The sequence below is a fragment of the Ochotona princeps genome, chromosome 1, assembly GCF_030435755.1.
Source record: "Ochotona princeps isolate mOchPri1 chromosome 1, mOchPri1.hap1, whole genome shotgun sequence".
In the NCBI taxonomy this organism is placed as follows: domain Eukaryota; kingdom Metazoa; phylum Chordata; class Mammalia; order Lagomorpha; family Ochotonidae; genus Ochotona; species Ochotona princeps.
In genome coordinates, this window is record NC_080832.1 from 102,037,118 (window position 1) to 102,142,769 (window position 105,652).

At 41.7% G+C, this 105,652-nt stretch overlaps 3 protein-coding genes across 3 annotated transcripts; 1 reads left to right on the forward strand and 2 right to left on the reverse strand.

The window, feature by feature from the left end:
- Positions 1-32,652: 32,652 nt before the first annotated feature.
- Positions 32,653-44,047, reverse strand: ANKRD66 (ankyrin repeat domain 66). The gene is made up of 4 exons (XM_058669746.1): positions 43,944-44,047; positions 36,723-36,897; positions 34,649-34,877; positions 32,653-32,848 (listed from the first exon to the last, which is right to left on the reverse strand). Exons 1-4 carry the CDS (start codon positions 43,944-43,946, stop codon positions 32,653-32,655), a joined length of 603 nt encoding a protein of 200 aa, XP_058525729.1. The 5' UTR covers positions 43,947-44,047.
- An 11,364-nt stretch (positions 44,048-55,411) lies between these two features.
- PLA2G7 (phospholipase A2 group VII) lies at positions 55,412-90,350 on the forward strand. The gene is made up of 12 exons (XM_004590422.3): positions 55,412-55,547; positions 71,313-71,455; positions 74,541-74,662; positions 75,071-75,215; positions 76,730-76,823; positions 79,196-79,264; positions 79,844-79,970; positions 80,624-80,737; positions 81,937-82,028; positions 84,524-84,694; positions 89,596-89,744; positions 90,205-90,350. Exons 2-12 carry the CDS (start codon positions 71,347-71,349, stop codon positions 90,282-90,284), a joined length of 1,272 nt encoding a protein of 423 aa, XP_004590479.2. The 5' UTR covers positions 55,412-55,547; positions 71,313-71,346; the 3' UTR covers positions 90,285-90,350.
- Positions 90,351-92,715: 2,365 nt separating this feature from the next.
- On the reverse strand, positions 92,716-105,206 carry TDRD6 (tudor domain containing 6). The gene is made up of 5 exons (XM_012928471.2): positions 99,019-105,206; positions 97,190-97,314; positions 96,261-96,350; positions 93,828-93,894; positions 92,716-93,069 (listed from the first exon to the last, which is right to left on the reverse strand). Exons 1-5 carry the CDS (start codon positions 105,065-105,067, stop codon positions 93,026-93,028), a joined length of 6,375 nt encoding a protein of 2,124 aa, XP_012783925.2. The 5' UTR covers positions 105,068-105,206; the 3' UTR covers positions 92,716-93,025.
- Positions 105,207-105,652: the final 446 nt, after the last annotated feature.

Consider the following 105,652-nt stretch of genomic DNA (forward strand, 5'->3'; position numbering starts at 1 on the left):
GAATTTTGGTGCTTTGATACGCTGCTTGAGTAGCTCCATGCTGAACCCACAGTGCTCTGGGGACGTGTATCAATCCTAAAGATTCTCAATGGCAGTAAATCTTCCTCTGAAGAACCTGTAATCACTTTATAATGCAGATTACTGAACACCAGTTCATTCAAAAAGCAAAAATTCGGGCTTGTCCAGCAGGATGTCCCCATTGTGCAATAGGATGAGGGATCAGCAGAGTGGACACAGTAGGCAGGACCATGACATTGACTGGCATTTGAGAACCATACCCGGGGGTAGAATGTGTCGGGGATGTGTAGGCCAAACCCCGTGGGAATTCTGGACCCACTGGATGGTTTAGGAGGGCCGGTAGAGACAATGCCGGAGGCATGACGGTCTATGGGGTGTACTGAGCTGATCCAGAGCACCCACTGGCATACTTAACACTGGCTGGGAACAGGCCTGGCTGGAGAGCTAGGGGGAGACCCTGGCTGGGTTGAATTTCCCACTAAGGGACACAGGAGCTGGAAGAGGGCTGGGTTCTAGTTGGGTCACAGTTGTAGTCTCCCTTGGCACAAGTGTGGACTGGGACTTGAAGCACCATTCCAGGTTAGACCGCAGCACAGTTTGGTGCTCCGGAGGACCAGGGTAGATGTGGGACGGACTCGGCTAGGTTTCAACCCCAACTGAGCCATATATGAGCTATAGGTGGGTATGGACGAGCTGTGGCTGGGCTGAAACTTCCAACAGCAGGAACCAGAATGGGTTGAAGACCAGTTAAGAAAGGCCGTTGCTCCTGCTGGGGCAAGAGACGAAATGAGCGGTACTGGCCCATGGGCCTGCTGGTATGCGCGAAACCTGACACCAGGAGGGGGTCTGATGGAGGAACCTGAACAGTTCCTCTGACAGGACACAAACCCTACAAATAAACGCAGGAAGCATGGAGGTTAACAACCCAGAAGAGGCTATGGAAAGTGTCCCACTTGCATACATTTGGCTCGGGTTGGGGGCGGACCAGGCTGAGTCAGCTCGAGTCATCCACTGGCAAATTCGAGAGCTTGAGCTGGGTGGGGGGTCGGGCCAGGTTTGGTTACGATAAAAGCAGTACACATCACAAAATGCCAAGGCGAGGCTGCCTGAGCCGGTTAGGAATGCAGCACCCAACCAGCACACCTCCCACTGGTTTAGGTGAGGGACTAGTGTGTGATGGGCAGAGCCCGGGAGAGCTGCAATACTCATTGGTTCCAGTGGAGGTCGGGGCTGAGAATAGAACCAACCCAGTGGTTGCAACCACCAGCTGATCCGGGTGATGGACTGTGGTGGGCACTGTGCTTGCCAGTACATGTAGGAACCTGGTCTAGGAACACCTCAAAGTTTCTTTGGGGACTCTCTCAATCAAAATGGAGGAATCAGAACATTAACTGATGGAGTCCATGCAGTAGGTGTGTATAACACGAAGGTGTGAAGAGCACAGCTCCCTGACTGGCAGGGCCCGGGGAGCTACCAGCTGCTTAGCAGGGCTAAGTGGATTCATCTCTGACCACCTTGACGCAGTTTTCACTCCCCTTCGCATGGGCACTCAACCACCCCACTATGTAATCTATTGAGGCATTGTCTGCCCCTGTGAGATGGCTTTTACAACCAATGTGAGCTTAAGAGATAATGTTACTGAGGATGTCCTGGTGAGTGGGCCTTTAACTACACACAGGAGTATAATTAAGTCTGTGCTGTTTACCCATTGCCATAAAATCTGGCCCAGATATTTATCATGCTTTCTGGGGAATGGCTTGACAAGAGGAACCCTAAAAGTTATCCTGTTACTGTGACCCTAAAGGTCATTCTGCTATGACAAAGAATATAGTTACTGTGACCCTAAAGGCCATCCTGCTATGACGAAGAATATAGCTACTGTAACCCTGAAGCCTATCCTGCTAAGGCAAAAAATATAGTTACTGTGGTCTTAAAGGTTAGCCTGTCCTTGCAATTCTTTATAATATAGAAAATGTAGCTGTTTTAGTTGTTTTCATAAATTTTTAGCTAGAGGAAATACAGGGTGATTTCACTAACATCATAAAGATATATTTTTGGTTATTGTTTGATCACTTATGAAGTTATAGAGCCTGCAGTTGTGGAGGAATGTAATGTTTATAACTTTTTGTCTTAGATCTTCATGTTTTTTCTCTCTTGATGTATTTCTCCCATTTAGTGATAGATAAGTTGTAGGACAAGAATTGTATTAGGAGTGTATTACTGCATAAGATGTGTTGTCTACTAAGAAACTCTTGGTTGCAACGTTGGAATGGATAATGCCTTGTCTAATACTGAAACAATTTGTAGAATTGTCTTTGGAAACACTCACTCATCCATTGTAGAGTTGAAGCTTAAATAGAGTAACTTAGCTCATTGCTAACTGCAATTCCTTCCGCTGTTATTTCCCTTGCTTTAACAAACTGTGTGAGCTTACAGACCTAATGGCCAACTAATGTCAATAACCCCGATCCCCATAGACCAAGGCCCCAGACCTTTTAACTCATACAAGATAGGGGTCTGGTTGACACAGGCGGCGCCTAGGTTATAGTCCAGACCTGAGGAGAGCAGATGAAGAATGACAAGCCAAGATAAGCAAGGAATATGGAATCCTTCCTCAATCATTTCTCAAGAAGTTGTAAATTGTGCCCCCCTGAAGCTATGTCAATATGCCCCTAAGAAAAAAAACTTTGTACTGCTTCTGTATAAATAAAGCGGACAGCTTTCTCGCTTTGTCCACTACGATCAAGGAATCTGGTGGTCCGTCTCCTTTCTTTCTCTCTTCACGCCTCATCCACGCACCCTTCCCGAGCTCCGAACCTCGGCTGGAGCTGGACTCCGGCAATTAACCAAGAAGAGATGGAAGATGGAGTAGATCAATCAACCATCTCAGCTATATGTTGGCAGCGAAATACTGGACAAGGGGCGACTCTATAATGGACTATGTCAATCAGTGGACTCTGCACCAGCCTCATTGTACCTGGATTGTTGCTGATGGTATGTTGGAGCTTCTAATTGATCAGGACAACACTCTGCTGGCTCTGCCTTCAAACTAGAGAGGGCCTCCCTAAGAGGCCGTTGAGCTTCACTGGACAATAGGATGCTGGACTCTATGTATGGTATAAGCTTGCAATGAGGGAATCCCAACCGAACTTAAGTTGTGGTTATGCATCAAGATGGAGGAATCCACCATGGGGGGAGGGTTTGGGGTAAGGGGGGGAGAATTCCAGTACCTATGAAATTGTATCACGTAATACAATGTAATTAATGAATAAATTATTAAAAAAGAAGACTATTATAAACAAGTAAGTCAGAATACGAGGAAATAGAAAATCTTATACACAGAAACATTGAGACTTCATGGGCTGGAAACGCCACCTCTGGTAAACACAGCTAACACGTGCACACATTACACATAATATATTCACTGCAGGGCTTTTATTGAAAGAACAGGAAACTGGCAAGAGTACATTATGGAATCTATTCATTCACACATAAGGAAGTAATTAACAATCAGTTCTTTGAGAAAGCTAGCCTTATAGCATTTGCTGATTTCCATGGTGCAAATATTTTCTTCAGGCTTTCAACACTAAGTCACTAAGGGCCATGTTGGGAGAGAGAAACAAGCAGATGGGCTCAGTAGGCCCCCAGTTCAGTACTGCAGAGATGTACACAGCTTCCTCCTCCTACAGGCACAGAGCCCAGGGATCTTCAAAGGCAGACCAACCCTCTGGGTACTGAGACTGCAGCTCATGGCCTCCAACCCACTGGGCAGGTGGGCTGGCCTTGCTGTCACTGTTGCCTTTCCTGTCCACTAGAGTATTTCAGGAGGCAGTCGGGCTTCTTGACCCATAAAACAGGAGGCAAATCAACAAAGCGAAGCCACTGGTGGTGAGGTTGCAGGTGGTGGTTAGCAAGGACATTCCCACTACCTTCAACTGTGGGGGGCCCTAATGTTTTGCAAAAGAGTAGATAAAATCAGTGAAGTCAGCAAATACAATCATTAAAATTGTTAAGCATAGATGGGGAGAGATTTGATAAATATCTTATTTTAAATTTCTGATGTTTTCATCTTTCTTTTTTCCTTTTTTGTAAGATTTATTTATTTTTATTGGAAAGTCTGATTTACAGAGAGATGGCAATACACAGAGAAAGATCTTCCTTTCATTGTTTCACTCCCCAAGTGGCCCCAACAGCTGGAGCTGGGGTGATCTGGTAGCCCTGAGGCTCTTCCAGGTCTGCCATGTGGGTGCAGGGTCCCAAGGCTTTGGGCCGTCCTCTACTGCTTTCCTAGGCCACAAGCAGGGAGCTGGAAGGGAAGTGGAGCAGCTGAGACTTGAACTGGCACATAAATTGGATCCTGGCACACGCAAGACAAGTACCCCATACCATGCTGGGCCCAGATAAACATCATCTTAATAAGAGTAATTGTAAGCACCAGGGAGGAATTCATTTGAGGTTTTTAGAAAGATTTACATATGTGTTTGCTTGTTTGAAAGACAGGGACATGGATAGGAAAGAGATCCTCCATCTGCTAGTTCACTGTCTAAATATCTACATGTTTTTGGGATGGGCAGACGAAAGTCAGGAGCCCAGTCCTCCATCTAATTCCATCTGGCTATGTCTGTTGCCTTCCTAGGCACATTGACACTGACCTAGACTGGAAGCATAGCAGCAGGGGCACTAACTGGGCACCGATGCAGGCTGCGGAAGTGGTGGCACACCAGCCCCCGTAAAAGATTCATTTCTCAAGTTCACCATTGATTTTGCTTTCAAATTCTGAAGTAATCATGAGGGAAGTGAACATTTGTCCCGGAGGTCATGACATAGTGGTTTGACATTTTGTTTTCTAAGAGAAAAGGAAATATGGTTGTTTTATCAGTACCCCTATTTAAGTCTCAGTGCTAAGATTTCAGAGGCATTACTGAGATTGTTTCATTCTCTGCCTTTCCTTGCTTCCATCCAGATGTGGTGTTCTTTCTCTTCCTTCTTGTACTTATCTGAACAATCTACTCTAAGAATGGCTTTTAGTCAGAGGCACAGGAATGCAAACCCCATTTCCATCAGGGAGTAGCTATGTCAGCTTGAACATCTGCTTCCCACACGCCTCAGCTCAAGGATAGTGTGGTGCCTGCTTCATGCGGTTGATGCAAGGATTCAGTAGGATTTTCTGTATATTCATATGCATATACATATACTCAAACCACAGGAACCAGAAACACAGGAAGCACTCACAATTCATTGCTTTCTCTCTTCAAATTTTTTAAGATTTATTTATTTTTATTTGAAAGATAAATATTTACAGAGAGAATAAGAGATACAGAGAGGTCTTCCATCTGCTGGTTCACTCCCCATATGGCAGCTTGGGCCATCTCTGATGTTCTCCCAGGCTATTAACAGAGAGCCGGATTAGAAGTGGAGCATCTGAGACACAAACTGGCACCTATAAGCAATGCCAGTGCTAACAGGCAGAGGCTTAGCTTCTGACCCCTTCTCTTTTTTTAAATAAAATATACGTATGTGTGTGTGTGTGTGTGTACTCCAAATGCAAAGAGACAGACAGAAAGAAACTTTTGTCTGCTAGTTCAGTCCCCCAAATTTCTACACGCCACAACAGTCAGGCTGGGCAAGGTGAAAACCACGAGCCATGAACACAAGCCATGACTGGGTACAAGCATTTAGGCTATCATCAGCTGTTTTCCAGATGCCTTAATAGGGAGGTGGATCAAAAGCAGAATTTCTGGGACTTGAGCTGACAGTCTAAGATGCGGGTGGTGCAAATGGCAGTGTAACCAACTGTGCCACACTGCTGGCTTCCTGTTGCTCTTTCTACCCCTGCACACTGCCTCCCAGCAACGACTGGCAACAGGAACAGCGCGTTTAGCACACTGCTTACTCATCGGAACCTCCTGTAAGAAGAGCAAGCAGAGGTCCTCAGCAGGCACGCTTGCCCTTTGTGATTGTTTTTTATGATCATGATTGCAAGCGTTAATTAATTACCACTTATTTGCCATCCTAGGCACTTCTTCACCATCCTAGGGTGTCTGGGAAGTGAGGCCGGAGCCGGAGTTCTTGGTTTGAAGGGTTTATGGTTATGCAGTTAAAAAGTAACTTATACACTCTGTGAGCAAGGGTGTATACTTATCTCTATCTGCCCCAGTGTCTGGCATACAGCACCCAAGGAGTTATCCTGTTGGATAAAACAGTAAAATGGAATTTTCTTTGCAGGTATTGGGTGGAGTGCTATGATCTCCATGAGGACACTTAACAAACCCACCAGCTGAGAAAGTGGTTGGAAACTGAAGGAAGAAAGTCAATGTTGGATGGAAAGCAGGGGCACCCTCCATGGTCCTGAGATACATGCCAGCCTCTTTATTTACAGAAGCAAACAAAGGAGCATGGTTTGCTGACCCCTGGAGTTTTGACCCTTGAGAGATGGAGATAATGATAACAATACAGAAACATCAGCTCACATGTGCGTGAGACATACTATGAACTTGGCACTGTTCTAAAGTCTAATTACCCATTAAATCCTCATGACAACCCTAGGAAGAAGACCCTGCTATGACCTGCATTTACAGGTCAAGAAACTGAGACCTGGAAAAATGGGAGAAAATGCCTAAGAGAACACATATCCTAACCGCCTGAAAAATAGCAGTCCCTACCCAGGACTGGCCCCCTGGGGACCTACAGATGCAGCCTCCACCTTCAAGCTGCTGTAGGCAGGGCCCCAAGTTCCACAAGCCTTCATCTCCATTTACAAAGACAGAGTTGCCTCTGGGAAAAGATTCCCAAGCTATGGAGATCTTCAAATCCTTTGGAAAGCTTGTTGAAGTGCAGACTCCTGAGCCTGAAGTTTGGGGATTGTGACTCAGGTCAGCAGGTGAGACCCAGAAATCTGCAATTTTTCTTTCTTTCCTTTTTTTTTTTTTAAGATTTACATATCTTTACTGGAATGGCAGAGTTACAGAAAGGAGGATATATATAAAGAAAGATCTTCCATCTGCTGGTTTACCCCCCGCAAGTGGTCACAAAAGCTGGAACTGAGCTGATCCAAAGCAGGAGCCAGGAACCTCCTCTGGATCTCCCACACAGGTGCAGGGTCCCAAGGCTGTCTGCTGTCCTCCACTGCTTTTCCAGGTGACGAGCAGGGGACTTGTGGAGGGAAGTGGAGCAGCCAGGACTTAAACCTACATCCATATGGGATCCCAGCACTTGCAAGGTGAAGATTTAGCCACTAAGCCATTGCGCTGGGTCCTACAATTTTTCTAAGCCCTGTGACTCTGCTACCAATATGCTGTAGGTTATACTTGGAGGAACAGCACTCCAAGGAATTACAGGTAACCATATGTTTGTATGCTTCTTGTTATTATTGGATAGCTTTCTTCAGTTTGCTTTTTTTAATATGAAAATAAAAGTTCAAAAAAATCCTCCAGTTTCCTGTTGGAGACACAGCCAACTTTAAGAATCAGAGAAATGATCACATGGAATTCACTATAAAATGGCTCCAGGGTGAGGTGGGTTATCCAATATGGAACATGTGAGGCACACTGGCATGGTTGGCATTTTTGCCTTGTGTTGTACAAAGACCAGTCCCAGGGGGGGTGGAGGGCAGTTGGACTGGTGAAGGGACTTCTCACTCACCGGGGCCCTGATCTTCTTCCTAAGCTCCCCTCCAGCTCTAGGTAGCATCCAGTTGATGGGGGTTCTGCTCCTTCTCCTTTGTAGGACCCAACACCCACATTGTTGCCCTTCTATGGTGCGGGGAAGAATCAGACAAACTGTTCGTTTCATTCTTTTTCTTTTCACTGATCTTCCTGTTTATTGAACCTTCACATTGCAGCAACTTCGACATTAACTGAACTGAGAGCTATAAGGTTGCCCTGGGATTACAAGGATTTTTAACTCCAGCAGATGATTAAAATGAGCACAGCCTATGAGGCTCAGTCAGACCACAGCACCTTGAAGGAAAGCAGAGGAGAGCCATTGGGTGAAGGCAAGAAGCAATTGGGTCAGGCTTCTTTTTTTTCCTACTGCCTCTGAAGTTGGAGTACCACCAAACGCTTAAATAGATTAAGTAGCAAAAGAGATATTTCATTGGTCATCTGAGAATTCTTGGCTCCTAAAGGATTTAAGGACAGAACCAGTGTTAGTCATAGAGAATAGTGTCGAGCCTACAGGCTGAGGGTGAGGCAGACACACAGATGGAATTTTCTCAAAAAGAGATGGTGTTTGACAAAGAATGGGGTCAAGGTCTTTTAATGGAAGCAAGATGCTGGGGAGTCATGCATGACACTGATCTACAGACCAGAAGTCTCTGCCCTTTTAGAAAACAAATAGGATTTGTAATACCATTTCCCTTCAAAAACCACAAAATTGGTTTTGGCACAGCTGATTGTTTTGTGCTAGTGCTCAACAGCTCTGTCCAGGGCCAACTGTATTATCTGCTGCTTTCACAGCAACTTGGCTTGTGTGCGGAGTACACATAATTGAGAATTGTCAGGGTCACTGATCCAAGTTAACACTCCAAAAAAGGAGGCCTCCTGAAGTAGAAGGTTTATATTCGCAAGTCGAGGTTTTAGGTGTAAGTTCACATTTTGATTGCCAACTGTTGGAGGGGAAAGACCAGAGTGGCAGCCACTTTGTAAACTAATGCCACATGTCATGCGCTAACAATGACAGCTTTGCACCAACATGCAAGTAAAAATAGTGGCCACTGATGAGTCAACAGCAAGAAATGAAGAAAGCTAGCCACACTTCAGTTTTGCAGTGCATTTGTGGGCATAGCAGTTTACTGACCTCAAATGGCATTTCTTAGTGAAATAATGATTTTTATAACTAAATGGCATATTAGCACTTATTACAAGACTAGCACTGCATGAAGTGTTTTACATAGGCTATCTCACTTATTCTCAAAACAATCATGTAGGGTTTAAGGTTTTGCCCTCATGTTACGAAAGACAGTGCTTGGAGAACATAAAGTACATTTCCCAGAGCCCGAAAGTATCAAATTAGAGACATTAGTTAATAATGTGTTTCTCTCTGAGGACAGTCTACCTTTTTTCCTTTCATTCTTTCTTTCATTCTTGTTTTTTTATTTTCTGTAAGATTGATTTATTTTTAGAGTCAGAATCACATAGCGAGAGATGCCACAACACCAGTCTCAAGTCACCACTTTAAGTTGATTAGCTAGGCTGATCACACATATCACTGTATGTGTTTCTCATCTTTGTCCATGCATTCATCTGTAGTGTTTTACTGAGTGCCTTCTCTGCGTGAGGCATTATGTTCAGCACTTGGTCAAGCAGACCCTGTCCCTGCCCTCACAGAACCTAGAGAGAGGTTCACAGAGGTACCCATCAACATTTCAGTGGATCCCAAAATAAAGATAAATCAGCAAGCATATAAATGAGCATGGAAATGTGACCTGGAATAATTACAGGTCACTGTGAAATTCTACTCAGCAATAAAACATTGAACTACTGATATGCTGGGGCAGATATCAAAATCATTAAGCTTGGAGACCAGACACAAAGCCATATGCTGTGCAATTCCACATATCTAAAACATCATTAAAGCCAGATCTGTACTAGCAGAGTCCAGACCCTCAGTTTCCAGGAGTCAGAAGCTCGAGGGGAAAGTAGATTGTTAATTAAAAAAAATACCTGTAATCTGAGGGGTGGTGGGAAATGGTCAATATCTTGATGGTGTTGGTGATTACACACCAGATATCTGTTAAAATCCATGGATTTCTACACTTGAAATTGGCAAATTCTGGTGCCAGGTACACTCCAATAAGGCTGACTTTGAAAAATTAGAAACAGGGTCCATGTTGTGGCAAAGCAAGTAAAGCCACCACCTGCAACACGAACACCCCAAATGGATGAAAGTTCCAGTCCTGGCTTCTCTGCTTCCAATGGCCTAGGAAGATCACAGAAGTTGATCCACATATTTGGGCCTCTGTATCCACAAAGGAGACCTGAAGGAAGCTCTGGGAACTGAAACAGCAAATGCAAGTTCTCACTCTCTATAATAGTTTCAAATAAGTAAATAAATATTTAAGAAATTACAAATCCTGGGGGTCACAACCCGAGTATTCCCTGCCTACTTACTAGGTAACAGGGGGCAAAACATTGAGTCCATGAGTTAAAGTGCGTGCTTAAATATTCCCTAATGAACTCTGTAGTCCCTCCTAGTTCCAGGTTAAAAGGATTTCAAATGGGCAAGTGAAAAATTTAACAACAGGAGGGGGCTTCCAACAGTTCATGAAAAATGGGCTTAGAAGATAAACACTATTTATTGTGCTACTTATAAAACAGGTACCATTTTTGGTGTGCCAAAATGTTTTTATAATACACGTTTTCCCATGACCTTCTCAAGGCACCCTTGTCCATGTGAGAATCTCCAAATACATGGTATGAGAAAACAAACTGTCCTTGATTTGGAACAATATCTGAACAAAAATTATCTTCTATTTTAATTCCATTTTCCACTTTTTAAGATCCTCATCAAAATGTGACTTGTTATTTTTTCACAATGAAAACTATCCCATCCCACTTCTCAGAGGCCTCAAGTGACTTCAATTTCACAGGTTTCATAACATTTTGGTTTTTGATCTTGGAAGAAGGGCAGCCTCAGAGGCCAGGCCAGGCCTTCGGAGTCCTGAGCCCAGATGCTTTAGAAAAAAGATCCATCTGCTCTGGATTTGGACCATCAAGTGGCTAAGCAGATGGAAACAACATCTTTTGAAGCTTTTTGCCAACGACCACACATCCCTCAGTAATTAATAAGTCCATGTCCCCTGGGAGGCTGGAGGCAGAGGGCAAGCGTCCGAGCCTGCTTATGGAACAAAATGAACCACGGAGGGTTTGCTTTGTGGTTAGAGAAGCTCCTTGATTCTCATCCAACGATTAGCTCCTTGGTACTGGCTGTTTTTCTGAAGAAGCAAAACATATGTTTTCCTCAATTCTGAAAGCAGTTCTGTCACCAATTTGTATTTGATTCTATTTGTGTTGTGGTTCAATAGGCCACCAGCTTCAAAGCTATTCGTGCTAAGACAGAACATGAGCAGCACAGGTAATCCATCTTGACGTACTGACCAGCCAGACAGGATCTGATGTGGTACCAACAGGCACTTGATCCCGCACAGAATGCTCAGGGGAAAACTTTGAGTAACTTTGCATGTTGCTTGTTCTCAGGACCTTTACACTGAACTTTTTTTTTTCTGAGAGGTCAGCCTCTTCTTTTCCTGGATCAGGGAAAATTCATCCATCAGATGAGAACATGTTCGTTATGGAATATTTCTAGAATTTTAAAATATTTCTTCTTAATAAAAAAAAATTAAAAACGAAAAATCACCCAGAGTGCCACTGTTGGAAAATGGTTTGTTTTCCTTCCATTTTTAATTATGTATATGCATTTAATTAATAATTAATAATACTTCTCTGCTTAGACTTTGGCTGCTAGAGCTTTCAAGGCATTGGAATGTTACTATCTGCGAATGACCCTTCCCCAGAGTCTCATCGGTGCTCAATCCTCACCCAGCAGACTTTGAACAATGTGAAGCTCCACCAAAAATACTGTGGGCCCTTGAAGGGCTTAACTTTCAAAAAGATCTGATTTTCAATTTATTTAAAAGGCAGACAACTTCTATCCTCTGGTTCACTCCCCAGAAGCTGGTGACAGGCAGGGATGGGCCAGCCCAAAGCCAGGAGCTCAGAACTCATTCCCTTGTGGATTGGAAAGACCCAGTGCTTAACCCATATGGCTCAACTTTTGAACAATAACTCAAAATTCATAGTTACTGAATGTAGAAAACTGGAAACCACATTAGGAAACTGTTTAATTACATCTTGCTGCTTCAAAATAACCACTACTAACATCTTGATGTATGCCCTGGATTTTACTCCGTATGCCTATTTTTCTTCATATGAGTGTACTAGTTATATTAGGCTTATATTATACCTGTGTTTCCCATTCGACTACCCGCTTTTCAATGGTATCCTATAAGTCCACCCAATGGATAGGCTGACTTCAACTCTCCAAATCTGTGCAACAAAGGCAGAGGTGGCTCCCGGGTAATCTTGCTTATCACAGGCAATACTGCAGTAAATACCCTTGCACTTGTAATCATATGTACATCAGGTTATTGCCTTCTTGGAACAAATTCCAAATAGAATTGCTGAGTCAAAAGATACAGAGGTTTTTTTAAAAAAAATATTTAAAAATGTATATAGCAAAGGCAGACAAGTCTCCCATCTTTGAAAACATTTTACAGAAAGGTACAGGTAGTTTGAACCTCTTTAACCAACCAAAGACTCTAAGAATCAATTTCTTAACAGGAAAACAATAATGAAATAAATAAATATTATTCATACATACTATATGTAGCATATATAATATTATATATAGTTTGGGGTTTACAAAAGGTAATGAAACAGTAAGGAATGTTTGGACTGACAAGAACAAGGTAGTTGGTTTCTTTTATTTGGTAGATGTTTTGATGTCAGTGGTTACAGCAGGACGTAAGTTTCCTTTGGTAAGCTCCTCAAATAAAATGGTGGTTAGGAACATGATACATGTGGCAGATCTCTTAAGGGGAGAAGAAGTCAGCTTTTGTTATCTATATTCCACAGCTGGAATTCAGCACCATGATAGTACTTCATCTGCATTAAAACTTTTGGCACTGGGTGAACTGGCTTGTGACTCCTGCACAAGTCAGCTGTTGAAGCCCTCATCTCTAATGTGGCTGTGTTTGCAAGTGGGGCATCCAAGGAAGTAATCAAGGTTCACTGAGGTCGGAAAGGTAAACATTGGTCTGATAAGAATATGTCCTTATGGGAAATGTTGCCCTGCCCTCTGCTCTTTTTTTGTTCCCCACAGGAGAGGTGAGAAGGAGGTATGATCTACAAGCTGGGAAGGGAAGACAGCCCTCACCAGACACAGAATTGGCCCACACCTTCACCTGTACTGCCCCATCTCAACACCTGAAGGAAACAAACATCTGCATTTAAAGCAATGAGTCTGTGGTGCTTGGTCATAAAAGTCTCATCAGACTAACCCAACTGGAGTATCACCATATCATCTACATTACAGATGAGAAAACTTTGCAAAGGCCTAGTCATGTACACAAGGCCATACAGCTATAGCCAACTGTTAAGCTCGCCTCTGTCTGCTACCACAGACTCTGCTCCACCTGTCTTATTCTCCTGACTCTAGAAGGAGGAAATACTGAAAACTTCCTTTCAAGCATGTTTGAGAGACTGTTCAAGTCTTTTAGGTCTCAAGATGTGTCCTTTATTGGCTGACTCAGGTCCTGAAAAATCCTGCACCAAAGAGTCTGCCCACTATCCACTTCCTTTTATTGGGATGCCCTACAAAATTCTGAATCCCAGTTTTACTTTTTAAAAAATTTTACTTTGAGAAGTAGAGATACAAGGAAATTTTTAATTTCCTGGTTAGCTCTCCCAATCCCACAACAGTTGGGCTGAGCAGGCCTAAGCCAGAGCCAGTAACCCGGGCCGGGTGTCCCGTTTGGGTGGCAGAAGTCGTAGCACTTGGGCCATCACTGCTGCATGAAGAGCAAGCTCCGGGCAGAAGTGGAGCTGAGACTCAAAACCAGACATTCTGCAAGGGGAAGCACGCATCTCCAGCTACACCTGCAGGGCTGCACCAAGCACCCACCAGGAGAGTATTAACTGGTCTCATCATCTAAACTGGATAAGGAGACCAAAGAGACCTAGCCAGTTGCCTAGCGTTCTATGCATAATGGAATAATGTTATAAAGAAACATCAATCAAGCAAACTGGAATCAGTAAATAGACATAATGGAAAATAAATCTGAGCATTTTATAATGTAGAGATGCTTAATCATGTTAGAACTGGAAAGACAACATTATTGATTGGCAAAATGAAGACGGAGAAGAACCAATACTCCTTTATACTCTGGACTTGTCGTTGAGTCTTAGCAATACTTGCAAGCCATTAGAGAAAGCCAGGAGTTTTCTTTAATCTCCTTGTTATCAGTTAAGCATTTATACAGAACACACACACACACACACACAGTTTCAGGTCATGTCGCACATTTAGTCTTGAATTGGGTTCCTGTTTTTCAGTTCTGATTCTCTGGCTGTTGCAAACATTTGAGGACTGAACTAGCAGGTGGGAAACCTGCGCGCGCGCTCTCTCTCTCTCTCTCTCTCTCTCTCTTTCTCTTTCTCTTTCTCTCTTCTCTGCTCACATAAATAAATTAAACAACAATGTCTCAAGAATATAGAACAGGGCCTGGCATGGTGGCCATAGCAGCTAATGCCCTCATCTTGAACAAGTCAGGATCCCATATGGGTGCCGGTTCTAATCCCGGCAGCTCCACTTCCCATCCAGCTCCCTGCTTGTGGCCTGGGAAAGCAGTTGAGGACGGCCCAATGCATTGGGACCCTGCACCCGCATGGGAGACCCAGAAGAGCTCCTGGCTCCTGGCTTTGGATCGGCACAGCTCTGGCTGTTGCGGTCACTTGGAGAGTGAATCATCGGACGGAAGATCTTCCTCTCTGACTCTCCTCCTTTCTATATATATATCTGACTTTGCAATAACAATAAATAAATCTTTAAAAATAATTTTAAAAAAGAATATTGAACAGTAGAGCATTATCAAAATTTTTACATTTCCGTATTTCATGTACGTTTATCTTGGTGCATGTTCTTGCCCAGCTTTTATGGACATTCAACGGGGTTAATACTGTCTTAATGAAGATCTTAAATTCTTAGCAGATTTTAGAATGTATACAATTTGAGGACAGATCACTGAAGTTTGTGCTTGGTTGTTTATCTATAAAGTAATATTAACCTTGATGATGACATCATCAAATTATAAGGTTTTGTGTTGTCTTGAACATATTAATGTTTTATTTCACTTCATAAGCTGTATCTAGGTAACCAGCACATACATTAGTAAGGGCTACTTTGTTTAGACTGCTTACTATTCCTGGTTAATCTATCATCGTGTGTTCCACAAGAGGGCGCCAACTTTCTAGAAAACTGAACATTGTACCTGTTTTATCTCAGAATTCATTCTTTTACATTTCAGCAAGCTCTTGAGCAGAAACCTACTAGCACTTGGAGCCTATTCAAATATTTTAAAAGATAATTGCTAGTACCAGTTGCTTTTAGTATTTGTTTTAAAACTCTCTCCAGTAGAGGGTGAGCGTGGTGAGATAGCAAGCTAATGCCTGTTGCACCAGCATCCCATGTGTTGCTTTCAATGTGAAACTTGCATGCAGCTGGATTTGAGCTTCTGCTCAAGGATGGAGAACCATCAGTTCCTTAACTTAGCAGCTTCCTGCTTAACAGCCTTGCTTGCTAATTAGATATGTGTGGTCTATGTCAGAAGTTTTATGAATGTTAACTTATAGAGTATGAAAATGATATGAAATACTAGTTAAATTAAAAATGCTATTATTAAGCAGACATTTCTTGCTGAAAAATCAGTACTTGGGATATGTATTAACTATCAATTATCATTACATAGTTTTAGAAGGAAATGTGATATTACTAAAGGATCCAGTTTTTTTTAAAATCTGGAAATGTTTTATTTTGAGATTTTCATCAAATAGAACAAGGGTAATCATATATAAATAATGTGCCTGCATCATATTTTTTAATGATAAACGGTGACTTCAGCAAAATAACTCTGTTGAGTCAAATATTTCAACAAAATTTCTTTTTGGTCCAGTTCCTGACACACACATACACACACACGCAAAGTTTTAGAAAGCAAACAGGTCCTTTTGAGCAAAGATTCTTCTAACCATAGATAATAATTAACACAAAGAACCACATTTAAGGACTTTAGGTAAACTTTGGTGGGGTTTGGTGAGGGAGGTTGTGCTAATGGTCAAAGTTAGTAGGAGTAAAAGGGGAAAAAATGAGCTGGAGGATTTAACGGATAAAGGGAAGGGAATAAACTATGGCAGGGACCCTGGTAGGTGGTCAGGACGTCAGAACCCAGGGAGCAGCTGCCGGGTAAACCGCGAGAAGGAACCACATCACAGGACAGTCAAAGCAGCCAGCTGGCCAGATAAGAGGTGTTAGGGACATCACCTACACAAAAGGCTTTCCACAGACCATAGTAGAAAGAGATGGGCTTCTGACAACGGTTCAGACGGCCTTGAGAAAAGTGATTGATATTTCTGAGCTTCAGCTTTAAAATGAGGACAGGGCCCAGCACGGTGGCCATAGCGGTTACAGTCCTTGCCTTGAACAAGTCAGGATCCGATATGGGCACTGGTTCTAATCCCGGCAGCCCCGCTTCCCATCCAGCTCCCTGCTTGTGGCCTGGGAAAGCAGTCAAGGATGGCCCAACGCTTTGGGTTCCTGCAGCAGTGTGGGAGACCCAGAAGAGCGCCTGACTCCTCTCTTTAGATCGGCACAGCTCAGGCTGTTGCGGTCACTTGGGGAATGAATTAGCGGATGGAAGATCTCTGTCTCTCTTCCTCTCTATCTGTATCTGACTTTGCAATAAAAAAATTAATAAATCTTTAAAAATGAGGACAATGTCTTTCTGTATTGCACAATTTTGTGAGAAATGCATATAAAGATACACATGGTGGGAATTGTAGAACTAGGACCTTCAGCATCACTACCATCATTCTCCCTCCTCTCCTCCTTATCATCATTTTTATCTTTATTAACACATATTGTTCTCCTTCTAAGGCTTGATGGTGAGAGTCCTTCATTGGATGGATGCAGCCAAAGACTTTTAATGTCTTCCTATGCATGGCAATTAAATTATAAATGAAATTCTTATAAAGTTAATTGGCATCTCCCCAATGATCAAGAAATTTCATTCCTAGGTGTTTACTAAAGAAAATGAAAATATGCATAACAAAAGCAGCATGTGTGGAGCTCAGGCATTTAACACAGTGGTTAAGATACCCACATTCTCAGAGAAGAACCTGAGGTCAATACCCAGCCCTGGCTCCTTCCCAGGGCAGACCGTGGCTGGCAGCCATCCGGGGTGGCTCAAGTGAGTGACAACCCGCTTCACTGACAGCTGCTAGGAGCATCTGCAGCATGAAAAAGCAGACAGGAGCTCGCTCTATTTCTCTCTCACTTTCTCCTCTGTCATCGCCTCCACCACCCATTGCCTCCCAAATACATAAAGGAACAATTTTTAAAAGGCATAAGTTTGGATACTGGGTATCAAATCAGAGTGAGATCAAAAGAATAGCACTCAGTGTTAACACAGCATGGTTGGGAGGTTACAAGCACAATCACCTAGTGTGTATTTTGTGAACAATAGAAGAAAAGAATTCCTTTCCAAGAAAAGGAGCTCTCAATTACCTTGATTTGAATAGAAAACATTTTATATGTGTATGAAAATTGCACTGTAGCCCATATACATATATGTGCAATTATTAATTTTTTAAAAATCACAGACAGGGGGAAAGACATTCCCTGTAGCTTTAATAGTTAAGGCTTCAATTGGAAGTGACCTAAATTTTGAACAAGTGGTAAACTGATCAACTGTGATGTACGCATCCAGGGAATAAGGCTACTGACATAATCCATGGTATGTAAATCTCAAAAACTTTATACTGCGTGAAAGAAGCCAGACACAAGAATACGTCCTAATGACTTCCTTACACCAGAAAATCCCAGCAGAGGAAACAGGGAAGACCTGTGTTGTGCAGAGAAGGGCTAGCAAGTGGCGCTGGGGAACTCTCAGGGGCAGTGAGCATATTCTGGTCCTGTTTGGGATGTGGATTTCAATGCAGGCACCCAGTAAGCTGTTCACACAGCTTTGTACATTAGATACATATAAATTCTACTCAAATGCCATGTTCATTCTTTGGCTAAATAAGACCAAATGGATAAGTTCTGATCTGTAACTAGACAGAAAGAGCTCACAAGGCAAAGCTGAACTACTGAGATCCAGTGAAGAGTAACACAGACAGACATGCTTTCCCTGGTAAACAGACAGAAGCGTATAGTGATGAATAAAGCAAGAGCAGCTTTCCAGAAGGGTGGACACATCTGTGGCTATTCAGAAACATAGTCAGCTGACAGGGGCCACATCAGCTAACGGGTTCTGTCTGTGAAAGCTGCATTGTCACCAACAGGGTTGATAGGGTACATCCTGCGCCTCTGTCTGTTCTCCCTACAGCTCTGCTGCCTTCCCTCTAAAAGTACATCCAGAGTTTGGCCACTTGGCACAACCTTCACTGTGACCCAAGCCAGTCTTCTCCAGCCTGGTTATAGCAACAGTTTCAGTTGAATCCTGTTTTTATTATCTTTGCTTCCCAAACTTTGTTTTCAACACAGTAGCTGGAAGATCTAGCTAAGATTCCCCAGTAATTTTCTATGAACCTTGAAGCAAAATGCTGGCAACTCACCTAGGTCTATAGGAACCTGCTACTTGCCACCACTATGACATCATTTCTGATCCAGAGGCACTCCTCATCTCTTCAGGATCCAGGATCAGTGTGGTTCTAACTGTAGCTTCAGTGATCTCAATTTGTCCTAAGTACTGGGTTTTGTACTGAAGACACCCTATACCAGGGATTACCCTCCTTTCAGCCTCTGCCTCCCATTTCATTTTGGTCACTATTCAAACGGCCCCTCCTGGTAGAGATCTCCCTTGACTCCCTTTAAATAGTGCGCCCAATGACCACCTTTTCTATTAACCCATTAATGTTTAATGTCATGTGTCAACTGGACTGGGTCATGCTATTCCCAGATATTTTGTCAAACACTGTTCTGAGTATTTCTGGGAGGCTGTTCTTTAATGAGATGAACGTATAAACTAGTGGATTACATGAAGTAGATTGGCCTCTCTAATTGGGTGGCAGGGGAGGGGTATGGCCTTGTCCAATCAGATGAAAGTCTGAGTGGAACCAAAGCATGATGCTTTGAGGTGTCTGCCAAACGGCTTTGTAACTGCAACATTGGCATTTCCTGCTTCTACAATCAACTGCCAGCTTTCAGATTCAAACCAGGACAGTAACTTTGCAGGTTTTGGACTTGTCCCTTCTGGTTCCTTTTGAGCCAAGGCACTACATATGGTCATGCATCACCGAATGATGGGGCATGTCTGGAGAAATGTTTCATTGGCTCATATGAACATCACACAGTGTACTTGCAAAAACCTAGGCAGCATGGGCTGCTAACCAACTGGGACTCAGACACGATATCACCTATTACTCCTAAGGCCACACTGAAAGAAACAATACAAGATTAAATCAAGAATACCAGAAAATATCGCACACAAGAGGTACAATAAATGCAATGTATGAGATGGATGCTGATTCACTGTATTACTTTGTGAGAGACTTGATATTTACAAAAAAGATTATGCTGTAAAGCAATGAAAGCATAGTGTATTTATTAAGTAAACTAGTAGCATGGTCATTTACTTTCATGATTAAATGTATTATTCACTGCAACTTTCAAAGCTATACTTTTATACAAGTTGCCACACAGTAGGCTTGTTTACAATAAAACCAGCACAGTCTTGGCAGTAATGCCTGACAGTGATTATCACGAGTGAGGGCTGTGATGTTACTGGGCTATAGCGAGTTTTGGTCTCTTTATAATATTATGGAATCACAATCATATACATGCTTCATTGTTGACCAAGATGCCATTGTATAGTTTGTGACCTATACATTTTTGTAGGTGTTTCATAGAACTTTATATCTATATTCTATGTGTTTCATAAAACTCTGATATCTATTTTTTCTCAAAGCACTTATTACCTTCTGACATAACATTCATTTATTTACTGCCTGTCCACCTCACCTTAGTTCCTGAGAGCTGAGACTTTGCCTCATTCTCTGTTGTTAAGTACCAGCACATAATAAGTGTTCAGTAAGCAACCACTGAGTGAATTGTATCCAAGCACCTTCTTCTGTTTGAAAGTTTGCTTAAGAATACATAAAAGACTTTCTTTAAACACGTACAGCTAGATGAATGTTTTTCTACTTCACACATGAGAATCACTAAAGAATTTTAACATATTTGATCTCAAGCTTTTAAAACATGATTCTCAGAAGTAGTCTACATTGAGCAGAGTGAGTGGTACAGAGGCCTGGGTAGACTTCTGAAGTCCCAAAGCTCAGTTGTGGAGCCAACCACTGTCATTGTGCCGACCACTACTCTGGGCTTTGGCACTCAGATCTCAATGCCAGTCCTGCAAGGAGAGATGAGACAACTCACAGTTAAGAAGTTTAGAGAAGCTAAGAAATGCTTCCAAGGCTCAATAAACATTTCTGATGCATCTCACTTGTGATCCCAAGCTTTTAAGCACTGGGCAGTGTTGCCTCCTGGGGCAACTCTCATTGAGTTCCTCCAGCAGCTTCCTAGTGGGTCTGCATTCATGCCCTGCTATGCTACGTTGGTGATGCTACTAGGTCACACTCAATCCTACTGAAGCCCAGTGGAGGCTTCTCCGTACTCTCAGGATAGCGTCTAAAAATCATATCAGGGGTCTTTGCAATGGCTTCATCTACTCCCCAGAGCTACTCCTACAATCACCACCTCCCTCATCTAACACACATACATACACACACACACACACACACACACACACACAATGCTCTAGTCTTGTAGAACTTGCTTTGGTCTCTCTGATTCCTCACACATTCCCTTAGGTCCATGACTTTACAAAGCTCTTCTCCAGCCTGGAGTGTGCTCTCCCCTCTTCTGCTATTTGACTTCAGCCTATGCTTATCTTCTTCATCAGACCACATTTCCTCCAAGAGGCCTTCCTGATATTTATAGACTAAACTCCAAGTAAGGGATCCCGAGAACACTGGTCTCTTCTTTGACAGCCCATCCTTCCCCTTCTTTGATTGCCTAATTGCCTGCTTTCACAGTTGGGCAAGACCTAATCTGTTTTGCTTATGTTAGGACAAATACCCAGCACTCAGCATAGTGCTTGGCATATGATGCATGCTTAACATGTGCTTATACAGTGATTAACTGAATAAAAGAATAACGAAGAATTGATTGTCAACTCTTTTTTGGTTTGCTTATTTATACAAATGGGAAGGAGGGGAAGAAAGAAAAGGAGAGGGAGGGAGAGAGAGTGAGAGACAGAGAGGTCTTCCTTCACTTCCCAAACAATCACAGCAGCCACACACTGACCAAACCAATGCTGCAGGCCAGAAACTACATCTGGGTCTTATACATGGGTGGTGGGGACTCAAGAACTTCATCTACTGCATCTTAGCATATTAGCAAGGAGTTGGATTGGAAGCACTGCATGATGCAATGCAAATATTTCAAGTAGTGGCTTAACCCACTGCACCACAACACCCACCCTGGATTATCTATTATAAAAAAAAAACCTCTGCTATGTATGTTAAATGGCTAAGAGGGCAAATGTATACAGTCAGGAAGTAGCTCATTGGTTGTCAGTGACTGAGAAAGAGCACAGGTTTCTAAGGGGTGATAGTAACATTCTGAAACTGGAGTGTGGCAGTGGTCACGCAACTATGTAGATTTGTCTAAAATCATTCACTTGTCGCAATGAAAATGAGAGCTATTATGGCATGTAAATTATATCTTAGTAAATTTTTCTTTCTTTCTTTTCTTTTTTTTTTGTTTTTTTGTTTTTTTTTTTGTTTTGTTTTGTTTTACAAACTAAAAATCCACTTGGTCTGTGATAGTTCCTTTGCCAATCAATCCTGGAGACTTCTCTGGTGGCAGGAAAGACACTCAAAAATTTCATTCAGCTTGACATTTCTCTAAAAACAGAAACATTCAGGGCCTGGCACAATAGCATTGCAGCTAAAGTCCTCACCTTGAATGCACCAGGATCCCATATGGGCACCAGTTCTAATCCCGGCTGCCCTGCTTCCCATCCAGCTCCCTGCCTGTGGCCTGGGAAAGCAGTTGAGGGTGGCCCAAAGATTTAGGACACTGCACCTGCATGTAAGACCCAGAAGAAACTCCTGGCTCCTGGCTTTGGATCAGCTCAACTCCGGCCGTTGCAGCTACTTGAGGAGTGAAACATCAGGTGGAAGATTTTCCTCTCTGTCTCTCCTCCTCTCTGTATATCTGCCTTTCCAATAAAAATAAATAAATCTTAAAAAAAAAACCAGAAACATTCAAACCTCAAATTGAGGCTTTTCAGTATAAGATAGCTTCTACTTTAGGTCTTTAAAGATCTGCAATTGTCAAGTTTCATGTCAGCTGCAAAGGAGGCCACATCACCTGGCTTAAGAAGGCCCCACTGAGCATTAACATGGAAATATCTGTGATTCAAGCTGCTTGGAGACTAGCAAAATGTACACCTGTGATGGATGAACCCAATGCCCCCTGCATCATTGAGCCAGTGGTGGGAAGCCAACTTAAAAAGGCAAAGCAAGCTTTCCTTTCTAAACACGTCATGCAAGATTGCTAAATAATCACGTGGCAGTTGGGAGGTTGAAAGTCTCTGATCTCTCTTGTGCAATTTTAAGAAGCATCTGGAATTCCCCAGCCCAATAAAGAGGAAGACAATAAAGAACAGGCTGGTTTGGATCTCCTCTCATATCCTGGAGGGCAGCTTTTTCTTGGCCATCTTCCTGTTAAATGAGATAGGACAAGCCAGGTCTTGCCTTGAAGATCTGCACACCAAGTCTGCATGCCCCAAAATAAATTATAGTGATTAATAACCAAGTTCCTTAGAGCACTCAAAGATGGCTGCCCCAAAGTGCTCTGACTCCATGTGATCTGGGACTAGCAACGTTTTGAGACATGATTAGCAAAGCCCACCTCACAGCTTTACTTCAGGGCCATCTCTTGCTGTAATTTTCTCTTCTGTGTGGCAATTACATTGATGATATATGATTGCCCTGTAACTGATAATGTAATTTTATAAGACAGAAGGAACAGCCCTCGGAAGGATGAGTGGTATGGCGGACAAATTACTGAAACACAGACCAACTAACACTATACATCAATTCCATGACAAGTCAGATGCGTAATTAGTCAGTTTCCACTCTGAATACCTGATGGCTCATCTGTATAAATAGGGTCCTTGGTTAGATGAGCTTAAAGGTCCTTATGATTCTGATAATAAGACGAGCAAGTTGTGTGCCAGTTGGTCTAGCAGTTAAGTCAGCTCTTATGCTACCCATTTCCCACACTGAAGAATTTAGGTTCAATTTCCAACTTCTGTCCTGATTCCATCTTCTTATTGGTATGGATGTTTTGGTGATAGCTTGCCATCCTTGTGGGAGATCTAGATTGAATTTTTGGCTCCTGGCCCTGCTTTTACAGGCATTGGGGGAGTGGCCAGTAGATGGACTTACTCTCTCTCGATTTTTCTCACCCTTTGCACTTCTCTCTCCCTCTTTCTCTCCCCACTTTAATAAATAAATAAAACCAAGTATGATGTAGTATTCAAGAGTGCCAGATGCATTTTGTTTGATCTTGAGAGACAGGTGTAGCTATCATCAATGGTGAATGAGAAAGCTGAAGACTAGACAGGTGAACCAAACTGCTTCGGAGCAGAATCGTCTGAATGGGCTCAACTCTATTTACTCTAAACTGAATCCTGAATGCCAATCGCCCAGCAGAGAGTAAGGAAATTCATTTCCTGGGTTTGCAGGCAGCCCAGACATTACCAAAGGCCATTTACCACAGATATGCCTTTAGATGTTCCTCTCATCATTGTGTCGGGAAAACATTTAACATGCAGAAAAATGGAAAGAATTTTGCAGTGGCACTTCTACCTATTTCTAATGAGCTCTTTCCACTTGGTTTCACATGTATCTAACTCTCTGTCTCGCAGTTACCACAACAATTTACATTCTATTTGACAAAAATTGGCTCTAGATAAGCTTTGAGAGAGGTTTCTCCCATCAGGATTTCTCCATCCTCTCTCTCTAGTCATCTTATTCATCAATTCCCACAAGCATCAGGGATTCTAGGAAAGCCTGCCTTGTGAATAATGAAATTGAGATTCACAAAATTAGCAGTTTGCTCCAGGTCACTGAGCTAGCAAGTGCTGGAACACACCTCTGCCTTGGGCCAAATCCTAGGCTTTTAGCATTCTTCTTCAGATGCCTTACTACATAGTATTTGCCCAAAACTTTAGCAGTATGTCATCTAATTGACCTTTCCTTTCTACTGTACCCTCACTCCTGGGAGATTAACATCTTTTATAGGAAAAGAAAAGAAAAATAGCTTATGAGGAGTGTTCATTTATCCAGTGACTCCTCCTATATACCTGTAAAAATTGCTAAATAAAATTTGTATGTTCTTGACTTTTCATTTATGGAAATGTATAGTGATGGAGTACTGGGGTCTAGATGTGGGGGTATAATGCAACATGCATCCCTGCTTCCAAACAAAAGATGGACTCCCAGTGAAACTGTTGGAAATGTGTACACAATGGAATGCTGGACTGTCTGACATTGTCTGTACCAGCAATGTCGGGGCACACTTAAATAAGAGACTGATGGAATTATGACTCCTTGTGAAAGAGTATACTATTGCAGCAACATGGGGAAAACCTGTCAGGGGTGGGAGCTTGGGAAGGTGAAGTCCCAGTCTATGCAAAATTGTACCACAAAATTCAAAAATTCAAAATAAAAATGTAACAAAAAAGTTTTAATGTTCTTCCCCATTTAAAAAAAATATCTCTCAGGGCTAATTCACTATGCTGTGGTCAGAAGTTAAAATAGAGTCAAAGAAGAGGATGAATACATTACATAGTTCTTCTTCCATGGAATTTAATGTTTATATAAGTTTTACATTTATACTTGTGTATACTTGTATGTAATCCAAGCAGGGCCTTTGAATCTTGCTTGGTTTTTTTTTGCCTTGTGTGTATGTGATATTCTTGAACTGGCAGAAGAGGAAGTTTCATCAGGCAAATGAGGGCAGGAGGGGGCACTCATGTGATAAGAGTATTGCTTGTTTTGTTCCATGTGTCTCTCATGATTTAAGCTTAGTTGTCATCAACCTGTCAGTTAGGCTAATTAAAGTAGACACATTTCCTTAACCTGAGTGGGGAGAGGAGTGTTGGTAACCAAAAATACTCTAAATGCTCCAAAAGTCAGTCTCTGCTTTCATTCTAGGCTCTTTCAGCCCTTGATTTCACTTGAACAAGGATGTGCCTATTGTTTGAAAGCCGTAATGCTCTAGGTTGGGAAGCTTTTGCTCTGAATATGCTTACGTGGTTTGTCATCTGGGCCCTTTGATCACTTGGTGAAGCTACAGATCTGTGTCTGAGGAAATGTTTTCAAAAAAAATAAGATGTAAATGATTACAAAGGTTACCAATTTTATTAAAATGCCATTATCAACATATTAACATAACAATTTGTGACATACTGTTTTTGCTTATTAATACATTTAATAAGTAGACTTAGGAATAATTCCAATGGAAACCATAATTTTCAGCTTGTCACGTGTACAAATTAGATTTCAAGCTAGCTAAAATATCATGTAAATATTTCATAATCTGAGACACCATGTTTTGAAATATTAATGACAATAAAATATAACACGAATACATCTGAAAGACTTTTTGCTGCAATGTCACAAGAACTGCTAAGACATCTTAAATCAAATCTTAAACTGCAAAAAGTCAGTGCTTACTTAGAAAAAGGTTCTATTGTTGACCACTGCAACCAGCTCAGTGACTTGAGTTAAAATTAAAACTGTGCCAGTTTCTAAACACTAGGGTTGGAAGAGAGGCCACCCCTAGGGTGCACACAAAGCTATCTTTAACTTCTCAAATACTCCAACTAGGTTCTGGGAGGATTTTTCCTTCCCACAGTTTTAGAAGCATGTAGAAGGCTTGTGGGTGGGAGGTAGGGCTGGGGTCGGGAGCTCCAGAATCCAGCTCCCTGCTAATGCTGGCCAAGGAAGCAGCAGCGATGACGAAGATGATTACGTTCCTAACACCCATGTGAAACACATGGCTAGGCCCTAGGTTTGTTCTCCCACCCCATGTCCCAGCAGTTTTAGGCATTTGGAGAATGAGTCAGCATACAGGAGTGCTTTGCGCACTCTCTCTTTCTCTCTCTCATATAACAAATTGATAAACAACTATAAAATATGAATTTATAGCTAGAAACATTAAGTAGACCTCACAGCAGAACTTGATAGGATGGGCCTTCTCTGAGAAGGCTTCTGGTATGTTCAGACTTGGCAGGAGGGAGGACAGAGGGTTTCTGATAGAGATCAAAGGAAACACAATTCAGGCCTATGGGCAGGGTGGCTCAGGGGGAATGAGGATAGACTGTGAAGCTACATTACTCAAGTCCAAATTCCGACTGTCTCCTGCAAACAGTGTGATCTGAGCAGATTGCCTAATTTTATCAACCCTTGGGTCCTCACTTACACTCTACCTTAAGCAATTACTGAGTGAACAAAGTCACATGCTAAGAACAGGGCTTGGCACATAATGCAGCCATTATTCAGCAGGGAACAGCACTTGGCAGGCATGAGTCATGTACAAAGAGGAGTGTTAGGAACTGAGATTAGGTTAAGGAATTGGATGAGATAACAATTCTATTATTACCTATGATTTTTATTTCTGTGTTACTTCTGTTTCAGAACTGTATTCTCTGAAACTTGAAGGGGCTATTACTTAGGTCAGCAACTAAGATACAGTTTGTGACACCTGTACGACCCCTTAGTGACTAGTAACAACACCTGGTTACTCACTTTCCTAGTCTGTGAAGCACTAAGTGATGTCTCACTTGGATCCCCAGCGCCTACAGGAGAGACTTGGAGTGAATTCTACTCTCCTTGCTTTAGCCTTACACCACCCTGACTGTTCATGGCATTCAGAAAGTGAAAACTGTAGCTCCTTCTATTTCATATTACTCTTTTTTCAAAAAACAAAAGATTTATTTGGGCCCAGCACAGTAACCTACTAGCTAAAGTCCTTGGCTTGTACTTGCAGGCATCCCATGTAGGCACTGGTTTGTGTCTCGAATGCTCCACTTCCCATACAGCTCCCTGCTTGTGGCCTGGGTAAGCAGCTGAGAATTATCCAAAGCCTTGGGACCCTGCACCCATCTGGGAGACCTGAAAGAAGCTCCTGGCTCCTGGCTTCAGAATGGCTCAGCTCCAGCTGTGCAGCCACTTGGGGGGTAAACCAGTGGATTAAAGATCTTTCTATACCTCCTTCTTTCTGTAAATCTGCCTTTCCAATAAAAATAAATAAATCTTCAAAAAAAAGTTCTTCTGACAAGCTTAATAACTATGCTCAGAGACAAAACAATGAATGAATAGAGGAGCTTTGCATTCCAGGATCAACACTGTTTATTTAAAGCACCTGAACTCATTTTGTAGGGCTGACTTACCAAATATCACACACTAGCTGACTTGAACCAGAAACCCATTGTTTCACAGTTCTGTTGATTACAAATTCAAAATCAAGGTATCAGTAAGTTTGATTCCTTCAGAAGATACAGAGGAATCTGATACAGACCTCTCTGCTTAGTGATAATGGTCATCTTCTTGTCTGTTCACATCATCTTCCCACTGTACATGTCTCTTTTTATAAAGACACCAATCACATTCCATCAGGTCTACTCTACTTCAGTAGGACTCTCCCCTTACCTTAAGCAGCTACACCTACAATGACTCAATTTCCTAGTAAGGTCACATTCTGAAGAACTGAAGATAAGGACATCAACATATAAATTTTGACGGGATACAATTCAATACATAATGGCTTCCATTTCTCCTTTTAAAGCCTAGACAAAGCCATCGTTTAATATTTTGATCCTAATGCTTCATTTTCTTTTTTTCTTGAAGCTTTTTTAAATTTTATTTTTGATATTGTTTAAGTAGTTGATAAGGATACACTTCCATACAGGCCTTCGATTAGGATGGGGAGGGTTGAGGTGTGCAGGAAGGTGGAGGAAACAAATGTTTCAGTTCTTTTTATTCTCTTGGTATGCTGGTGGGGAAGAGGAGGAGGCTGCTCCTTGCTGTAAAACTACATCAGCACCCAGGAATGGATGATAGTCATTTGATGTTGCCTTAGAGACTCAATATGGGGAAGAATGTCCTGTGGGTGTTGCCTGAGTGGTTTTGATAGTTCTGAGACATTGTCAACTTTATTGCACCAGGGTTGAGAAAATTCTTTCCAAGTACTATGGGTTGACTAAGTCCATTGAAGTTTTCATTTATAGACCCAGACACTTGCTATAAAGCATAGCCAGGAGTGTTGTCCAACCTATTCTGCTCTCCATCATCTGACAAAGCCCTCAATGTCTTCTACTGACCTAGATGAGCTGATTGTCATGCTCCCCTGTGTATTTGGGCATGCTGTCCATTACACAGGTATCAGCAACTGAGGAGGCCCAGTTCCAATACATGCTCTCCAAAGTTAGACCACATATCCTGTTATTTTCCCTGTAACCAGAATTTGACTCCAGTGATCTGATTGTGGAGTCCCCCAAGAAGCCTCACCTGGTGTGACCTCAGACTTGACTTGTGTGTGCCAGCTAGTTCAGTGTCAGGCCTTGTTTGTCACCTGCACCAGCCAACACAGATACTGTTAGCTACAGCTCCTGGTCAGTTCTGCCCCAAGCTCAGCTCTCACTCAAACTGATGGGTGCTGCAGCCTACCCAGCTCAGTCCACCACAGACCTGATCTTCCCATACACCAAGAGGTACTGTGGTCTAGTCAGGGTGACCTCCAGTAACCTTACCTTGCCCACCCAATGCCTTTTTTTGTGTGTGCTGATATGTGTTTCAGTCTATATCCCATCTGGCTGTCATGCACACCCATGAGTGCTGCAGCTTAGCTCAGCTGACCCACATCTAGACCTTACCCACATGTATGCTGAGGGATGCTGCCACTTTCACCATCCTGGCCCACCTCTAGCCCTGGCCCTCTTGCTCACCAGCAGAAGTTACAGCCCAGTAGAGAAATGCTCAGGCCTACTCCAAGTCCCAGATCTTGCACCTGCCAGTGGGTACTGCAGTTCAGACCGACATGATCTGCACCCTGTCCCTGTACTTTCAGGCTGATGCGATAGCTTAGCCTTGCTGGCCCACATCCATTCTGGTTCTTTCTCGTGCCAATGAATATGACAGCCTAACCCAGCCTGGCCTACCTCCAGACCCAGACCAAATGCCAGTGACAGATACTGAAGCCCTTCTTGGAACAGCCCATCCTCAGTCCCAGTTCTCTTACTCACCAATGGAAGCAGCAGCCCTGCAGGAGAATCCCTGAGGTTCCACTATCAGACTCACTCCCAGTCCCAGGTCTTGAGGGTGCCAGAGGGTGTTGCAGCTCAGTCTAACATGGCCCATCCCACGTCTCGGCATTTACCAGCAAGCTCTGAAGCATGGCTTATTCCTGTCCACCACCACCAGCAGATGCAACAGCCTTGCACAGCCTGGCCCATTCTCAGTCCCAGCTTTCATGTGAACTGGTAGTTGTGCTCCAACACAGCCTGGTCTGCACTCATGCTGTCTTCGCTCTCATGCATGTGTATGCTATGAACTGGCCTAGCTCAGCCTACCCCTAGATCTGGCTCACATATGTTCCAATGGGTGTTGCCATCCAGTCTAGCCTAGCCTTGTTGCCTTCAACCTGGCTTACCTGCTGACCAGTGGAAGTTGTGGCCTAGCAAGGGAGTTCCCCAAATTCTCCTGTGAGACCCACTTCTGGCCCCAGGTCTTACAAACACTGGCAGATGCTGCAATCCAGCCTAATATGACAAGTCTTGGCCCCTAGTGATTGATTCTGAGGCCAGATTGGATCACACCTATTCCAGCTCTCAGCAGTATATGTTACAGCCTAGCCCAGCCTGATCCTATCCCCAGAACCAGTTCTCATGTGATCTGTGGGTGCCATGGCCTAGCCTGGCATGTCCCATATACATTCTAGCTCTTGTGATTGCAATTGCAAACAAGTGCTGGAACCTATCCCAGTCTGACTCAGCCCCAGTCCCAGCCCACGTGCATGTTGATGGGTGCTGTAGCCTTGCCCAACTCAGACTACCTTAGCCCCACCTCTCACATTCACTAGTGGGTGCTACAGCCTATCAGGGGAGTTGCCAAAACTCCATTACCAGACCCATTCCAGCCCAGAGGTTGCGTATGCTATCAGGTGCCTCAACCTAGCCTGATAGTCTCAACTCTCACTGGCACGTGTTTCAGCCTAGCCCAACCAGGCACAGCCCACATTCTGTCCTGGCTCTCATGTATGCCAGTGGGTGCTGCATCCTGGCCCAGCTTGCCCTGTCCCCAGACCTGACCCATACAGATCCTGAGAAGTGTTGTAGCCTTGCCTGGCCTGGCCTGTCTCTAGACCCAGTTCTTGTGTTCGCCAACAGGAGCTGCCACCAAGCAAGGGAATTCCCTGAGTTCTTCTACCAGGCCCACTTCTAGCACCAGATCTTGTGCTGGCAGGTGCCATGGATCTGCTTGGCATAGCCTTTCCTAAATCCTAGCCTTTGTATGTGCCCACCGGTGTTACAGGCTTGCTTTCTCCCAGTCCCAGCTCTGGAGAGTGTCAGGTGAATTCTGCAATCCAACCTGGCTTGGCCCTCATCGCCCCAAGCTCTACACAAACTGGCTGGTGCTGCAACCTGACTCAGCCTGACTCAACCCTGGCTCCTGTGAGGTTGAGGTGGTTTCCTATCAGGTGAGTTCCATGGTCTAGCCTAGCTTGGCCCATCACTACCCCCAAGTGAACTGGTAAGGTCTATAGCCACACAGAGGTGAGACCACAAGTCCCCTACAGAATCTGCCCCCAGATCCAGTTCTGCTGTAGTCTGGTGGATGCTGCAGCCCAGACTAATGTGACCCATTACCTGCCCTTTTAGTCACCTACAGATATTGTGGCCAAACCAGGCATGTCCCCAAGCCATAGCTTTCATGCGTGTCAACAGGCAGTGAGTCCACTTACCTCAGTCCAGGTCTAACTAATGGGTGGCTACCTTGGCCTGACCCAGGTATGCCCTCTGGTTACCCCCTCTAAATCATCTAAGTTTCTTTGCCTACTTGTGAGTGCCATGGTCTGGCCCACGGAAGCCCCCAGAAGTCATTTCTCCCTTATAAAACATGCCCTTAGTTGCTCCCACTCCAGCTTGTCCCCAGATACTCTTTCAAAGGTAATCCACAGCCCCCTGCCTTGGGACCAAGGTGGTGTGTTCTGGCTCACCTTTCCCTATTTTCCCCACATATCTTTTAAAATAATAATAATAGAATAGGCAACTATGCTGGCGCACTGGTTAACACAGTTAACACAGATTTGGCATTAACCAGGCCCAGAATGCCTGCTAGCTATTGACTGCTTTTCTCCCAGCAAAGTAACACTTGCCTAGATAGAAACGAGAGCACAGGGCACTGGGAGGTTCTGGGCTAGCTTTGCTGCATTCTAACAGTGGCTTCCCAAGAGAGGAATTTTGTCAGTGCAGCTTAAATCAGGGGTCTCTCAATGAGTGTACTGACTGCCAGTAAAACATGGAAAGCAGGAACTACTAGGTGAATTGCAGGATTTTAAAAAGGGCACTGATGCTCAGAGGTAGAAAGGCAAACGCCATAGCCACAGGCTTGCCTGAAATATATTAATGCAATTCCTTTTCATTTCAGTGAACTCGAACTCAACATGACCTGTCCTAACACAAGCTAGCTGAAGGATGTGTAGCAGATGTTTGGTCACCAGAAACACTGAACTAGGCCAAGAACTTAATAAATCAAGTAGGTAGCCTTCCAGTTAGGGGTTGCTGTGTTGTCTGACTTCCACAGGAGAAACATCAAAGAGAAATCAAATGTAAATCACACAGATAATTTTCAGAATTTTTGTAGTTACATGCTTTAAAAAAATAAAAGGAAAGCGATTAAAAATTTATCCTGATATTTTATTAAGCCTAATATCTAAAATAGCATTTCAGCAAGTGATGAATATGAAATATTGTTAATGAGACCTTACATTTTATGCAAGTCTTCAAAATCCCACATTCATTTTACATCTCAGAGTAGATGCTGTATATTTAGTGGAAGTCCCTGCTCTGTAGATCATTCTTCTGGGACTCACAAATGGAAGAAGCAGGCCTACAGTCCTATACTCCACTGTTTCACCTTATCTCTCATCAGTGTTGTGGGACAGGTGAATTCATGTCAGCATTTCAGTCACTCCTCACTGGGCTGGTGTACACTGCCCTCACTGTTCCCCGTGTACAACCGCCATGTTGAGTTAGCGGGGCGCCCACCCCACAAAGGAAGGAATAGTTAGAGACCGTGAGATGCAGTCATTCATCTCTTCACTTGTCTAGATGACAACGAATATTTGAGAACTTTTCCATTACCCTCTAAAACTTGTGTGTATGTGTTCATAGGTGTGTGTATTTGTAGGGGGGTGTGTGTGTGTGTGTGTGTGTGTGTGTGTGTGTGTGTTGGGGATGGGAGAGTGTTACCAGAAGATGATGGCACTGCAAGTCACCCACGACGAAATGCAAGCACCAGCAGTCATCCCTTCCTGGGAACCATTCTTTTTGACAGAGGATTTTAGCGAGGAGACAACAGACAGCAGCAGAGGGTAAGACCAGGCGACGCTTTGAAACCGCCTTGTGGATTTGGCGGCAGAGGACTACTGAGAGAAGGCAGCAGGACACAACCAGTGCCTTCCAGAAGATCTCCAGCCCCACCTGTGGGGCACTCACACTCATTTCTCCCAGGGCTTGCTGAGCCTGAGAGGGCCTCGGCGGCTTTTCTTCTCCTGTTTCCTAGTGTTTTGACTCCGAGAAGGAAGGCTCAGCTCCAGTTCCCTTTTCTTGGCGTCCCAGTCTGGGTCCCGCTCCTCCAGCAGCAGCCCCTTCTGGCGGGCGGCAAGGCGGTAGTCCTTGCACTCGGGCTCGGCCCTGGAAAAATGCAGAGGGGTTCTGAGCAAGTGGACCGCGTTTCTGGGAGTCTGTGCGTGCGGGTTTTGGAGCGGGTGCTGGTGTCTGCTTAGCCTCCTGCGCTCTTCACCTCTGCACGCTGTGCGCACCCACCGGAATCCCTGGGAGAAAGCAGGGACTGAATGTGCGCATTTCCAAAGGGTACATTCAGAGGAGTTGCAGACACTGAGCAACGCTGTGAGGTCAGCCAGATTTACTAGACTTAAAGGCCTAGATGGTAGAAGGTGCTGCTTGTTGTTAAAATATAACTTGGTCCAGAGAAGGTCTCCCCAAGAAACTGTTGAATTTACCTGGACAATAAGATGCTAAACTCTATATTTGGTATATGTTTGCAACGAAAGAATCTTGACTTAATTTGAACTGTAATACTGCAACTAGGTGGAGGAATCCACCATGGGGGAGGGCTCAGGGAGGGGATGGGGGAATCCCAGAGCCTATGAAACTGTGTCACATAATGCAACGTAATTAATTAAAAATATCTGTATATATAAAACTTGGTATCACTGGAAGACTGTTTTCTTTCATTCACTTCTAATTATATTTTTCCTAATAACGGTAATATATGTTCTCTATAAAATTTAAAAGTACAGAAACTGTACAGAAGAAAATAATCTCTCACAATCATATTGAAATGGAGTGATAATATAAAAATGGGTAGTCATAGTAGGATGATGGACGGGTGCATAGAGGGACTCAGACAGGTCAATAGACCTTCAGGCACACTTGAACATCAGGATGTCCTGGGATGTATGGTTTTGCACAAGAGGCCTAAGATGAGGACCCAACTTGCTTAAACACACCCGCGAAAGTCCCTACACAGAAAACTCAATCCAGGGTGGAAAAATAGAATCTGAACGGGCAGATGGTGACGCAGGAAGCGAGTACACTACTTGCCAGCTGACCCACACAGCACGGTACACTCAGAGGACAGTGAGGCTGCCCTCACTGGCCCATAAACCCACTGCCCTCACTGGCCCATAAACCCTCTACAGATAATTAATCTTGTCTTAAGTGGAGGTTTTACCAGGTTAACTATTTTTCAGCAGTATTTCCAAGCTTTTCATTGTTGTCACCCACCTTCTCGTCATCAACTGCCACCACAGATTTGTTCGCCATCTCATTGTGGTTTCCAAGCAACGTTGTCATTACTATGTCTGGTATGAATTGCATGTTGTCCCAATCAAATTATAAATTCTTAAGCATTGTTTCTATTTCTCTCAGAGTTATAATTGTTATGAATATAATTGGCCCTTAATTGTGTCTGAATGCTTGGGTAGTGAAAAAGAAATTAACATATGTTCAACAAGTTTTAATCTTGTATGTATGCCTGGGGAATGCACAGCTAAACAGAGAAATGTTAAAAGATAAAAGAATAGAATGGAAATCGAACTCACCTGCTTTGTTTTAGATATGAGGAAACCAAGAGCCAGGAAGGTGACTTAACTTGGACAAGTTACATGGCTCATCCTTTCAGAAGATTGCATGTTGTCATGGATCCTGTACCACATCCCACCTTCAAACTTAATGCCCCAACTCACTTATCTGAGGCAATTGTTGTTTAAATTAATACTTTTTGCCCAAACCCAATCATTTCAATAAATATTTAAAAATTATAAATTGATTTAAAATAAAAAATCAATAGAAGCAGTAGCTTACTGTATTTTCTTTTATCATTGACCTGAGACCTTTGAGATGGCAAAGATCTTGATCCTAAGTTCTTACTCAATGCCCTCTCTCCAGCTGGAAGCAAAACTGACTTACTTCTCCAGGAATGCCACACAGGCTTTGTGCCCATAGATCTGTGCGATCCTCCTTGGGGTGTCTCCGAAGAAATCGGGGGCATCGATGGCGGCGTGCAGGGCATGCAGAGTTCTGAGTACATTCAGATGGCCTGACTCAGCTGCGAAGTGAGCCGGGGTCCAGCCCACATCTGTCACCAGGCAGGGTCTGGCTCCATATTCTAGCAGGATGTGCAATACCTCCATTTGCCCTTAGAGACACCAGCAAGAAATAGAATGAAGTTGGGATGAAAATGTCCCTGGTGGCCTGAGACAGCAGCAGTATAGATAGCACACCAAGAGGAAAGACGTTTGCCTTTATGACATTTATCATCATTCCCTCCTTTCTTCTCCCTCTTCTGACCAGGGACTTGGTGCCCTACCCTCACTGAATGAACCTTATTCCACCTGATACCTGAGCATTCCAAGTACTCCTTATACTTTTTCCAGGATGTAGCTTCTTCTTTCCCAATTATGCTTGGCCTTGAACCTGGTGCTGATGGCTCAACTGGCTAATCCTCATCTTGCAAGTGCCAGGATCCCATATCGGTGCCAGTTCATGTCCCAGATGCTCTACTTTATATCCAGCCCCCTGCTTATGGCCTAGGGAAGCAGTGGAGGATGGCCCAAGGCCTTGGGATCCTGCAGCCACGTGAGAGACCCAGAAGACCCTGACTCCTGACTTAGGATCAGCTCAGCTCTGGCTGTTGCAGCCATTTTGGGAATGAAACAGCCCATTTGGGGAGTGAACCAGCAAATGAAAGATCTTTCTGTTTCTCTTTCTCTCTGTAAATCTGCCTTAAAAAAAGAAAAAAACAATTGTTTGGCCTTGCCCGGAATTCTTGCTTTTTTCCAAGTAATAGAGTAGCTGTGCGTGGTAAGAGTCACCCCATTTTCAGTCATCTCAATGTGCGTTCCTAGAACCAACATGTCAAATTTCACACAGCATAAGAAAGCAGGGCTTATAATCACATAGATATGGGTTCATATTCTGGAAACACCGTTTGCTAACATGTGACATCTTGGATAAGAAACAAATGTGTGAGACCCAATGTCTTCCTTTAACATTTGAGATATTACTTCTTGCCACACTGAATTCTTGTGGACTGCAGGTGAAATAACAATAACAGTTGTGAAGCACACAGCACATAGAAAATACTCAGTAAAAGATGGCTTACTACCCATCTGTGAATTCACTTCTCAAATGTCCAAAAATAGCCAGGCTTTGGCTTACATACTTGAGCCATCACCTGTTGCCTCCAAGGGTGTCTGTTAGCAGGAAGCTTAGATTTGACAATAGAGCCAGGACTAGAACTGAGACATTCTGCATGCAACACAGGTGTACCAAGAAATGCCTTAATGGCTGAATCAGGTTTCATCCACAAGGACTAATACTGAGAGCAGACCATACACTAGGCAGTCTACATCCAATATGTTATTGCATTTCCACCACAGAACTCCAAGATACTGTTATCATCTACATTATATAGATGAATAGAGATGTCTTGATTCATGACGTGCTTAACATACTACAAGTGGCAAACAGTGCTGAATTGAAATTTTCCACCTGGGAACTGGTGTTGTGGCCTAATGAAGGAAGATACCGCATGCAATGTAGGCATCCCATATGACTGCTAGTTTGTGTACTGGCTGCTCTGCTTCCAATCCAGCTCCTTGCCAACGGTCTGGAAAAAGAAGATGAAGATATCCCGGGTCCTTGATCCCCTGCCCCAAGTGGGAGAGTATCCCAAGTGGAAAATCTGGAAGAAACTCATGGCTCCTGGATTCAGGTTAGCATAGCATAGACATTGTGGCCATCTGGGAAATGAATCAGTATATAGAAAATCTCTCTGGAACTTGTGTGTATGTATGTGTGTGTGTGTGCGTGTGCGTGTGTGTGTGCGTGTGTGTGTGTGTGTTCCTCTCTCTCTGAAACTCTGACTTTGAAATAAATTAATAAATGTTTTTTTAAAATAACAGAAATATTTTCCTTGGCTCTGGAAAAATGTTCTTATTTCCCCTTCTGTACACACTGTACTGACTGTGTCCCCGCTTACCTTTGATTGCAGCCCAGTGCAGTGGAGTCCGATCATTCCAGTCTATATCCTTGTAGTTAGGATCACAAAGACCCTTCTTCAAAATCTTGTTCACTAAGTGATAGTCCCCTGCAGCCACAGCTTGGTGGAGCTTTGTCATGTCCGACATTTTGTTCAATTCCATGGCAGACAGCAGCTGTGGGGAACACATGCATCTAGAAAATTCTATATGACCTTTTATTATTAGTGAGTCTATAAACTTCTGAATCATTGGTTTTCTTTACTATTTCATTAATTTGCATCTAGGTTTGCCTTAGCGTGTGTTCTGCTAACTGTACACAAGAATCTTGGCTAATATAATCAGTGCATGCCAGTTCCCTACCCAATAATTATTCATGCATGGCTCACACTAAGTATAGAAGTACACTGTCTGCTTAGAGTCTGGCGCTCTGCTCTCTGACCTCAAATCACCTTCCAGTGCTGTTTGGTATTTCTACTTAAAAATTCTGGTAATGTTGCCTTAAGTAAGTTTCACTTTCTATTTCTCATCTGCAGAATGAGTATTAAGAGCCAGGGTCATTGCAAAAATATAAGATAATCCATAAGAAACATTTACTAGATGCAAAACAGAGGTTCCATGGAAATTTAACACTGTTGCTGCTTTCACAACTGGGAGACATCCATGATGCTAACATGGCTCCCACTAAGTATAGAAGCACACTGTCTGCTCACACACTGGCACTCAGCTCTCTGACCTCCAGTCACCTTCCAATGCTATTTTGTACTTCTACTTCAAAATTCTGGTAGTGTTACTTTAAGTGCGTTTCACTTTATATTTCTCATCTGCAGAATGGGTATTAAGACCCAGGGTCATTGTAAAGGTATAAGGTAATCCATAAGAAACCTTTACACTCAATGCAAGACAGAGGTTCCATGAAAATTAAACACGATTGCTACTATCCCAACTGGGAGACATCCATGATGCAAACATGTAAGTAAAAATTCCAAACATTGCTTTTAGTGGCTGTACTTTACATACAGAGCCTTAGGATTTCCTGGATCACTTTCAGGGGATCTATGAAGTCAAACTATTTTCATAGCAGTATTAACAATTTATTGATCTTGCTCATTGCGTTGAAAATTCTGATATTTCAAAGTAATGATTTTGAAAACTGCTGGTCCCACAGAAAGAAGCAAAACAGTGACATTAAATTGAATTAGTAGTCATGATTTTCACCATACATAGTTAACAATGAACCTACTTTCATATGAACACTTTTGATAAAGTGGTTAGGTTATAATTAAGTAACTAAACTCTTTCCCTTTAATTACATGCACTAAACAATGTGATTTTAAAATACTGAATAATGAAATATGTCAGTATTTAGAACAGCTTCCTCACCATATAGATCAATATTTTCCATATGATACATGTTGTAAAATCATGCATGAGTACAGAGATGCTTTTCAGACAGAGCAATAGATGTTAATAACACAGAATATGGAAAATATATAGATAATCATTTTAGATTTCACATTGTAACTAACCTTGAATATACTATTTGCCAGGCTTAGTGTAATATCAAAGAAAAATATCCATAATTATGTAAAAAAACAATAAAATACTTCTCCATTTTCCAACTTTATCTGTACCTGCAGCTAGATTTTATCTTTCAATTGTGACAACATACTAAATATGAAACACCAAAATGAATGCAGAAAATATAGAAGCCAAAGGCATTCTATTAAGTTAGATGTTAAAGTAGGGAGAAAAATGCAATGTATTGCCACTCATCATTGTTTTGAAAATATGGCTATTTTTCATAGAAATATTATCTTTGTTATTATGTAATAGATGTGTTACAGTTTCTGCAAATGCATTAATCAATATTTTATTTTTTTCTGTTTTAATATCTAATAGAATAAATGCTGGTAACTCTAACTCAAACAAAAGATTTCTAGGGTTTCCAACAAAATACAAGTGTAAAGAAGAGTCTTAGGTCAAAAAGCTTGAGAAGCACAGATAGAAACAGACAGAAAACAAAGGAAGAGCAGAGAGCCTCTTGGGATGTGACCATTGGGAATGTTCTCTTGATTTCAAGAAGTGGCTGGAGTTGACTTCACAAACTGTGACTAACCTCACCTGCCAATTAGTAGAAATGTAAGTTCCTAAGGTCCCTGAGACTAGCCAAATCTGAACTCTGGAAGGGCCATAACAACTTTTGGTACAGTAAGGCCTCCAGATGAGTCTGATGTACATTCAAAAGTGAAAGCCCATGAGTGTGGACGCAGAGTAAATATAACTACAATGCAAGGCCCTGAGTGTCCAGGGAACAGATGAAAAGCTGAGTCACCAAGACAGGGAAGTGAAAGCAAGTGACAGAGTGAAGGATCCCACCACAGGCACAGCAAGTCTGTGGTCTAGAGGCATATACTGAAAAGAGCAGGTAGTTCCAGCTCTAATTGGCAGACCAAAGGTTAACAGTTTCTCTACAGGCTAAATAATAACTATTTCTATGTCAAGAGTTTAAAACCAAAGTTATTACACAGGAATTTTTCAAGTTCCTGCCCCATTTGTCTAAAATGAATGGCCTTAAACCACTCTTTATGCCCAAGCGTCCTGAGCTGGAGACAGTCTCTGGGCAGGAAGCACAAGCCTAAGAGGGATAGTGCTGCAATGATCACTACCACTATTACTGTAACTCTGCCCCAGTGATACCCAGACCCTGGCAAGCTTTCCTTCATCCTAGTGAAGTTGACCATTTCAAGTTAGCAGCTAGCTAGAGGCAAGGCAACTCATGGAGTCGCCATTTTCTAGACTGTGATTCCACTGCTCTGTCCCAGCATTCACCAACAGTGGAGTGCCCATTGGATAGGACAAGAACAATATGTTCTTATGAAGCAGACAAGCACAGCAGCGAGGTGGTGGACAAGTACTTTGAAAAAGCAGAAGAGATGGTGGAAATGGATGCGTGCCATTGCTCTAGGCACCTGGGAGTAATACCCCTCAAGGCCCAATACCTTTGATAGTGATCGGGGGGCCTATGTGAGCCATGTTGGTCGATGTTTTTTTTTTGACTCTGATACTGCCAATCATCTAAGTAACCTTGTTAAAATGCTGATTCTGCTGTAAGTCTGGAACAGGTATGAAATTTATTGTGCATTTGAAACGATTCTCCATGGTGGCTGCTAGTTCACTCACCACCCTTTGAAGCAGGGGTTACACTGGGGAAGAGCAGTACTGAATACCCAAAGGAGGCAGAAATTGTTCTCAATGGAGTGGTTTCATAAAAATCATCAGTGGATCCGTAAAGATAATACAGATGCGTGGGGCCGGTGTTTCGTCACAGTGGGCTAGGCCTGAGATGTTAGTTTCCTAGTTGGAGTCCCAGCTGTTCTGTTTGTGATTCAGCTCCTACTGATGCACTTGGGAAAGCAATGGCAGATGGCCCACGTGGTTGGAACTCTCTCATCCCTGTGGAAGATCTGGAAATATTCCTGGCTCCTGGTTTTGGCCTGCCCAGACCTGACTCTTGTGACCATTGGAGGAATAGACTAACGAATAAAAACTCTGGTTGTGTGTGTGTGTATGTGCATGTGTGTGTCTGTGTGTAGTCCTCTCTCTGTGTCACTCTGTCTTTCAAATAGACAAATACATTTTTAAAAAGTAGGTGCCTGGCACTCCAGGGTGGAGCAGGTGGTAAGGAGGAAGCTTGGATCCCAACCATGAAGACTCCCAGACCTTCACCTCAAACTATTAATACGAGCAACAAGGACTATATCCCAACTGCCAAGGAGACCACAGGGAATTGGATGCCCTCGGAGGCCGAGTACTCTGAGGTCACCCACCCTCAACCGGAGCTTCCGCAGGGGATGGAAGAAGTCCAAACACTACCGTGCAGAAGCCAACGTCATCGGAAAGACAACCAGAAGCCCTGAGCGGTTCGCAGAAACAGAAGAACGATAAACGTCCTTCGGGACCAGGGGGGAGAGCTTTCTCTGGTCTGAACCTGGCTCCACCTCTGGACCCCCACCCTCTCTCGCGATGACCATCGGGATTGCTTCGAAAACCCCTCATAGCAAACAATCATACAAACTAAAAAAACCTAAAATAAATAGACAAACAACAAAAAGTAGAGCCTGGAATCTGACAGGAAAGAGCTGGCGTGGTTGGCTCATGCCTCGCTGGGTGGGACACAAAGATTAGTCACTCCTCACCATGGTGTTGGGGATTTCCCTGCATACCCTCCCCCAAAAACAAACAAACAAAAAATGTTCAGCACCTTAATTGTCGACAAATGTCTTGTTAGAGTTACAAGCCAGTCTAATTATCCTAAAATCTGCCAAGATCAGCAAAATTATACTTCAACACAACAAATGGCTAAATACTAAAATGAAATAGACACGAGACAGCTGAATGGTACCTTATAGCCATTTTAAGGTATATAGCAGTCGGTTCTGTATATAAAACTAAAACTGAAATGTCAATGAGCTAATCATAGGTTGTGGTTAAGAACTTGCTTTCTTTCTTTTTTTTTTTTTTTGTAACACACTGGTTACTCACAACCATGTCAATTCCATAATGTTTCAAATTGCCGTTGATGTTATGTCGGGACTCTTGGTTGAATGGGATGATATTCTGCCAGCTCTAACAACGGACCAGAAATGGTCTCCCCAAGAGACTGTTCAACCCATCTGGACAATAAATAGCTGGACTTTATACTTGGTATATGTTTGCAAGGAAAGAATCTTGATTGAATTTGAGCTGTAATACTGCATCAAGGTGGAAGAAGCCACCGGGGGGAGGGGCGTGGGGGGGTATTCCCAGGATCAGTGAGAAATGAATCAGGATTTCAAATGTATAGGAGCTACACATGTTGCATGAAATAGGTGTTCTACACATATTCAGTAAAAGAGAGGGTGATATAGATTACATTTTACTTTTAAAACCTGGTTTAGTAAGCAAACCATTGCACAGGAGTAGGAGGGAACTTCAAAAGGTTCATAGGAATAGAATTTAAAAATGAATTTATTTGGTGCAGAAAAAAACTTGAAAATATTTTTTTTCATAATGTAGGCTTTCCTTGAACTTTTTAAAGAAATATGATTTGATAACAATAGAATGGTAAGGACAGGAATTGAGTGCTGTTAACCTGCAAATGACACTAAAAGCAAAAAGCTTTCATAGTTGATGTTTTTTCACTTGATTTTCATACAAACCTTTAGTAGTTTTACATTTACACCTACCTTGTTTATCCACGTTTGCTTGTGTAACAAGTAGATTGTATAACTTCCCATGGATGAGTTGCAATCAAAGTTTAAGTTTTCACTGGACAGCCAACTTTATTCCCAACAGAAGGAAAGATTGATTTCCCAAAAAATTATATGGAAAGGCAAAGAACACAGGATAGCCAAAACAGCCTTGAGAAAGAGCACAGTTGGAGGAACTACAATTCCCAACCCAAAAGGCATAGCCGGACACTACAATTTTTCACTCATTGGTACTGTGGCAACTGACTAATCACAGGGAAGAGAGTGTGGTTGGCTCCTCTACCCAACAAGGATGTATCCCTGTATTTTCCTTTAGGAGTTTCATAGCTTTAAGTCATACAAATGGGTATATGACCCATCTTAATTTTATATATGGCACAATTGTCAAAGCAATTGTGTATAAATGTAGGGATTTTATGAGTTTATGAGTTTATTTCCACTCTTGATTCTATTTTCTTTATCTCAGTCTAGATTTATTTATCTCTTGTCAGAGTTGCAGAGAGAGGAAGGAACAGCTTTGGGGAAAAGAATCTTCCAGCTGCTAGTTCATTCCCTGGATGTCCACAATGTCCTGGGCTGGGCCAGGTAGAAGCCAGGAGCCAGCAGCTTCACCTCGGTCTCCCTTGTGGGATAAAGGGCACAAAACATACTCGAGACATTTTTCATAGTGTTTCCTATGCCATTAGCAGGAAACTGCATGGGAAGTGAGCAACTGGGACACAAATCAGAGCCCATATGAGATACTGGCTTCTCAGGTGGTGGCTTTACTCACAGCACCAGAACATGAGCCCCATACCGTAACAAACTTTATACATGGATGTTAATAGCAGTGTTCATAATTGGCAAAAAGCTAAAATAGGTAAAAATGGTGAGCAATGAGTGAATGGATAAGTGAAATGCAGGTTATTCATATGATTGGATGTTATTTAGCAATAAAAAAATATGAATGAAGCACTGGCATATGTTTAGCAGATGACCCTTGAAATACAAGAAGTTAAATGTCAATGGAAGACTGCACACTGTGTGCTGCTGTTCATGTAATATCCCCAAATAGGTAAGATGACAGAGAGACAGACTATAGATTATTAGTGGTCCAGGTGAAACGGATTGTGAGTGCTGATAATACAGGATTTTGTCTCAGGATAATGTAGTGTTCTAAAATGATATTGTGGTGGATGACAGTTTCATAGGAAAAAAACTAAAGGGGCTAAGCCACCTGTGGCACTGGCATCTGATATGGGCATGGATTCATGTCCCGTCTGTTCTACTTCCAATCCAACTCCCTGCTCACGGCCTGCAGAACTATAAAGTCATAAACTAAAAGCTTAACAGCTCAAGTCCTTGGGTCCCTGCGTTCGTGTTGGAATCATGGAAGAAACCCTTGGCTCCTGGCTTCAGATCAGTTCAGCTCTGGTCATTGCAGGTATTGGGAGAGTAAAGCAGCAGATGGAAGATCTCTCCATCTTTCCTTCTCTCTGTCACTCTGCCTTTCAAATAAAAATAAAATAAATCTTAGAAACTAAAAATCTAAAAGCCACTGCACTAGATCCTTAAGCAGATTCAGCTTTAACAAGTCATTTTTTAAAAATAAAAAAACAAACAAAAGATAAACAATTGATTTGTGGAAAATGTGAGTTCATGCAATTCTTCAAAAATTCATGGGAAAATGCCTATTATGAAAATCCACCTATGTGGATTTAAAAATTTTTACATTACAAAGTAAATTTCTTCTAATTATATTTTCCGTAAACCTGAGGTTCCTTGTGCAATTCACTAGCCTACTAATGATTACAGAAAAGTAGCAAACTTGTCTGTATATGAATCCTTGTGAGTTTAGTTAAGCACACTCAAGATCCTATCTTTCTAATGTGTTTCAATTTACACCATAGGGAGTAATATAGTTTCTAATAGATGTGTGTGATCTGCAATGACTACAGTAAATTAAGAGAAGGGTGATATAAAAATACTCACCATCTCACAGGAAACCCAAGTTGCCCTGTGCTGGCAGGCATACTGCACCGTTCTGAAGTGTTTGTTCACACCATGGAAACTGACTCCTCCTTCTCCATTAAAAGTCCACCAGTCACTCTGATGTTTGCAAGGGTGGCATTGCCTCTCAGCTTCACTCCAAAATTCCTTAACAATTCCACTTTTTCCTTCATCCAGACATGGTTGTCCTCAGGAGGTTATTTTGAATGCCATTTGATACAAAAATAAAAATTAAAACATTAGTATATGCCCAGTCAGCTCAGCATGGTGCAGGAGTTGAGCTGCTTCGTCTGACCCCTGTAGAGAGGCAGGGAACTCATGAAACCCTCCCATTCACAACCAGTCATGAGATCTCAGGCAGCGCTTCATTCTGTCAGCTATAAGTTAAATTTTTAATCATTGGGTCTGTGCTATGACATAGCATATAAAGCTGCTGCCTGAGATGGTGGCATTTCAACCCAGCTCTCTGCTAATACACTTGAGAAAACAGCAGGAGATAGCTCAGGTCTTTGGACCTCTATAACCATCTGGAAGATCAAGAAGAAACTCCTGGCTCCCGACTTTGGAGCAGCCCAGCTCTGGCTATGCAACTATCTCGGGGATGAGTAAGAGGATGAAAGAGCTCTCTCTCTCTTCCTCTCACTTTCTTTATCTCCCCCACCCCCAATACCCATTTCTCTCTATCTTCCACCTATTTATAGTTATTAAATGCCTTACTGTTGTTTGAGTCTGTGTTGGGCCTGCTGAGGACCAAGACATTCATTGTGTCTGCCTATTTTTTTTTAAAGTTTACCACCAGGCCTAAAACTTACCTCAAGATGGATTTTTTAAAATATTATTCTTACTGTTATTGGAAAATCAGAAAGAGTTTCCATTTGTTGGTTCACTCCCTAACTGTCTGCAACAGCAGACAGCTGAACCAATCCAAAGCCAGGGGCCAGGAGCTTCTTCCAGGTTTCCCACGCAGTTGTAGGCTCCCAAGGCTTTGGGGCATCCTTTTCTGCTTTCCTATGCCACAAGCAGAGACCTGGATGGGAAGTGGAGCATCTGGGACACGAACTGGTGCCTAAATGGAATCCTGGCACATGTAAAGCAAGGACTTTAGCCACTAGGCTATCACACTGGGCCCAAGATGGGCTTTTTTAAAAAATAGTTATTCAATAGGCAATGGAACTTTGTATTGTTCATAATATTCGATTTTTGAAATGACATTTTAAGAAATATCTTTGCAATTAAATACTTGCTAATTATCTTAAATGCAGATTCCTACATCTTAATCCAGAACATATGAGCTTGCAATTTCAGACAAAAAATATTTACTTATTTGACAGAGAGAGAGAGAAAGAGATCTTCCATCTTCTGGCTTACTCTGCAATCACTTGCAACAACCAGACCTGGGTGAGGACCAAAGGCAAGAGCTGGGAGCCCAAACCTGATGTATATCTCTCATGTGGGTGGCAGAAACCCAACTACTTGAGTCATCATCACTGGCTGTCAGTATCCACATTAGAAAGGAGCTGGACAAAGCAGCTGGAATTGGAAGCTGAACTCAGGTACTTGGATGTAGATTAAGGGCCTCTCAACAGTGGTTTAACCACTTGGTCAAATGCCTGGCTGTTTTTAAAACAGCCTTGTTTAGAGTGGTGTCAGTTGAATCAGAAGAAACTGATTATCATCATGCATTCAGAATCAGAAACCTGACAAGCAGATAAATAAACTGAGTGAATCACAGGGCCAATGACAGAAGTCTTGGACTCACCACAATGCCTCCTACTTGTTGACCAAGATCAATACAGTCATTAACAATGACTTGGATAAGGAAAAACTTCCTGGAGACCAGTTTGATAACCTAGATGAGAAAGCCCAGCTACTGAATGCACATAAACAGGTTGCCGCGACATACAAGTTTCCAGAGTAGGGAGATCAATCAAATCTACAACAGATTTTAAGGCATTGCCAGTACGGAATGAAGACTAGGACTAATATTGGATAATAAACTTCAGAATTGATTCAGATGCCAGATAAAAGATTCTTACCTTTTCTCTACTTCAGCAATTTAGAGGCATTGTTATCTTAGATCTGCTAATCTCTAGAAAGGCTGTACCACTGACCCATCCTTTCAGTTCCATTCTTTCATCATGACATTCCACCTGCCCCTTTCTGTCTCCCTGGCTATGGGAGGTACTTCCAATTCAAAGGAGCAACCACAGTCTTCTTGATTACTCATAATCCCAAATGTATATATTCACGTGAATTTTCTCTCCCACAGGTATACACACACACACACACACATATAATAACTAACATCTCTCAGATGCTCACCCTGCTTTCTAAACATTGTTCTAAGTGCTTTAAACCAAAGTTACTCTTAAAAGTTCATGGAAGGGTTTGGTGTTGTAGTGTAGTGAGTTAAGCCATCATCTATGATGCTGACATCCTATATTGGAGTTCTGCCTACACTGTTTATGATCTGGGTTCCTGCTAAAGCACCTGGGAAAGCAGTGCAAGATGGCTTTTGGAGACTTATATGGAATTCTGGACTCCTGGCTTTAGCCTGGACCAGACCACCCTAGCTGTTGTGGTCATTTAGGGAGTCAACCAATGGAAAGAAGAGAAATAATATTTTTAAATGCCAGGGAAAATGGTATTAAAAGATAAGATATTTTAGTGTAAAAATTTTCTGAAAGCCCTGCAATTTTTTCCTAATATACATTTTCCATGGAATTGTTGACAATCCCCTCATACATTACTCATTTTAATCCTCATAAGAGCTCTGAATTGTAGGTGATGCAGGAATTAACTTGCTTTAGGCCTTGTCAGTAGTAGAGGTAGACCTGGACTGAAGCCCAGGTTTGTTTGACTCTGCCCTCTGAATCACTCCATTTGCATAAGGATATGTCCCGAAGATACATGCCAAATTCTTATATAGTTACCTAATGTGATTGAGGTTATGGAGGAATCCCCACTCTATCATCTGTCTTGTTTCTAGCCATATGAATAAAGTGCATCTTAACTATTAAAAAAATTCTGTTCTTTCCATCAACTCCTTTAATTTCCTTCCCTTAGGAAGCCTCGTTAGCACAGTAGGTAGTGCGTGGGTCTCATAATTTCCTTCCCTTTGGCCAGTCTACATTCTTTGTCTCCAAATCCAAATAACTCTGCATCCCAGTCTTATTTCTAGCCTGACAGATGTTACTAGGGAAAGTACAGCAGCACGTGTGAATTGATGACATGATGAATGAGTGGATTGCAGCTCACCTGGCCTAGACAGGGCCCAGAAAACCTCATGTGTCCACTAGAAAATACCTTCATCCTGTTTCAGATTTCCATTTGGTCTCTTATTCATGCTTTTTCTATGCCTCTTTTCTTTCTCTCTGCCCTCCCCCTAAAATGTTTAAAAGCAGTCTAAACTTACAATATTTTATGCCCATGTCGACTCCCTCCATTACGCTAACTTGGTTCTACCAAATGCATCTTAATTGCTAAACTCCAACAGCGATTTCTTCAGTCTCTACCAGTGATCCTTGGTGAATGGGGTTGATCAAATTCATCTTTCAAAACACCCTTCTCTTTTGATATTTTCATGACTCTCCATCCTCATTTTCATCTTCTTATTGACCAATATTTCACAATTTCACTCACTAGCTCTTCTTCCTAACTTCCTTGGATGAGGTGTTCTTCACAGCACCCTTGGTTTTACCTCCACCATTTCTAAAAGTTCTCCTTGTCAATCCTATGTATCAACAGTACTTTAAATTCCAAACAGACAACCGTTTGGGTCTGCATATTGAACTGCAGACTTGCAGACTGTCCACAGGTTGGTTCTGTCAGAAAGTGTGCGAGCTCAGAGAATGGCAGAAGCATTCAATGTTGTTGTGATTGCTTCCTTTTATGCTGTCAAGTCTGCTACCATGATTAATTTCAAGCTATTAATGTACTATAGCTTGCATAGTTTCCCCCTAACTCATATTGAAATTTAATTAGCATCCCAGAGTCTATGGAACTGTATCATAAAATAATAAAAATTATTTTTAAGTTCATGGAAAATATTAGGAATAAAATTAATTACCATTGCAACAGTATTAACAAATGGGGCATTTAAGAAGTGGCTACACTATGGCTGTTGATTTTTGTTCATTAATTTTGTACCCTGCCACTCTACCAAACTCTCGTACAAGTTCTAGCAGTCTCTGTATTGAGTCTCTTGGCTCTTCTATATAAAGAATCATATCATCTGCATATAGTGAGAGTTTGACTTCTTCGTTTCCCATTTGGATTCCTCTGATTTCTTTTTCTTGTCTTATGGCCTCAGCGAGTACCTCTAGGACTATGTTGAATAGTAGTGGAGAAAGTGGACATCCCTGTCTTGTTCCGGATCTCAGTGGGAAGGGTTCCAGCTTTTCTCCATTCAGTATGATGCTGGCGTTGGGTTTTTCATATATGGCTTTAATTATGTTGTGGATTTTTCCATCTATGCCTACCTTGGTTAGGGTTTTTAGTAGGAAGTGGTGTTGCTCAAGTTCCCTGGCAATAAGGGAAATCCAAATTAAAACATCAATGAGGTACCACCTAACGCCAGTAAGACTGGCCCACATGAATAAAAGCACCAACAACACTTGTTGGCGAGGTTGCGGGGAAAAGGGATCCCTACTCCACTGCTGGTGGGGCTGCAGGCTGGTACAGCCTCTATGGAAATCAGTATGGAGAATATTCAAACAACTCAAATTCAACATACCGTATGATCCAGCAGTAGCACTCCTAGGAATATATCCAGAACAATTGTTTTATGAGAAACCAACATGCACTCCTATGCTCATAGCAGCACAATCAGTAATTGCAAAAACATGGAAGCAGCCAAAATGCCCATCAACAGAGGATTGGATAAGAAAGCTATGGTTCATCTACTCCATGGAATACTACTCAGCTATTAAAAAAAACAAAATGCAGTTCTTTGTGGCCAAATGGGCCAAACTGGAAACCATAATGCTAAGGGAAATGAGCCAATCCCAAAAGGTTAAATACCACATGTTTGCCTTAATTTAAGATGATATGATGTTATGTATAACATGTTATGTTTTGAATGTTATATGTTGTGTATAAACTAAAATTGAAGTATAGGTGAGGTGGTCACAGAAGGTGGCTGGGAACTCCCATTTATCTTTAACATATTGGTTACTCATTACTATGTCAATTAATTCCATAATGATGTAAATTTTTGCTGATGGTATGTTGGAGCTTTCAATTGACTGGGATGATACTCTGCTGGCTCTGTCTTCAGACCAGAGAGGGTATACCTAAGAACCCGTTGAACTTGACGGGACAATAAGATGTTGGACTCTATGTTTGGTATACGCTTGCAATGGGGGAATCTCAACTGAACTTGAGCTGTGGTTATGCAACAAGGTGGAGGAATCCATCATGGTGGGAGGGTTTGGGGAGGGGTGGGAGAACCCAAGTATCTATGTAACTGTGTCACATAATACAATGTAATTAATGAAGTTAAATAATAAATAATTAAAAAAAAAAGAAGTGGCTACACCCTGAGGATTCTGCTTTTAGGAATGAATTAATACCATTTGTGAAAAATAATTTAATGCTGTTATCACAAAGTGAGTTAGCTTGAGAGTAAGTTTTCTGTTTTAATTTTTTTGAAAAGTTGTATTAATGTGAAGAGAGCAGATTTTATAAATTTCACACAGATGCAGTTCCAAGAAGACAATCATACTTCCCTCACTCCCCCCTTTCCCTCCAACACCGCTTCTTCCCTTCCCTCTGTTCAACAGCATTTGCCCAGTTAACCCACTCTGTACCCAGGCTTAACTTGCCACTAATCATAATATTCAACAAGTAAAAAGTAAGAAGACAAGGCCACATTTCAACTGGAATATTAACATGTGCTAAAAATGACACTCATATCCCTAAGTGAATGTTTCATTTCTATGTGCCTCATTAGTTGTTAACATATGAGAGAAAACATGTGATATTTGCCTTTTTGAGACTGGTTTATTTCACTAAGCATAATGGATTCCAGTTACATCTATTTTGCTGCAAAAGACAGGATCTCCATCTTATTATGGCACATTTTCTTTATTCGGTCATCAACTGATTGACATCCAGGTTGATTCTGTATCCTAGCTATTGTAAATTCAGCTTCAATAAACACAGGAGTACACACAACACTCTTATATGTTGATTTCATTTTGTTTGGGGAACTTCCAAGAATTTATTAAGCAATGATTCTACCAGGTTCAACATTGGATTATGCAGGAAAATAATTTCAAAAATTATATTGTTTTTTGCCTTAAGGTGCTCACTGTCTAAACTGTTACTTTATTCAGCAACAGATCAAATTCAGCTGACCTCTCCACTCATTCATTTTGCTCTGTTCAATTTATATCCATGATATTCCCACCATGGGGGAGAACTTAACATTTCTGATGTGTATCTTTCTTATTTAATATATTTATTTTTTTGTGGTACAATTCCATAGGGTCTCGGATTTCCGCAACCCCTCCCAAATTTCCACCCCTTGACTGATTTTCCCCATATTATTACAATAGTGTAGTCCTTCATAAGCAGTCATAAGTCCATTAGTCTGTTATTTAAGTGTGCCCTGACACTGCTGCTACAGACAATGTCAGACAGTCCAACATCCTATTGTCTAGATATGTCAAACAGTTTCATTGGGAGTCTCTTGATTTGGAAGTAGGAATGAATATTACATTGTATCTTCACATCTGGATATGGCAACCTCTATTACGCCATCACTATACATTCCCTTAAATGAAAAACTACAAAACAAAGTCAACAACAGGTATGAAGTTAAAACAAACAAATAAAAATTACAGCACCACGGAGTTGAAAAAACATGTCACTGAATAACTAACACATGGATCACGAAAAGAAAACACCAAAGTCTCTTGGGTAAAATTATGCCATTGTGCGATCCATGAGCCAGCAATGAATTCGACAAGAGAAAAGAAACTATTTGGAAGAAATGAAAATGAAATTAAAAACATCAAAACACATGGGATGTAGCAAAACAGTATGCAAAGGGTTATTGAACTTAACAATGTTTACGATGTGGTATTTGTTCATTTGGGATTGACTTATTTCACTGAGCATAATGATCCCTAGTTGAGACCATTTAGTTGCAATGGTATATGCAATTCTCTGAATACTCTCCATACTGATTTCCATAGTGGTTGTACTAGCCTGCACTCAAACCAGCAGTGAAGCAGGGTGCCTTTCTCCCCATACCCACTCCAACAGGTGTTGTTAGTAGAGTTCTAAATGTAGGCCAACTTCACTGGAGCTAGGTGATACCTCAATGTGGTTTTCATTTGTATTTCCCTCAATACAGCTAGGGAGCCTGAGCATCTTTTCATATGTCTGTTAGCCATTTGAATCTGTTCTTTTAAAAATGTCTGTTCATTTCCTTTACCTGTTTCTTCACAGGTTTCTTTCTTTCTTTCTTTCTTTCTTCCTTTCTTTCTTTCTTTCTTTCTTTCTTTCTCTTTTCTTTTTTTTTTTTTTTAAGATTTATTCATTTTATTACAGCCAGATATACACAGAGGAGGAGAGACAGAGAGGAAGATCTTCCGTCCGATGATTCACTCCCCAAGTGAGCCACAACAGGCCGATGCGCGCCGATCCGAAGCTGGGAACCTGGAACCTCTCCTGGGTCTCCCACGCGGGTGCATTGTCCCAATGCATTGGGCCGTCCTCAACTGCTTTCCCAGGCCACAAGCAGGGAGCTGGATGGGAAGTGGAGCTGCCGGGATTAGAACCGGCGCCCATATGGGATCCTGGGGCTTTCAAGGCGAGGACTTTAGCCGCTAGGCCACGGTGCTGGGCCCTTTTCTTCTTTCTTTTTAACTGTCCCTAGACTTCTAGAGCTCTTTGAAAATTCTGGATATTAGTCCTTTATCACTTTTGTAGTGTGCAAAGCTTCTCTCCCATTCTGTTGGTTGCTTCTTCACTTTGCTAACTGTTTCCTTTTTAGTTTGATATAGACCCATCTGTTTATTTTGTCTTTGACTGCCTGTGCTTTTGACGTCTTCTCTAAGATGCCTTTCCCTGTTCCCTGTATCTTAGAGTGTGCTTCCTATGTTTTCCTTTAAAAGTTGGATGGTTTCTGATTTGGGTCCTTGAACTATTTAGAGCTAATTTCTGTGTAATATGACAAGTGCAGGTTTTGCTTCTTAGTTCTGCAAGCTGTTATCCAGTTGTCCCAACAGTATTTGTTGAAATGACCAGGGTTTTTTCCTGGATTGTTTTCAGTTTTCTTGTCAAAGATTAGTTGGCTATACATGTGTGGGTTCCCTTCTGGTGTTTCTATTCTCTTCCATTGATCTTCTCTGTTTCTGTACCAGTATCAGACTGTTTCGATGGCCACTGCTCTGTCGTATGTCTTGAGGTCTGGAATTGTGATCCCTCCAGCTTCATTTTTATTCTTCAGGATAGCTTTGGTTATCCGTGGTCTATTGTGTTTCCAGATGAACTTTTGTATCTTCTTTCGTATTTCTGAGAATGTTGCTGGGATTTTGACTGGGATTGTGTTGAATGCATATATTACTTCTGGTAATACGGACATTTTGATAATGCTGATCCTATCAATCCAGGAACTTTGCAAATTTCTCCATTTTTTCAATGTCTTCTTTTATTTCCTTTTCCAATGTTTTATAGTTCTCACCATAGAAGTCTTCCATGTGTTTAGTTAGTTTACTTCCAAGGTATTTAAGATACCTCTCTGCTATTTTAAAGGGGACTGTACTTACAATTTCTTTATCAGCCATTAAATTATTTGCATGCACTAGTGCCATTGATTTGTGTTTATTAATTTTGTATCCTGCTACCCTGCAAAAGTCTCTTATGAGTTCCAGTAGTCTCTTGACTGAGTCTGTTGGTTCTCCCATGTAGAGAATCATGTCATCTGCAAATAGAGATCATTTCAGTTCCTCATTTCCAATTTGGATTCCTTTAATTCCTTTTTGTTGCCTAATAGCTCTGGCAAGGATTTTGCTCATGTGTTCTCTTCTTCCAGAAGAGTTCCTAGTCATTCTTGAAAGCCAGTGTCTTGGCAGAGTCTTTCATTTCACAAAATCTTAAGATGCTTTAACTATTTAGTGTAGAAATGCACACGGTTTAGATAATTTAATGGTACTAACTGTTAACAAAGAGAATAAGTTTCCCACCTTAGCCCACCAAATTCCAACATCCCATCCCACTTGAATTCTTCCAACTTATAATGGTTTCTGATTTTGCATCTTTTGTGGATTCCAAAATAACACAGAATAACATTATTTCTTGATATATTCTCTTCACCTTTGTCTGCCTACCTCCTTTTTCCTACAGAAGTGGAGATTTAGTTCACAAATACAGTGGTCTCATTTTCTCCCCTCCCTACACCACCTCCTTGCATCCAATTCCTCCCTCCCTTCATAGATTCAGCGTACCCAGACCTTTAAGTCTTCTTTCACCACCAGACAGAATCTCCTGACCCTCCACTTTCTAGAAGGAACATTGTAGTAATCCAACCTTCTCTCCCCTGGTCTTTACTCCCATAGTTTCCTACCTATCCACCCTTACTTATACATCCAAAAATATTAAACATATTTACATTATCTTATGTAGCCATAGTTAATTCTTCCATGCCTTGTCTACATAAATTGAAAATAAGTAAAGCAGTGTTTCCATGATTAGACAAACAGACCAATTTAGTGGAAGAGTCTGATCATGCTTCCTTCTCTGGGGTAGTCTGTCTCTGCTTTAAATGGAGACTCCTGTTTGAGTTACCCCCAGTAGTTCTAAGGTGCCCTATGCCTACATTAGGCCTTCCCTTGATATGTTTTCTTCTTTCCAATTCCTAATTTTAAATGTATACTTTTAATTAAAATTGTTTTCTTCTTTGTTTCCTTTGCATTGTCATCTTCTAACAGACTGAAGGATTTACAAGAACCCAGTCATAATTTCAGTTTTATTGAGTCCTGTTTTTCCCTCCACCTACCTATTCCAACTAGGAAGGGTTGTTTCTAGGCCTAAGCACAGTTACCCATCCCGGTTGCAACCAGTTGTATCCCATTAAGTCCTCCACATATACCTGCACGGGGTAGCATTTTATGCTGGATTATCTTACCCTGTTTTATCATCCAGGGTATAAACTTGAGAGGATGACTAACAGAGTGTCTATTCAGTAAACACTATTTCACTGAGAAATCAGTAATACATGATTACAATTTAATCCAATATCTTAATTGAAAGTGCGAACCATCACTGTCACATGATATTGAAGAGTAAATAAGCATTGCTATGTTGGTTGAAAACGGGAATTAAGAGGAAATAAATATTTCAATAGCAACAGGCTAAACTTTAGCTAGTAGTTGAGATGTCTACTTCCCATTTTGTGGTTGCTGCTCCCTGGTTCCAGTTTCTCACTAACACAGCCCCTGGGAGGCAGCAGCTGTGGCTTGAAAGGCTGGGTTTATGCCATCACCTGCACGGGGAGGTCTGGACTGAAGTCCAGGCAGTTGAGGAGAGGGCCAGGGGATGGAAATTCTGTCATATTTTGTCTTTCAAATAAGTAAGTAAAAAAGAAAGAAAAATATCTTAACAAAGAATCAACTTGTAAAAACATGCTACAATATTCTTCTTCACCCCTTAAAACTTAAATATAACCCACATTAGACTCGCCCTATAATCTCAGTGTCTATGTTGACTTTGTCTTTTGCAATGTGAGAAATATTAATAGCTGCTTATTTTTAAAATCATTTTATTTTCATTTTGTTTGAAAGACTGAGAGACACCGATTTGTTCTCCGAATGTCCACAACAGCCAGGGCTGGGGAAGATTGAAGCCACAATTCTGTGTGGTTGTCATTGTTGAGCCATTATCCATCAGATCCCCAAGTTAGCAGTGGAGGTTTAGTTCAACCTGATTTTATAAGTCAATTACTGTCATAAACTTACCTTTAATAAAAAAAAAATAGAAAAGGAAAGAAAGGAGTGAGCTTGAACTAAACCCCAAATAGTTCTGGTTTGAAAGGAGCTGTGAATGCCCCTTCCAGCAAGCTCCCCTCGGCTTTGTGTCCTCACAGAAATGAGACCGACACAGATCCAACCAGAGCTTCAGGCACCTCGCCGGCGTGCGCGATGTCCCCGTGAACTTTGTTAACTCAAACGACGCGATGAAACAGGTTAGGATGCACTAGGTGTGGGTGACTTAAGCAACGAACAGAGCTAATCAATACCGGGTCTGAGAACGTGAACTGGGAGCACAGCGACACCCAAGGCACCGTGGAGGGCTCCAACCCAGGCTAAGCCCCGGGTCCGGCGTGCTGGAGCCCGGCGCCCGGGGGTGTGGGGCGCGCCGGAGTGCGCTCGCGCCCTGAGCCGCCGCTGCGGGCGGGAGGCCGGCTGCACACGCCCCACCCCGTCCCTCCTCCCGCCGCCCGGGGGAGGAGAGGGTCGGGGCTTTTAGGACGCGCAGGGCGGGCCGAGGGCACTGTCTGTGGTGTCCGCGCCAGACCGGAGGCCCTCGGTGCGGGCGGCTGGAAGCAGTCGTGTTTGACAAGCTCCAGGGGTACTGGTGAGTAAGGGATGCGAGGGGGAACCTGGGTTCCAGGGAGCAGGTCAGGCGGGGTCCGGGTGAAGAGAGGTCCCTGGGGCTAGGCAGGAGCGAAGGGAGAGGCGCAGTCGTCGAACTTCGGACGCACTGCTTCTTAGGGAACCCAAGTCTAAGTGGCTTCTGCTGTAGGAATACAACCATCAAAGCTCAGCCTCTCTCCGGCTTCCATCCTCCCCACCCCAAACAGGAGCTGCCCCCTGCTGGTCGCATAAAATCAAGGATGTTGTCTCTTGAGTCCAAGGTTCTCTTTTCCTTTCTTTATTCTTTTCCTTTTTTAAAAAATACAAGATTTATTTGTTTTTATTTGAAAGTCAGATTTATAGAGAGAAGGAAAGACAGAGAGAAAGAATTTCTGTCCAGTGGTTCACTCCCCAAGTGGCCTTATCAGCCAAGAGCTGAGCTGGTAGGCAGCCAAGAGCCAGGAGCTTCTTCCTGGTCTCCCACACAGGTGCAGGGGTCCATCCTCTACTACTTTGCCAGGCCACAAGCAGGGAGCTGGAAGGGAAGTAGAGCAGCCAGGACACGAACTGGCGTCCATCTGGGATCAACTCGAGGACTTAGGCTATCGCGCTGGGCCCTGGAACACCTTTTGTTTTGTTTTAAAACACCCTTAGCAAAGTCAGAAAACAGAACATTGATCTCTTCTTGCAACCCTGGGCCTTTGACTAGAAGCAGTTGCCGCTGCAAACCAGCAGTTTGTGCTTCTCAGAGGGCTTGTGACTGTTGGGCTGACTGATGGAGGTGGTGAAGAAGGAGGAAGAGGTGTGTGTGGCTCCTACATGGAAGGCTGTTCCCTGGAAAGGACACACGCATTCAGGGTGGGTAGGGACACGTGCACCAAGTCAGCCTTGCACAACTTAGCTTCCACCCAAATGACAATGAGCTGGCAGACTTGATATGGGACTAGGAAAACTTTAGCATCTCAAGTGTTCACAATCCCAAGAGGCCCAAAACTAAGCTTGGATTAATCCTGGGCTCCGGAATTGGGTCTTTAAGAACTGGCCTCATCAGTAACAGGGAGGTGGCCTAGCCAGCATGGATTCGGAGTCCCTCTGAGGGAATTCTGTTCCCTATGGCCTTTGCTTTTTCCAGCATAGCTGCTACAGCCCTTGGTAGTTGGCCACTGAGGGTGCTTTTCCTGTCCCAGATGTTTGTGCAAGAGACTTGGGGCTACTAGCCATCTGGTGATGCTCTTCATCTTAAGTGAGTCCTTTATCTTCAAGGCAAGGCCAGTGCCCCAGTCTGCAGACTGCCCCTGACAATAGAGTTAGGGAGGCTGTTGGGCTGGTTCAGCCACTGGTAGAATTGAGAAATCCCTCCTGGGCTGTGAAGGGCTTGCCCAGGACCCAGGACGTTCTGCTTAAACAGAATCCTGAGCAGGTAGTTCCTCATCTCTGTGTGTGTTCACTGGAGGATTATGTGTGGAACTAAGCACATCCCCATGCCCAGTTAGCTTTGCACACAGATGCAACTCACCACCTGTTTTGAGGCTCTTGAACAGAGAGCTTTAAGAAAAGTGCTGGGCCTGATGTCATGGCCTGGTGGCTTAAATCTCATCTTGTGTGTGCTGGGATCCCATATGGGTGCCGGTTCTAATCCCAGTGGCCCCACTTCCCATCCAGCTTCCTGCTTGTGGCCTGGGAAAGCAGTTGAGGACAGCCCAAAGCCTTGGCACCCACATGGGAGACCCTTCGTCCACATGGGAGCTCTGGAAGAAGCTCCGGACTCCTAGCTTTGGATCAGCTCAGCTCTGGTCATTGTGGCCTCTTTGGGAAGTGAACTCTGTATATCTGTCTTTCCAATAAAAATAAATAAATCTTTTTAAAAAATAAAGTCAGATATAGTTAAAAAGAGAAAAAGAAAAGTGCTTTCAGGGTTTTAGAGTTTGAAGGGATGAGGAGGCAGATAATTAAGCAGAAGCATTATTTCAGGTGGAGGACAGAACGGGAAAGGTAGAGAGAGAGTTCAGCCTACTCTCCAAGGAGGGTAGTGAAGCCAGACTTCACTGTGTTTGGGCCACAGGGAGAGTTCCTTCTTCAACTGCTTATTGGGGAAAGTGTGGAGATCCTCAGGGACCCTGATAAGACGGATGGGGGACCTTCTGTAAGACTTCTAGGTGGAGTGTACAATGCATTGCCTTAGCAGTTAGGATTGTCCCAGGTGCAGGACTTTCCTGAGCAATAAACATCCCCTGTCTCTACATTATCTGTACCCACTTTCATCTTATTTTGGGGGGTTAAGCCTTAGTGGCTGAGCAGGTTCTAAAACTGACTATATACCTTTGCCCCTGGGCTGGTGGCCCACGTCACGTTCATATGGACCCCTTCATCTGTCATCTTTCTGACACTGTGGAAGAAGGTAGCCATCAGGATTTCAATTGGCTGATTCATTTTTAGCAGGATATGTGTTTTGTCTTTCAGAACTCATGGTGTTGAGCCCAAGTGACCCTTCCAGATGTGAACTTTCATAAGTTATTAAGCTTTGCATCAAAGTGTTAAGCAAACAGAAATTGAAGGGGGATGTTCAGTTCCCAAATCCTATGGTTCCAGCACTGTGGGGGTGCCTCATGGGCTGAGGGCTTCTGGCTGCCTTTCTCTATGCAGCCAGGCGTACATTGCGTAGCCTCCATCAGTCTGCTGTGTGTGCAAGAGTGACTCATAAACTCTAACAGAAGCGGGCTGATAAATGTAGACTTGTCATGTTTTTTGTTGGTTTGTTTTTCATATTACGTTAGCAAGGGAGAGAAAGAGATACTTCATGAGAATTAAGTGGACTAATTGATTACAAATACCTGAATTTGTTCATGTATTCATTTCAAAAAATTCTTATTGCCAGGTGCTGGGTAGGAGTAAAGCTTCTGTGCTTTATGTAACCCCATTTGTCTGGTTTTACTTTTGCTGTCTGTAGTTTGGCAGTTTTATTCAAGAAATCATCACCTGCATCATTGTCTTTAAGTTTTTTCCCTACATTTTCTTCCAACCACTTTGTAGTCTCGAGTCCTGAAATTTAGTCTTGGGTTGATTTTTGGATATTCCGTGAGAAAAGGATCTACTTCCATCCTTCTGTGTGTATACATCCAGTTTTACCAGCAACATCTATTGAGAAGATTATCCCTTCTCCAGTGTATGATCTGAGCCCTTCTGTGAAAAGTCAATGGACTGTATGCATGTGCATTCATTTCTAGGCTCTCGAATTGGGGCATCTATACTCAGAGACTAATCTCTCCTTGGTGCCACAAATGGAATTTTTGACCAATATAATGTTTTGGAATGTTGAATTAGTGGCTTTCCAAAAAACACAGTCAGAATAGCCAGTAACATGGAGCTATTGCTGCTGCATGCAGGGAATGAACCGACGTAGTGGTAGCTGTCCCCTGTTAGGTACTTCTGTTTGCCACCACCCCACCAGCTCTTGTTTTGTGATCACCAGCTTGACTAGTTTAAGTTGCTGATTGTCCCTCATTCTTCTAGACTTTAGATTTTCAAACTCAGGATGGGGCTCTATTCCTGCATATTCTACTTCAGGCCTCTTCCAATGCAAGAATCCACATTCTGTTGTCATTGCTGGAAAGTTCCCACACTGAACTTCAATGCTCCTCTGATACGGAGAATTCCAATTGCTGAGAAGACTCTGTTGGTGGAATTCTGCAGTCTGGGTGCACACAAAATATGTCTTTTGCACAAAACTGTCCCTGTCAGCTGCCCTCTGCGTAATTCCCAGATTAAATACTCCCCATGTCCTCTATGGCTCCTCGCATGATTTGCAGCCTGTTTCCTTAGCATTCTGATTAGTGTGGGTTATTGTCCCTTACAGGAACCTTTACTTGTTAAAATCCTTAAAACTTCACTCGTTCAGTAAGACATGATCTTATAGATACAGAGGGTAGTGGCAGTGTTTCTCTCTCCCTCCCTCTGTCTCTCTCATGTTTTATGCTTATGTTACATAGTCAGAGATGTCTGCATTTTCCTTGGCCAGTCTTTATTCTTTTGACTTAGATTCAAGGCATTTTTTCCAGAGCGGTTGTTCCGGAGTGTTTGTAGCTAAACTGTTCAGTGTGTAGCTTGAGAACAGTGATTTTTCAACTGAGGATGAGTTTTGGAATCACCACCCCACCCCAAGGGCACTTGACAATGCCTGGAGACGTATTTGGTCACCACAACTGGGGTTTGCTCCATGAATTAACTGAGTAGAGGGCAGGGATGCTACTAAACATTCTGTAGTGCAGAGGACAGCCCCATCACAAGCCCCAAATGCCTGTTGTGCTAAGGTGGAGAATTCTTGCTTTGGAATCAAGGCCAAGGTTTAGATCCTGGTTCAGCTACTTCATGTGTGACCTTGGACATGTTATGTAGCATCCTGTTTCTGTTTTCTCATCTGCATATTACTTGTGTGTAGGATGCTTAGAATGGTGCCAAATGCTAAGTATTATTAGCATTTGTAATAGTTGATGCTAAGTAACGGTTCACATTGTTGCTGTTAAGCACACACTGTCATAATTTTCTGCTTAGTTCTTATGTAGGCTATGAGAGAGGTGAGTTGGTAAAAGGTGAAAGAACAGACTTCATTTCTCATCTGCCTGTGTGATGAGCATTTCACAGTTGGTTGTTTTCTTCCTCTGCATTGGGCCATGCATATGAGTTTTAGTACGGCAGTCCCCATTAGAGAATGCCGTCCCCACTTGGAGAATTGGGTTTCTTTAGTAGAGGAGGATCTGTGTCTATTGTTTGCTCTTTCCCAGTTTCCTATTTCCCCAGCCTCCTCCACACCCCAGGCCTCAGGAATTTTTTCCACCTGACAGGCTGGGCAGGAGTTGGTAGGCATTAATGTAAGGCCTACATACCTAAAAGCATTGTCTGATCAGATAAAGAGAAAGAAGCTGAAGGTGAGTTAGAAGTTAACCATGGTCACTAGCAGAATTGGTAGCAATTTCAAGATTCATACTTTGGCAGCAGAAGCCATAGTTTGATTTATAAACCACTCTGTTAATCTACCAGAGGAAACTCTTTTGCAGGGGTATACTTATGACCTTAACCAAGTGATCATGTAGCCATTTTGCATGCAACATTTAAAAGTGACTTTACACTTACAAGTAAATTCACTGTGTGGGTACACACTTGTGTGTTTCTTAGGTCTGTGCTGTTTTATTTGTGCTTGTATTGTTAAGCAAATTCATTAAGCTCGTTTTGTCAGGTAAAGTTTATCTTAAGCAAACAAAAGCAAACTGAAATGGAATAAAACCAAAAGTTATTTGAAAAAACCTACACTTCCCCAAATAAAAGCAGGTTCTAAGTACTACAACTAATTAGAGAAAAACAACGGTAGAGTGGAAAAAAGCTCAAGTAAAAAAAAAAAAATGGTCCTCCATTGAGCAAGTAGTTGAATAGTATGCTGTTGGTCTGCATAGGTACTTAAAAGCTGCAAGTCAGATAAAGTTCATTAACTCCCCATCCCTGGGTACTGATATGGTTAAGTTGCTGGGAGCAGCCCTCATCTCTTCTCACCCCACTTTCTCCAGATACAGGAAGAAAAAAGGAGATTAGAAACAGTTGTCTCATCCTCTGTATCCCTATCCTCCCCACCTTTATTGGTGGTAAACATGGGCATGCATACTTCTTAACAATGTAAACATCATCAAAAATGAAATACACTTATTATATATATTGGGAGATTATTTGGCTCATCTCACATTTTCACCTGTATCTAATGTGTAATATGCAGAGAGTTGCTCAGTAATCTTAGATAGCTTTTAATTTTTATAGCTTTTAAATTCTGTACATCTGGAGTGATGGCTCAGTGGCTAAATACTTTGCAAGCACCAGGATCCCACATAGGCACTAGTTCATGTCCCTGCTACACTTCCCATCTAGTTCCATGCTTATGGCCTAGGAAAGCAGTAGAGGATGAACCAAGCACCCATGTGGAGGCCCGAAGGAGGCTCCTGGCTCCTGGTTTCAGATCAGCTCAGCTCTGGTTGTTGTGGCCTTTTGAGGAGTGAACCAGTGGACAGAAGATCTTTTGTCTCTCCTTTTCTTCATAAATCTAATCTGCCTTTCCAATGAAAATAAATAAATCTTTAAAAATAAAACTATGTGTGTCACCAAACATTTGGACTTGACACAGAGCATACACACAGTTGAAAATAGTATACAGTCCATTAATTTCATCTGACTTGCAGATTTTAAGTACCTGTATATACAATGGTATGTTATTCAACTGCTTCTTTATCTAGGACCAATACTACTATTTTGCTGTCTGGTACTGTGAAATGATTATACAGTTATATTAATTGTTTCCTAAAGATGGAGAAATGTCCCATGTTCCTGGATCAGTAGGATCAACATCATTTAAATATTTATATTATTGAAAGTAATATGCAAATTCAATGTGATTCCATCAAAATACCAGCAACATTCTTCTCAATAATAGAAAATATAATGGAAAAATTCATCTGGAAATACAAGAGACCATACCCGAAGCTATCCTGAAGAATAAAAGTCAAGCTGGGGACCTGGTATGGTAGTCTAGTAGCTAAAGTCCTCACCTAGCATGCTCTGGGATCCCATATGGACGCTGGTTCATGTCCCAGCGGCCCCACTTCCCATCTGGCTCCCTGCTTGTAGCCTGGGAAAGCAGTAGAGGATGGACCAAGGACTTGGGACCCTGCACCTGTGTGGGAGACCCTGACTTCTGGCTCCTGGCTCCTGACTTCGGATCAGCTCAGCTCCAACCGCTGGAGCGGTTGAATGAATCATCAGACTGAATATCTTCCTCTCTGTCTCTCCTCCTTTCTGTATATCCAACTTTCCAATAAAAATAAACAAATCTTTTAAAAATGAAAAAAAAAAAAAACTCCAGTCAAATAAAGTGGTTTAAATATCTCTAACTTGATAGAATCATCAGTTGTCTCTGACCTTCATATGCATAATCTTTTAATAAAAAGATTTGAGCCTGGCACGGTGGCCTAGTGGCTAAAGTCCTCACCTTGAACACACCGGGATCCCATATGGGTGCCGGTTCTAAGTTAGCCTGTTACTTGCTTTAGGCTTCATTTTGTTATTATTGGTGCTGCATATTAGTTTTATATGCTGCAATAACAATTTAGTACAAACTGAAAGTGACAAAATCTTCTCTCTTCCAGCTGTGTAGGACTAAAGCTGACCAGGCCTTGCTAGGTTAAAGTCAAGGCGTTGATAAGGCAGCATTCCCTTCTGAAGGCCCTGGGGCTAGTGCTCTGCGACCTTTTATTGGCAGATTCTAGAGGTGACTACAGCCCTCGGTTCATGGCCTCTTCTGCCTCTTCAGATCCACTACTGGTGGTCTGAGGTCTCACGTCGCATCATTCAGATCCCCTCCCAGGCCTTTCTCTCCTCTCCTTTTTAAGGATGCTTAAAGGATACTTAAGGATTTCAATATGGTCACCTTGTTTTTTCAGTTCTAAGAGAATGTCCAAAATAATCATGAGAATTTTGAGCGCCGGGAGCCTGGCACAATAACTTAGTAGCTGAATTCTTGCCTTGTGTGCGTCAGCATCTCATATGGGCAGATTCATGTCCCAGCTGTTCCACTTCCCATCCAGCTCCCTGCTTGTGGCCTGGGAAAACAATGGAGGATGACTCAAGGTCTTGGAACCCAATATACATGTGGGAAGCTCCTGGCTCCAGGCATCAGCTCAGCTCAGCTCCAGCCTTTGCGGCCTCGTGGGGAATGAATTAAAGGATGGAAGATCTTTCTGTCTCTCTTGTCTGTATATATCTGACTTTCTAATAAAAATAAATTAAAGCTTAAAAATTTTTTTGAGAGTCCTACTTCTCAAATGCAAATAAAAACATTTCAAGCTAACTCAGATTCCACAATTGAGAAGACACTTTTCTTAGAGAAATCTAAGATTAAAAGAATCTTTATGAATTGTCCTTCTATGTTCAGATTCAGAATTCCACTCTGATCATTCTCTGAATGTCTCAGTGACATTGAAAAATAATAGCAGCTGGCATCCAAGGATGCTGAAGACTCGTGGCTACTTATACTAGTGGTTTGTTTGGAAATGCAAGAAGTGTTTTTTCATTTTACTAACATGGGAAATGTTTGGTTATACTTACTTACTTATAATACTTCCAAAGAGAGCTGGAGAGCACGTTTAGTAAAATAGCCTAAAATAATACAAAAGCTTAATAAGAAATAAAGGTAGAAGAAGATGCTGGAAATCAGCAGAATGTATAATAAAGAGCCTATCAGATTTATATAACTGTAGAAAATATAAAACGGTGCAGGGTCTTGAATTTGGGAGAAAAAATGGAAAGAAAAGATTTTAAATATTTTAAGTCAACCGGAAGTGTAGTGTGGAGTGAGCATGGTCTTGTAGGCCCAAGGAGGCATGGAGACATCTTGTGTTGTTCTCCTGGAACTCAAAATCCTCAGCACATGGGACGGAGGACTGGTTATAGAAAAGCGAGGGTAGACTTACTACCAGAGCTGAGTCAGTAGCAACGAGAAAAGAGAAAGGCTTCTGGAAGCTGATTAGTAATGACATTTCCTGTTTTCTTCAAACATGAGTGTTTTCTGCTGTGATGAAATACCTGAGGTAAATGACTTCTGAAGGAAGCAGTTAATTTTGGCTCATGGCTCTAAAGGTTCACCTTCTAAGCTTGGCCAGCTCGTTTGGCAGCAGGTGATCATGGCAGAATGCTTGTGTAGAAAATGCTTGTGTGGGGGGCAGACAGCAGCTTGGCCCCACCCCAGCTTTCTGAATACCTTTTCCCAAGAATTACCTTCTGAGGCATGTCCCTGATCAAAGGACCTCTCACTAGGGGAACCTTCTAAACAGCATAGTTAAATTAAGTACCCGGCCTCTTAGTATCACTAATTTTTAACCAGGAATTTATATGTCTGCACGAACTCAAAGGCCAAGAACTTCCCTCATTTTTCCAATCACCCTAACCCCCAATACATGAAAAAGTTCACACATGACATGTTATATGGCTAAGGACACACACAGACACTACTTGGCAGTGCAGGAGTTGCTCCTGTGTTACTTTAGCAAACACTCATGGTGTATCTGCTGATGAAAATCTTCAGTGTTAGGCAAAGTTGTAAATATCACTATCTATTTTTTTAAAAAATCACTATTTATAGGACAAAAGCTCAATATCAGATGTACTGTGTACAGAGTGCTCTATTTTGGCCCTTATTCTTGCCTCCAACCTTCTTTCTCCTAATATCCCTCTTCTAACACCTCTTAACATCTGCTTTCACAATTTCCCGTCTGCCTTGCAGCATTGCTCTGCATGTTTCCTCAATGTGCAACACCTGCTTTCTTCCTCTCATTAATCCTGGAGAGATGTCTGTTCACACTGCTGCTCGTTTTGGAGCCTCTCAACTGTGACTTCTTCTAGGAGTGCTTTCCATCCCTTCTGGTATTTCTAGTTACTCCCGTCATTAATCAATCTCATTTATGTCTGCCTTGATTACATTCTTTTCATATGATCTCTAAAACTACACGTTACAGAATTCATGGCTCTCTCCATACCTTCTCAGCAAATCAAAGCAGAGGACCATGAACATCTGCTAGTACCATCAGAGGTAAGCTTCATCAAGCCTGAATATGCAAGAAGTTCTCATGGGGCTTCTTTGAAATTGTAAAACTACTTTAAAAATATCAAAAATATCTTACCAGTTTTGTTTTTAGCTCTTGGTCACACATCATTAGTTCATTTCAAAAGGGCCTCTTGTCCAAAATGTCTATTTCATGTGCAAAACTCCAAAAGGAATGGTTTATGTTACCCCAAATCAGGGACAAATTTAGGAAGAACACATATCTTATTCTTGTTTTAATTGAAAAAAGAGATGACATTCCAAGAAAAGAACTATTTGTTCTGAAGTATTTTCTTCTTCAGTGGTGTTCATTGTCTGTTTTTGCAAAACACAGAATCATACGCTCTTCATTGCAGTCTTAGAGGGTAGCCTTGCTCACTCCTGCTTGAAGCTGAGCAGCAGATGGTACTGCATTAGAGGTCATTATAAATCTTTTCTCTAAAACACTAGTCCCTAATAACATGAAATTCTCTTTATTAGAGGAAACTCTTGGGTTCTTTCATATGGTGCTTACAGAATCCATGGTTATCAATGGGCTGTTATTTGAAAACCAATGAAGAAGGTGCTCACTTCAGCATCACACATACTAACTCTGAAAGGAAGCTAGTAAGGAAGTCTCTTGGGGCTACTCTAACAGAATACCTTGGACTTGGATACACATCTGTTTCTCAAGGTTCTGAGGCTGGAAAGTCAAAGAACAAGGCAGTAGAGGGCTGCTTTCTGGGACATAGGTGGTGCCTGCTTCTCACGTCTTCCCATGGTGGAAGGAATGGGAGGATCTGTTGGGTGCTTTTATAAGGACATACAAGCCCTTCATGAGGGCTTTGCCCTTTTGGCCTTACCATCTTCTAAAGCCCTTAGCATCCTAATGCCATCACCTTGGGTATTTCAACACATAAATTTGGAATAGGAGGACACAAACATTTGGATTGTAGTATGATCATCAAAACATCAGTTTTTCTTAGTGGCTTATTTAGATGATGGAGTTGTTGCCTTAGAAAGTGAGATCAGAAGCTGAGTGTGGAACATTCATAATTCTGAGCACAAGCTATGTAGCTAAATCTTGCCAAGGCACTAACTGCTGAGGAGGACAATAAGGATGGTGAACCCAAAAGTCCCTGGGAATGTAGAAGAGATGCTAACTACAGTGTTTTTAGGGAGTTAGAGTCCTTTATGAAATCCCCAGAATCTATACAGCAGTATCACCTACAGGCAGAGAAGATGATAACCAAGAAATTACTTCAGTTTGCAAAGAAGTCTTCTCATTCTTATCTCAAGGTTTTGATTGACAGTGCTGGTGTTTTTTTTTTTTTTTTCGGTCTTAACATATAATAAGTAATTATTTAGCTATGGCCAATGAATGGTTCCAAGAATGTACAATGAGTGCCTTTAGCTACTTGCAAAGACACTACTTCACCTTTATCTGTCCCTGGTTTCTAATATTGTCATCCTCGGCCACAATGTGCAGGTGAGGGAAGAAGTGCAGAAACATTGGAGAGTTTGCAATAGTATCAGTATCATGCCCAAACAGTTGTATTGTAGTGCTAAAGTCTCAGCAATTGACCACTAACCACTAAGGTGTGTCTTGAAGTTAAACTCTGGTATGAGATCACATGGGCATGTGATTGTCTGGGCTATTTGGTAGCTCAAACCAAAAAAAGAAAGCAGGATCCATCATCTTCATTGAAGAGGCACTTACTAGCACTTGCTGTATGTTAAACCCTTTATGGAATGGTACTTATAAAAAAGACAAATGGGACTGGAAGAATTCATGGGCTACTGAGTGAAAGAGTTCTATGAACACAGCACTACAGTTAGAGGAATCAGTGTCAGAAATGGACACGTGTATAGACATTGTCAGAGCAAGAAGGCAGCTCAGATAGAAGAGCCTCTGATTGTCAAGGTACCATTGGTGATCCAGGCCCTGAGGACTTTGGATTACCATTGAAATTCCCTTGAGGGTTGTCCACTGCTCAGTACACTCTGTCTTCCATTGCTGGGCAGTCTGATGAGTACAGCAGCCAATAGAGAATTGCAAGAACTTACATGGCACTGGGAAAGTAGAGAAAAGAGAGGGGAGAAGATTCCCAGCTGATTCTTCTACCCTTGTACTCAGTGTACCCAGGAGTATGATATGATAGTTTGCCATCTCATCCCATCCTGCCATGCCTTGCTGCCTGGTCTTGAGCATACTGTGTAGCCTTCTGAGTCTGATTGATCTTCATCCCCCAAAATGAGAAGTGCTATATCTGCCTAACTTCCGTTATTCCTGTCACATTCTGTAAATAATTGTTAGAATTAACATTGTAATTGAAAGCCCCTCTCTTGGTGCTAGGCATTTTTCAGAAAAAAAATGCATTTATTTAAAGGTAATTTCATAACAGATATAGTGACTGACACACAGGTACTCTTTAAAGTATATGAATAGATGAACAAATGATTGAAGGAGTCATTCAACAATTAAATTACTTGTAGGATCATTACTTTGAAGATGAAATCAGAGAGCATGTATGGTAGAGCGGAGAGCAAAGTCTAAATAAATGGCATGCTTGTACCAGAAAGTTCCAAACATTACTTTCTGAAATTGGCCGTATTAAAGCCCTAGGGGAGTAAAAGGCTGAATCTTGGGCCTTCTTTCTGAAAATTGGCATCTGAATGGGGCTCAAGAATCAATATGTGCCCTAGAGCTTCTGGATCATGCATGAGGTCAAACTAGGAACCCTTGTGAGCCACTTCACCTGGCTTTCTCCTTGCTCCGCTATGAGGGCTGGCATTGATAAGGAAGAAAAGGTAGAAAGACAGAGCAATCCAGCATTCCTTGGTGGACACTGAGAAGTCCAGCCTGTGGGGCTCTGTCCCTGTACTTCCTGTGGTTATTGACAGGAAAGATGTGATACATATCAAGGAACAGTGGAAAAGCTACCCTTTGGGTTAATGTTTCACCAAACTGCTGTTAATACCCATATGTGTTCCACTCTGTCCTCCCTTTGTCCCCTCCTCCTCCTTATCCATCTCCTGCACTGGCTAAATGACATCTACCTTGTCCAGTCACAGATTGTAGGCATCATGTGCAGAATTTTCTTAGGTATTCTGATTGTTTTCCTATAAACACTTTCTCTAGATAATGTTATGTGATGAAAAGACAAGCTATGTTTGCATAACAGAGGGGTAATCTTACCAGAGACCCACTCCCGCTGACTGGAGAGCTTGCAAAGGATGCGTGGATCCACAAGGAGACAAGAGGAGGCGTAGACTATTATGGCATGATGCTCATAATGGACAACTCAGAAAAGTTGCCTTCTTTATTTATACAGAAATCATCACAAGATTTTGTACAACATCCAATTGTTTCATTTTTACTTCATTATAAACGAATGATTACAAAAACAATCCTAAAAAACATTATTATTATTTTACATCAGAGAAAATATTTTCAACAAACCCATTACTCATTGAAACCTGCAGTGACCTGCCTGAAGTCAGGAACGCCACAGTTGGCAGCACATGCAGTTACATACTGACAAGTGGTTTACTTATATCCAAAATCAATTGTCACTAAACGTAAGCTAATATTACTTAAAATTTCAAGAGTACAGAATTAACAGGAAAGCTCATAAATGAAAGGAATTTATAAAGGCATATGTCATCGATTCTTTAGTGAATTTTGTAATCAATCATGCATTAATTACCATCACCTTCACCTAGTGCTGATTTAATTTTTTTGTTCTTTCATTAAAGGGCAGTGAAAGGTATCAGGGCAACTCATCCTTTCCACAAACAGAGGGCTTTTACAAGAAACTTCTTTTTGTCTTTATAAACTGTTTTCTTTCCCTAAATATGAGTGCCAATATAAGGTAGAAGTTTTCATAAACTGTTTTCTTTCCCTACATACAAGTGCCAATGATAGAAGTTTCAAACCATTTTCTTGTGAGAGCTCACAATATGTTTCCCTTGGAAGATGCCCCATATATTTTCTGCTCTACGTGGTGGGAAGCCAAAGTGCGTCATTTCATACAATGCAGCAGTTTGAGGCTGTGTGGTAAATAAACTATTTGTGCCTCCACAATTGCCATCTGTTCCAAGATATTATCAAGCCATTTCTTAAGGAAAACATTATTTATATTAGGACAAGCTCCAGGACAAAGGTGAGCACATAACAGGATGTTTGGGGACATTGTGGGCTCAATTGTACTATTGTATAATTTTAGCTGTATGTCATTGCCTTACATTGCCAAAGATGTTTTTATCATAACATGATTGATCAGTTTGAGGTGTTATACCAGTTACAGGAATCATTTCACATTTGCAGAAAAACAACAGCACCCTAGGAGTGGTACTAGTCACACCTCGTTCCATCAGTCCCAACTGCATGGCTTCCCGCATAATCGTGTGTGTGTAGTTTTAATATAAATTGATCAGGGAAAGCCTCAGTGAGAATGTAAAACCAGAGTTAAAACCCAGAGATGAGTTGCCCCATCACTGAGTGTAGGTCCAAAGAGCTGTCTTGTAGGAAGGACATGGGCAAAGACCCAAGGCAGAGAAGGGCCAGGGGAGTTGTCCCTGGTGACTGGCATGTTGTTGGTGGATGGCAAGCACAAGCAAGGTGATAATGATATCAGTAGGAGTCTATTGAATGTAGACTAAGCAGAGCCATAGGTGTTACTTTAAGGACATCTTTCCCATGACACATGAAGCCATCTTGGGTTTTTAGCAAGGGAATGACGTGGCCACTTTTGTTGCTGTCATGAGGATGTACTCTAGGGCACAAGTATAAAATTAGAAAGACCAAGTAGAGTTCATGCCAAAATTTAGGTGAGAGATGGTGCTGGCTATGTCTCAGGGTTTTGCCCTGCCGGCAGGCCTCAAGGTCACCGAGGGTGAGGCAGATGGTGGCCTTTGGCCACAAGAACACCGGAGACAAGCTGGTGAGGAATGTCCGCTTTATTATGCAAAGGTTACAGGTTTTAAAGGATAAGGAAGCGCAGGGCAGGAGGGAGCCTTCCAGCAGACCCCACGCCCACTAAAGATGCTGTAATTGGCTGTATGATAGGTCTATCTCCCTAGCTCCTCCGGTGATGTCGGAGGTCATGTTCAAGTACACTCCCCTTCACCTCATAGCCATGTTGGAAGTCACGCTCCACTGTAGATTGTGCCTCAGGCCATGGGGAAGGTTAGGCTTAAGCCACGCCCTTTAGGCAGCAGGGTGGGGCTTGGGACAGATTGCCCACATGTATGCCATTTCCATCACGCAAAAATTGAAAGGACAAAATACGTATTCAACAGGGGTTTTTTTGTTTGTTTGTTTTTGCTAGTAAGATACTTGCCTTTATGTGAATGCAATACAACTGACAATTACCCTGAGTCTGATATTGTATTCTTTCATTCTTTGGTTCAATAAACATTTGTTCAACACCAACTGCCTTCCAATCCTTTTGTTAGGCACTGGTAGAGACACATAAGATGTGATGACCTCTACTATTCAAAATTTCACTATATGGTAGGATTAAAGTATCTTTAGCACCAGAAACAGTTGCAGCTTCAGCAATATAATCACTGCAGAATTACAATGAAAGAAACAGCCAAAAGGTATTTAAAAAGGCATTAACTGTTTACTATGTGTTAGATATGCCTGTGGATGTGACATTGATGATGATGATATATGGGTGTTATCATTTATGTTTTGATATTAGCCTTTAAAGCTAAACTAGTTACTTGACCAGACCAAAATCTTGATATAAGGATACTTTAAAAAGCAGATGGGAAGGTGACTAAAGGATAGATTTTAGTTTAAAAGTATGTTGACATCCATGCCTATGAAGGAGTGTCCAAAAAGTTTATGAAAAAGTGCGTAATATGAAAATGCTGTCTATGGATTTGAAAATACTTCATTTAATTTCACTTTTTCCTGGGCTTTTGGAGGTACTTTCACATACTGGTTCATAAGTACTATTTCTGTGCACTACAATCTAGCACTGCTAAGGATTTTTCAAGTCTAATGCCTTTCTGGAATCCAGTCTGAAAAGTGCGTGCTCTTTTATTCCCAAATGTGACTACTATCTCAGCCTCACTGATTTGTGAACTTACCTAATGCCTCTTCATTGCATGTTTTTGTTTTTTCTTTTGGTATCTGATCTAAAGAAGGAAAAACCGAAACTGCTGCTCAGTTCTGGAGATGGCACAGCCCAAACTGCATGTGCTTTTCTGCCTCTGCAGCTGCTTCACACTGGTTCATCCTTTTGATTGGTGGGACATAAATTCGATTTCCCAAGTTGCGTTATCAGGTAAGAGATACATTCTCTTGGGATGGAGCAATTGGCCTGCCTCTGGACTACCAGTGGCTTGAGAGCAGTTGCACGTATGGGTTTCAAAGCATTAAGAAATGCTCATGGGGAACCTGTGTTCTCCTAGTGTGCAAAGGGTGGCCTCATTTTTTGCTCTTTCTATCTGAAATTGGAGAAGAGCCTGTGTTTTTTGATATAATGAATGCAGGCAGACCCATATTAAAATACGTGGGAAGCTCCAATTGCAAACACCATGGAGAACGTCCTCACTGACACGTTTTCTCAGTCTAACATTTCCTCTCCCACCCAGGTGGTCATGTAACTGTCCTGGAGCGCATGCCAAGGCAACCATAAGATCTGCTTGACTGGGGATGAAGAAGAGGCAGGTGTCTTACCAACAAGTCATAGTTCTTGTTATATGGAGTGTGGTAGGAGGAGATAATTTAGGCTCTTTAGGATCTAAGGGAAATATTTTTACTCGTAATATTGGGGGAAAAAGCAACAAGTTGCACTGAGGGACTCCAGAGTCGGGGTGAACATGGTCACTTGTTCTTTCTTGCTTTGTGGTAAGGAGAGAAATGAGTGCATTAGTAGGATAGGGTTGCATCCTGTATCTACATTCACATAGAAAATGGAATACTATCTCACAGATGCATTCATCTTACAATGTTTGCCTGCAAGGCATCAGGTGTACACTGGTGACTAACAAAGCTTGATGTCAGATTCAAGAAGTTTACAGCCTTATTGAAATTTAGTTCATTTTTCACGGTACCTTTCCGTAGATAGAAAATAGGTCACATTTTATATAATAGGCAGATTATCATCAATGAGGCATCTTTGTCAGGCAGTCTTTTGTTAGTAATCAGTAAAAAGTCTCAGCCATGTTTTCCATCCCCTTATGTTTAAAATCAATGGAAAGCTGTCACTGGATTGGCAAAAGATTGAGAACATGGACATTTCTATATCATCTTTGATATAGCATTGAACCCAATGCCTATGTAAGTATTTTTTAATTATTATGAACAGCTTTTATATAAAACTTAAAATAGTACTTTCTATAATATCTTACTAAATAAATACATAGAAACTATAACTATATAAGTAAAAAGTCATGCATATGGGCTAAAGACATCCTATTTCTCCAGTGAAAGGCTTAAAGCCATGTCAAGGAATGTGATTTTCCTAACAGAGACAGGATTTGTTTCCAAACCCAAGACAGAATATTAAGAATATTTAACAAATGACCACCACTGAAAGTATGTAACAAGATTAATAACATAAAATAGGTTCAAAAATTCCTATTAAAATAAAACTGAAGCAAAATAGGAAGAGACATTTATAAGTTATGCACCACAACGATATGTCATCTAGAAAGTGGTCATTTGATGCCTTGCCCGGGAGGTAGTCAGATGGGTGTGGGGGATGGTCAGCGCATTGACCAGCCATGGAACCCTGCATGCTCAGCCCAAATTGTGTATCAGGTCAGGTGTCCCAGACAGGGCAAACCCATAACCTCACTTGACCATGGCTGCTGAATGCTGAGTGTGGAGGTCCCTCAGTACTGCAGGTTTGAACATGTGTGACACCCCAGGAAGTCAGTGGAGTTGAAATATCACAAGGGGAGCCTTGTGCAGTATGAAATTGCCATTTGGCCGTATAACTGAATCTCTGTGTCCAGAAGTAGCACAGATTCTGTGGGACTCCTCAGTGAAGTGTGTGAGCCCCTCCCCAACCAGCCTTTACATAGCCACAGCATAGCCGCCTGTTGGTGCAGGAAGGGGGCAGATATCATCCCCCTTGCTGTCCTCCTTGTAGTAGCACAAAACAAGGTCTTTAATGGGAAAGAAAAGTCTTTTGTAAGTTTAAATAGACCCTAAAATGTTCCATTATAGATAAAATGACAAGGAGAAAAACTTGGAAAACTATTTGAAATGATTAATTTTGTCTGGGAGATTAAAGAATGCTCCCATAGAAGATACAACATCCAATAAGACAGATGTCAAAGTTGAATGGGGGTTGGCAAAGGGATTTTACCATGGACAGTAGCATTTACAAAGGTGCAGAGGTATCAGATATAGTTCAGTTTTGTAGCACAGAAATGCTCAAGGATGGGACATAGTAAGGTGAAGAGAGACACATGCAATGCATTGGGCTTCCAGTTCATAGAAAGTCCTTCTTATGGTGCTCAGGAACCTGGGATTTAAATAAATACATGTGAACCTGAAGACCTTTCGACCCCAGAACACAATAGTCCATTTTGTGCTTCAAGTGGCATAATATGTGTAGGCTTCAGTACCTCTGCAAACCACCTTCCCAAAAGATTGATAATCATTTGCCTTTGAAGTGAAAACACTTGTTGATGAAAGTTATTGTAATATTTCATAAATATTGTGGTGAGATGTGAAGGATATGTTTGAAAGGGCCAAGACCCAAGGTGTAGAGGATGATTGGGAGAAATGGAAACTGCCTGATTAGGCAGTCCTATATGTATTTGGAAAAGAATCCTAAAAAATAAATGTTAAAAACTGAGAACTGGTTGAATATAGAAGATTCATGAAAAAGAGGTAGAAAAAATTGAATTAATTTCCAGGTCTGTAGATTAGGGTACAGGAGACAGGGAATTCTGAGGTTGTAGACTATCTCATTGAAAGGTGAGAAAGGGATAGGGGAGATGTCATTTGGGACCATTGGCTTTGGCAGTTCTACAGTAAGAATGTCTGGTGAAGAAACACAATGAGAAATTTTAAACACAAATGTAAGATGTGACACAGAGTTCATGTTTAAGAAACAAACGATTTGGAAAGTTGTCTTTAATATAGCCTAGATAGAAAAAGATAAGGACAGGCTGCACATATTAGATGGCGACAGACCTCAGGGGATGGGCTACCTCCATTTTTCACCCTCCAATAGTACTTTGCACATAGTACACCCTTGATGATTGCAGGTGTTTCTTACCAGTTAAGAAATGAAGGAGGCCATAAATCATGGCCATAAATCAATCATAATTTGATTCCCTTAGAATTCCTTTGGATAGTGAAGTTTGGGTGAAATAGATGACAAATAAGAGCATTAACCTGTTTTTCAGCGTGGATCAATAAAACACAATCATTGATGGCTGCTGCACACTTTGACCAAACTAAAATCCCCAAAGGAAGTGGACCTTATCCTGTCGGTTGTACTGATTTGATGTTTAATTATTCTGACGAGGTAATGTTTTGATGAATACACATCTGCCAAACTTAAGCTCTAATATTCACTATTGCTATACCCCTCTGGAAGATGTTCACACTTAACCTTATACTCATCTGAGAATGACTTGTTTAGAGTTTTGTATGCCTTCATAGGAAACAATTTGCTCATTGAGTCATTCCTTATTCTTTGGCTTTCTCTTAATTTACCTATAAACTCTTTAAAATGTGTCTTGCTTCTATGTGACTGCTCATATTTTGATAGTTAACATATTTTTTATTTCTCTTCTCTTTCTTGTATACCACCACACCTGAAAAGTTATCTGGATGTCTTTGTGAATGATAGAGACATTTGAGTCCCCATTAATGAAATATGCTGTTGAGAAGCAAGCTTACCTAAAAGTGCATGAATTTCTTTCTTCAACAGGGCACCTTCTTGCGTTTGTATTACCCAGCCCAACAGGAGGACCACCATGACACCCTTTGGATCCCAAACAAGGAATATTTTTGGGGTCTTAGTAAATTTCTTAGAACAAACCAGGTCTTTGGCAATATTTTGAGCTTATTATTTGGTAAGATTTCTGTTGCTTCCCATGCTCTAGGTTCCAAAATATGAAACAAATCCTTGAAAATAAGAATTTTAGGCTGCTAAAAACAAAGTAGATTTTCTCCAGTTGAACCTTTTCTGAGACAACAGGGGAAGTGTTTCCAAAAAACCCTGATAGCTAGTAGCAAAGCACAAGTTCTCATTTTGTCTATGTTGCTGTTTGTCCATCCCTCCTACACAAACTGTGGAGATGCAATAATTTGGTGAGAATAGCATGTCTCGTGGTGTAACGGTGACCCTTAATGCTTTGCATCACACAGAGAGAGTAGACACCATCATCACCCTCTGTACCCAAAACAGCAATGTCAAAGCTGGTGTTACTTGTCATAAATGAAGTCTTTACCCTCATTCCTGCCACCTACTCCAGGGACCAGCCTTGCTGGAAAATTAGACCAATGTACACTCGCCACTTCTTTTGTCGGTAGCAGAGGAATATGCACCTTGTCTTTCCCCTGTTTGACCAGATGCTATTCTTGTGCTGATGTTAATTATGTCCTCACATTTCTCCCTCATAACTAGCTGTAACTTTGATTCATCTAGACATCTCCTTAGAGTTTTTTAAAAATTACTTTAAAATATGAAAATGTTAAAACTGCATAAGTCTGAGGTACTTAAAATTAGTAAATATCATCCATAATAGCTATCATACCTGGTCCTCATGATTACGTCTTCATTTTACAACCAAGAAAATGAAACAGATATAATTTCAACTAAGAAGTTGAGAAGGTGCTGTCTTCCATTGTTGAGTCCCCAATTCTGTGACTGGATAGGTATTTTTTATATTACCTAGTTAAAAAAAATACAAACATGATATAAATTTTCCCATTTAACAGAAGAAGAGCCTTAAATTTGTAGAGCTTGAGTGACTTGCACATGATCAATAGCTGGTAAAAAAAAATAGAGCTCTTTTAAAAAAAGATTTATTTATTTTTATTGGAAAGTCAGATATATGGAGAGAAAAGACAGAAAGGAAGATCGTCCATCTGTTGATTTACTCCCCAAGTGACTGCAATGTCTGGAGCTGAGCTGATCCAAGCCAGGAAACAGGAGCCAGGAACTTCTTCCTCCGCACCTACAGTGCTTTCCTAGGCACTTTAGCAGAGAGCTGGATCAGAAGTCGAGCAGTAGGGACATGTAGTAGTGCCCATGTGGGGGTACTGGCATTGCAGGCAGTGGCTTAACTCACTATGCCACAACATCTGCCCTCTGAACATACTTTTAAGTAATAAAAATCTCTATCCTTAAGTTCGCAGCTGGCAAAGGGAATAGGTAATTAATCTATAGTGTCAATAAAGAATACAGGATTCAGGTCTCTGCTTGGTGGGTTCCTAGTAGCAGGCACTTTAGTGATGTTACTACTAATGTATACAAATATAGGATTAAATTCCTTGGGTCAGGATTTTACACTAAGGGGATATAAATTCACTAGCAACAGATAAGTCAGAGAAAAACATTAACAACATTACCATTGTTACCTAGGTTCAATGACAACTCCTGCAAGTTGGATATCCTCTGTGAGGACTGGTGAAAAATATCCACTCATTATTTTTTCTCATGGTCTTGGAGCTTTCAGGTAATGTTGGAAAGGTTGAATAACTTTTGTGACCAGGGACACATTTGTTGTGCAAAGGAAGAAGTAGTAGATTTAGAAATGCATGCTGGCCTCTACCCCGTAGAAGATGCAGACCTTTAAGAATTGGCCGTGGTAATTGGCAGTTTAGCCCTGTCTTGAACAAGTGAACAGTGAGCAACACTGAACAGTGCTTTTTGTTTGTTTTGTTTTGTTTTCATCCATCTTTATAGCTCCTGTGAATTTACCTTACAACAGACAGAAGAGGATGCAGGTTTTCTACTTATTGTCTACTTATGATATTCATACTCTCTGAATCACCCCATGTTAGTTCCAGTCTTCTGAAAAATAGTGAAATTGGATTGGCTATGGAAGGTATTTGAAGAGGAGGAAGAACAGGAAAAGATAGGGAGACTCTTCAGACCATGATGTGTATTGGATATCTGGGAAAGAAAATGAGGAAGGAAGGGTGGGGGTAGATTGCAGCACAGATCTCAGAAAGACTGTGCCATACCCCTGGAGGACATGCTGAACCCAAAGATGCTTGTGAAGAGAGTTGCACGTCTCAAAGGAATGGGCCTAGCTCAGCACCAAGCTGTGCCAAGACACTGAGAATAGCTCACAGGAAGCTTGACTTCCCTTTAAATGTTGTTGTGGATCGCAATGGATGTTTTTTTTGTAAACTGTACTCTGCAGCAAAGTATTTGAGGAGCACATTTTCACAACATGTTCTCCCCTTGATTACTCCAAAGTCCCGATAGCTTCCCCTTTTTGCAAGTCAGGGGGTTTTATGACTCAGAATATGAGTTGGGAAGAAGTTGGATAGTACGTGAAATTTTTTAAAAAATTATATATCTTCACTTCAATCATACTCGAACCAGTTATTTGATTTCTGCTGCACTAGGGATGGGCAAATTAGAATCCAAAGGCCAAATCCAGCTGCTGCCTATTTCTGTAATATTTTGTTAGGGCACAGCTGGTCTCATTCATTTTTAAAATGTATTTTCTGTTCTGTTTCTGGATTACAACAGCAGAGTAGTGGTTACAAAGACCGTGTGGCCCACAGAGTTAGAGAAAAATTTACTCTCTGGCCTTCAACAAGCAAGTATCCCTGCACTGTACCACTAGACCTCTCCTGCATAGATCATGGAACTGATGTTAAAGATACAGTTTCCAGCCACTTCCTTTGATTTTCTGCAAATATCTTCTCTAGAACACACAATAAGAGAAAAAGATTATGCAGAATGAAGATGTAGAAAACAGTGTAAATGCAGGCTTCATTAACATTTTTAAGCTTCTTTGCTGAGTCCAGTCATTAAATAAGAGTTTACATGTGTTAAGCATTTATCTTGGTTCAGATACAATTATAACTACTGAAAATGTTTTAATTTGCTTGAACCTTACAAAGGAGGTGCCATACTTCCATAGTATCACCTTTTTACAGATTAAAAAAACAAGATAGAAAAATGATAAGTGACTTTCCTAAGGTTCACAACTAATCTATAATAGAACTGGGACCCAAAGTCAATGGGCAGATGGCAGGTCCAATCCACTTACTGCCACACTGTAATTTCCTCTTTCATACCATATCTTATCAGAACACAGACTTTATTATTCATCCCCATTGTAAGAACAAATATTCATGATCACCTACTATATCTCTCGTAAGTGGCAAACCCCAAATGGGCTGAACATTTATCTCAGCTGTTAATTCACTGCTGAGACACTCACATCTCATTGAAGTGCCTATAATATCTGTCTGCTTTGTCTCCAATCCAGTTTCCTACCAAAGTGCACCCTGGGAGGCAACAATGGTAGTTGGGTGCTTAGGTCCCTGGCATCCATATGGCAAGTCTGGATTGAGTTTTGTGTTTTCTAACTTCAGCTTGACCCATCTAAGGCTGTCTCAAGCAGTTGGGGAATAAATGAAAAGATGAAACATCTCTTTCCCTCTCTCTTTTCCCCCTTCCAAATAAAATGAAGATAACTAACTAAAACTCGAAATTCCCAAAGGCCTTATTTATAATCCCTGGAGAAGGGTTTCTCAACCTCAAGCAGTGTTGGCATTTTGCACGAGGTAATTTCTTGGGGTGATGGGGAGGACTGTCTTGCGTATTGTAGAATGCAAAGCAGCCTGCATCTCCCCTCCAGATGCCAGTAGCACCTCCCTTCATTTGTGATGATGAAGATAGCTCCAGATATTGTCAAATATCCCCTGAGGAACGAAATCTGGTTTCTTTCAGAACCACAGATCCCCACTGTGCGCTAGGCACTACCACAGTGAGAAAGGAGCCTCCATGCTCCCAGTTGCATTATGTGACCCAGCCTTGTAATCATGACTCGGGTTGTAATGCCTCCCTCTTTGTGTTTCGAAGGACAATTTACTCTGCTATTGGTGTTGACCTAGCATCTTACGGATTTATAGTTGCTGCTGTAGAACACAGGTATGTTACCCAGCATAACTATGCTTTAGCCAAACACAGAATCTTAATGCCCATAACTATACTCTTTCATAAAACTTTGTGCAAAAGTTGACAGAATTTTCGACTGTGATAGCATAATGCAAATATGATGATGTGAGTTGGAGTGTCAAGACATAAAAAGCTAGCGTGTCTGGACAGCTTGTATGCCATTGCCATGCTAAATATTTTCATATGCCATAATATCTATTTAGTTTTAAGAGCAACCCTATGACAACCCTGTGAGTGTGAAGGAGAAGAAAAATGATGGTGGGAAAGATAATTTGCCAAAAGCCATACAGATAGGAAGTGGTCGTGGCTTGATTCCAGAGACTGATTTTTCAGCATGGCTAATGTCTCCTTCAAAGACAAAGGAATAGATTTTACATACAACATGATAGTAGAGAATAAGTTCCTTTCCCAAGAACTGTGCTGGGGTCCTCTTTAATTTAAATCAACATAGAGAGGAAGAAGAGAGGGAAGTGGAGTTCAGAGTTGAGGATGATGGGTTAGAGATAGAAGGAAAGGAATTTGTGAAAGTAAATAATTTTCTTTGTATTATAGAGATGGATCTGCAGCTGCAACCTACTATTTTAACAACCAGTGTGATGCAGAAGTAGGAAACAGATCTTGGCTCTACTTTAAAACCCTAAAACAGGATGAGGACGAGAAAACTACACGAAATGAGCAGGTACATCGCAATGAGATGAGAGGTGGCTTGGTGACCTAAAAATGTGCAAAATGGTGACATTTGTTCAAATTCTTTTAACTATGGGAAGCTGTGCTCCTAGCTCTCCTGTTCCCCATTACCAAAAGAACTGCTGGAAGATTCTTTGAGTTAAAAAAATTCCAAGTGAAACATTTGGTAAAAATAAGGCAAATACAAAAATTCCAGGGGAAGCCAGTAAATGTTCAGAATTCTCTTGTGTTAAAGCTTCAGATTTTAGGATCCCAAAAGTGCTAGAGAATAAACTATCAGGCTGCTCTTTAGAGAGGCAATATATTATAGCATACTACTCCTTTGTAGTGGGTGTTTCACTTAAGTTATTGCATCTAACATGCCCTATAAGCTTCTGAGGTAGGTATTATTATTCAATAAATGGAGAGGTTGATGTAATTATATAAAATCATACTGGTGAGCAACACAGCTAAAAATTGGGTCAGGATATACATACCTGCAAGGCTGGAGCCTGGGTTGTTACACTACTTCATACACTAGTCACTCATCACTTAACAGATGCCACTTCATAACCAGCTACTTTTCACATATGTAGCCCTTTCAAAAACATTACATTAATTGTTCCAAATTTTTACTTTCTTGTATCCTTCTAATAATCATACTAGGTACGGCGAAGAGCAAAAGAATGTTCCCGAGCTCTCACTTGGATTCTTGACATTGGTCAGGGAAAGCCAGTGAAGAATTTATTGAACATAGGATTTGATGTGGGGCAACTAAAGGTGAGCTTTAAAAACGATATTTTACATTGTACCTGTGGCTCTTTCTTGCTTTGTTTTTTGTTGGCTTAACTTTTCTACTGTCATGGAAAAAAGACACAAGAAACAGTTCAAACAAAATATAACAATAATAAAGACTACATTAGGTGGAACTATATGCAAAATTGCCTACAGTCAATTTTGACCTTCAAAAATGGCAGTTTCTTATGGTTCAGCATAATACTGTTTATAGAAATATGATTTCTTGAATGGCTTTCACATGTCTTTGAGTTTGATCTTCAAGTGGTCATGGAAAGTGTTGGGTAGGGTAATGTTCATGAAAAAAATTGAATGAAGAGAGAAATAACAGACTGAGGAGAGACTTGAAAAGTGTGTAAAGTACAAGGAGTAGAAGGAACTGGAAATATTTCAAGTTGAAGAAAAGATGTTCTGTTCTCAAGCTGTAGTGAGGAGTTTGTTGTCTCTCAACCAGCCACTCTCTCTTGAATATCCTTGCTTTTGTACCTGTCCTGCGGCCTGACACAATTTTTCCCTCATTTAACTCCTGGTTAATCGTAAAAACTCAAGTCAAGGATCACTTCTTCCAAGGACTTTTGTAAGACCCCAATGCCTACCCCTGGCTGGGTTAGGGGTAGTCCCAGTTATGTGCCACTTGACACCACTGTATTGCATTGCAGCATCTTGGAAAATACCATGTCTGACACTGAGCAGGTAGTCAATACATACAAAATAAACAAACCACTCAAGCTGGAGTGCAGAGGGGCAAAAGTCAGCACTGATGCTTACGTCGTAAGTATAGGTGACTAGAAAGATCATTAAGTTTCCTTACGAACTTTTACAATGTTTTATATACATAATAATACATTCCATAGACATATGATAGCACTTTGAAAAGCTCATGGAAAACACGTATTTTCAGAAACCTGTGGTTATAATTTGAATCTTTTGCACCAAAATAAACTTGGTTTTTCTATAAGCTTTTTCAAGTATGTTTAGATGTTTATGTAGGTGTGGATAGTATGTGCATACATGTCTACATATATATAGGGATGTATGGTTGTATTCTATTTTGTAAGTAATCAAAATAGATCACTGAACTATGCCCATGAAATGAATAATTATAAGATTGACAAAATAATTTTATTTATTCTTTTAACACCATGTGAAGTAGTCACAAATGTGTACTGTGCTTTTTCACATAGGACTCTATCGATAGGAATAAGATAGCGGTAGTTGGACATTCTTTTGGTGGAGGAACGGTGATTCAGGCCCTTAGTGATGACCTGAGATTCAGGTAAGAACTGAAATCAGAGCAAAGCTGGAGAGCACACAGGAAAGTATGTAGTGAAAGCAGAGAACTGAAGGCACATATGGGATACTATTTTTGATCAAATTCTTAGTGAAGAAGAAGGAATTCTTCAACAGTAAGTCTCTGCCTCCACAGGTGGACAGAAGCCACCCGTGTCTCTAGATATTCAAATCTCTCACTACCCAGTTATTGAAAACATGCACCATCCCATAGATCCTCTCTCATTATTCTTATCTGTTCAAAGGCTTAACATTGTATTCAATTATTACAAATATAGTCTTGTGTAAGTTTTTATGTAACATTGGTTGAGTAAATAATACTGTTCACTGATGGTATTTCCAGATTTTCTTAAAATGCAAGGCCCAACATGGTAGCCTAGAGGCTAAAGTCCTTGCCTTGCATGTGCTAGGATCTTATATGAACATATGAACACTGGCTCTAATCCCAGCAGCGCCATTTCCCATTCAGCTTCCTGCCTGTGGCCTGGGAAAGCGGTTGAGGATGGCCCAAACCCTTGGGACCCTGCACCCACATAGGAGACCTGGAAGAGGCTCCAGGCTCCTGGCTTCAGATTGGCTCAACTCCACCTGTTTCAGCCACTTGGGGATTGGACAGATCTTTTTTTTTTTTCTTTTTTTTATTAAATTTATTCATTAAGTACATTGTGTTGTAATTTCATAGGAACTGGGATTCTCCCCCCACTTCCCCACACCCTCCCCCTGCTTCTCTGTCTCTCCTCTCTGTATATCTGCGTTTCCAATAAAAATAAATAATTCTTTTTTTAAAAAAAGCATTTGAGCCACAAATTTAGGGCTGGGTCTAAAATTATACAGTTTTATGGATAGGAATCAGGACCAGACCCATTTGCAATTTGCAGAAAAATGCGATTTCTTGAGAGTCTTCTTTGCAAACTGAGGTCATTGTATAGGACCAGCCATATAGAAAATGGACAGAATCATTTACGAAGTTTTACTTTGAAGCTCTTAAAATCTGTTTTCTTGTAAGAGGAGATTCATGTTTCATTCATGTAACATATCAAGCAGAAAGTCCAAATGGTCAAGATAAAATGTTTTTTAAAGGTACTCTTTCAAATTGCATTCTCCGTGTGTTTTCCTTCAACCCCCAGTTTTCAGTTAGAAGTTCAATTTTGACTGTAACAAAGGTATAATAAATATACTGTGGTATGCCCCAAAGCTTTGGAAACAGAGGAAATGCTGTGTCCGTTTTACTTTTTCAGACACAGTTTTTAAGAAATTATTGGGGTTTTGGGAGCCCTGAGCAGTCCGCAGAAACAGATGAACAGTAAACTTCCTTCAGGACTAGGGAGAGGTGCTTTCTCCGTCCTGGCTTGGTTCCAACTTTGGGTCCCCACACTCTCTTGCAATGACCATCAGGATCGCTCGGAGGCCCCCCTCCCCAAACTCACACACACACACACACACACACACACACACACAAATTAGAATAGATAGACAGAGAACAACAAGGAAAGCTTAGAATCAGACAGGAAATGGTCAGTGTGGATTCACGTATACCTTACTAGATAGGACACAAAGATTAGTTACTCCTCACTAGGGTATTGAAGATTTCTCTGCACACCCCTCCTAAAACTGTTCTGCACCTCAATTGTTGACATATGTCTTGTTAGAGTTATAAGCCAGTTTAGACTACCCCCCAAAAAAACCAGGTTCAGCAATATTATGCTTCAACGCTATAAACTGCTAAATACTAAAATGAAAATAGACACGAGACAGCTGAATAGTAACCTATAGCCATTTTAAGGTGTATAGAAGCCGGTTGTATATAAACTAAAATTGAAATGTCAATGAAGTAGTCACAGGATGTGGTTAAGAACTTGCATTTTTTTTTTGACATATTGGTTAATTAATGTCAATTAATTCCATAACGTTGTAGATTGTTGCTGATGTTAACTTGGGGCTTTTAACTGATCGGGATGATACTCTGCCAGCCCTACCTTCAGACCAGAGATGGTCTCCCCAAGAAACTGTTGAATTTATCTGGACAATAAGATGCTGGACTCTATGCTTGGTATATGCTTGCAATGAAAGAATCTCAATTGAATTTGAACTATAATACAGCAACAAGGTGGAGGAGTCCACCATGGGGGGAGGGTACGGGGAGGGGTTGGGGGAATCCCAGAGCCTATGAAAATGTGTCACATAATGCATTGTAAATAAATAAATAAATGAATAAATAAATAAATAAATAAAATTATTGGGTTTTTAAAAATTTGTTTTGGAAGCAATACAGCAAAAAAAAAAATGAGGGATATGCCTTTTCATAGGCTGCATTTCCCACTTAAAGAAAATTACTGCCTTGTAAAGCAAATTGTATCTGCTTCCCATATTAAAACATAACACCTCTAAAGCCAGCAGGTAACAACAGTAAACTGATCTGGGGTATGTCCTTTAGTCCTGATATAACCAGCCTGTTTTATCCATGCCCACAAATACCTGCAGATGTGGAATTGCCCTGGATGCATGGATGTTTCCACTGGATGACACAATACATACCAGAGTCCCTCAACCCCTCTTCTTCATCAACTCTGTACAGTTCCAGTATCCTGCTAATATGAGGAAAATGAAAAAATTTTTCTCACCTGATAAGGAAAGAAAAATGATTACAATCAAGTAAGTATCAATGATATATTTCATCATCTGAAACAGAAACTTGTAACTTGAGTAAATTATTATTTGGTAGCTTTGTAGAATTGCAAGATGGGTTGTTTAGACTTTCAAAAAGCATGATATCATATCACCTCAATTTCCAAGTACATTAGACTTAGTCTTTTGAAAATGAAAATGTTTTAATGTTTTTAGTCCTGTTAATGGATTAATGCATATGCTGGTGATTTGTATTAGGCTCTGCTTTTATCTGAATAGCATACCATGTCTTTTGTTTTGGGGAATTTAGGTGGTTCTGGTGGTGGTGGTGGGTGAAGTATTTCATCAGCAGACCATGCTAGGAACTCTTCAAAGAAAAAGGTCATCTATTGAGATCTGCAGTTCATTTAGGTATTGGAAAAGATTGAGATTATGAATTCCCAAAGCTATAATAGGATGTCCTGGCAACGTGCTAATGCCCTAGATATGGAAAAGAACTGAGAAGATTTTGATCTCCCAATGAGATAAAACAAAGCAAAGCTACAGTTCATTCCTACCCTTTCTCAAGCATAATTTATTTAAAACAGGCAAGAAGGAAACACCGAAAGCCCAGGCAGTGTCACTCGAGAGTTTGCACAGATGGCAAAGAAATGTGTGATTTTTCAGGAAAGGACTTCAAATTTGCTGATTAGTTGTGCAAGTCTAATTGTAAAATAGAAACAATGCAAGACACCCAAGGTTCCCTCAACCATGCTTCTTTGCTAGGCTCTCACTTTTTTCCCCCCTAATTGCTGAAAAGTGTGAAAGAATCACCTGCGTTTGATGCTTCTTGTGCTTACTTCTGGTTCACTGGTCGCTGTCGTCTTTCCTAAAGTGCCTATCAGGGTACCCAAATGGAACACCTGTTGCTTGCCACACCAGCAGTCTTCCAACAGACTCAGCAATTCACTCTGCATCCACTGCACAGTGGTGACTGTTCCTCTTTCGTTGCTGCTTCTTTCTTTCCTCTTTTTTGTGATGGCAATCACAGCCCTTTTCTTTGCTGCTTCTCCTGTCATCTCCACCACTTCTTCTTTTCTCTATCCTTTCCTTTCTCTTTCCTTCTTTCTTCTTTCTTTCTTTCCTTCTTTTTCTTCCTTCCTTCTCTCTCTCTCTCCCCTTCCTTGCTTCCTTCCTTCCTTTTCTAGAAAAGATTCATTTATTTTTCTTGAAAAAGTTACAAAGAGAGAAGTATAGATTTTCCATCCACTGACTTACTCCTCAAATGGCTACAATGGCCATTTGGATCAGAGCTGAACTGATCCAAAGCTGGGATCCAGGAACTTCTTCCAGGTGTGCCCCTTGAGTGCAGGGGTCTAACATGTTGAGTCATTCTCCATTGCTTTTCAAGTTCATTTGCAAGGAGCCAAATTGGAAGTGGAGCAGCTGGGACACAAACCAATGCCCATATTTGATGCTGGCACTAAAAATGGACGATCAGGTTGCAATGCCACCACACCAGTGACCCCTGATTACTCCTTTCTTGTTTTCCTCCTATGGCCAATTTTCCATTTTATTCAAGCCGCTGCTGCTAGCTGTCTCATGGCCCATATCTTCATGTCTCTGATGCTCAAATTTTGACTGCAAAGTAAGGAAGAGGAAGAAGAGTCAGGTACCCATGTTTGAGCTGTGATGACTAAAGGAATGCTTACTTGTCAGTGAGAACAGCATAGTGAAAAGAAAGAATTGCTGTGTGCAGTGCTGAGGAGCTGCTATAGTTTAACGTTGGAATTTATAAATGTGAGACTTGAAAAAATCTTAGTCAGGAGTTGGAAAAGACCCTAGTTTGCATGGTATTATGGATGAAACCTTTGTGGTAAATGAGGCTGCTAAGTGCCAAAAGATTTAGTATGAGAACAGGTCCTTGGGAAATGCTGAATTGATAGAAGAGTGAGGAACACGTGAAGACTCAGAAGGGAAGTATAACATCAAGTAAATGAAGAAAAAGAAAAAATGACAGGAGATCATGTGTCAGATGTCCAGAAGTAATGGAAAATGGCTAAAGAAGCCATTTTATTTGCTGCTGGGCTGCTGATGAATAGTTTAGAGAACACAGTGGATGATACTGATGAAGTGCCTACTGTTGAGTTCCTACACGGAAACCTTTCTTTTCAGATGTGTTTGATTGGAAGCTTACATCCCAAGTGTTTTGCCTAGCGTCAAATAGCTATCAAGTTACATGGTCAGGCTGAAGTGGCAGGCTCTGGCTCTGAGCTCACACAAAGCATGTTTCATCTACTCAAATCACAAGTATAGTCTATACAGCAGAGCAAAGTCTGGATAATGACAGCACACTGACCCATAAAGTTGTGAAGAGAAGCTGAGAAGTTTCTGTGCTGTGGGTGTGTTGTAGTGCATCATCTAGTAGAGCAACACATTACTCGTGTATGAGGTGATAATGGTGTAAATATATGCAATACTGGTCATACAATGTTTTGTATATGTATGTGTATATATGTGTAATTATGTACAATATGTAATGCTTGATAGTAAATGATATGTTGCTGGTTTATGTAATTATAATTATAACTTTTGTAATTATTTTTTAAATGTTTAATATTTATTTTATGTGAAGAGCAGATTTATAGAGAATCAAGGAGGGACTGAGAAAGAGATCCTCTGTGCATGAATTCACTCCTCCAAATGGCCACAACACTGGAGCTGGGTCAGCCTGAAGCCAGAAGCCAGGAGCTTCTTCCAGGTCACCCAGATGGACGCAGGGGCCCAAGCACTTGGGCCATCTCCTGTGTTTTCCCAAGCACATTAGCAGAAAGCTGCATCAGAAGTGGAGCAGCTGGGACTCAAAAAGATGTCCATAGGGGTGCCAGCACCACAGGCTGAAGCCTGACCTACTGTGTCACAGCTCAAGTCCCTTTATTATTATTTTAGAATGTACTATTATTTTGAAGGTTTATTCATGAGACATGTGATTCAGAGAGCAATTAATAAGCTGCTTGGGGTACACACCCCACATCAAAATGCCTGGGCTTGAGTCCTGGCTCTGCTATAGAGTCCAAAAAGCAGCCTGGGAGGCAGCAAGTGGCTGGCTCAGTCAGTTGAGTGTCTGCTACCCCTCATGGACACCCAGACAGAGGTGCAGGCTCCTCCTGACTTTGACCTAACCCAGTCCTGGCTACTAGTGATATTTGAGAGAAAACCAGCTTCAGATACCAGCACCCTCAGGCAAATCTTTAAGGAAGTGTCCAGAAGCAGCTGCTGCTATGGCAGGAGCTAACTCTTCCCTGCGTGTTATCACCCTGATGACCTTCCAGTGAGGCAAGGTGCGGAAGGAGAAGACAATGATCAATGATCTTGACCCTGTGTAGGCCTAGGTCAATGTGTGTGTTTGCAACTTAGTTTTTCACAGAGTGCAAAAGTTTTTTTAAAAGTTATTTTTATTTTTACATTAGCAAAAACTTACAAAGTAAGTGTATGCAGAAGAATTTTTTTTACAACTGCATAAGACAGTTGTCTTAAGCTGTTAGTTATGAAAGTAAAAAAAATTAAAGTGCACAAAGTGAAAGTAAGCTAAGGTTTTTACTGAAGAAAGATACTTTCTTATGGACTTAATGTAGCCTAGATTCATACTGTTTATAAGTTTTACATTAGTGTGATGTAATAACTCGGTTCTTTATATACCCTCACATTCAGTGACTCCCCGGGGCAACTGCTAGTTTCATTAAGTTCCATTCATGGCAATAAAGATTAAACCATATAAAGATTAAAACAATTCTTTATCGGGATGGGGAACATCTAGTCTGTGCACCCCGTAAGACCTGGGATAACACCTGGCCTGCACCTACCAAGAAAAACCATGGGCAGGACTTGATATTCAATAAATCTACAGTAGGCTGACTTTATAGTTGATCATTTTGTCTGGCCTGTGAAGGATGTTATGACTATCCAGATGGCACCTGGGAGAAGAAAGGTTCCCCACCCCTGTAAATGTCCTTCTATGTTTAGATACATTTAAATAGACACACCTACTTACCATGGTGTTACAATTGTCTGTAGCATTCCGTAGGGTAACATGTTAGTACAGCTTTGCCGCAACAGGCCTTGCCACATAGCAATGGTGTGAAGTAGTAGCTAGACCATCTGGCTTGGTGCGCTTACCTTCTCTGCTGTTACATCACAAAATAACTGACACCTTCTTGTGACACATGATTAGTCATGTGTTCTAGTCATCCAAAACGTCATGGTTGTTTCTGCTAGAAACTCAAGACAGTAAAAACGACAGGAATGACTCCAACATCGGGCCTGAAGATCAATAAGACCCTACCATTTTAGGCCTGGTGGCATTTTAAATATCTGCTTCCCCTAGGTCTTGGTTTCCTCCAGGTTCATTTTTGTAAGTTTCCCACGCTTCAGGTTCAAATTCTGTTCTCCACCGTTCTGCTGTAACCTCACAACCCTTGTCTCCACTAATCTGCTGTAATCTCACAACCCTGTTTTCCACTAATATCCTCATGGCACCATACCTGACGGCCCTATCCACCAATCCCTCCTAGCCCCAGATTCCCAATACTCTCTCTCTGTCTCTTTTTCCTCCTCTCTCTCTTTTCTCTCCCTCCCCTGCGGCTGCCTCTCCAGCTAGAATAAAGGCGTCCTGTTTGACTTGCTGTGTTTGTCATTTTGGGTGTGTGGTGAAAATTCCTAACACTTTTAATAGTTTTTATATACCAACAATATATGCTTGCATTCCTAAATGAATAGACCAACAACACATATATTCTCATGCTCTTAAATGAATAGGCTGCAACTCTTAAATATGTTTAACTATCTTTTCTGAGCTTTCAGAAAATAAGCCAAACTGGCCTTAATCTATTCTGAACCTTAACTACAAAGGTCATTTTATCAAACAGTGTGACTCTAAATGCCTCTTCCAGGGGATCAGTCCATCAGAATTTTGCTGACTTCACATTTGTAACTGGAAAAATCCTCGGGCGGCTATTAACAACGAAAGGAAAAATAGATTCCTATGTAGCCATGGATCTCATCAACAAAGCTTCATTAGCATTCTTACAAAAGCATTTAGGTAAGAAACTAATGTTCTTTGATGACAAAAGCCAAATGCTTCTCAGGAACAAATTGTCTACGATCCTAGCATTTGTCCCATTTTAACTGTTTCTATCCAGTTTGTAGCTGAATAAAATGACCAATCAATTTGAGAACAAAAAAATTGAGAAAATAAATCTTGTTGCCTTACATAACATACTGTAGAAAGCAAGGGCTATCATGGCACACTGGGTTAAGCTACCACTTATTTTAAAGAAAAGCTATTTGCTACATCTCATGGTCTTTTTGTGAATCTGGGGTGAATTGAGAGCAGAATGCCTCATTCCTGGCATTACTGGTAAAGCAGATGTTAACCAATACCTTGTCTCTGCAGTCTCATGCACTTTCTGTGGTTTTTCTTCTGTGGTGCCACCTAGAGGCAGGAAATGGTTTTGTGCTCTTAAAATCTCAATGTATTTATTCACATTTATATTTTACAGGACTTCATAAAGACTTTGATCAGTGGAACTATCTGGTTGAAGGAATGGATAAGAATCTTATTCCAGGACCCAACATTTGACGAGCCAAGCAACATGTCACTCCATAGAATGCTACCAGGAATAAACACATGGAATTTACATTACCAGGGCTTTCTAGAAAGTCTGGTTTTAAAAACAGTCCAAAACACTCTGTGTATAGTTTAATGTACTTTCCCAAATAATTTGAGTTTTACAATGGAGGCTATAATTGTAGCTGGGGCTTTACTTACATTTTTGCTTTTTAAATGTGAACAGTTTCATTAAAAAAATTTTAAATAAAAATGATTTTTTAGCATCAAAATAGAAAACTGTGTTTACACTATTTAGTTTTACATTAGTTTAATGGACAGGTACACTAAATTGGGCATAAACTCACTGAAAACCTGTTACAATGACTTAGATTCGCTAAATATAACAGATAAAAAAAAAGATTTTCTTGTTGCTTTTTCTCTTGTTAGCAGTGGAGTTGAAGTTTAGCAACAAGGGAATCTAATTAGGATTTGGCAATGTTTCTCTTTGTTTTTTGATCATGTTAAGAAAAATTAGGCCAAGCTGATACTAAAGTCATTGTAGCACAGAACTGATACTGTATCATTTTAACATGCTGGCCAAATGGGATGTGGGCAAGCATTGAGGCAGACACAGTAAGCAAAGTTGGTCATTTGTTTGCATGTTTTGAATGCTTTGTCTCTGCTACACTGGGCTTAATGAAAGAAAGGCGCTCCTGGTGTGACAGCCATATAACACAGGCCAAAGGCTTCAGCCATAACACTTTTATTCATCAGAGGCTGTGTAGGATAGCAGAAGAAATATTCAGAATCACTTTTAACTTTATTTTCCAACTAATTATATTTAATGGATATTTTCAAGTCTAGTGTAGATTGCCACAATTAAATGAAAATAAAAAGATAGGTTAAAATTTATGTGTTTAGGACTCAGTATTATAGCACAGTAGGTTAAGCTGCCATTGGCAATGTCATTTATATGTGTGTGTGTGTGTATAGTTGTCGATTTATATATAATCCTGTCTTACCAAATAAATAAATCTTTTAAAATTTATCTATTTAGGGTCCACAGTGATGGCTCAATAGCTAAATCCTCACCGTGCAAGTGTTGAAATCCCATACATGCACATGTTTATGTCCTAGCTACTCCACTTTCCATCTAGCTCCTTGCGTTGGCTTGGACAAGCAGCACTAGAGCCAAAGTGTTGGGAACCTGCACCCATGTGGGACACCAGGAAGGAGTTCTTGGCTTCTGGCTCTGGATCAGCTCAGCTCCTCTCCGGCCATTGCAGCCATTTGTGGAGTGAACCAGAGGATGAAGATCTGTCTCTCCTCTCTGTAAATCTTTCATTCCAGGAAAAATTAATATTAAAAAAGAAAGAAGGAACAGAAAAAGAACATGTGGGCCCAATGCAATGGGTTGGTTGGCTAATCCTCCACCTCCAGGTGCTAGGAACCCATATGGACACTGGCTCGTGTCCTGGCTGCTCCACTTCCCATCCAGCTCTCCCTGCTTATGGCCTAGGAAAGTAGTGGAGGATGACCCAAAGCCTTAGGATCTTGCACCCATGTGGGGGACCCAGAAGAAGCTCCTGGCTCCTGGCTTCAGATCAGCTCAGCTCTGGCCACTGCAACCATTTGGAGAGTGAACCAGCAGATAGAAGTTTGCTCTGCCTATCTCTCTTCCCCAATAAATCTGACCTATCTTTCCAATTAAACTTTAAAAAATTACATATTTAGAAGAGCTGTCATGTTATAGCAATTCACAAACATGACAAACACAACAAAAAGAGGAGAGGTGCAAAATATGCTCTAGTCCTTTTAGAAAATAGGGGGGTTCTTGCTTTGGCCACACTCAGAGGAAACTACAGGAAAGGCGATACATCAACCTCAAGGAAATGGGTACTACCCTGAAAGGAAGACCCAGAAATGGTACAAATAAAGAAGGGCATGATTTTTGCCAAGATGAGTAATGTGTTCACTGAGCAGATTAAGCATTCTAAACGTTGTGCTAGCTTCCTGAAATGTGTGAAGGAAAAGAATAGGGTTTAAAAAAAAAGAGGAAAGCCAAAAAGAAAGGTCCCTGGGTTCAACTGAAGTGCCACCCAGAGTAGCTCCCTGTGAGAACCCACGGAAAGGAGCCTGCGGTGCTGGCGCTTGTCTCCCAGGACTTACACATGGAAGGGAACATTCAATATTGAACCAGTGATACGTAAGATTCTTGTTTTTATTAAATGAACTGAGACCATCAACCCTTGAAGGATACTTTATTCAAATCTGTATCATAGTAGAATATTCCCAAGTTAAACAGGGTATTCATCGTGTGTTTTAACTACAAAAGACAAGGCAAAGCTTCAAAATCAAAACAAAACTTCTGAAGGAGCTACTGCCAACAAAGCCACCCTAAGCAGTGTCATAGAATTTGCTGAAAGGGACCTATATTCTATCTTAAATTAAACACTCTATTCTAAGCATCAAACTGGCTCTTTTTAGAAAAATGTGGTAAGTTTGCAAAATATTTAGCACAATAAGTCTTTACAACTCATTATAAGTTTTAAACAATTAAGGGCAGAAGAAAGACCCCAGATTATGAATACTACGACACCTTTACAAAGAACACTACATGGTCCACCTGAGACTATTTCAGTCTTTGGCACACATAATCACTCTTCCAGAGTGAGTGTCCTGTAATTACACATTTTCAATTTCCCCGATTATTGTGTTGTTTTGGGAAGAAGCTGGAGGTGGAGAAGCAGCTTCTGGCTCATCGTCCACATCTATGAGTCCACAGTTAAACCCACATCACTTCCATACTCTGTTTCTGAAAGAATAAGAGAAAAATCTCAAGGTGAGAAAGAAAATAAAAGCAAGAAAAATTATACTGGGGCTGCCATGTAATACATCAAGAAAGGAATGCAGGTGAGTATGATTACTAAAAGGGATTAATGACTCCTGTAGAAATAATGGTGTTTTTTTTATTGTTCTTATTGTTAAGTTTCTCTGAGAGACTATGAAAATGACATGCTTTCTATCTTGCTGGGACAGTACAAGTCTGGTAATAAATCGGGTTTTTGTTGTCTTAAAAGATTTTGTTGTTTGTTTGAATGGCAGAGTGACAGCAGGAGACACAGAGAGGTATTCCATCCGCTGGTTCACTTCTCAGGGGGCCTCATGGCCAGAGCTGAATCAATCCAGGAGCCAGGAACATCCACTGGGTCTCCCATGTGACTGCAGGGGCCCAAGGACATGGGCCATCCTGCTCTGCTTTCCTAGGCCGTAAGTAGGGAGCTGGATGGGAAGTGGAGCAGCCAGGACACAAGCAGCTAGATTCCTGCCTCCCATGCAGAAAACTTAGGTTGAGTTCTGGGCCCTTGGTTTTGGCCTTGCCCAGCCCTGAATTTTGTGGCCATTAAGGGAGTAAACCAGTGGATGGAAGATCTCTGTCAATCTGTCTCTGCTTTTCACACAAAAACGAAAAGAAAAACACATTTTTTAAAAAAACAGCTAAATTAAAACAAACAAAAAAACCCACTCTAGTATGTGGAAAAAAAAAAACAACAGAAAGTAAAAACAAGTTACCTGTGACTACAGCGTCACTGTGTGACAACATCAAGACAAGGTCCTGCCCCAGCGTGTGGCATGCAACCTAACAAAAGAAACCTTCTGGTTACTATAGATTATTTCCCATAACTCAAAATAGTTTATGTCAGAAGCAGGTCCACAGAAAAACCATCAGACAACCTATAAACAGTATTCTTATTAAATATAGCAATCTGGTTTTATAGTGAAGAACCACCTCAAGTACAATATTTTTTTTCCTTCTTCAAATATTCATTAGCAGAACATTTGCACAGGACTGTCCTCCCAGGCTTTAAAGGCTGTTTCTTCAATGTTTCATTCCAAAGTCCTGGACAGCTCTGGGAGACGCTGAAGGAGGGAGGGACACCATCGCTCAGGGGGCTGCTATTCAGACACTCTGCCCAAGGGGTGTCTCAGGTACTTCAGTAACAGCTTCCTGGTAAGGGACACATTGACCCCACACTCCTTTCAACAACTAATGGCAGCATATGCATATATCAGGCAATACGGGAACCAACTAATGTGATATATTCCTACGGAGGACTGTAATAGCTCAGATAAAGGAAAAATTATTTTAAAAAATAGGTCAAAAGAAAGACCTTCAAATGTAAGCATCTTGAGGTATCATAAAAAGTCAAGCGTGGCTTCCCTACTTCACAATATTCCCTCTTTTTAAGGAAAATTAGCTCATTTATAGACAGACATCCTTCAGCAGACATCCTACGCTCAAATTCTAGAAAGGACTCATTTTAGTCCCATTATTAACCAAATCAAAAATTTCAAAGACTTACTCTTAAGTAGCAATAATGGTTTCTTCCAAATTAATGATGGAAACAATCAGAAATGTAAGTTTTAGTAAAATATTGATGCAAAATATGCAAGTGTAGCAAGCACTTTGTGTGTGTGTGACAAACAAAAATGCAACTAATGCAAGCAGCTAAAGAGAGATGTCCAATTATTTGTAATAGTGGAGGCCTTCAAATGATCCAAAGATCCAATGCTATGATGTTTAATATTCTATGGTTCTCTAATGTCATGCAGTCGTATGTAGCAATCAGATACTGTTTATGGACTTCTGGTTGCTGCCAAAATGAAGTAAGCTGACCGTAGCCCCTCTTCTACCAATTACAATCCAGAATTCTGGACAGAATGCAAAAATTTAACTGCTGAGGATGGTTGAAAGGAAACAGGAATAGGTGGATTGCGAATTTTTTATTTTTTTATTATTTTCCGTGACGCAGGCTTTTTTTGGTCATTGTTCTTATTTTCCATGATTTGGTTCTGTAGGCATAGAGATTCCCTCTTCTCTCTGCCTTTCCTTTTTCCTCTTTTTCCCCTCCCATCACTTCCCCCCATATTATTACAGTAGTATAGTCCTTTAGTAGCAGAAACTTAACATTCTGCTATTTCAGTTTATCATGCCATTGTAAGTAGACACAATGGTAGAAAATCAAATATGGAATTGTCAACATATGTGTAACAGTCTCATATAGTCTTAAATTAAGAATACAGAATGCAAAACCGTATGTAGAATTAAATCAACTGTGTCCAAAATATGTAGATTTAATAGGAAGGTACTTTGAAAATTTGTGGGAAATGAAATTAGAAGATGGTTTGGGGCAAATATTTGGCCTGGTGGTTAAGATGGCCACATCTCAGTGGGCCTGAGTTCAGTACCTAGACCTGGCTCTAGCTCCTGACTCCAGCTGCCTGCTAATGCAGACCTTGGAAAGCAATGGTGATGATTCAAACTCAGCATTCCTGGCTCTCATGAATTCTTGGTTCCCAGCTCCAACCCCAATCTGGCATGGGGTTTGGACCAATCTAGATATATAAGGTACTCTCTCCCTCTAGCAATCGCTTCCCACTCCACACCCCAATTCTAGCTATAGTTAACTCTCTCTGCTTTTTAAGTACAATTTACAAAAATAAGTTTATTGGTTTGGGATATAAAAAATTCTGAAAAGCATACATAGCTTTTCCGTAACACATTTCATGAACTTATTTTAGACTCCTCATACTTGTGTTCCATATAATAGAAAAATTATGAAAAAAGTCAAGCTTATCTACCTATCATTGGATAGATAATGTTATTTGGATAGATACACTACTTAAAATTCTAATTTAAAATTTTATATTTATCAAAATTTCTGCAACAAACAAGCACTTTCGAAGTCATGAATATGAACAATTTTCATTCTTTGAACATCAAAGTGAAAATCAAGGAGTAAAATGTTAATAACCAGCATGTGCAAAGGGATAACTGTCATAAAGTCCTGATTTAGTTATTTTTGCTCTTCATTATTGCACTTGGAATTTTAATATTTTTCCGTGTGTCTCAACACAAGGGACTTGGAGATACTTTGTTAAATCATGTTGTTAAATAATTAAAAAAAATGCTCTTATTAATGAATGGCTCCCAGGATTCCATACCTCTGGTAGACTCTTATCTAAGTTAGGTATGCCATTCCAGACATTCTCAGGGTTGACCATCTCCTCCATGCCACTTGAAAGGTTTAAAACCTATAAGGGGAAAAAAAAGATTTAATAAAAACTGATAAGTTCTGAAATCTGTTACCACTTTGTCTATCATAATACCTTTAAAATGAAATGCTTCAGAATATTAATAAAAATGGTTTTTAATTGAATCTTACGTCTCAAATTCAGTGTTCATTTAGTTCAACTAATGTACATAGGGTAACCATCCCTGGTTATAAAAACCTAGTGGAGGGAAGACTTTTAAGTAGATGCTCATCCCTGAAGGGGATTACATATTAATGAGCATTTTTATTCTAGGCCAGTGGTTTTCCAATTCTAACACATTCCAAAATCCTGCCCCCAGAAATTCTGAGCCATCATCAGGCTCTATCAAGGATCAGGTATTCACAGTTCAAGAAACACTCAAGGCGATTCAGGCACAGATGATGTTCAGATTACAGAAACACCAGTCAATTGGAAGTTGCTGCAAGATTTTACACAGTCAGATGTAGACAGGTTTGCATTTGACCATCTCAACACTAGCAGTGTGGGCAATCAGATGAAGGAAGACTAAAACACAGTAATGTAGCTGTGAAATCAGGGCCTTAACTAAGGTAGTGGTATTGGAAGAAATAAATGGAAGAAGTGTCAGACTAGTGACTACAGGGTTTGAAGGATAAGAGAGATAAAGATGCCTGGGTTGACTCTTAATAAGTCTCTTCTATATGGTTGCTTGAAAAGATTTTCATACCATATCATTTTGCCAAGGGAACAGCCTGGTAACCATTTCTTCAGCTGCATCCCCTGGTCTGATAATGTTTGGTAAAAATCCTTTTAGCAGTCTGCAAATACATTTTGAGATAAAGCATTTCAACTTCACTTACCTTGGTGCCTTCTTCAGCTATTTCCAAAATCTCACATTTGGACCAAGTGTTTCTTGAACTTGACCATACAACACACTTAGATCCAACGGTAAACCCTCTCAGACTGACAATATTCTGTGTTTGATCTGCCAGATGGAATAGAGTAAGACACAATGCATATCTCTTAATTTCTTAAAGTGAGATACATAAGCATTTTCCTAATGTTCATCTACTATTCCTGTACAATCAATATGCACTTAGCACATTGGTAAAAATATTTTCTAAATCTCTTTAAAACTTTCCTTTTTTTAAAAAAAAGCATATCACAGGGATGTGGACTTCTCTTAACTGTAAAATTTTGCCTTCCGTTAAAAACAATCAGTTAATCTTTTGGCACATCCTATGTGTTTCACAAACAGCAATCTTCTAGGGAAAAAAAAAGGTATGATTTCAATGGCAAATGGGACTTTTGTTTTCAGACCAGAAGGATGTGGGTTTCTAACACTGAAAATTACAGCTAAAAGCTAGTATTATTACTACAGGTGGTACTGCAAATAGTTATGGTAGTCATCCCCAAATCAAGGAAGCACTTTGCAGGTTTGCCGACATTTTTATCACAAAGTTAGGAGTTAACATTAATTAGAATGTGATACTGGAGATTACATATCTGATGCAAGAGTGCTATTTAAGTAGATCACAGTGTATCCACATAATGGCATACTATACAATTAAATATTCTAGAAGCATTCTTAGGAGATTAAAACAAGGATTCAACACTATATGATAGTATTTAATTTTTACAAACACAACGAGAGTAAAAGACAAGAGGCAAGTATATCATGGTGTTAAACACCGTGGTCATTTCCTGGTACTAAAACTATAGTGTTTTCAATATTATTCTATTGTTTTCTCTATTTTGTACACGAGCTAAAATTGAATAAAACAAAAATTGGCATTGAAAAGGTATAAAAAAAATGACTTTAAATGTGATGACCTCAACATTGGAACACATGTGTCAGGACTGGGCCTCCTCAGTTTCTGATTTCTGTGCAGTGGACAGCATGCGCAGGTGTACATGGGGAACAAGACAGCCAGCTCATCTTGGCCAGCAGAGTATGACAGAGGGTGGGAAGCAGAACAGGTTGGATAACTCTCCTGGCCAAGCAAATATCTGGCTGTATGTATGCACTAAGGTGGACTTTGTCAGACAATAGAAATTGGAAAGATTTTTTCATTCCTGGAGTAGCAAGGCCAGCAAAATCTTAAAACTATCAAAAAACACTCAACTAACACCCTTGGAACATTCTTCCCCACATCAGCCTGTCTAAGATGGCATCAAATGAGTGTCCCCCATCCCCAGGTACTGAGGTAGTTTGGCAGCAAGGAGCGGATATCTCTCCTTCCCTTCCCCTCTAGATATTGGAGAAAAAGAAGGAAAAAAGAAAAAGAAAGAAACATTTGTCTTACCTTCCTTCTGCCATACCTTAATCCTCCCACCCTAATCAGTGGAGCCACATGAACATATATCCTTCTCAATTGTGTGAACATTAAAAAAAAAATAAAGTGAAAAAATGTTGAAAAAATGACGACCTTTTTGAGAGTGTCAGTTCTTAAATATTCTATAATTGAACACAAAACAAATTTCAGCATTTCATCCAGCCTATGTTTGCGTTATACCGATTCTGTAATTTATTTCCTTCGTGTTTTAAATGCTCTTCATCTGATACACTTCCCACATTTTAATAGATCTTCCAACAATTAGCTTAAGACAATTTATATCAGCATTCTTCTGTTTCCTTAAAAAAAAAAAAAAAAAAAAAAAACTTTTGAAAGAAAATCAATTCACGTACCTGAAGTACAGTCTGGTACAGCACTCTGCTTCCTCCCACTGACAGACTCTTCTTCGGAGAACAAAGGTGTCAGTGAGGAGATGGTGTCTCTGTTTTCATTGTTTGAAAACTCTTCTTTATGTGGAATTATTTCAATCTGCATTTCAGAGGCACAATTCTTTCCAGGTAGTTGCAGTGGCGTCCTCTGCTGGTCATCCAAAGATTCTTCACAGCTTGAGCTTCTCGTGTCTGCAGTACTCCTGGAGTCTTGGACTTTCTGATTGATGTTTAAGGAGGAAGTATTTAGTTTGTCATCTGGAGACAGCTGGGCTGTAGGCAGGTCTAGTTCTGCCTGTCCCCCAGCCTCACAGATGAGGGGAAGTTCCACTGAGAGTGGTTCCAGGGGCACCTCTGGGTCACCACCTTCAGGGACAGGTGCAATTGGAGGCGCCAATTCAAGCTCCTCTTTTTCTTCCTCTCCAACTAGAGAATGCTGCAGCTCAGTGGATTCTAGTTCTAAGAATTCTTTTGATTCTTCATCAGGAGAAAGTGGCACCTCAAGTGAGTGTAGTTCCAACATGTCCTTTGTTTCACTAGCATGTGGTAACAATGTGCTAAAATCTGTAAGATGGTATTTGTCCTCAAACTTTGCTTCATCAACCAAATGGAGCTCCGCTTTACCTTCCAAAGCCTTGGTCCCAATTTGCTCTTTGCAGATGCTTTGAAAAACTTCAAAGATGTTCTCGGTTTCAATGTTAAAGAATTTACTTGCTTTAGTTTCAACAATCTTTAAATCACTTTCAGTGCTTTCAGACAGTTCAACTGTCTGTGGTTCCACAAAGAATCTTCTGTCTTGTATAGCTTTATTACTCAATTTCTTAAGTCCAACATCAGGATTGGAGGACCCCTGGGCTCCTTTTATCTCTGTGCCACTTTTTTCATAGGGCAAATCACTCTTAGTCATGCCTACCCTAGAATACTTCTTCATTTTCTCAGTAATACTTTCACCTTTACTCTGCAAGTCAACAACTGCTAAAGGGATATCACAAATATCTCTTTTGACTTCTAATATTGTTATTTCCAGTATATCCTCAGTTACTATTTCATAGAAATAGTCATTTCCTTCTTGGGGACACACACCTTCCGAGACGTTAAATCCCGAGAGACAGCAGGGAAAAGCTTGCATGGGAATCAACAGCAGTTCTGAAGGAATGCTCCACAGGGCTTTTAGGTCCACAAAGTCATCAATATTTCCAAAATCAACCAGCCTAACGCTCACAAGATCCTCATCGCAAATCTTAGTGACAAGGGCCCTATAATAGTGCCCATCTTCTCGATATTTCACAATGCAAGGGTCGCCAACATGAGGACGTGGTATACAGTTTCTCTGACTTGTGATCTGCTCCTCAGCGGTTTGCACTTCCACCTCCAAATATTGAAGTTTCTCAGTATCAGCAAACTGACACCAGAAGTACTCAGGTCCATCAATCACAGTGGCGTAAGCTCTTACCACCTTCATTTTGGGATTATACCAGTTAAGAAATACTGAGATGTCAATGTCTGATTTGTCTGACTCTGAGCAGGCACCTTTAATTATTTGGGCAGATAGTCCTAGCTGAGATTTTTCACTGAAAGCGTATTTGCTAATGAGGTCTTCTGCTATGATCCCAAGTTCATCAGCAAGAATAACTTCCCATCTGTCTTGAAATTTAACAAATTCACATTTGATTTGAGTCTCATCGGTCCTCTGGGAAAAGTGGCGCATCATTTCCTTACAGTTTATAATGTCGGGGACCCAAATGCCACTTAAAGAACAATGAACACACAGTCCTGGCAGTGCTGCATAAACCAGGTCGAGCCTACCTATTTTGTTAATGGGGACCACAGAAACATTGCCATAATCTAAGAACTGTACACAAAGATGACCGTTAGCTTGCCTTTCCTTGACCACGGCACGATACCATAAGTTGTCATCTGGAAAAATGGCACATATCATATCCCCATTTAGTAAGGGGGGACCTGTGTAATACTCAGGCCTCGTATTTACATCATTTAATCTCTCTGAGAGATAATTAATTTCAGCTTCATCTTCTGTAAACTGCACATAAAAATCTGAAAGGTCATTGATATGGGAAATGTATACAGTTGTCTTAAAGCCAGGTGTTACAGTTTTCTGTGGGAACTCACAAAATTTTAGAGGGAGATCTTTGTTGCTTGAATTTCCCATTTTTCTCTCTGAAAGAGTAGCTTCTATTTTTGTGGCTTTCAAAGGTGGCTCAACAAAATCTTCTTTCTTTTCTCTTGCTAGCGGGAATACTTGATTACTCTTACTCCCCACAGGGTCCTGATGTTGGGCAACTACGTTGTTCTTTGTGAAACTTTGTAAAAGTTTCAGCTCCTTACACGCTGAGCTGATCTTAGGTCGGTATGGCTCTCCTAAAATCTCTCTACCATGTGATTTGTTCAGAACTGAGTTGCTTAAAATTTCTGCAGAGCCAAACTTCATCATTTTATTTTTTCCTCCAGGGACTTCAGCAGTACAGAGGAGTGAATCAACTTGTTTTTTCCTTGTTTTATCTTTGTGACCTAGCAGTCTTATTTTTTCTTTAACACTGGCATTAATCTGAATACCATCATCATATAGTTCTATTATCAGTCTTCCATCTGAATTTTTTGCTACAACTAAGGCCTTCAGTGACTTATCTAAAACAGTCTTCTGGAACCATGTTGTAACTTCTTCTGGAACATTCTCAGAAATATCAGATAACGAACATTTAAGAGCTTGCATGGGCAAAAGTAAGACATCATACGCATCACTAGGTATTGGAAGCAGGTCATTGCGTTCTACTATATAAATGTTCCCATAGTCAACAAAGAAGATTTTATTTGGTTCTTTTTCAACTGCTATCCCTCTATACCAGTTTCCATCTGTATACTTAGCAAGGCACAGTGAGCCAGGGATCGAGGGAGGCGCTTTTAAACTCAGCAAAATTTTACTTAACTGTGTAATACTATGTGACAACTTATCTAAAATATGTGCATTTCTGGCCAGGTGGCAATAAAATGTCCAAGGGTCATCAACATGTGTAATATACACCGATTCTTCACTTCCAATCTTCATATCATGTGTAGAATAGTAGTAGGAATGCAGCTGCATAGGCAACTTCAGAGGCTTTGGGAATTTTTCTTGCCGTGCAAGTCTTTTTTCTACCAAAAACTGGCACGCACTCTGAAAGGGTGTCACCAAATCCACAACACTGAACGGTTCTTCATCACGCATTGAGGCCAAAGCAAATATGGTGCATTTTAATTCCAAATTGTCTTGCCATGAATTGTTTACAAATTCACTAAAAGCCTGTATTGCCTTTTCATCCCAAACAAAGGGGTTTTCACCAGTTGGTTGGATTAAATTGTAAAGACTGCACCGAAAAGCCTGCGGTTTAATCTTGAGGAACTCTTCACTGATTGAATAAACATCATTCAAGGAAACCATCTCTTTGTCTCCATAGTCTACAAACCTTACTTCAAATTTCTCTGAAGACTGTGTCCTGCTGATCAAAGCTCTGGACCATTTTCCATCTACTGTTCGCTTTGCCAAACATGTGGGTGCAGGTCCCTGGTAGGGAGCTGCTGTATTTTGGCAATAGTCTTGAATGTCACACATCAGAGTTTTAAATGCTTGAATGTTCCTGGTGAGCTGACACCAAAAGTAGCCAGGGTTTTCAATGTAAGACACTTTGACTTCAACTGTACTTCCAAGTTGGAGCTCTCCTTTCCCTGATGAGCCTATCTTAATCCCCAAGAAATTCTCTGTTAGAGAAGAGTAAGTGGCTATCCTCTTCTCTTTTTCCTGTGTGGCTAGTCTGGTGGTAACACTTGTGTTAGCTGAAGCCTCGGGAGTGCACACAGCTCTATTTTCTCTCTTGCTTTTCTGCTCCCTTTCCACCCTCTTGGCAGAAAAAGCTTTGGTGTTCTCCGCGGGAAAATGGTTTAAAGAATGCCCCGGGGAGTGGGCAGCTCCGGGGATCGTCTTTGTTTCAAATTCCTGGTACTTGGCATAGCCAGCTTGAGCAATCACCTTGCTGATGTTTTCTTCCCCTATCCTGGATTCGTCGAGGATCTCAATCACATACTGATGATCCTTCTTGTCCAGGACATGAATGACTAGTTCTTTGTGGAGGACAGTCTTCTTAAAAAACGAAATGGCATCCTGGCTCCAGATTTTTCCCAGGGGCAAAATATCTGCCAAGGTGCACCTCAGAGCCAGTATGGGAAGGCGCCGGAACTGAGGCAGCAACATCCTCACGTCATACCAGTCCACGTTCTCCGAATTGCCTCGGTCCACCAAGAACACATCTACACTCTTCTCGTCCAGTCGGGTGACAACGGCGCGAAAGTAGCCATTCTCCTTCCATTTGACACAGCAAAGGTCGTCGGGCTCGGGTTTCAAAACCACACCGTCCAGCTTGCTGGCAGACGAGTAGAAGCTGCACATGCGCTCCATCAGCTTGCAGAAAGTGCGGCTGTGTTTCCTCAGGCGGATCCAAAACTCTGAGGGACTTCTAACGAATTCTACCTGGGCATCGTAGAAGGTGTTCATCTTCAGCCTGATGGAGGGTAAGGCCGGCAACGAAATCTCTTCGTCCACATCTTCAGCTGGAGATTGCAACTGCATGGCTGCTTCGGGTTCCTCCTCCTCCTCCGCATCCTCCTCTCGGCCCTGGCTCTGCAGGAATCGGTCTACCAAGCAACATGACTGAACTCCAAACACACTGTTAAGATTTATCCCATCCTCTCCGTACAGGGTCACGTAATATACGTGCTCAAAGGAGCAGTAGAACTCAATCTTGGCATTCACGGCCTGGCCCAGGATCAGTGCCTTCAGGTCACCGACCTGTGAGCGAGACCATCCTCTGCCACCGTCCCAGAGGCCGTACAAGGCACAGGGGTAGGTCACCACCGGCATTCGAAAGTATTCTGGCAGCAGGTACCGAAGGCTGCTGCAACTCACTAATTCCTTCCTTCCGTAGTCCACGTGGAGCACCTGGGCACAGCGCTGGGGCCGGAAAGTCTCTAGCAGGAGTGCCCTGTACCAGTGACCATTCAACCCACAGGATGCACATGGTGACCCCGGCTTGTCTGGACTCTCCTCCCTCTCCTCCCAGGTGGCACTGGGGAAGGTCTCATCCCCCGTCCCCTTGGACACTTGGTATACCTGGGCCATGCTCTCCGAAAGCCGGTGGATCTCCTGCGAGAGACTTCGGAGCTGGCAATGAATGCGGTGGGGATGGCACACTTGGGTAACTACAACCGTTTCTGTCACGCCCAGTTGCAACCGCGGATAGAAATAATCCAGACCCGGCTGCTCCTGCTTGGGAAGGGCTCGCGGGAGAACAGGGGCCCACGGGCCTAGGCCAGCAGTGGCCGCCGCAAGGTAGCGCTTGAGCAACGAGCGGAAGAGGCTGTCAGGTACCTGCCGGGCCAGGCCAAGCTTCTGCATCTGCTGAAACACGCTGGGCACCTCCAGCAGGACCAGGCGATGGAGCAGCAGCACATCCAGGACCCGCCCGTGGACCTCTTGGCCCTGCAGGTTGCTGAGGAAGTCCACAGCGCTGGACGGCCAGTGCTGCGGCTCGCCTCCACCCGCACCGCCGCTGCCCATGGGCACTAGGCCCGCCAGCACGCAACCCATCACCTCGGAGGGCAGGTGGAAGAACTCGCTGCGTCCCGGCGCAAGCGAGCCCGCCCCCACCGTGATGGTGCGACCCTCATCCAGCAGGAAGACGCAGCTCTCCTGTAGCTGCCGACTGACCACGCGGCAGCGGTGCCACAGAAGCCCCACCTGCACCAGGCACAACTCGCCAGGAGAGGCCGGGGTGCCGCTCAGCGCCCACGGGCCGCGTGTGGCCACTGCTTCCTGGATCTCCCGGCTCAGCCGCACGTATTCCTCCCGCCGCGGTCCCGCCAGTCCCCAGAGCTGCACGGGGATCACCTCGGGATGCACATCCACGTAGGACACCCGCAGGACCAGCGAGGCCCCCGGCGTAGGGAGCCCGGGCGTCGAGCACATTTCCGCGGCGGGGCCAGGACTCGCTGAGCCTCAGGTCGACGGAAGCCCCCCGCGCCACCACCACAGCCGGCTCCAAGGGCCCAGGGAATGGGCAGGACGCCCGGCGAGGCCGCCCTTGGCAGCGCGCCCCAGCGGACCCTCGGGGGGTTCGCGGCGACTGGTAAGACCCGGAGGCAGGACCAACTGCCCAGGGTCGCGCAGGCCCTGGCAGCGCGCGGTGTCCCCTACTTCCGGCACCAACTGGTCGCGACAGGCCGGGAAGGAAGCCTGTGGGCTGATGTCCAGGCCAAGGCCCTGGGCTGGGGAACCCGAGACCTCCAGGACCCGCTGGGAAGGGCCTGGCCAGCGGCTACGGTGAGGCCCGGGCCAGGAAGTTTGTTCCTCTTGGTCACTCGAGGACTGTCTCCAAGGGACAGGTGTCTCCAATCAACAGAGTGGTGAGAAATGGGACCGCTAACGGTGCTTTCCAGGCGTTAAGCCCGAACTTTGAGAGACCCGGCCCAGCGCTTGCACTTCAGGCCGCGTGGATGCCTCGGCATGGGAGACCTCGAGCTGGTGACTTCTAGTTTGTTCTACGAAACTGTT

Excerpts from the sequence above, each read along its gene's own strand:
- TDRD6 (XM_012928471.2), bottom strand. The coding sequence starts at position 105,067 with ATGTGCTCGACGCCCGGGCTCCCTACGCCGGGGGCCTCGCTGGTCCTG. Across the intron at positions 97,315-99,018 it reads TGTACCAGACTGTACTTCAG|ATCAAACACAGAATATTGTC; the intron begins GTACGTGAATTG and ends TCCATCTGGCAG. Across the intron at positions 93,895-96,260 it reads TAGATAAGAGTCTACCAGAG|GTTGCATGCCACACGCTGGG; the intron begins GTATGGAATCCT and ends TTCTTTTGTTAG.
- ANKRD66 (XM_058669746.1), bottom strand. Across the intron at positions 34,878-36,722 it reads GCACTGGGCTGCAATCAAAG|GGCAAATGGAGGTATTGCAC; the intron begins GTAAGCGGGGAC and ends GGTGTCTCTAAG. Across the intron at positions 32,849-34,648 it reads TGTGTGGCATTCCTGGAGAA|GGCCGAGCCCGAGTGCAAGG; the intron begins GTAAGTCAGTTT and ends GCATTTTTCCAG.
- PLA2G7 (XM_004590422.3), top strand. The coding sequence starts at position 71,347 with ATGGCACAGCCCAAACTGCATGTGCTTTTCTGCCTCTGCAGCTGCTTC. Across the intron at positions 75,216-76,729 it reads TATTTTGAGCTTATTATTTG|GTTCAATGACAACTCCTGCA; the intron begins GTAAGATTTCTG and ends ATTGTTACCTAG. Across the intron at positions 89,745-90,204 it reads ATTCTTACAAAAGCATTTAG|GACTTCATAAAGACTTTGAT; the intron begins GTAAGAAACTAA and ends TATATTTTACAG.